General features: G+C 41.2%; 4 protein-coding genes across 9 annotated transcripts in view; all 4 read right to left on the reverse strand.

Annotated features, from left to right (window-relative positions):
- Positions 1-5,316: 5,316 nt before the first annotated feature.
- LOC139413009 (inactive dipeptidyl peptidase 10-like) lies at positions 5,317-51,687 on the reverse strand. 2 transcript variants are annotated; one of them, XM_071159973.1, is made up of 26 exons: positions 51,590-51,687; positions 34,229-34,343; positions 33,851-33,946; positions 27,436-27,530; positions 24,327-24,401; positions 22,308-22,360; positions 22,046-22,127; positions 21,120-21,240; positions 20,246-20,400; positions 16,728-16,825; positions 16,055-16,178; positions 15,899-15,937; positions 15,592-15,699; positions 15,344-15,435; positions 15,132-15,179; positions 14,773-14,894; positions 14,402-14,449; positions 13,780-13,878; positions 12,970-13,039; positions 12,508-12,702; positions 10,456-10,510; positions 10,271-10,367; positions 9,928-9,986; positions 6,747-6,843; positions 6,548-6,621; positions 5,317-6,076 (listed from the first exon to the last, which is right to left on the reverse strand). In XM_071159973.1, the coding sequence occupies exons 1-26, from the start codon at positions 51,611-51,613 to the stop codon at positions 5,936-5,938; spliced, it is 2,382 nt and encodes a 793-aa protein (XP_071016074.1). In that variant the 5' UTR covers positions 51,614-51,687; the 3' UTR covers positions 5,317-5,935. The 2 variants fall into 2 exon arrangements, with proteins under 2 accessions (XP_071016074.1, XP_071016073.1); XM_071159972.1 differs by lacking the exon at positions 51,590-51,687 and adding an exon at positions 42,195-42,288.
- A 36,911-nt stretch (positions 51,688-88,598) lies between these two features.
- LOC139414148 (actin-related protein 3) lies at positions 88,599-102,488 on the reverse strand. The gene is made up of 12 exons (XM_071162029.1): positions 102,272-102,488; positions 101,674-101,729; positions 97,529-97,653; positions 96,982-97,092; positions 96,801-96,896; positions 96,332-96,439; positions 94,318-94,461; positions 93,909-94,082; positions 90,304-90,396; positions 89,954-90,079; positions 89,695-89,778; positions 88,599-89,501 (listed from the first exon to the last, which is right to left on the reverse strand). Exons 1-12 carry the CDS (start codon positions 102,313-102,315, stop codon positions 89,406-89,408), a joined length of 1,257 nt encoding a protein of 418 aa, XP_071018130.1. The 5' UTR covers positions 102,316-102,488; the 3' UTR covers positions 88,599-89,405.
- Positions 102,489-120,178: 17,690 nt separating this feature from the next.
- Positions 120,179-128,173, reverse strand: LOC139413010 (ly6/PLAUR domain-containing protein 1-like). Its single transcript, XM_071159974.1, has 3 exons — positions 127,849-128,173; positions 124,531-124,665; positions 120,179-121,275 (listed from the first exon to the last, which is right to left on the reverse strand). The coding sequence occupies exons 1-3, from the start codon at positions 127,895-127,897 to the stop codon at positions 121,040-121,042; spliced, it is 420 nt and encodes a 139-aa protein (XP_071016075.1). The 5' UTR covers positions 127,898-128,173; the 3' UTR covers positions 120,179-121,039.
- A 703-nt stretch (positions 128,174-128,876) lies between these two features.
- The window catches only part of LOC139413011 (nck-associated protein 5-like), a 158,725-nt gene continuing 143,422 nt past the window's right edge, over positions 128,877-144,179 (reverse strand). For all 5 annotated transcript variants that reach the window (XM_071159975.1, XM_071159976.1, XM_071159977.1 and 2 more), the window contains 4 exons: positions 144,077-144,179; positions 143,346-143,469; positions 143,024-143,205; positions 128,877-131,475 (listed from right to left, as the gene is read on the reverse strand). The exon at positions 144,077-144,179 is cut by the window's right edge and continues 22 nt beyond it. In XM_071159975.1, the coding sequence (XP_071016076.1) occupies positions 131,152-131,475; positions 143,024-143,205; positions 143,346-143,469; positions 144,077-144,179 (733 nt within the window). In that variant the 3' untranslated portion in view covers positions 128,877-131,151. The remainder of the gene's footprint in view (positions 131,476-143,023; positions 143,206-143,345; positions 143,470-144,076) is intronic.

A 144,179-nucleotide genomic window follows, 5' to 3' on the forward strand; every position in this document is an offset into this window, starting at 1 on the left:
CATATTTCTGGCCACTGGTCTTATCACAAAAGTAACTTCATGTTTAATAGTATTAGAAACCTCTACCACAATAGCACATCTGTTAGCTGTCTGCTGTAAAGCGTTATTTGTAAGGGTTAACGTTAGGAGGACTATTTTGGTACTTGAGATGAGGGTACTTCAACACTAGATGGTGCTCTGGTCTTACTCTGAAGTCAAAACAAATCAACAAAGTTGATATTACTCACAAGTCTGTAATGCTGAACCAACATTTTGGCACAAAGCCTGCGTTTACACAGGCAGCGTTTACACAGGCAGCACAATTCTGATATTTTTTTCCCTCATTTGTCTTTTGACCAATCAGATCAGCTCTTTTGCCAATAATTGGAGAAAATATCTGAATTGGGCTGCCTGTCTAATTGCAGCTATGGTGACTCAGGGCTATGACTTAGTTGAAACAGGTTATTTGTATGCAGTGTAACCAATGACCATAGTGAGAGGTAACACAATCTTAGTTGTGTACTCAGTGGTTTTTAAACAATTCATATCTGGCTTCCATTTGATAATATCTAAAAGCATTTAATGAAATACCATTTTCTGAGTATTTATTGAGTGTGGTTTGTCTGAGGCTGAGGGAGGAATCAACATGCAGCCAACTGAGCCACATTCCCTCTCCCACTCCCCACCACAGAGTGAGACATCCAACCAGGCAGGAGTATAGCCTGACAGATAGAAGCATTAGGGAAGACCGGGGCCCCGTACACTGACATGGAATCTGAACCTTGGAAGGACATTGGGGAACTACTTGCAAGCCCATTGATCCCATTTGTTTAGATGGCAGGCTTATGAACTCAATTCCAGCCATTTCTTCAACATAGAAACATAGCATAGGTCTATGTCAAATCCTCTTCAGTATAATGTGTGGCTTCCATAGTGTTCATCAGTATTCAAGTTAAAACTCTGCAGGGAAAGGCCTTCAATACACTCTTAGACAAAAGGGTTCCAAAAGGGGTTCTGCGGCTGTCCCCATCGGATAAACTTTTTTGGTTTCAGGTAGAACTATTTTGGGTTCCATATGGAACCTTAAACCCTTTCACCTATGGCGACAGCCAATGAACCCTTTTTGGTTCTAGATAGCACCTTTTTTTTCCTAAAAGTGTAGTGCTTAACATCCTTCTTTGAGCCACGAAACCAAAACATTAGCTTACTTAGAAAAATGAAGAAATGGTCAATGGAATGTACATTACATAACGTTAAGTACATGTAAACAACAATGCTGTGTGTCTACTCAGATTTAGATAGAACAAAGGGCTTGGAGATATTTTCAACTCAAGATAATCTAGCCAATATAGACTGAATACGCCTTCTGTATGCATGCGTGTACACACTGCCAGTATAGGTTGTGCATCGTTGTATTAATTCAATTACATATCAAGATGATAGAAACGGGAGGAGGTGTTATGTGACATCAAATATACATACAGCTAATAATTTAGGGTTGAGACGACATCTATTCCTAACGAGAGTTTACACAGCATGGAGATGTGTGATGTTTAGTTTTAGACTTCACATTGCAAGTGACAAGTGAGTAGGACGCAGAGCATGGAAAACAGACCCATGGCCCACAACAACCCATTATTGTTTACAGCATTGATACTTGCTGCAAGAGAACTTTCCTGCATGCAGGACATTTTCAACGTGCGGTGTATTTGAGGTTTACAAAGGCTTCTGAATTTTGAAATTTCCACTTAGAAATTTCAGACTTGATTTTCCCTTACGAAATGTTTTTATCAACCCCTACAAAAATAGCCATTCATTATAATCCACACAATAATTCACATTTCCTGTTGTTGCGGGATTCATTTCCTGTTGTAGCAAACGGGTTCAAATTAAGCTTTCTGCTCGAAATATCTCACACAGACCTTCACCAGAACTGACAGTGGACATAAGAATATTCTCAAGGCATGGGAAGGATAGCCTCAGGACCAGGTCATTTGCCCTATCGTACCAACTCCTCGTCACTCATTGTCAAGAAAAACAATATTTGGCTTGACAATGAAAGTAAGGGAGTTGACAAGAGCACCTTCAGATCTTGGACCAGACTATAAGAAGGAGGCTTTAGGTGTAAGAATGAGAAAAGGACATATTGATGTTAGCAAGAACTTACAAATGCTCCGTATACTGTATGATAAGATGTATTCTGGAGATAAGCAGCTATTTTTTGTTTTGAACAATACAATAAACCAATTCAGCTAGCACAGTTTCGGCTCTTCAGTGATCCATGTGTAAAAGCGTCCTCTGGCTAAGTAGCGAGGATTGCTTACTGTATAATAGCTAACAAACCATGCAGTGCTACAGTCAAATGTCCATTTGACATAGTATCATCCAGGTCAGAATTGTATTCCTTTCTAGGGTGGTGAGAGCGACCCCCCTCCCCCACCATAGACTTTAAAAAGACAGCAGCAACAGACAGAATCCCTAAGCGCATGAATAATAACAAGGTGCAATGCCCATCACAAGTGAATCTGTCTTGCAACAATGGGGATCTCCTCATATAGAGATCGGAGCAGTGTGCTGTTGTCATTTGGCTCTGTATCCCTCCACATCGCTCAAGCTCAAGGCCTATTTTGTAGCCTGGTTAAACCAGACTGAATGCTGCGCTCAACATTGTCTCACACAATGGGGAAGCATAGAAAACTCAATGTATCAGATACATGGCTCTGAGGCTACCTATTTTGTACTTTCCTTCTCTCAAATAGGTTCATTCGGTCAGAGGAGACTCAGTATGAAGCTGACTCACAGGACAGTGTTTAATTTGTTCCGGTAAAGTAATTAAATCTCTCTCAGTTATGCATCCCAAATGCCACCCTATTCCCTATATAGTGCACTACTTTTAACCAGAGCCCTATGGTTCTGCAGGTAGTGCACTAAAAAGGGTGCCATTCAGGACGCAAACAGTCTGTCTGTAAAATAATCACACAAGTCACTGGCTAGATCCATGGGACTACAGTAGAAAATTAGCCGGCTGGCTAATGTGGCACAGATATTTTCACACATGTTGATTAATGTGCATTACCCCTGTCAAACACACCTAATAAAATCAAGTAAAGATGAATGGCAAACAACCACTATAACAGGGATATCATACCCAGTGTGTGCATGGATTTGTATCGTATACAATAAATGAATGAGCAGCAATAACCTCCAACCTGTTTAACTTACCATCTGAACCACTGGGACACTGAGTAGCCAATGGAAACTTAAGCAGGATTAAAGACTTCAAATTCACTGTCGTTCCAGACATCTGAATGCTGTGCAGAATATATTATTTTGATGCCTATATTTACTTGGCTCTCAGATGGAAAAATCGACAGAAAGCCTCTCAGTATGAGACCCAGAGAGACCTGTCACGGACATTTCATTGGCAGAACACAGTTGTTTTCTAAACTTATTTATTGTTCAATCAATCCAAAGACAATGGCTATTCATCTGAAGTGTAACAAACCCCAGTAAAAACAAAGACCGTAAACTCGTACAATATTCTTATAGATCAACCCCTGCGACACATCTCAAAAATATACACACTGTATACTGGAAACGTACAGCTGAAAACAGCATATCATAAGACATGAAAAATAGCACTTTATCAAATAATCCATGGTGTTATGTCCTATGTAACATCACCTAATATGTGTATATATATATGTGCATGTCAGTAACTGAAAGTAAAATGTAGACATTATTAGAGCACATATAAAGAATGGGATAAGACAGACGGAAAGCGGTAGAGTTGTGTTCATGCTTATTACAATTGGAATAATGTGGATAAATGTGGGCTTCAACAAAAGTATGCTTTTCACAGTATGATGATACAGCTGATGGTAAAAGCTGTGGAGGGAGAAACCAGTGTATCACTGAGTGGAATTTAAAAAATGTAAAACAAAAATGACATTTAACCCTCAGATTTTGCCCAACCACTGCGTTATTCTACAAATAGAAAGCCTCCATGATCTGTAGTCCTGTATGTTGCAAGCAAGCACGCACACACGCACACACAAACCAAACACACACACATACACACACACACACACACACATCACATTACCCCACATCAGCTACAGTTGAAGTCGGAAGTTTACATACACCTCAGCCAAATACATTTAAACTCAGTTTTTCACAATTCCTGACATTTAATCCTAGTAAAAAATCCCTGTTTTAGGTCAGTTAGGATCGCCACTTTATTTAAAGAATGTGAAATGTCAGAATAATAGTAGAGAGAATTATTTATTCCAGCTTTTATTTCTTTCATCACATTCCCAGTGGGTCAGAAGTTTACATACACTCAATTAGTATTTGGTAGCATTGCCTTTAAATTGTTTAACTTGGGTCAAACATTTTGGGTAGCCTTCCACAAGCTTCCCACAATAAGTTGGGTGAATTTTGGCCCATTCCTCCTGATAGAGCTGGTGTAACTGAGTCAGGTTTGTAGGCCTCCTTACTTGCACACACTTTTTCAGTTCTGCCCACAAATTATCTATAGGATTGAGGTCAGGGATTTGTGATGGCCACTCCAATACCTTGACTTTGTTGTCCTTAAGCCATTTTGCCACAAATTTGGAAGTATGCTTGGGGTCATTGTCCATTTGGAAGACCCATTTACGACCAAGCATTAACTTCTTGACTGATGTCTTGAGATGTTGCGTCAATATATCCACATAATTTTCTTGCCTCATGATGCCATCTATTTTGTGAAGTGCACCAGTCCCTCCTGCAGCAAAGCACCCCCACAACATGATGATGTCACCCCCGTGCGTCACGGTTGGGATGGTGTTCTTCGGCTTGCAAGCATCCCTTTTTCCTCAAACATAACGATGTTCATTATGGCCAAACAGTTCTATTTTTGTTTCATCAGACCAGAGGACATTTCTCCAAAAAGTACGATCTTTGTCCCCATGTGCAGTTGCAAACCATAGTCTGGCTAATTTATGGTGGTTTTGGAGCAGTGGCTTCTTCCTTGCTGAGCGGCCTTTCAGGTTATGTCGATATATGACTCATTTTACTGTGGGTATAGATACTTTTATACCTGTTTCCTCCAGCATCTTCACAAGGTCCTTTGCTGTTGTTCTGGGATTGATTTGCACTTTTCGCACCAATGTACGTTCATCTCTAGGAGACAGAACGTGTCTCCTTCCTGAGCGGTATGACGGCTGCGTGGTCCCATAGTGTTTATACTTGCCTACTATTGTTTGTACAGTTAAACGTGGTACCTTCAGGCGTTTGGAAATAGCTCCCAAGGATGAACTAGACTTGTGGAGGTCTACAATTTTTCTTCTGCGGTTTCTTTAGATTTTCCTATGATGTCAAGCAAAGAGGCACTGAGTTTGAAGGTAGGCCTTGAAATACATTCACAGGTACACCTCCAACTGACTCATATGATGTCAATTAGCCTATCAGAAGCTTTCAAAGCATTACATCATTTTCTGGAATTTTACAAGCTGTTTATTAAAGGCACAGTCAACTTAGTGTATGTAAACTTCTGACCCACTAGATTTGTGATACAGTGAATTAATTATAAGTGAAATAATCTGTCTGTAAACAATTGTTGGAAAAATTACTTGTGTCATGCACAAAGTAGATGTCTTAACCGACTTGCCAAAACTATAGTTTGTTAATTAACAAGAAATTTGTGTAGTGGTTGAAAAACAAGTTTTAATGACTCCAACATAAGTGTATGTCAACTTCCAACTTCAACTGTATGTCTTGCCTACATTGGACACCTAATCAACAGCAAACATCCCTCGCGAGGGCAGAGCAGTCATTGTACTGCTTCAACATAGCGATCCCAGATCCACACACGGCCCGCCTGCACGTCCTCCTGTCAGTCACCATCTAAACCTAGCCCTGTCAGTCATCATCTATCCCTAAACCTGTCAGTCATCATCTAACCCCAACCCTGTCAGTCATCATCCTCTTTCCCTATCTCCTCAGGTAGCGGTGTGCTGAAGTCCTGAAAACATGTTCTGAAGTAGCCAACCAGGGACTCAGACAGGTGCTTCTGGCTCTGCAGGGACAGGAAGTGGCCCTCGTCTGGGTAGAGCTGTCACAAGCAAAGATCAAAGGTCAAACACAAGGTCAGTCAGGATAGTACTGTCCAGGATTGGGACTGTCATTTCTGTAGTGAATTGTGGTTACTCCTCTTTCAGTTAGAAGGAACAAGAAAGTAACTCAATGTTTTTCCTGAGAGGTGTGTGTGTGTGTGTGTGTGTGTGCGCGCGTGTGCGTTGCATATGTGTGTGTGTGTGTGTGTGTGTGTGTGTGTGTGTGTGTGTGTGCGCGTGTGCGTTGCATGTGTGTGTGTGTGTGTGTGTGTGTGTGTGTGTGTGTGTGTGTGTGTGTTGTGTGTGTGTGTGTGTGTGTGTGTGTGTGTGTGTGTGTGTGCATGTGTGTACGTGCGAAGGTGGTGGGTGAGTGAAAATATATTGGCTAGCAATCAAAATCACTTCAATAATCACATTATATAATCACTCATTCAACATTTTCATTCAAATTTGTTTATCACGGCTCGTACCTGCATTGTGTAGTTCGCTCCAATTTTGATCAAGTGCTTAATCAACTCTGCTGAATGTTGGAAATGAACATTTGCTGAGAAAAGGACAAAAAAGCACCAATTGGTTTTGCAAATTGACTTTGAATACAACACCAATCACTGATTTTGACAGATTTAGGATTGTCTATTTTCCATTTCTGTTGGACAAAAGGGTATTTACCATCAGCGGTTCCATGAATCAACAGAAAATCCGGTCCTTGCGGTCCTTTCATCATGTTTCCTTGCAACCCTTTCATATTTGGAAGCACTCTAGAAACCTGAAAGAAAAGATATGGGAGACAGCGTAACCTCAAAGTTTTCAATTTTTTTTAACCATTATTTTTGACAAGGAGTCATGCTGAGACCAAGGTCTTTCTCACAGATGAGCCCTGTATACACATCAATATAAACATCAATATACACATAAATATTCACATCAATATACACTATACACATCAATATGCACTACCGGTCAAACGTTTTAGAACACATACTCATAACAGGTTTTTCTTTAGTTTGACTATTTTCTACATCGTAGAATAATAGTGAAGACATCAAAACTATGAAATAACACATATAGAATCATGGAGTAACCAAAAAAGTGTTAAACAAATATAAATATATGTTATATTTGATATTCTTCAAATAGCCACCCTTTGCATTGATGACAGCTTTGCACACTCTTGGCATTCTCTCAACCAGCTTCATGAGGTAGTCACCTGGAGTGTTGTGTTGAGACAAGGTAGGGTTTGTATACAGAAGATAGCAATATTTGGTAAAAGACCAAGTCCATATTACAGCAAAAAAAGCTCAAATAAGCAAAGAGAAATGACAGTCCATCATTAGGACATGAAGGTCAGTCAATACGAAACTTTGAAAGTGTATTCAAGTGCAGTCGCAAAAACCATCAAGCTGGATGAAACTGGATCTCATGAGGACCGCCACAGGAATGGAAGACCCAGAGTTATCTCTGCTGCAGAGGATGGGTTCATTAGAGTTACCAGCCTCAGAAATTGCAGCCCATATAAATGCTTCACAGAGTTCAAGTAACAGACACATCTCAACATCAACTGTTCAAAGGAGACTGTGTGAATCAGGCCTTCATGGTTGAATTGCCGCAAAGAAACCACTACTTAAGGACACCAATAAGAAGAAGAGACTTGCTTTGGCCAAGAAACACGAGCAATGTACATTAGACCTTTGGTCTGGAGTCCAAATAGAAGATTTTTGGTTCCAACCACTGTGTCTATGTGAGATGCGGTGTGGGTTAACGGATGATCTCCACATTTGTATTTCCCACCGTAAAGCATGGAGGAGGAGGCGTTATGGTGTGGGGGTGCTTTGCTAGTGACACTGTCAGTGATTTATTTAGAATTCAAAGCACACTTAACCAGCATGGATACCACAGCATTCTGCAGTGATATGCCATCCCATCTGGTTTGTGCTTAGTGGGACTATCATTTGTTTTTGAACAGGACAATGACCGAACACACTTCGAAGCTGTGTAAGGGCTATTTGACCAAGAAGGAGAGTGATGGAGTCCTGCATCAGATGACCTGTCCTCCACAATCCCCCGACCTCAACCAAATTGAGATGGTTTGGGATGAGTTGGACCGCAGAGTTAAGGAAAAGCAGCCAACAAGTGCTCAGCATATGTGGGAACTCCTTCAAGACTGTTGGAAAAGCATTCCAAGTGAAGCTGGTTGAGAGAATGCCAAGAGGGTGTAAAGCTGTCATCAAGGCAAAGAGTGGCTATTTGAAGAATCTCAAATATAAAATATATTTTTATTTGTTTAACACTTTTTTGGTTACTACATGATTCCTTATGTGTTATTTCATTGTTTTGATGTCTTCACTATTATTCTACAACGTATAAAATAGTAAAAATAAAGAAAACCCTTGAATGAGTATGTGCTCTAAAACATTTGACCTGTAGTGTACACCATACTTATCAATATGCACATCAATATGCACTATACACATCAATATACACCATACATCAATTATCACATGAATATTCACATCAATACACGAAAAGCAAAACAAAACCTCAGGTTTGAACAGAAAGCAATATTTGAGGGAAAACCAACCACAGCACTGAATAAATAGTTGTGAAAAGATCGCGTTAAAAAATTAGCCTTGTTAAATCAGACTGCTCACTTATTCCTTCACTTCACAAACAATGCTGAGGACAGTGTTCAGTCTGGTTGAGCCAGGCTACAATACATTACTGGATCAAACCTGTCTAACACCCTAGGGGATCCAGTGTGTTGCTTCATTATAAATCTTCTTTGGGATCGGTGTCACTTCCACGGGACGGTTAAGCTAACGTAGGCTAATACGATTAGCATGAGGTTGTAAATAACAAGAACATTTCCCAGGACATAGACATATCTGATATTGGCAGAAAGTTTAAATTATTGTTAATCTAACTACACTGTCCAATTTACAGTAGCTATTACAGTGAAATAATACCATGCTATTGTTTAAGGAGAGTGCACAGTTTTGAACATGAAAGTTATTAACAAATTAGGCACATTGAAACAAATGTTTTAACAGAAATGCAATGGTTCATTGGATCAGTCTTAAACGTTGCACATACACTGATGCCATGTAGTGTCCAAAATCTAAATTGCGCCTGGGCTGGAATAATACATTATGGCCTTTCTCTTGCATTTCAAAGATGTTGGTACAAAAAAAATACAAAAGAACGGTTGGTTTTGTCTTTGTATTATCTTTTACCAGATCTATTGTGTTATATTCTACTACATTCCTTTCTCATTTCCATAAATTTCAAAGTGTTTCCTTTCAAATGGTACCAAGAATATGCACATCCTTGCTTCAGGGCCTGAGCTACAGGCAGTTCGATTTGGGTATGTCATTTTAGGCGAAAATTGAAAAAAGGGGCTAATCCAGAACGTGCCTTTTTCCATCTACCTCTAAGGACTGTATGAGTGATGCCCCGCTGTTCGTTTATGATCAATTTTACCTACTTCTCTGGACCAGCATCATTTACATATTAAATGGCTGGAACTGGATGGCCCACAAATCAACAACCACCTTTCAGGGGAACACTTATAACACAGTAATCTCACACAGGAAGTTGTACAGCTTCACTAGTTATTATTCTGACTGATGAACAATACCTGGCCCAAGAACATACGCACACACAAAAATTTGCGCACGTACACACACATAAATACGAACACCCAACACACACACACACACACACACGCACGCACGCACACGCACGCTTCAGTGTGACAGTTCCCGCTGTTCTCCAATCTGCTGTGATATACTGTAGAACAACAAATAGAAAAGCATCAATAACAACAACAGATGGACTGTGATAAACAACTTACTTGATATCTGTTGTCGTTCTTTGACGTCAGGCCAAAGTATCGCTCTGAAAATGCTGAAGCTTCATGTGGAGAAAGTACGCAACATTTCAAAAAGTATTCTGTTCTTTCATCTCCAATTTCATTGATAATCACATTTGTACAATATTTAATGTAATTTGTTGTGGAAAATGTACTCACACAAAACACACAGCACCGGTTACCCAATCCTAGATTGAGCCTAAACCTAGACTCAAAAACCTATTTCAATGGAGATTGTCCATTCAGCTTGCTTTTCAATTCAGGACTAGGTTTAATCTGTCAAGGAAACTGACCTAAAGGGTACGATCATGGAGACATTACTCACCGTAAAGTTTCCAGTCAACCACTGGGGAATTAGCAGCTGCACACTTAATCAGCGCAGTGGACCTCAGAAGCATCAAGGTGAGGTAAGCACCGTATCCCTGGAAAGAGAAGAAACACCTTCACTTGTTGAACACGCCCGTGAGTGTGAAGCATGGTGATCAACTGAAAGACAGCCGTTAAACTTGCCTTTCCGTAGATTCCGATCCGCGCGCGGTCAATGTATGGGAGTGTCATCAAGTATCTGTAATGAGTAAAAAATAAATGCAACCCAAAACAGAATGACTAATTATTTTTTACAGACATTTCATGGGGGCTTTAACACAGATGACTGACAGTGAAGTTAGAGGGCACACCATGACATTCATTTTCAATGGAAAAATATTGTGTCGTACCATATTACATCCTGTCTTATGGTATTGTCTTATATCATATTGCATGGCATCGCACCGCACTGTATATAGCATTACATCTTATATATTGCATATCGTATCATATCATATAATAGTGTATATCGCATCGTATCGTATTGTATTCTATATTATATATATATATATATATACATATTCTATACAAATACTGTCCATAATGTCTATACATCCCATCATATGTAAATAAATACATATATATAGATATGATAAAATATACACTGCTCAAAAAAATAAAGGGAACACTAAAATAACACATCCTAGATCTGAATGAATGAAATATTCTTATTAAATACTTTTTTCTTTACATATTTGAATGTGCTGACAACAAAATCACACAAAATTATCAATGGAAATCAAATTTATCAACCCATGGAGGTCTGGATTTGGAGTCACACTCAAAATTCAAGTGGAAAACCACACTACAGGCTGATCCAACTTCGATGTAATGTCCTTAAAACAAGTCAAAATGAGGCTCAGTAGTGTGTGTGGCCTCCACGTGCCTGTATGACCTCCCTACAACGCCTGGGCATGCTCCTGATGAGGTGGCGGATGGTCTCCTGAGGGATCTCGTCCCAGACCTGGACTAAAGCATCCGCCAACTCCTGGACAGTCTGTGGTGCAACGTGGCGTTGGTGGATGGAGCGAGACATGATGTCCCAGATGTGCTCAATTGGATTCAGGTCTGGGGAACGGGCGGGCCAGTCCATAGCATCAATGCCTTCCTCTTGCAGGAACTGCTGACACACTCCAGCCACATGAGGTCTAGCATTGTCTTGCATTAGGAGGAACCCAGGGCCAACCGCAACAGCATATGGTCTCACAAGGGGTCTGAGGATATCATCTTGGTATTGATGGCAGTCAGGCTACCTCTGGCGAGCACATGGAGGGCTGTGCGGCCCCCCAAAGAAATGCCACCCCACACCATGACTGACCCACCGCCAAACCGGTCATGCTGGAGGATGTTGCAGGCAGCAGAACGTTCTCCACGGCATCTCCAGACTCTGTCACGTCTGTCACATGTGCTCAGTGTGAACCTGCTTTAATCTGTGAAGAGCACAGGGCGCCAGTGGCGAATTTGCCAATCTTGGTGTTCTCTGGCAAATGCCAAACATCCTGCACGGTGTTGGGCTGTAAGCACAACCCCCACCTGTGGACGTCGGGCCCTCATACCACCCTCATGGAGTCTGTTTCTGACCGTTTGAGCAGACACATGCACATTTGTGGCCTGCTGGAGGTCATTTTGCAAGGCTCTGGCAGTGCTCCTCCTGCTCCCCCTTGCACAAAGGCGGAGGTAGCGGTCCTGCTCCACGTCTCCTGATGTACTGGCTTGTCTCCTGGTAGCGCCTCCATGCTCTGGACACTACGCTGTCAGACACAGCAAACCTTCTTGCCACAGCTCACATTGATGTGCCATCTTGGGTGAGCTGCACTACCTGAGCCACTTGTGTGGGTTGTAGACTCCGTCTCATGCTACCACTAGAGTGAAAGCGCCGCCAGCATTCAAAAGTGACCAAAACCTCAGCCAGGAAGCATAGGAACTGAGAAGTGGTCACCTGCAGAACCACTCCTTTATTTGGGGTGTCTTGCTAATTGCCTATAATTTCCACCTGTTTGTCCATTTGCAAAACAGCATGTGAAATTTATTGTCAATCAGTGTTGCTTCCTAAGTGGACAGTTTGATTTCACAGAAGTGTGATTGACTTGGAGTTACATTGTGTTGTTTAAGTGTTCCCTTTATTTTTTTGAGCAGTGTATATATATATATATATATATATATATATATATCACATGCTGGTCGGGGGTTACATACTCCAGTGCAGCTATCTGGTCCTGAACATCCACGGTACCCAGGCGCTGGTGGACCTGCTGCAGGACTCTCAGGCCCCGGAAGCCTGTCCCCCTGCCGTCCAGCCTGGCCACGATCACCTCATCACTACTTACCAGCACCGAGTCCCAACCCAGCTCATACTCATCACTCACCGACTGACTGCCAGGCCCACCATCACTAAGAGAGGGGCGGTAGGGAGAGGGGAGGGAGAGGGATGAAAGAGGGTGGTTAATTCAAGCTTCTCAAACAAGATGACAAATTTAAAGTTCCATATTATGTGAAAACATATTCCCGTAATTAAAGAAAGCATAATCTCACATCATGGACTTAGAAAATCATTGTGTTTGTTCTCAAGGTACTCAGTTCTAAACGTATTGCTGAATGAAAATGTACTGAAGACTGTGTAACTATGTTAGAACGCTAGGAAAGAGGAGCGATGCTTACACAATCAAAAGAAGGCCATAGAGAAGAGATTCAGAAAAGTCAAGTGGATAGGTGAGTTTCAAAGGCAGCTCTGTGAGGAAGAAAATACTGAATTACAGTAGTTATTAAAATAAACAATATACTGTAGAGAGAGAGAGAGAAATGTGACCGACAGACTATAGAGCAGAGAGAGAGAGAGAGAGACAGAAACAGAGACTACACAGTGGCAGAATACCTGACCACTGTGACTGACCCAAACTTAAGGAAAGCTTTGACTGTGTACAGACTCAGTGAGCATAGCCTTGCTATTGAGAAAGGCCGCCGTAGGCAGACATGGCTCTCAAGAGAAGACAGGCTATGTGCACACTGCCCACAAATACCACAGTGTGCCATCACAGCAGCAAGATTTGTGACCTGTTGCCACAAGAAAAGGGCAGCCAGTGAAGAACAAACACCATTGTAAATACAACCCATATTTATGTTTATTTATTTTCCATTTTTTACTTTAACCATTTGTACATTGTTACAACACTGTATATACATATAATATGACACTTGTAATGTTTTTATTGTTTTGAAACTTCTGTATGTGTAATGTTTACTGTTCATTTTTATTGTTTATTTCACTTTTGTATATTATCTACCTCACTTGCTTTGGCAATGTTGACACATGTTTCCCATGCCAATAAAGCCCCTTGAATTGAATTGAATTGAGAGAGAGAGAGAGAGACAGGGAGAGAGAGAGAGACAGAGACAGAGAGAGACAGAGAGAGACAGAGACAGAGACAGAGACAGAGACAGAAATATACACAGAGAGAAAGATTTAGTTACCAAAGTCTTCACTTGGAATAACCCTGACATCTGACTTAGAGATCTTTTTGATTTCCAAGGCAGCTCTCAGAGGCATGTTGTTGTCCAATATAAAGTAAGCTGTGAGGATAAAGTGTGAAAGTAACCATTGACACACTGTGTGTAAAGAGACACAAGGATAGCGATTATATGGGGTATTAAACTGTGATGGAAAAATCAATCAACATATTGTTTCACAAAGCACATTCATTTGAGTTGAACATTTTTCTAATACAGTTGGCTGACTTCACATAGGCCACTGCATCTAAACCACATGTCCTGTGATCCTTTGTTTTAGACTGTCACCAATCACATCATTTCAGTACAATTATGCCTCATATTCAGTATCATTGAAAAGCATCCAGGCATATAAAAGACAAATCAATACAATTTGCATTAAAAAAACACTTCCCAGATGCTCATTTAAACCTTGGCAGAACATTTCATTTGGACAGCTGTTGAAAATGTATTTCACACGATGTGAAACACAGCCAACAATCTCGTGGCCAAATATGAAATAGGAACCATTAAAACAGACTGGAAATAGTACAGTACAGTACAGTACAGGAGATGAGAATTCATATCAATACTTAGTATTACTCACTGTTTACATCATTAAAACTCTGCAGCATCACAGATGGAGCACCGGGACCTGTGGAACAGAAGATACTCTAGCAATACTGCATGGCATCGTTTTGAGACTGAACAAATGTTCAGTAGGATTTCCTAACATGGTTTTATAGTAGTATCGTAGCAACCCTAGACTATGTGAGCCCAACGACGTCACCCGCGGGATATACTTATTAAAGCAGTGGTTCGGAGACCCAGGCGCCATCTGCTACTGTATCATAAAATACATCATGGCATAATTACTCCCTAACCATGTCTCATACATTACCCAGAACAGGTTGGGTTTTACTACATAAAGCTGTATTTGGCTGAATGATATCCAGAAGGAAAAAGCACAGACCTTACCTTTACACTGTAGAATAACATGCTGTTTGTTCGGGCTGATGTCTGCATCAAAGAACGCGCATGCTTCCTGGTTCATCTCACAGGTCAAACATCGTTGAGAGAACAGACCAATAGTAGATGCACTGAAAGAGGGATTTTTGTGTTGGTTTGTTGAAGCACTTCTTCGCATTCTTGAGATAATTGCATTTCAACAATGTATTATGTCTATGCAATACGGATGGGGTAAGATACACTGTAGCTGAATAGGGCTAACAGCTACTTGAATGCAGCTGAAATGTCTGGTGTTATTGAGAAGAATGTTTTCGACATACAGCATGCGCATTTCTTGATGGGGAGAACGTTTTGGAATCATTTCTCACCTGTACACGTGTCTCTTTTGTGGGGAGTCTTGAGTACTGATAAAATATCTATATAGGTGAAAGCAGAATGACTTTAACCAGGGCAAGTACAATAATCTACAGTTACAAATAGAAGAGATGTTTGAAAATAGAAAAAAGGTCAACACTTGTTTGAGCTCATATCTGTAACACAAAATATGACATTCATTTATTCTCCTATTCTCCAGACTTACATGGTTTGCTCCCCCTCATCATAAGCTAATATCTTGGTCACCTCCCAGTTGCCTGACGTCAAGTGACGGACATCATTTTGATCACTTCTGAACTGAGAAAAGACAAATTGTGATTTTTTTTTCCAATCTCGATAAAAAACATGTAAAAATGTTGTTGTTTTTTAAAGACACAAAGTGAGCCCTGAAAAAGCCGGAGAACGACAAGATGACCAAGGTGTATTTCAGAATTGGAGTATGACAGCACCCACCGATTTGGTGAACATGGCAATATGATGGAAGTCTCCTTGTCCCCCCTGCTTCACTGGTATGGTCAGGAAAAACCTGCTCCTGTCCTTTGAAAACACTGGCTTCTGGTTCTGAGGACATTGGATTTTAAGGGACAGTCAAAGTGCATCAATTTCCTCTTTACTATTAGCATATAGATACAATACTCACTGTTTTAAAATTGCAGCACAATGCGGACCACATCAAGCACACAGTAGCATTCAAATAAAATGTTACTAGATAGAAATATGAATGTGCTAATATTATAGAACATTAACATTTCAAACTTACCTGTCTGGTGAGCCAGAGATCTGAAGCTTCCTCATGTTTCTGAAATTCAAGTGAAGGAACACGTCTTAGATCCAACATGGAGTACGACACAGACGACGCCAATAAAACCCTTTTCTAGGGAGGACCACCTTAGCATAGATGAAGGAAAAAACCCACCTGTACACAGGATCCGACAGTGGCGTCGCACACAGTGAGGAAGGACACATTCTGGGGCCGGTTGAGCCATCGAACCGCTGCATGGGTGTTGCTGATCCACTTCACCATACTCACATAGTGTTCTCTAGGTCAACGTCAGACACATGTTCAGATGTAGAGCAACTACTTCTCCGGGCCATTTGAATCATATTTCTGAATGATGGTTGTGTACTTGTGAATGGGACTTGATCAAACATGCACTGTAACAATCAGGGGCGGACTGGCCTTCTGGCATTTTGGGCAAATGCCAGATGGGCTGGTTCATTTTTAGTCTATGGGCCTCTTTAACCTAGATTTTTCATGCAAAATGAAACCATTCAGGCTAATAATTGGAGCCTCAATGGGAAAAATGGGCCAATGTGGGGGCCTTGAGGAATATAATGGACCAGTGTGGGGGTTTCAAGGAAAAAATGAGCCGGTGTGTTAGAAATGACAATACCGATTTCTGGTCCCAGTCTGCCCCTGGAAACAATTAAACATGCAGCCATACAGATTCAATTGTCGAATACTGGTTATAACGGTTAGTAAAGAAATAACATGCAAAGAATAACCCGACAAGCCTGGTGGCACCACAACAATTACAAATGCACACTAAAAGAACTAAGGGGCTGCCAGAATAATGTGTCTTCCTCACCTTCCTCTCAGGCCATCAGGTGGTACCAGCTCCTGAGTGTGTGTGGGACCGTACAGGTTCACCACCAACAGCCTGACTGTAGGGTTGGGCTGGCCAGCCTGTCAGCAAAAAGATCCTCATAAGGTCAATTATTAAGTATTTCCGAGAAAAACAAATACTGTTGCTACACCGCTTTCAAACCAAGGTGCATGAACAGTGGATATTCAGCAACTCATTATAAACTAGGCTAACAATCAATGTTTCAAATGACCTCACAGGTTATTATCTTCTTAACATCTTTGTTTTGCCTGGACCATTTGGACGTCTGTCCTAGCTTAACATCTCTGGACCATTTGGATGTCTGTCCTAGCTTAACATCTTTGTTTTGTCTAGAACATTTGGATATCTGTCCTAGCTTAACATCTTTGTTTTGCCTGGACCATTTGGACGTCTGTCCTAGCTTAACATCTCTGGACCATTTGGATGTCTGTCCTAGCTTAACATCTTTGTTTTGTCTAGACCATTTGGATATCTGTCCTAGCTTAACATCTTTGTTTTGCCTGGACCATTTGGATATCTGTCCTAGCTTAACATCTTTGTTTTGCCTGGACCATTTGGATGTCTGTCCTAGCTTAACATCTCTGGACAATTTGGATGTCTGTCCTAGCTTAACATCTTTGTTTTGCCTGGACCATTTGGATATCTGTCCTAGCTTAACATCTTTGTTTTGCCTGGACCATTTGGATATCTGTCCTAGCTTAACATCTTTGTTTTGCCTGGACCATTTGGATTTCTGCCCTAGCTTAACATCTCTGGACCATTTGGATATCTGTTCTAGCTTAACATCTCTGGACCATTTGGATATCTGTCCTAGTTTAACATCTCTGGACCATTTGGATATCTGTTCTAGCTTAACATCTCTGGACCATTTGGATATCTGTCCTAGTTTAACATCTCTGGACCATTTGGATATCTGTCCTAGCTTAACATCTCTGGACCATTTGGATGTCTGTCCTAGCTTAACATCTTTGTTTTGTCTAGACCATTTGGATATCTGTCCTAGCTTAACATCTCTGGACCATTTGGATATCTGTCCTAGCTTAACATCTCTGGACCATTTGGATATCTGTCCTAGCTTAACATCTCTGGACCATTTGGATGTCTGTCCTAGCTTCACATCTCTGGACCATTTGGATGTCTGTCCTAGCTTAACATCTTTGTTTTGTCTAGACCATTTGGATGTCTGCCCTAGGTTAACATCTTTGTTTTGTCTGGACCATTTGGATATCTGCCCTAGCTTAACATCTTTGTTTTGTCTGGACAATTTGGATGTATGTCCTAGCTTAACATCTTTGTTTTGTCTAGACCATTTGGATGTCTGTCCTAGCTTAACATCTTTGTTTTGCCTGGACCATTTGGATGTCTGCCCTAGCTTAACATCTCTGGACCATTTGGATGTCTGTCCTAGCTAAAGACTTTTGTTTTGTCTAGACCATTTGGATGTCTGCACTCTCTTACTTCTACCCCCTCCTTTTTCGAACATTCTGTTAAAAATCGCGCAACTTTTCAGCGTCCTGCTACTCATGCCAGGAATATAGTATATGCATATGATTAGTATGTGTGGATAGAAAACACTCTGAAGTTTCTAAAACTGGTTAAATCACGGCTGTGACTATAACAGATCGTGTGTTTCATTGAAAAACGCAAGAAAAACTGCTCTCTGAAAGCTAAAAATAATTTCCATAAGTCACTTTCATGGGTTGTTAAAAGAGGACAAAATTTAATATCGACCTGCATGCAATTCATACAAATTCCACACGATGTCGCCATTGTCGTCATTTTCAATTGAATTTTTTGTTGGAAAATCCAACTATCTGGCTTCCGTTTCTTCCAGTCTCCACCAGGACGCTGTAAATGTGGACATTGGCAGCCATTGATTTGCAGACGAGGAGCTATTGAATATACATCGCCCTGTAATCATTTTGATAGATTATAAACGTTTACTAATACCTAAAGTTGGATTACAAAAGGATTTCGAAGTGTTTTGTGAAAGTTTATCGTAGACTTTTTTAATTTAAAAAAATGACGCAGCGTTTAAAAACGATGTTTTTTTCTGAATGACACAGCTTCCATAGAAAGCTATTTTGGGTATATATGGACCGATTTAAACAAAAAAAATACCCAATAGTGATGTTTATGGGGCATATAGGAGTGCCAAGAAAGAAGCTCGTCAAAGGTAATGAATGTTTTATATTTTATTTCTGCGTTTTGTGCTGCGTCGGATAAGCAGAGTCTTTGTTTACGTCGCATTCAGGCATTTTGAGGTGGTGCATGCTATCAGATAATACCTTCTCATGCTTTCGCCGAAAAGCATTTTAAAAATCTGACTTGTTGGCTAGGTTCACAACGAGTGTAGCTTTAATTCAATACCCTGCTTGTGAATTTTGATACAAGGTTTGAGTTTTAACGAGTACATTTAGCATTTAGCGTAGCGCATTTGCATTTCCAGGTGCCTACTTGAGACATATGCGTCTCAAGTAGAATCAAGAAGTTAACATCTTTGTTTTGTCTGGGCCATTTGGATGTCTGTCCTAGCTTAACATCCAACGAGAGATTATCTCAGAGATGACTGAGCAAATCATCTATTTATTTTAAATCCCGAGAGGGAATGACTGAACTGGCAGAATATCATTGTGAATACCTCATACAAGCAGGCTTCTTTGTTCTGGCAGATGTAGATGTGTTAGAAGTAGGGCTGGCACGGTAATTCTATAATCGTGTAAACAACGATTATGGATGAAGAACGTAATTTGTAAGTTGACAAAGTTGACCTAAAAGCAATAAGTAAGAGTAAGCCTGATTCACGAACAACCAATGTAAGGAGAGATGAGAGAAGATAAAAGCTGACTGTAGACTGTAGACAGCTGACTGTAGACTGTAGACAACCGGGCATTCAAAAAGACCAGACGTGCAGTCAGGAGAGAGAGGAGAAGATGTGCTACTTTTTCTTTGCTATTCGAACGGTTATACTTGTAACTATAAACGTGACCATTTGGCTGACAAATAACCGTAATTCAAAATTCCATAACCATCACAGCCTTTGTTAGAAGCGCCATTACCACCTATAAAATCTGAGCAGTGTTCTGATCATTTTGTCTAATCATTTATTCAGTTTCCAATTTCCCTTTTGTTGAGACTCCATAAATACTTGATCTACCAGAATATAAGACCTTGATGTGAGCAGTATTTCTAACCAACTCTATGCACAGGATAATCTCGATAACTCGATAGCCATAGTTGTTGTATCGACCTGCAGCACATGTAATACAACGCATCAGTCGATAGCACAGAGACGTGATTTCCAAAGCTCAAATCTAGTATACTGTGTGAATCAACAAAGACACACAATAGTTACAGTGTTGTTTTTCAAACAAACAAGCACAATTTCACCAATGGAGGCAAAATAATGACACAGATAGATAGATAGCTGCACTTTCTTCGGCAGCATGCTGTCCCATTATATCGCATATTTCCATTACCTTGGGGTATGGGTACTCCTGTGACCTGGGGTAGGGGCTGCCAGTGAACCGGGGCAGGAACATGGTAGGTACCAGGGTATCGTTGATCATGAGGAAGGCCAGTCTCTCTCCGTCAGGTGACCACCAGTGTGCTATGTGTGACTGCAGAATCTCCTCTGAAAACACAAGGACCCAACTGCCATCAATTCAACTCTGAACTATACTATTGTTTTTTTCTTCTTCGGATCGAGTCCTATCCACATGAATATAGGCTTCTTCTGTACACCAGTACTTGAAGTTGCTATATACTGTATAAGAGCAATATGTTACTGTAAGTGAAGTTAAGAGAAAGTTAGAATTTGTATCTGCATCAATTGGAAATCTGTGTTTTACACAACCTTGTTGAATATATGTCAAGAGGATGACAAATGAAGAATTCTTAGTTTTTTGACGGACATTGTTTTGAGCTGATGTAGATAAAACACACAATTGGTCTTAATTAAGTCAGAGCTACAATTCATCATTAAGCTGTAAATAATAAGTGCAAATTGTGAATGAAATTGTCCCTGCTATCCCTGAGCATGGAACAATGTGTGGATTATGGCCCATTCATGAGGAGACAACACTGCTGTAGTGAAATAATGACTTTCCTTCATCTATATTTAATTAACTTTGATAAAAATTCGGAGTTAGTTCTCATTTATCCTTCAGAAATGGGACTAATATCGTTAGTAGAGTTCATTTTGAATTCTTATTCCATCCGACCCTGAATGTGACTGAGAGCCGTTCAACTGTGAAAGTGATGAATTCCTTTGTGGCTGAACATTATTTATTTCCAATGTCTGGAATACCTTTCCTGACATTGTGTTCTTGGGTACAAGGCATTCAGACAAACCTTCATACAGCCAGTCAGCGATTCCATTAAATATGACTCCTTCCTCTCCCGACGAAGTAATCCTAAGAGAATTGCTCTGCACATCTGATTGGTAATAGATGTTGTTTTCAAAGATGTAGATCTGAAATGAGAGTAAAGAGAATTGTAGTTGCGCTTTGCATGGGGGCTATACAACTATAGCACAGCAAAAGCCAGACTCTGATTCCCATCAGTATCTATAATACAGCACTAGTTCACTGCCAGAGAAATATGTTAGTGATTTTATGACTGATTTCCATTTATGATCCATATCAGGAATTAAAGTGCACCGTAATGGGTAGCATTGACTAATGACTATATATTGCTAAACTTCAGTATTCTCTTCTTCAATCAGTTAATTTCACATGTTCACTTTTGTACCCTTTTAACAATCAAGTGTGCTTTGTTAGACCGCCAGATGTTCGGCAAGACAAAAATCGCATGCTGGGTTTTGTTTGTGACCCAAAAAACTCCGAACAGAGTAACAGATGCTCAAGTGTCTGGTCCGGGAAAAGCGTAGTCTGCATCCCCATCTGTAACAGGACCACCTGCTGTCACAATGGCCGCCTGATATACAGCAAATGGTGCTTTATACTCCTTCACATGAGAAACTGTACCACAACTGGTCATCATAACAAATATAAATACGGCAAATTTTATACCAACCCCTAGTGTGACGACTGGGTTTGAAACCGAGTCTCCCGCATGCTAGAAAAGCACATTCAACACATCTTGATGGAACACTGTACAAAATCCATCAATAATGCTCACACCTATCAATTTCTTTGATATGTGTGATGAGGCATCTGTGACAGTCTAGGAGCCGTGCCCATAGGTTGATTTCCGATTGGGTGAGAGAGAGAGGGAAACGAGGAAGTGTATGGCATCATAGAAGAGGAGAGACTCACCAGCTGCTGTCCCTTCACACCCCACGCTGCATGCTGGAGCACTGCATTCTGGACCTCCGGAGGATTCAACTCCCACACCTCTCTGAAACACAAGGACGCGCACAAAAGTACACAAAGACAGGCAGACAGACATGAACAAACCCCATCTGTTGTTGAACTAGAGATGTCAAAGATGGGGTGTATCATACATAATGCGGTATGTTCTTCAGCATGCATGTCAATACAAGACACGAAGCATCAACCAGTCCATTCAGTCTCTTACCTTGTGTGGATGTTGTAAACAATGTACGCTGCAGTATAGGAATGTCTATACACCTGAAATTAAAAGTATTGACAATTAATGTTACAATAAATAATAGACAACAATAAAGCATATAGGATGCAAATGAATCATGTTAGAAACCAAGTGTCGGGATTCCACAATGTAACTGTTTCCGAAAATAATTCAAGACTGTGTTAGCCCGCACAGCTCAGGGAGCCAACGCAACTCTTCAGCTGTCAGGTAAGGTTAATCATCATGCAAACTTGGCTGCACACCACCGATACTGCATAATAATAATGCATAACACAACTAAACAACATTTGCATCAGTCCATTCTCTAGGGAATCCCATTCTAGTGCAATGTTCCCAAACCTTGGTTGCCAGCGATCCAGCCATTAAACAAAGAGGAAATCAATGACAGATCCCTGGTTTGGGCTTAAATATTAATACGTAAAAACACATAAAAGGTGAATAAAGAAAGAAAAAGAAGATAAAACCTCAATGAGGTCAGTACACCCGCCATTAACCAAGCTGGTGCAATCTGATTTCTGATCAGAGCCCATTTGCGGTTTGGTCTCCTTCTTATGGGCGAATCTCAATTGAAATTTCCTTGAATCGTCGCGTCCCCTCTCCTCGCGTCCTTCTCAAAACGCATTAAAACAGAAATCTGAGATTTCCTTCGGACCTTCTCCTCCTATGCATTCTGAGAATGGGGCGAGGAAAGAGGCTAGGAATCAGGGAATAACAATTGAGACTCAACCTATGCTTAGGGTCATGGGAAACACTGATATATTCTGTAGTTCCATTTTTCTTTTGGTTAGCTGAAACATTTGCACTGGGTTCGTGTTTGGTTATTTATTTATTTATTTATTTGGCTGAAAGGTGATTCATATCTCATATACTGCTCTGGTGGAAGACAATTGTATTCAGTTGACTGTTTGTATACTAATAATGCCCTGTGACGTTGTACTGAACGTGTTGACATGTTTATCTCTCGTAACTGTTATTTAAAAGTGTATTGGTAAATAACAAACAACAGTCATTTAACCCTCCTGTTGTGTTCCGGTCAAATTGGACCGATTTACAAGTTTTCTCTCTGAAAAATGTAGTTCATTTAATCTGATTGTCATAAGGTTCCACGAATTTGTCCAAACAGGGCATTTGAACACATTGAAAATACATTTAGATGATGTTCATTACATTTTGGGTGTTTTATTTAACTTTTGTACACCTGTGGTGTTCCCAGTCAAAAATTACTGGTCATTAGAAATGAATCTGTGAGACTACAATTAGTGTATAAATTGAGTTCCGGCACATGCCCATTCATCAGAGTGACACACTTCCTCTCCCAGATCCCCACATGCATGTGTGTTTGATCACACACACACCTCACTCCCATTCTTGGCTTCCATGGCAACCCCCACGGGAACCTTTCCCCAATAGAATATTTCCCCCACGGAAACAACACCTGTTGGCATTCTCACAAACAATCGCAACATTGGTTAAATAATATATAGAACTTTTCTCGCAGCTCTGGTATATAAAGCTTTTTTGAGGCCTTGCTCACAATTCATTCTGTGGCAGCACAATGACCAGGTGATATACTGTATGTGAAGCTCTTGATCATATCTTTGATCATGACACTGGTGAGGAGGAGAGAGGCCAGGAAACTGACAGTGAAGTAGTCTGTGATAAATAGCACAATGTGTTTCATCTGAGTATTTGTTATAGTCAAAATAATCCATACATGATGCTTTTTTAAAACTCAAAAACGAGTTGTATGAGCTCAGGTCAATGAGGCCTACAGGCCATAAATAGCAAATAGAAGTTCAAAACTTGTAATGTTCACAATAACATAATTTGATCAAAAAGATCTAACACAACATTAGGTGATAATATACATATATTATTATGGATTGCTAATCAGCTATAATGAGGCGGTCATTTTAGACCGGGAACACAGAATGAATTAACATGAAACGAACACAACAGGAAGGTTAACGACTATTCCTATCCTACCTGTTTCACTTCGTAAGCGAATAGCACATATTTCATGTCTGGAGAGAGAGAATATTTGGCAACTTTGAAAGACACCTAGGACAAGGGAAAGACAGAAGTCACAAATAAAACATCTAAAGGTTAACACATATTGTACATAGATCTAGGAAGTATCTTGTACATAGATCTAAGAAGTATCTTGTACATAGATCTAGGACGTATATTGTACATAGATCTAGGAAGTATCTTGTACATAGATCTAGGAAGTATATTGTACATAGATCTAGGACGTATCTTGTACATAGATCTAGGAAGTATCTTGTGCACACAGTACATTTGGAAAGTATTCAGACCCCTTGACTTTTTCCACATTTTGTTACGTTACAGCCTTATTCTAAAATGTATTTCAAAAATGTTTTTCCCTCATTAATCTACACACAATACCCCATAAGCAAAAACAGTTTTTTTGTAAAAAAACAACAACAATTTATCACAGTTACATAAGTATTCAGACCCTTTACCGAGTACTTTGCTGAAGCACCTTTGGCAGTGATTACAGCCTTCTTGGGCATAAAGCTTCACGCTTGACACACCTGTATTTGGGGAGTATATTCCATTTTTCTCTGCAGATCCTCTCAAGCTCTGTATGGTTGGATAGGGAGAGTTGCTGCACAGCTATTGTCACGTCTCTCCAGACATGATTGATCGGGTTCAAGTCCGGGCTCTGGCTGGGCCACTCAAAGACATTTAGAGACTTGTCCCGAAGCCACTCCTGCATTGTCTTGGCTGTGTGCTTAAAATTGTTGTCCTGTTGGAAAGGGAACCTTCACTCCAGTCTGAGGTCCTGAGCGCTATGGAGCAGGTTTTCATCAAGGATCTCTCTGTACTTTGCTTCGTTCATCTTTCTATTGATCCTGACTAGTCTTGATGCTGCCACCCCCATGATTCAATGTAGGGATGGTGCCAGTTTTCCTCCAGGAGTGATGCTTGGCATTCAAGCCAAAGAGTTGATGTCTTGGTTTCATCAGACCAGAGAATCTTGTTTCTCATGGTCTGAGAGTCATTTAGGTTCCTTTTGGCAAATTCCAAGCTGGCTGTCATGTTTCTTATACTGAGGAGTTTCTTCCGTCTGGCCACCCTACCATAAAGGCCTGATTGGTGGAGTGCAGAAGAGATGGTTGTCCTTCTGGAAGGTTCTCCCATCTCCTCAGAGGAACTCTGGATATCTGTCAGAGTGACCATCGGGTTCTTGGTCACCTCTCTGACCAAGGCCCATCTCCACCCGATTGCTTCTCAGTTTGGCCGGGAGGCCAGCTCTAGGAAGAGTCTTGGTGGTTCCAAACTTCTTCCATTTAAGAATGATGAAGCCCACTGTGTTCTTGGGGACATTCGACGCTGCAGACATTTTTTGGTAGTCTTCCTCAAGTCTGTGCCTCGACACAGTCCTGTCTCAAAGCTCTATGGACAATTCCTTCGACCTCATGGCTTGGTTTTTGCTCTGACATGCACGGTCAACTGTGGGTGCTTATATAGATAGATGTGTGCCTTACCAAATTATGTCCAATCAACTAAATGTACCACAGGTGGACTCCAATCAAGTTGTAGAAACATGGAAACAGGATGCACCTGAGCTCAATTTCAAGTCTCAAAGCAAAGGGTCTGTAAATAAGGTACTTCTGTTTTTCATTTTTAATACACCCCCCCCCCCCCCCCAAAAAAAAATATATATATATGTTTTTGCTTTGTCATTATGGGGTATTGTGTGTAGATTTATTGAGAAAAAAGTATTTAATCAATTTAAGAATAAGGCTATAACGTAACATAATGTGGAACAATGGAGGGGATCTGAATAATTACCGAATGCACTGTAGATCTCAGAAATAATTCAGATGATGGTAAACCAATACACAGCCTGTATACTGTACCATGCTATTACAATCACAGGCATATAACCTTTCCACCCAAAATTGTAGCTAGCATGTCTAAACATTAATCAGGGATTAATGGTGCCCTGCTTTCCGCCCAGTTAGATTATTAAATGGCAAAAAGCAAGCCTGCCAATGACAGTCAAAAGCCGCTTAGCCTTATGCAACACATAAAACATGACCTGTCAGATCAGTCTTTTTTTTAAACGATTATATCATTTTTTCTCAAACAATAACAACCATACATAAACAAAAGACAATAAACAGACAGACAGACATTTCATCAAACATCAATGACATCACACCTGCTCAGACCTACGTTTCCACCGCAATGTCTCACAACCACACATCCTTTATCCCCTGGAACTTTCCTGTGCTTGTAGCAGTCTATGCCATATTTTTCTCCGTAGCCCACACATTTTCAATATTTAAATTGATTTATCACAATGCTACAGGAGGCAAATAATGACAATGTGCTCAGCTTTGATATTTCTATGCAATATGGTACTGTGTTATGAATGCTGATGGGTCAATATGGTACTGTGTTATGAATGTTGATGGGTTAATATAGTACTGTGTTATGAATGCTTATGGATCAATATGGTACTGTGTTATGAATGCTGATGGGTGGGTCAATATGGTACTGTGTATGAATGCTGATAGATCAATATAGTACTGTGTTTTGAATGCTTATGGATCAATATAGTACTGTGTTATGAATGCTGATAGATCAATATAGTACTGTGTTATGAATGCTTATGGATCAATATGGTACTGTGTTATTAATGCTGATAGATCAATATTGTACTTTGTTATGAATGCTGATGGGTCAATATGGTACTGTGTTATGAATGCTGATGGGTCAATATGGTACTGTGTTATGAATGCTGATCAATCAATATGGTACTGTGTTATGAATGCTGATGGGTCAATATGGTACTGTGTTATGAATGTTGATGGGTCAATATGGTACTGTGTTATGAATGTTGATGGGTCAATATGGTACTGTGTTATGAATGCTGATGGGTCAATATGGTACTGCGTTATGAATGTTGATGGGTCAATATGGTACTGTGTTATGAATGCTGATGGGTCAATATTGTACTGCGTCATGAATGTTGATGGGTCAATATGGTACTGTGTTATGAATGCTGATCGGTCAATTGAGGTTAGAGAGGGGGACCCATTGGTGGCAAGCTACTTACAAACGTGCTATTTCTCAGGATCATTTCTGTTTCGTTTAAAGCAAAGTTGAACTTGATGACGTGGCCGTCTCGGTTCCTGTACAAAACCTCTGAATCTGTAAAAGGATACAATACATTTTTTGTAAAATGTTCCTTGATAACCACATTTTAGATAAGATGAAAAAAATAGGCCTACACATTCTGACATTTTATAACCACTTATCAATATCCATTTCAGACCCCAAAGAGAGAGGGAGAAGGCATTTAATTTTCCAGCAGTTCATTTTAAGAGTGCCTCTCATCTCTCATAATTTCTACTGAACAAAACCTTTTTGACCTGCAGCCAGCCAGCCAGCCAGCCACATTATTGCAATGGCTTCATTTTGTTCTGCATTACAAATCTCACTATCTATCTTTAGGAAGATGGCTCCCAATTCACAGTTGTTGGCCTCGGGCAGTTGCTCTGAGTAAAAATGTGATCTTAAATGCAGCTACGTAACTGGTATGCTAAATAATGCAGAACGAGCGTAAAACGGTTGGTCAGCATTATATTATGTCATATATTATAGAACTGAATTCCTCAAATAATAAAAAATAACAATGGAAAATGTAATTCAAATCTACAAAGCCACCTAGCAATGCCCAAATGTGCGAAATGGCTAGGAACGTTACAATGTTAGCTTACTGCTTGTTAAAACGTTACAATGTTAGCTTACTGCTTGTAAATACACCTTTGTGATTTCACACGAAACATCTCACAAAAACATGCCAAAGCATGAATTCTTTTGGATGGGCAGTTCCTCAGATTGTTCCTAAAACCTGGAGGATGTACATGTCTAAGTGATCCGTTGTGAGGTTGATGATGGAGAGGAGTAGGAAGTTACATGCTTCACTGGTCCAACATAATTGGAATATTTGAATGACACCTCAACTCGTACTTTTGACATGATAATGAAGGGAAACTATGATGATATTCAACCAACTATGGTGGATGTGTAACCAGGCCGGTGCAGTACAGCTTGACTGGCTCAGTAGTGTGAAAAGGGTAGCCTACTACAACAGGGCTTCCCAAAGTCGGTCATGGGGCCCTCCATGGGGTGCACGTTTTGGTTCTTGCCCTAGCACTACACAGCTGATTCAAATAATCAAAGCTTCATGATGAGTTGGCTATTTGAATCAGCTGTGTAGTGCAAGGCAATGACCTAAATGTGCACCCAGGGAGGGCCCCAGGACCGAGTTTGAGAAACCCTGGCCAACTATAGACCATTTAGCAATACTTTGATTTCAGGAGAACCTGGAATAAGACAACCAACAAGCCCAGTTTGAAGCACGTAGCCTATGTGGTGAGTCACATTTTCTAGCTGGAGCTCATGTGACACTATAACCTTTAAATGGCCCATTTCGCTTAGCCACTGCAGTCTCTGCCTCGGTGACGTCATTCGAAATATATTTTTATTCAGTTCATGAAAATCCCTCCTATGTCTACAAGGCTAGGCAATAATAATATTTAAATAGCCTTCCTTACATGACATTCAACCACTATCTATGTAGACCATAATCAGGTCAAATTAGTGTTGTGGTCCTGTGTGGCTCAGTTGATAAGAGTATGGCACTAGCAACATCATAATTATGGGTTAGATTCCTGCTGGGGACGCCCATGAGAAAATGTAGGCACTTTGGATACGTCTTCCAGTTTGGAATACTACTACGGTATTCATGATTAATAGAAATACTGTATCAGTCACCAAAACATGGACATGATATATATATGAATATATATGATATATATATAAATATATATGAATACAGAGGTGATCATGAATAATGAATTATTACAGAGACATGTCAGAAGTTATGGAATCACAAATGTTGGTAGTCATGATCATGCTGGACATGTGTATGGGAGCTAATAGGGTATGACTGTGGTGATGAAGTTGATACTATGTTGAATCACTCATGACATCCCCCAGGGTGCACCTATAATACACACTTCATATTCTATATGTATGGAGGACCACTTCATATTCTATATGTATAGACAACCACTTCATATTCTATATGTATAGACAACCATTTCATATTCTATATGTATAGACAACCAATTCATATTCTATATGTATAGACAACCACTTCATATTCTATATGTATAGACAACCACTTCATATTCTATATGTATAGACAACCAATTCATATTCTATATGTATAGACAACCACTTCATATTCTATATGTATAGACAACCACTTCATATTCTATATGTATAGACAACCATTTCATATTCTATATGTATAGACAACCACTTCATATTCTATATGTATGGAGGACCACTTCATATTCTATATGTATAGACAACCATTTCATATTCTATATGTATAGACAACCACTTCATATTCTATATGTATAGACAACCATTTCATATTCTATAGGTATAGACAACCACTTCATATTCTATATGTATAGACAACCACTTCATATTCTATATGTATGGACAACCATTTCATATTCTATATGTATAGATAACCACTTCATATTCTATATGTATAGACAACCACTTCATATTCTATATGTATAGACAACCATTTCATATTCTATATGTATGGAGAACCACTTCATATTCTATATGTATAGACAACCATTTCATATTCTATATGTATAGACAACCACTTCATATTCTATATGTATAGACAACCACTTCATATTCTATATGTATAGACAACCATTTCATATTCTATATGTATAGATAACCACTTCATATTCTATATGTATAGACAACCACTTCATATTCTATATGTATAGACAACCATTTCATATTCTATATGTATAGACAACCACTTCATATTCTATATGTATAGACAACCACTTCATATTCTATATGTATAGACAACCATTTCATATTCTATATGTATAGACAACCACTTCATATTCTATATGTATAGACAACCACTTCATATTCTATATGTATAGACAACCATTTCATATTCTATATGTATTGAGGACCAATTCATATTCTATATGTATGGAGAACCACTTCATATTCTATATGTATGGAGAACCACTTCATATTCTATATGTATGGAGGACCAATTCATATTCTATATGTATAGACAACCAATTCATATTCTATATGTGTAGACAACCACTTCATATTCTATATGTATGGAGGACCAATTCATATTCTATATGTATAGACAACCACTTCATATTCTATATGTATAGACAACTACTTCATATTCTATATGTATGGAGAACCACTTCATATTCTATATGTATAGACAACCACTTCATATTCTATATGTATAGACAACCACTTCATATTCTATATGTATAGACAACCAATTCATATTCTATATGTATAGACAACCACTTCATATTCTATATGTATAGACAACCACTTCATATTCTATACTTATGGACAACTACTTCATATTCTATATGTATAGACAACCACTTCATATTCTATATGTATGGACAACTACTTCATATTCTATATGTATAGACAATCACTTCATATTCTATACTTATGGACAACTACTTCATATTCTATATGTATGGACAACCACTTTTTACATCACTAACGGTGTCACGACTCTCTCCGAAGGTGGCTCCCCTGTCTGTTCGGGCGGCGCTCGGTGGTGGTCGTCGCCGGTCTACTAGCCGCCACCGATCCCTTTTTCCTTTTCCGTTTGTTTGGTCTTATTGGTTGCACCTGTCTCTTATTTTGTTTCTTGATTCATGTCTAAATAAGCCTGTTAGACGCGCCTATTTTTGTGCGGGATTGTTTTCTGTTAGTCAAGGTGTGCGTGGTCCGTCCTGTCCGTTTGTGCCCTGTGTTGGGTCGGACTATTTTTCTGTCGATTTTGCGCCTGTTGTTTTGGCCGTTTTTTGGGGGGAATCCAAATAAAGTCGATTTCCCCAGTATCTTCTGCTCTCTGCATTTGACTCTGCACCCACCACTCCAGGCGATTGTGACAAACGGGGTAAACAGAGTGTGTATGGTGTTCACATTTCAGAGGCTATATTTAGTATGAACATCGTGTCGTCTTCCCTGATTAAAACACGTGTTCTGACTAATATGTTGTGTGAAAATGTAGGGTTAGTTCTCATTTCCATAAGTCAAATATACAGTACATCCCGCTGGCCAGAACAAACAGTTGTTTATCCTTCCCCAGTCTGTCGAGAATGATACACCACGTACAATATATTCAGGAAATCGATAAATAAGGTATATAGTTTCCGTGGTTACACAGATTAATAGTATGATATTTAAATGAATTGTTGGGATGCAGGCTGTTTGGATGTTCATGTAGTGTATGCACTAGAAAATAACAAGGGCCATACTACATATCATGATCAGCAAGAGTACGTTTACTATTACAACATTATTTACGACATGTGAAATTAACACTAATTGATACTTTTTGGTACTTATGTTTAAAAAAATGATGAACTAGAACCGACAACGTGATACACAGTTAGTGCTGATCATTTCAAAAAGGTATTAAAAAAAGACAATTCCGTTAACATGTATGCGATTGTGAACACTAGTTTTCTAATGGTAATAGTCTAAACCTGAGCAGCTTTTCTAAGGGGCTGTGTCTACTTAGGAACAGTCTGATAGTGTTGTAGCAGAGCACGCTAGCAGCAGGCAGACAGGGAGCACTCACCAAGATAATCCCCCCAAATGTAATGAGGTCCTAGCAGGAACTGTCTCTGCAGCTGTGCCATGGCAGACCACTGCCTTTCACCATTACATGACTGTCTGTCTGTCTGTCTGTCTGTCTGTCTTTCTGTCTTTATGTCTGTCTTCATACCACCTGTTAGCTTGGCTCTAATCTCACCAATATTTACCACTATAACGTAATGTCAGCTAACATGAGAGGTGGTGATGAAATCACTGGTCATTATATTTCTCACAGCGTTTCATGGGGGGGGGTAGCGAAGTTTTATTGCTGTGTCCTACAGAAGGAGAAACGTCAGCAAGAGCGGACGAGGGGGCGGACGATATGGCTTGATCCATCACGGAAGGCGTTGTGAAAAACGACGGGAGGCCCATAAGAGTTAATGCAGTCCATCAGGTCAACACAGTGTGCGAGAAGGCATCACACTCCAATCCCCATAATGAGAATCAACAGGCGACTGAAAAAGTCATTTGTATTTGCTACCCTTGGATGGAAAAGCTCTCCGCAGGCTTCCAGGCCTCAATTTCATGCGCAGGCTGGAAGAGATTCCGCTCTCTGTGGCCAAGAGGAGCGAAGAAGAACCACACCAGCTCAGACAACAGAACAGACACCAGCACTGCCATCCCAAACGATTCTCTCACACTATTATGAAACCTGCTAGGTTTTGGAGAAAGGGGTGTTGTTCTGGATACGGGCTGGGAGATTTGACCTGAGAGTATATCCCAGAGGGGCTCCCAGTGATGGCTTGAGATAGAGTCAACCCTGTTTTGGCAAACCGGACAGAATAGGGGCATGACTGGGAGGCCATCTGTTTTACTGAGACTGGTCAGGAGGTGTTGCTCCCATGCCATGCTAAACTCTCAGCTGTCATTATAGCTCAAGATGAGATGAAAGCTTGCAAGGATACTCGCATGCTTGAGCTGAGAGGTTCAGAATGCTCTGCTTGTGAGTGAAACAAAGTTTAAAATGTATAACAACAAACAAACAAAAATCTATGACTTAATCGTTTATAAGTACTTTGGATTCTAGGATCATGTCAAGAGAATAGAATCTCTGTCACCCTCATCCACCTATCCGATAGACTGTAGCCCAATAGCTTCCAAAAACTAGCCAACCTGGCCACACCCTTTCTCTTATAATAGTAGCCTCCTGGGCAGACCCTTTCTCTTATAATACTAGCCTTCTGGCCACACCCTTTCGCTTATAATAGTAGCCTCCTGGGCAGACCCTTTCTCTTATAATAGTAACCTCCTGGGCAGACCCTTTCTCTTATAATACTAGCCTTCTGGGCAGACCCTTTCTCTTATAATAGTAGCCTCCTGGGCAGACCCTTTCTCTTATAATACTAGCCTTCTGGCCACACCCTTTCTCTTATAATAGTAGCCTCCTGGGCAGACCCTTTCTCTTATAATAGTAGCCTCCTGGGCAGACCCTTTCTCTTATAATAGTAGCCTCCTGGGCAGACCCTTTCTCTTATAATAGTAGCCTCCTGGGCAGACCCTTTCTCTTATAATACTAGCCTTCTGGCCACACCCTTTCTCTTATAATAGTAGCCTCCTGGGCAGACCCTTTCTCTTATAATAGTAGCCTCCGTACCCTTTGTGGCACTGCTGAGGGCTTATACATTTTTGCTTTTGGGGGTGCTTTTAAATTAAATCCAACCTTTTCATGTGAGACTCAATCAGATTAAGAGTATAAGGATCAGTCTGAAGGCTTCGTTAGAACAGGAATGTTGGACGGTTACCCTAAAAGTACTTACCACTTATCCACCTGGCCTCAGGATCGTGCACCGAGAACTCTGGCTTAAACAGGTCCAGCACAGTAAGTCTGGAGTTAGCAGCACCAGGAAGTTCCACTGCAAATAGGATATCAGTGTTAGGCCAGTTATCAAAATACGGATACTACAGCCTGATAAGGATAAAATCACACAGGAAAATAATTGGTATTCATTCACACATAACAACAGTCAATATTACACTGTTACAACTGTTTTGAAAAATTCAGGGCTCTGACTATATGTCCTGACCAGTAAAAATTATGGTTCTTATATTTTGTTAGTTAGAATACAGGCCTACAGTAACTATGACCCTGCAAATAAACTCCATGAGGTCTCTTGGTCCCCTGTTGGGTACAGTACCTGGTGTGAGAACAAAGACAGACATTGTGATGAGGGAGCAAACCGCCACTATGACCAGCAGGGAGATGGCTATTCCTTTGTAGTTCCTTGATTCAGGGCTTAATTGCACAAAGTCCTGGAAAAAAACACACAAAGCAAACTGAGAACACTCTTCAATTAAATATTGTACTGTAATGATTACTACCAGACATAAACATGTTCGGTAGTAGAGGCCCCTATGAAACATAGAGGCTCCTCTGGAATGAGGAAATATGGTGTTCATATGCACTTGTGGACTGTCAATTAAACAGTGTTGCAAGATTCTAATTCTAAATTGTAATTAAGTGGAGTCGACGTTTGGTGTCAGCAATGGGAACCAACCCCACCACTTCCTACAACATAATCCCTAATATAATGACAGTACCAGTCAGTTACTGCAAGCTTATGGTTTAATTAAATGGGCTCACACACTGCTGTCTATGGACATGTTTTTGTCTCAAAGCAGTAGGTGTCCACCCTTTCATAATGATCATTCTGAATATGTCAAAGTGAATAGGTGTATGTCTAGCAATTTTTTTGACTGACCAGAGCTGACATGATTAGAGCTGAGAGGTGTATATAGATGGGTGTTACAATACACCACCTAGCCTTCCTTTCTCAGTAGAAAAGGGACGTAGGGAGGGCAGAGAGTGGTGGAAACACAAACTATTGATTGCTCTCAAGAAGCTATCTCCAGAGAGAATACTCCCTGAGACCTTCAAATGTCCCTTTCATTTCTCCTCTAAAAACACTGAGTCGTAGAGTTTTATCACGACTTGTTACATCTATTTTTGGTATGTCGATAGTCTATGCATAAATAAATGATGTCAATTTCATCTAATGTTGGTAAGAATGTAGAATAACAACTGCACACGGTTGGTTGCATTGATTTGGGATAGAATGCAGAATTACAATTGTAAAAGCACACCGGATTTACATGGTTGGTTCACAGCCTGTAACCTATGCCCAGTTAATGTAATATGTATAACTATAAAACCAAACAGATTTTTGGTAAATGCGCACATACTGTAGGTGTTTTATCATCATTTGCTAGTTTGTCATGAGTAGGTTATAACAATTCAATAAAGAAAATGTTTTGGACGGCAACATCCGGCCAATCATGTTTCCAGCCTGTTACATTTATGGAAACAAGACCATTCATCAGAACAATGCAAATAGACAACAAAGGATGCAAAACAGACAGGCAGTCCAGCGCAAGGTGATCAACACCGTAAGTAACACCTGTCATGTGAGACACTGCTGGGCAGACAAACAAGCTAACGAGGTCATGTTCCTACCAACTGTGGCGTTACATTCATCTTTTGATTAGCACTTAGAAACATGAGTCATGGCTCTGCGAGTCTGAACTTGTTCGTCTAGCCTACTGTGGAGAGCCTACTGTGATCTCCCAATGAACCAGTTAAGGAGAACATTGTTTTCACCAGGAGCAGAAACTTACTAGCCTGGATTTAATGTGAATTGTTCTGCTTCACTTCACAAAATGTAAATAGATAAATTCAGTTTGGATGCAGGCTAGAAAGTACAACTGTAGAGACAGTTAAAGTCGGAAGTTTACATACTCCTTAGCCAAATACATTTCAACTCAGTTTTTCACAATTCCTGACATTTAATCCTAGTAAAAATTCCCTGTTTTAGGTCAGTTAGGATCGCCACTTTATTTAAAGAATGTGAAATGTCAGAATAATAGTAGAGACAATGATTAACTTCAGCTTTTATTTCTTTCATCACATTCCCAGTGTGTCAGTTTACGTACACTCAATTAGTATTTGGTAGCATTGCCTTTAAATTGTTTAACTTGGGTGAAACGTTTTGGGAACCTTCCACAAGCTTCCCACAATAAGTTGGGTGAATTTTGGCCCATTCCTCCTGACAGAGCAGGTGTAACTGAATCAGGTTTATAGGCCTCCTTGCTCGCACACGCTTTTTCAGTTCTGCCCACACATTTTTTATAGGGTTGAGGTCAGGGCTTTGTGATGGCCACTCCAATACCTTGACTTTGTTGTCCTTAAGCCATTTTGCCACAACTTTGGAAGTATGCTTGGGTTCATTGTCCATTTGGAAGAGCCATTTGCGACCAAGCATTAACTTCTTGACTGATGTCTTGAGATGTTGCGTCAATATATCCACATAATTATCCTTGTTCATGATGCCATCTATTTTGTGAAGTGCACCAGTCCCTCCTGCAGCAAAGCACCCCACAACATGCTGCTGCCGCCCCCGTGCTTCACGTTTGGGATGGTGTTCTTTGGCTTGTAAGCCTTCCCCTTTTTCCTCCAAACATAACGATGGTCATTATGGCCAAACAGTTCTATATTTGTTTCATCAGACCAGAGGACATTTATCCAAAAAGTACAATCTTTGACCCAATGTGCAGTTGCAAACCGTAGTCTGGCTTTTTTTATGGTGGTTTTGGAGCAGTGGCTTCTTCCTTGCTGAGCGGCCTTTCAGGCTATGTCGATATAGGACTTTTTTTACTGTGGATATAGACACTTTTGTAACTGTTTCCTCCAGCATCTTCACAAGGCCCTTTGCTGTTGTTCTGGGATTGATTTGCACTTTTCGCACCAAAGTATGTTCATCTCTAGGAGACAGAGCGGTATGACGGCTGCGTGGTCCCATGGTGTTTATACTGGCATACTATTGTTTGTACAGATGAACGTGGTACCTTCAGGTGTTTGGAAATTGCTCTCAAGGATGAACCAGATTTGTGGTGGTCTACAATTTCTTTCCTGAGGTCTTGGCTGATTTATTTAGATTTTCCCACAATGTCAAGCAAAGAGGCACTGAATTTGAATGTAGTCCTTGAATACATCCACAGGTACACCTCCAATTGACTCAAATGATGCCAATTAGCCTATCAGAAGCTTCCAAAGCAATGACATCATTTTCTGGAATTTTCCAAGCTGTTTAAAGGCACAGTCAACTTAGTGTATGTAAACTTCTGACCCACTGGAATTGTGATACAGTGAATTATAAGTGAAATAATCTGTCTGTAAACAATTGTTGGAAAAAATGACTTGTGTCATGCACAAAGTAGATGTCCTAACCGACTTGCCAAAACTATAGTTTGTTAACAAGAATTTTGTGGAGTGGTTGAAAAACAAGTTTTAATGACTCCGACCTATGTGTATGTAAACTTCCGACTTCAACTCTATACAGGCTACAGTCCTATATAATGCTGTGCTTGACGTGAGAAATCTACTGTATACAAAACCATGTTTGCACACATCATCCACTAGAATAGTGATTTTTGACAGAGCATCTTCTCAAGGCACTGGGATTTAGGAGAGCAGTGAGTTTTCTCCCTGCAGTCACTGAGTCTCATTAACTCCCTGACTATGTGCCAGCCACTACAAACAAGTGCAATTAGGGAGAGTGAGGCCTTGCCAAGTCCTTACAGAACACATCTCCCTAGCCCTCCACTCTGCTGTCAGACTCTTCTTGTTTGTGACCACAGGGCCACCTGTCACTGTCTGGCCCCTAATGATCCCTTTTATGAGTCCCAATTCCTAACAGATATTAATGTAAAACTCTGGTCCATGATGTTAGTGGGGCTTGCTAATGCTGAGCCTGTGAAGGAAAACACACTCACACCCAGGACCAGAGCTAATATGAATATAATATTTACAGATACGTGCCAGGAAAATAGATGGGTTTGATCTCCCAAGGCCACCTACTCAGCCTTAACTCAGTCTAACCTGTCATGAAAGTATTGAATCGAACAGGTAGGTGGAGTTACCCCTGGGCCGTATACAGTACATACCCATAACTCCCTACTGGGGCAGCTTTCAGTGAATTTTGAATTATTTAGAGGTGAGCTGTTGTAGTGGTTTCATTATGAGATCTGTTGGCAGTACATTCAGCTAGCCAGCCTCGCCATACATCAGAGCGGAGCTGTAGACAGGTATAGACTAGTAATGTCTCACTCTCTCCCTCTAGTTCATTGTATTCAGCCCATTGAAAAGAGGACCATGATGTGAGTGCAAAATAAGCAGCCTATAGGGAAGTCAGAGACCTGGCAGTGTGGTGCAAGGACAACAACCTCTCTCTCAATGTCAGCAAGACAAAGGAGCTGATCGTGAACTACAGGAAACGGAGGGGCGAGCATGCCCCTATTTACATCGACAAGGCACCTCAGCTCTTTCCCCTCAGGAGGCTGAAAAGATTTGCCATCGGCCCTCAGATCTTTAAAAAGTTTTACAGCTTCATCATTAAGAGCATCTTGACTGGCTGCATTACCGCTTGGTACGGCAAATGCAAGGCACAAGACCGCAAGGCGCTAAAAAGGGTAGTGAGTACAGCCCAGTACATCACTGGGGCCAAGCTCCCCGTCATCAGGACCCCTTTCAAAAGACTCCAGCCACTTAAGCAGTAGACTGCTCTCTCTGCTACAGCATAGCAGTGAAGCAAGTCTGTAACCAACAGGACCCTGTACAGCTTCTACTAACCAAGCCATAAGACTGATAAAACAAACGGCTACCCAGACTACCTGCATTTACCCTTTTTGACTCTATGCACACACACTGGACTCTACCCATACACTCACACACACTCACACTGACATCCCAACACACACATACACACACATAGCACACGCACGCATGCATACTGGCACCACACACCCAAGATCACACACACATTCACACTCACCATATGCTGCTGCTACTGTCTATTATCTGCATTATCCTGTTGCCTAGTCACTTTACTCCTGCCTAACTGTGTGATGGGGGAAAAAAATATACAGTTACATATCAGGATATATATTTTTTAACATATCGTGTCGTTTTGACCAAATCTGAGTATTATTTTTTGCTGTACCAGCACCAAAACTCCAGTATTTTTCCTTCATAGCTGGTTCTCCGTCTTCTTTTTAAATTGGGAGCCAATTAGTATTCAGCACTTTCATTTCCATGACTGATCAACACTTGTTTTCTCGTGGCTGTCTTGTCTCTCTGCAGCAGACATATGGTGAGCAATACGTTTGGAACATCAAATGGCAATAAAATCTAAATATTGATTTGCAATACATAGAATCGCAATACATATCATATCGGCACCTAAGTATCGTGATCATATCGTATCGTGAGGTCCCTGATAAATCCCAGCCCTAATAGCTACCTCTATTACCTTGTACCCCTGCACATCGACTCGGTACTGGTACTCCCATGTTACCTGTACCTGGTATTGTTATTCAGTATTCACTGCGGATTTATTCCTAGTGTCACTATGTACATTTTTCATCACATTTTGTATCATTATCTTAACTCTACATTGTTTGACAAAGGACCCGTAGTCAAGCATTTCACTGTTAGTTGCCTGTTGTTTATGAAGCATGTGACAAATAAAATATGTATTTGATTTGAAAATAGGCTACCACACTTGCCCTTTTGGATGACCTCCAGCCAATGGCGGGCATTCTCATGTGCATCAGTTAAAATGTGCATCTAGGCCACACACTTACGAGGACGGTTCTATCACTGTCAAGAGTGTTCACACAAACAAGGTTGGTGTAGAGTGAGGGAAAGGGTGAGCATGTCACACGCACCCGCACGCGCACCCACCCACCCACACACACACACACACACACACACACACACACACACACACACACACACACACACACACACACACACACACACACACACACACACACACACACACACACAGAGAGAGAGAGGTCACACACACAGAGGGCCAGATTTGTATTCTGCTCCTGATCCAGAGAAGATTTAGAATAAATCATGTTCCTTCCTACTGAGACTACATGTCCGTCAATAGGATTTCCGCTCTACTCACCAGCTGCCTGAGCAGTCACTGCACAGCACTGGGCTTTAAAAGTCCCCGAGTATTTGTTAAACACGTATCTGAGCTATCCTTCTACTTATCAAAGACAGATAAATCCCAAGCAGGGTGCTGGCCAGACTCTCCTGAAACCGCCTAAAACTATGTTTGCAAACTGGAATCATTAATGAAAACCAGAGAATAAGGCCTGTAAGAACTGCAGTCCAGTGGTTTTACATAACATTAAAAAAACAAAGCAAGCAAAGCAAAGCAAGGGCTGGCTGAGGAACTGTACTCGTCGCAATGTGTTTGGCTAATGAAAGGATTTGTACAACAAACATACCTTGATTGTCAGTTATGTAAGAGATTCACTGACACCGAATGACCATTTGGGGGGGTCTTTGGTATCTCTTATGTTATCATAAGGAAAGCGTTTGTCAATTTGCTGCTAAACATTTTAAACAGCATACCTACATTTGTATACAAAACTGACTATAGTCATTTCCAAAATGTGCAATGAGCTAAATCATTTCCTTTGTCCCTGTAGTTGAAGTGTATCATCCTCATGGATCCCAGAGAGCTGGAGATACCACATGGTGGGGTTGGTCGGACACACACACACACATATTAAGAAATCTCCCTCTACTCAATAGCACTCAATAGCACTTCCTACTCAGACAACTACAATAATAGGGAGCAGCAGTTAGCCTAGCGGTTAGAGCGTTGGGCCTAGAGCTGGGCGATATGGACAAAAATCCATATTGCAATAAATAATTATTGCTAATTTGTGTGGTAATGATAAATAGGTTACATTTATGACATCATTATGCAGCATCCTTTAAAGTATTACTACTGGTTTGATGGTTGTAGCTATTCATTGTCCCATTGGCAATCACCCATATTAGCAAACGCATTTCATTTCAAACGTCATATTTCTCTAGTATTGGCTAGTTATCATAATGAATGATATTAGTATGGTCCGTGTCGATCATTTCCGGTTTATCATCCCAGCTCTAGTTTGGCCAGTAACCAAAAGGTTGCGAGTTCAAATCCCAAAGCAGACAAGGCGAAAGATCTGCCGATGTGCCCTTGAACAAGACACTTAACCCTAAGTGCTCCAGGGTCGCCGTTGATAATGGCAGACCCTGGCCATGACCCCACTCCCCAAGGGTGTCTCAGAGGGAGTTAGGCAGGGAGGATATGCAAAAAATGCATGTTCTATTCACACATGTGTATAATGCACACTTGTACATCTGTGAAATGGGACAAATATAAGCACCCACCAAATTATTATTATTATTATTATTATTATTATTGTTATTAATAGGAATCACTTTCAAGTAATAAGATCTCACCTTGAAATAAGTGAATTGCCTCAGATAATGATCCGTGTGTCTTGGCTTGAATCCATGAGATGTACATATTTAATGTGAATATCAACTAAACTTGTGTTCGATTGAAGCTACACATAACTGAATATGGGGTTTATTAACTGAGCTTGACACATTTGTGATGAGACTAAGTATATGTGGCTCCTATACATGCATGCTATACTTCTCTGAGAGTTGGCTTAACAGCGTTCATATTGGTTTGAGCATGTGCTGAACTCGATTTTTTATTTTTTTATTTTTAATTTCACCTTTATTTAACCAGGTAGGCTAGTTGAGAACAAGTTCTCATTTGCAACTGCGACCTGGCCAAGATAAAGCGTAGCAATTCGACACATACAACAACACAGAGTTACACATGTTCGGGACATTGTTATTGCTGTGATAAGATGAGGCAACTTCAGAAACCTATGAAACCGTTCATCTTAGCATTCATGGTGTAGTAGCCAGGGTCATGATGGAAGGATGTCAATACAAGATGCATCATTGGGAGTCAATTAATAAAAACACCGTGAATGGTTGGCTAAATCTTAATAAAACATTTATTCAAAGTGTGCCTATCCGAAGAGATCAATACATCTCACGTCATTTCAAACCAAACGAATCCCTTGCATTATGGTATCAGTTCTGTTTTGCATGATGACGGATCTGTTGCATCCATCACGCAGTTGACACAGACTCAACTGGAAAATAAGCACTCCATCTCTACACAAATGCAATGCCTCAATCAAAATCAGTATTAGCGTATACCATCCTACCTCCTCTCCTTCCTTTGAAGCTGTCATTGTGGAATCTTGATTTTCGGACCTCTTCGGTCAGATGGACTCGATAATGTGTGCAATGTATGCACAGACCTTTCGGGGTAGCTACGTATCAACCCAGAGAATGGCGAGGGGCTTGACACACAACACAATCGAGAAATGTTAACCCAAGTCAAGTAGGGGGCATCACGATTTCAAGAAATCTACTGGCGCTCGCATTTCAAAGAAGCATATATGAAGAAAAGGTACCCCCCCCCCCTCCCCCTCCCCAGTGTATCAAATATCCCCTCTCTTTCAAGCAGAGGATAGCACGCAATATCATGAGAAATAAAGTATGTGGGGTGTTTGTTGCTAACGCAGTAAACATCCACGACCACGAGTAGAAATATCCCCCGCTCACACAACAATAAAAGAGACAAACACTCGGCAAAGGGGGCGGGAAAATAATACACTTCGTGTTCATGACAAGAGTTTTCAGAGTACTGGATACAATTAGACTGGCAAGGGGTTCTGTCATTAGTGTGATGTGTCTATTCTTTGTATCATAATCCAGTTTAGTGTAAGTGTGAGATTGAATAAATTCGTCTCGCATTTTGAAGGATACAGCGCTCAATGTGAGCTGTCCATGGTGCTGAAGTTCCAAACTACACTACGGCATTGTGCTTTGAGAGAATGGACAGTCAGTCGTTCACTGAAGCAAACAAATCTAACAAACCAGAAATATTACAAGGAAAATTAGATATCACCTACATGGACTTTGAGCAAATAATCTTGCCAGTCTTAAACCAGCGGCCTACAGTGCCTTTCATGCAGAGGCCTCCTGCCCATATGGGGCCCCTCAGATTATTTCTGTAAAAAAATAAAAATATTATAGAAAACTATTTTATCTTTTATTTAAAATACATTGTTGTTGTTTCTCTGTTGTACTACTAGCTTCTACCAATTTTATGAAGTTGGCTTTACAGTGGCTTGCGAAAGTATTCACCCCCCTTGGCATTTTTCCTATTTTGATGCCTTACAACCTGGAATTAATATGGATTTTTGGGGGGTTAGTATCATTTGATTTACACAACATGCCTACCACTTTGAAGATGCAAAATATTTTTTTATGTGAAACAAACAAGAAATAAGACAAAAATAACAGACAACTTGTGCATAACTGTACCCCCCAAAGTCAATACTTTGTAGAGCCATCTTTTGCAGCAATTACAGCTGCAAGTCTCTTGGCGTATGTCTCTATAAGCTTGGCACATCTAGCCACTGGGATTTTTTCCCATTCTTCAAGGCAAAACTGCTCCACCAGCTTCAAGTTGGATGGGTTCCGCTGATGTACAGCAATCTTTAAGTCATACCACAGATTCTCAATTGGATTGAGGTCTGGGCTTTGACTAGGCCATTCCAAGACATTTAAATGTTTCCCCTTAAACCACTCGAGTGTTGCTTTAGCAGTATTCTTAGGGTCACTGTCCTGCTGGAAGGTGAACCTCCGTCCCAGTCTCAAATCTCTGGATGACTGAAACAGGTTTCCCTCAAGAATTTACCTGTATTTTGCGCCATCCATCATTCCTTCAATTCTGACCAGTTTCCCAGTCCCTGCCGATGAAAAACATCCCCACAGCATAATGTTGCCACCACCATGCTTGGGGATGGTGTTCTCGAGGTAATGAGGGTTTGTGCCAGATATAGCATTTTCCTTGATGGCCAAAAAGCTCAATTTTAATCTCATCTGACCAGATTACCTTCTTCCATATGTTTGACCTTTTGGCGAACACTAAGCGTGTCTGACTTTTTTCTGGTCACTCTTCCGTAAAGCCCAGCTTTGTGGAGTGTCCAGCATGAAGTCATCCTATGGACAGATACTTCAATCTCCGCTGTGGAGCTTCAAAGCTCCTTCGGGGTTATCTTTGGTCACTTTGTTGCCTCTCTGATTAATGCCCTCCTTGCCTGGTCTGTGAGTTTTGGTAGGTTTGTTGTGGTGCCATATTCTTTCCATTTTTTAATAATGGATTTAATGGTGCTCCGTGGGATGTTCAAAGTTTCAGATATTATTTTATAACCCAACCCTGATCTGTACTTCTTCACAACTTTGTCCCTGACCTGTTTGGAGAGCTATTTGGTCTTCATGGTGCCTCTTGCTTGGTGCTGCCCCTTGCTTAGTTGTGTTGCAGACTCTGGGGCCTTTCAGAACAGGTGTATATATACAGAGACCATGTGGCAGATCATGTGACACTTAGATTGCACACAGGTGGACTTTGATTAATTATGTGATTTATGAAGGTAATTGGTGTCACACCCTGGCCTTAGTTATCTTTGTTTTCTTTATTATTTTGGTTAGGCCAGGGTGTGACATGGGTGATGTATGGTTTTTGTCTCATCTAGGGTGTTTGTACTGTCTAGGGGTTTTTGTAGATTTATGGGGTTGTGTTCATTCTAGGTGTTTATGTAAGTCTATGGTTGCCTAGATTGGTTCTCAATCAGAGGCAGGTGTTTATCGTTGTCTCTGATTGGGAACCATATTTAGGCAGCCATGTTCTTTGGGTATTTTGTGGGTGATTGTTTCCTGTGTCAGTGTTTGTGACACACGGGACTGTTTCGTTGTCAGTTCACTTTATTATTTTGTGTTCATGTTTAGTTTTTCTTATTAAAAACCATGGACACCTACCACGCTGCGTATTGGTCCGATCCTTGTTTCACCTCTTCAGAGGAAGAGGAGGAAATCTGCCTTGACAATTGGTTGCACCAGATCTTATGTAGGGGCTTCATAGGAAAGGGGGTGAATACCTATGCACGCACAACTTTACTGTCTTTTATTTTATTTTATGAAATATATTTTTTTTTCATTTCACTTCACCAATTTGGACTATTTTGTGTATGTCCATTACATGAAATTCAAATAAAAATATATTTAAATTATAGGTTGTAATGCAACAAAATTGTAAAAATGCTAAGGGGGATGAAAGCTTTGCAAGGCACTGTAGCTAGCCCAGATAGGCTCCAAATCTCCCAACCTCATAACTAGGTACCAATAAGCCATTTCAGGCTATCAATGAAGTTAGAGTAGCTAGCTTGTCTAACTATCCTGCAGGCAAGGTCAGTAGACTTTAGAAAAGCAAGCAAATTACTAAATGTACTAAATAAGACTCACATTCCTGTTAATCCTTTACCCAGATAATATATTTTGGACATAGAATTAAGCATGATGAGTATGGCTCTAGATTACAGGAAGATGCTGTTTCAGGTGTTTGAAAAATCTCCAGCCTGAGTTAATGATGCAGATTGCAGCGTTGCTTTATCTGCTGCACTGCCAAGCAATCATGGTCCACATAGCGGTTCTCAGAATAGCCATTCATCCCCGGTCCTGTTGGATGACTCTCTGAGTCATACGCGGGCCTGCATATTCTTCACAACATCATTACTCTTCCAAATGAGTGCCATGTCCTGCAAGATTATAATTGTGATTTACAAATTGGTACAAATTCCCTGCTGCTCACAAACACAGGGCTGAGTTGTCATTGAGTTAGTGTTGAAGGTGTGTGTTTTTGGCATGGTGTGGGTGTGTAGCAGAGAGAGAGAAAGAGAGAGAGAGGAGAAAGAGAGAGAGAGAGAAATACAGTACCTTTGGAATGTATTCAGACCCCTTAAGTTTTTCCACATTTTGTTACTTTACAGCCTTATTCTAAAATGGATTAAATAAAAGAGATGCCCTCAGCAATCTACACACAATACCACATAATGACAACGCGAAAACCGTTTTTTTTTAGCAATTTAGGAACCTGTTTTGAAAGGCACACAACTGTCTACATAAGGTCCTACAGTTGACAGTGCATGTCAGAGCAAAAACCAAGCCATGAGGTTGAATAAATTGTCTGTAGAGCTCCGAGACAGGATTGTGTCGAGGCACAGATCTGGGGAGAAGGGCCTTGGTCAGGGAGGTGTTCAAGAACCCGATGGTCACTCTGACAGAGCTCTATAGTTCCTCTGTGGAGATGGGAGAACCTTCCAGAAGGACAACCATCTCTGTAGCACTCCACCAATCAGGCCTTTATGGTAGAGTGGACAGATGGAAGTCACTTCTCAGTAAAAGGCACATGACAGCCCACTTGCAGTTTGCCAAAAGGTGCATAAAGACTCTCAGACCATGAGAAACAAGATTATTTAGTCTGATGAGATCAATAAATAACTATTTGGCCTGATTGCCAAGCATCGTGTCTGGAGGAAACCTGGCACCATCCCTATGGTGAAGCATGGTGGTGGCAGCATCATGCTGTGGGGATGTTTTTCAGCGGCAGGGACTGGGAGACTAGTCAGGATCGAGGCAAAGATGAAGGGAGCAAAGTACAGAGAGATCCTTGATGAAAACCTGCTCCAGAGCACTCAGGACCTCAGACTGGGGCGAAGGTTTACCTTCCAACAGGACAATGACCCTAAGCACACAGTCAAGACAGCGCAGGAGTGGCTTCGGGACAAGTCTCTGAATATCCTTTACTGGCCCAGTCAGAGCCTGGACTTGAACCCGATCGAACATCTCTGGAGAGACCTGAAAATAGCCGTATAGCAACGCTCCCCATCCAACCTGACAGAGCTTGAGAGGATCTGTAGAGAAGAATGGGAGAAACTCCCCAAATACAGGTCTGCCAAGCTTGTAGCATCATACCCAAGAAGACTTGAGGCTGTAGTCGCTGCCAAAGGTGCATCAACAAAGTACTGAGTAAAGGGTCTGAATACTTATGAAAATGTGATATTTAGCAAATCATTCTAAAAACCTGTTTTTGCAAGGGGTCTGAATGCTTATCGAAGGCACTGTAGAAGAGATTGAGACAGACAGACAGACAGACAGACAGACAGACAGACAGACAGACAGACAGACAGACAGACAGGAGAGAGAGACAATACTACTATGAGAAGATATCTCAAGACCGTACTATAAGGAAAGTGATCCAACCCGCCAAATCCACGTTAAAGTCCTCTAACTTACAAATACGACCAATCAAAATATAATAATAACAGCCATGTTACATCAGTGATAGAACAGCAGCCAATGGGTGTGACTGAGATCGACCTTTAGATTTTATTCAAGCTCCCCTCTAAAAAATAAAAGGAGGGAGGAAAGGTAATTAACAGCCCGGGGATATTTTTCTTTAATTGGCTTTTTTGGAGTTGGGAGATACTGTATAAGTGACATTTTTGTTTACTTATTAAACTTGTATTTATTCCCAAATCAACATGATAATTCAACAAAACAGCAACAAAAAGAAACTACAACGTACAGCAGTTACAGATACACTGCAACAACACAAATACATTATTACAACAAATACATTATTACAATCAACCAAAACACCCGAAGACCTCAGTGAATCCGTTCCTCTTCACCGTTCTAAACGGCCCTGTTGGCACCGGGGATTCAAGATGTAACGAGGTTTGTCAATTCTCCCAAAAAAGGGGATGCATTAAAGCTAAAGGCTGATGTTCCTAGGTTGGTAGAGACACCAGGGACCTCAAGAGTTAACCAACCCTGTGAGTGGATTTGGTGCCTTCTATTTGTATACTTTAACAGAGTAGTGAGATATGTCGGACGCTTGTGCAGCAGAGCTTTGTAAACAAAAAGGGAGAAATAAATGGATCTACGGGAATTCATAGAGGTCCAGCCGACTTTCTGATAAAGGATGCAGTGATGAGTATTATACCTGTCGCCTGTGATAAAGCGAAGCACGCTATGGTGCACCGTATCCAACGGTTTTAGAGTAGTGGCTGCTGCATTCTGATAAATGGTGTCACCATAATCAAGAGCTGGCAGGAAGGTTTCCTGTACAATCTGCTTCCTGCTGTTTAGGGAGAGGCATGATCTATTTCTATAAAATAAGCCTAATTTAACTTCAGCTTCTTAATTAGTTCATCTGTGTGTTTTTTTATTGCAGCTCCAACATAGCCTTGTCAGCAGTAGGGGCAATTTTGTGTGCATACAGATGAATGTTACTAATTTTTGCAGATAGACCAATATTATTTAAATAAATAGTAAAGACGATGATGTCCCAAAATCGACCCCATATTACCTTTAGTAATATCGAGGTAACTTGACTTATGGTCCTGGTCGAGGCCCATTTCAGACAGCCTCCGAATGAGTAGGGGATGGTTGACAGTATCAAAGGCCTTGGATAGGTCTATAAATATGGCAATTTAACACATAATTTAAGACAAGCATAGCTTGTCTATAACCAGTCTATAACCAGACTGGTGCACATTAAGCACATCATTTGGAATGAGCAGGGGAAGAGAGAGAGAAATCAAAACCACTCTCCCATTAAATATTTAAACAGAGAAATCAGAGACTGTGTGTGTGTGCGTGTGTGTGTGAGTGTGTGTGTGTGCATGTGTGCATTCGTGTGTGTGCATGCGTGCGTGTTTAAATGGTCTTCGCTCTGACTCAAGGAGAGGTGTTACCTCCCCTAGAGTTCAGTCATATCCTCTAGACTGGACAGAGTCCATGTTGTGTCGTTCTATTCTAAATGAACATGTATAGGGAGCCTTCCTCCCTTCTCTTCTTACTCATGCCCTGACTAATTGAGGCAATTTACATGGCGAACATCCAAAGAATACAATGCAAAACAATCACGGATTAATATCTTGCTGTGGCAATTTGAAACACCGTAATCATGATAGCTCAATTTGAATTGACCTTGATGTGTAGGCTACACCATTTCTAGATAGTTGATGAGTAGGGTTCGTCTATAGCTCCAGGTGGTTTTCTATGTGCGATATGCTGGTATTTTTAGCCTGGTGTGCTCTCCCAGTGGAGGAGAGGCTGGGGTAGGGCAGGAGTCTCGTCTGTCTATTAGGATTGTAGGTCATAGGAAGCGACTCAAACGAGAGCTTGCAAGATCCAACTCTGTTTCCTAAGGGGTGTCGCCACTTAGTCTCTACTTATTTTTTTTGTTGCCAAGAATCTTCACACTGATCTTTGGTTGGGCAATTTCAAAAGGCATATTATCATTGTGGAGAGACAAATGCCCTATAATCTTCATTTTCATTCCTCTCTTGTAGAAGGAGAAGACACATGCTTCATGTGTTACTCACGGCCCAGAGCTCCGCTGATGTCAGTAATCAAATATTCTCATCTGAAATACTCTCAAATGGCCGACCTCCAGGGGCGTGTTCCAAATAACACCCTATTCCCTATTTAGTGTGCTACTTTTGACTAGGGCTGCATAGGGTTCTGGTCAAAAGTAGTGCACTATATAAGGAATGCCATCCAGAAGTTCCTAACCGCCAGGTCCCAAATGAGAGCCTGTAAGACTGTGTTCCGGAAGACAATGCACAGACAATATTATCTCGCCGGAGGCAGTCGATCTCTCAATCTCAATTACGGCTGCAGATTATCGTCTCATAACTCAATCCTGCATTAACCAGACTAGGCCCCACACACGGGCCTACTTCTCCACTCTGAGGCACGGTGTCAGAGTGCATCAACAACATTCACTTATTAAACAGACGCCTACAGTAGGGATGAAAACAGCAAAGCACTCAGACACCTGGTCTGCAGGACTGCATGAACTCTGAAACAGGTTACGTTGCCTTCTATCCAGAGGTAGGCACTAGAGAGGAGGAACAAGACAAGAGTCCTCGTCAAGTCGTCTGTTATTATAGCAATAGACTGACCTAGCCAACAAGCCTTTCCTCTGAATACTTAAACAGACAGTGGACATGTACTGGAAGACAATGAGCATGGCTGAGTCGGGATGTGCTGCCCACAGGCTAGCCTAGGCCTTTGAAAACCAAGCCCAAATACACCAGTGTAGAGAGTCGGCGCTAGACAACAAACTGAACACACAGTGCTACAGTTACAATGGGTGCGTCCCAATAATATCTCCTTTCTCCTGAAGTGTGCACTCGTTCACTACTTTCCAAAAACCCTTGTATGGGGTGGAGGCACGGGCTAGTGGGAGCTTCCACCACATTTCTTGTATCGGCCATTTCCCTTTCAAATCAGTGAAGGTAAGTGAAGTGCACACTTCGGGAGGGAAGAGAGATAATTGGGACATAGCCCCATTTCCTCACATAAGCACTATAGTCAGTGAACCAACTCAGGAAGGAGATTGTCGGAGCGCCAGCTACACCGACTATATCCCTGACTTTATCTACTGCGTGCGGTTAATGATAAGGTGTAGTGGTATACAGATAATTACACTCAAAATCATAGACAGACAGATAGAAATATGAGGAAGTTTCAACTATTCTCTACCCACTCCTGCTGGCACTAATAAATGCACCGGTCAATTGTTTTTTGACCCAGGTTGCCCCGACCATTTGAACAAATAGCCCACCTCCACCAAACACGGTTAAGCACAGATAACATTTAAATCAGTAGACAGACCATTTAAAAGGTTAACTATTATGTGATGATCTGCGGTGATTAAAGAAATCTAATGAAGCAAATGAGAGAAATGGAAGACGATAAACATGCCACTATGATTAATCTTCGCCCAGAGCCAGTTGACATAATGATGCATTATAACAGGGAACTGAATTAAGGCATGAACGTAATGGCCAAAGTAGCTGAAGTACACAACTGGCAAAGGTACGTCAACAGCATAGTGATAATCCCTTCAAACATTACATTTACATTGCAGTCATTTAGCAGATGCTCTTCTCCAGTGTGACTTACAGTAGTGAGTGCATGCATTTTCTTTGTCTTCTTTTCTCCATACATATTGGACATTGACGTCTACTTAGAATATTAAAGGCATATTGGTGTTCAACAGCTATCTATGTATGTCAGTGCAGGGACACAATTATCTCTGGGATAGAACAAGTACAGCACTGACACACTTCAGATCCCTCGGGGTCTGTGTCTATATTTCATATGGCCTGTCTCTCCTAGGGATACATAACAGCCATAGGGTCTGTGTCTATATTTCATATGGCCTGTCTCTCCTAGGGATACATAACAGCCATAGGGTCTGTGTCTATATTTCTCATGGCCCTCTCTCTCACAGGAATCCATGCCAGCCACAGGGCCTGTGTCTTTATTTCTCATGGCCCGCTCTCTCCCAGGGATCCATCCTAGCCACAGGGTCTGTCTATATTTCTTATGGCCCTCTCTCTCACAGGGACTCATACCAGGCACAGGGCCTGTGTCTATGTTCTTCATGGCCCTCTCTCTTCCAGGGATCCATACCAGCCAAGCACTGGAGTCTTACCCTTCACATCCCCTCCCCCTGTCCTCCTCCTCTGTCCTGCTCTTAATCCAGCATCCCTCCAGGGACTTCAGCCTGTATGGTAGAAAGACTGGTCGCTTATGAGAAAACAGTCTCTAAACCCCTTCCGACATACTGGGGAAAAGGGGATGGGAGAGGGAGTAAATGGGGTGTTGAGATCCGTCATACACACTTCACCTCTGTAAAGTCGTCCTCAGTCATCTTTGGACGCGTTGTCGAAATATTTCTCCCATTCAAATCATCCTATCAGGGCGTTTTTTTCTTAGATGCCGTGACTCAGGACAGGACAGGATATATGTTGATTTCCTCTCCCCTGTCCGGTGTAGATTTACTTCTAGCACTAAGCAGTTTCGCCTTCACGGTTGAGTAATTTGTCCAGAGGATAACACAGCCAGTAATGCAGTGCAATTTGTTTCAGTGCGATTCCAAACATTGCATCAGCACCACTAATCTAGCCTGCACGTGTCACAGGGAGGAGCCCTGGCTTGGCCTCTTGATTTTTATTTACATACAGAAAGAATCCAGTACCTCAATATACATTACAACAAGACAACCAACCATCAAATCTCCCTTCTGTTCTGTTTAAAATCATACAGTACAAGTAAGATTGATTATAATTCCATTGTGTTCTTCCACATCAACTTATTGAAATTGTCCATATCACAATGTCCTGGTCTGGACACTGATCCTCCTCTCCACCCCTAACTTCCCTTTCACAGTATGACAGCCTACCGAACTGTTCCTAACGAACAGGAACGAGAATGGCTAATAGCAGCATCTCAAAAGATGAGGCTGATGGGAAAGGTCTTTGCCCCCACTGACCCCCCCCCCCCCCCCCCCCCCCCCCCTTCTCTGTCTGCTCCTGGAGTGACATCACGGATCATGGAAGGCTCTACTTGTTTGGGCAAAGCTTTACTAATGAGGAATACACAGCGAAGGCTGCCAGGCAACATTGTATGTCCTACGGTGATGCTCTGGGGCTGGTTGCACCAGGTGGGCTTACACCTGTCCCTGTTTATATTGACCTGACAGAATGGGGGAACAGAGTGGGGAAGCTATGGGCAACTACTAAACATATAATGTCCCCAATATTCACATAACACTTGTTCCTATAATGTAAACTACAATGTTATGGATGGAACAAAATAAGGATTATTGATTAATTGACATAACACCAACAAACACCAACAAATCAATTTCAAGATTTACTCAGTTTACAATTCAAGGAGTCAACTTCTGTTTGCCCACAGTTTCTCAACTTCCTTGAATTTCTCTCTTGGAACAGAGACATCCTGAACACCCAAAACCTTGGTGAAACTTACAGCCTTGTACATGAATTAAATCCAGTTGGATTTTAATAGATGTTATGAGGCACATTCTGAGTCAGCCCAAATCTACGGACAATGACAATAACACAAACAAACAGGAAGTATAGGTCAATCTAAGGTGAAGATTTACATATTCCCACATATTGTCTATTACAGCCAATGTTTACACAGAGTTCTAGGTGTATTGCAGCCAGAAAACTGGTACTGTATATGAAGTTTAAGGTTGATATAACAGTCTGGTACTCCAGTCTATCCGCACACTATCCACAGAGCATTCCTTCCTGTTCCAGAACCTCTTGTAGAACTGATGGATACATCCTACTGTCATAACTCGGTGGAAAAACTGTATAACACCTCACAAAGATGTCCATTTTTTCAACAAGAGCATCTAGCTGAGGGCTTTACATTTTCTCACAGATTGCTGTGAAATTGTCCATGTCTTGTTGGATTGTCTAGAAAGAGAACGTGGGTTACTTCAGCCTTTGATGTTCTCCACAATGATTTCATGAGCAGGGATGTTGGGTAACCACAGGACATTTCATATTTTTGTTTACCCTAAAGGCTACTCTAAACCCTGTATCCCATCAGTCCCCTGTCCCTGGCCTGTACACTGTGAAATTACATAATTATCTTCCTCAATGTTGGTTGAGATTAATTTACTTCAGCCATAAAGATGTAGTTCACTTGATGGCAGTATAAATAAGATAGCGTTACCCTCTAGTGGTCAAGCATGAGATGTGCATGTATGACACTCATACAGCAAGGATGACTTCAATATAATGCATTACCACTAGGCGACAGTATTATCTGCCTTAGTTCTCTTTCTCTCTACGTTTTCACTCTATCTGATCGAAGCGACATGGTCTGTGGATCTGTACAGTGTGTCAACTGTTGACTATGATACACAGCTTTTTAATGTGCTCCTGAGTGGCGCAGGGGTCTAAGACACTGCATCTCAGTGCAAAAGGTGTCACTACAGTCCCCGGTTCAATTACAGGCAGTATCACATCTGGCTGTGCTTGGGAGTCCCATGGGGTGGTGTGTAATTGGTCCAGTGTCACTGGGGTAGGCTGTCATTGTAAATAAGGACTTGATCTTAACTAACCTGCCTAGTTAAAAAATATATATCTTGATGTCACCTGTTAATCAAATCAAAGTTTATTTGTCACGTGCGCCGAATACAACAGTGAAATGCTTACTTACAGGCTCTAACCAATAGTGCGTAAAAAAAGGTGTGTGCGTGCGTGTAAAGAAATAAAACAACAGTAAAAATACATTTGAAAATAAGAGTAGCAAGGCTATATACAGACACCGGTTAGTCAGGCTTATTGAGGTAGTATGTACATGTAGGTATAGTTAAAGTGACTATGCATATGATGAACAGAGAGTAGCAGTAGCGTAAAAGGAGGGGTTGGCGGGAGGTGGGACACAATGCAGATAGCCCAGTTAGCCAATGTGCGGGAGCACTGGTTGGTCGGGCCAATTGAGGTAGTATGTACATGGATGTATGGTTAAAGTGACTATGCATATATGATAAACAGAGAGTAGCGGCAGCGTAAAAGAGGGGTTGGTGGGGCACACAATGCAAATAGTCCGGGTAACCATTGGTTACCTGTTCAGAAGTCTTATGGCTTGGGGGTAAAAACTGTTGAGAAGCCTTTTTGTCCTAGACTTGGCACTCAAGGTACCGCTTGCCATGCGGTAGTAGAGAGAACAGTCTATTACTGGGATCCCAGGGTGGCTGGGATCTTTGACAATTTTTAGGGCCTTCCTCTGACACAGCCTGGTGTAGAGGTCCTGGATGGCAGGCAGCTTTGCCCCAGTGATGTATTGGGCCGTACGCATTACCCTCTGAAGTGCCTTGCGGCCAGAGGCCGAGCAATTGCCGTACCAGGCAGTGATGCAACCAGTCAAGATGCTCTCGATGTTGCAGCTGTAGAACCTTTTGAGGATCTCAGGACGCATGCCAAATCTTTTTAGTTTCCTGAGGGGGAAAGGCTTTGTCGTGCCCTCTTCACGACTGTCTTGGTGTGTTTGGACCAATCTAGTTTGTTGTTGATGTGGACACCAAGGAATTTGAAGCTCTCAACCTGCTCCACTACAGCCCAGTCGATGAGAATGGGGACGTGCTCGGTGTTTCCTTTCTTGTAATACATAATCATCTCCTTAGTCTTGGTTACGTTGAGGGACAGGTTGTTATTCTGACACCACCCAGCCAGGTATCTGACCTCCTCCCTATAGGCTGTCTCGTCGTTGTCGGTGATCAGGCCTACTGTTGTGTTGTCTGCAAACGTAATGATGGTGTTGGACTCGTGCCTGGCCATGCAGTCATGGGAGTACAGGAGGGGACTGAGCACGCACCCCTGGGGAGCGCCAGTGTTGAGGATCAGTGTGGCAGATGTGTTGCTACCTACCCTCACCACCTGGGGGCGACCCGTCAGGAAGTCCAGGATCCAGTTGCAGAGGGAGGTGTTTATTCTACTACTATGGTGTTGAACGCTGAGCTGTAGTCAATGAATAGCATTCTCACATAGGTGTTCCTTTTGTCCAGGTGGGAAAGGGCAGTGTGGAGTGCAATAGAGATAGCATCATCTGTGGATCTGTTTGGGCGGTATGCAAATTGGAGTGAGTCTAGGGTTTCATGGATAATGGTGTTGATGTGAGCCATTTACCAGCCTTTCAAAGCACTTCATGGCTACAGACGTGAGTGCTATGGGTCTGTAGTCATTTAGGCAGGTTGCCTTTGTGTTCTTGGGCACAGGGACTATGGTGGTCTGCTTGAAGCATGTTGGTATTACAGACTCAATCAGGGACATGTTGAAAATGTCAGTGAAGACACCTGCCAGTTGGTTAGCACATGACCGGAGCACCTGTCCTGGTAATCCGTCTGGCCCCGCAGCCTTGTGTATGTTGACCTGTTTAAAGGTATTACTCACGTCGGCTATGGAGAGAGTGATCACACAGTCGTCCAGAAAAGCTGATGCTCTCATGCATGTCTCAGTGTTGCTTGCCTCGAAGCGAGCATAGAAGTGATTTAGCTCGTCTGGTAGGCTTGTGTCACTGGGCAGCTCACGGCTGTGCAGCCCTTTGTAGTCTGTAATAGTTTGCAATCCCTGCCACATCCGACGAGCGTCGGAGCCGTGTAGTATGATTCAATCTTAGCCCTGTATTGACGCTTTGCCTGTTTGATGGTTCCTCGCAGGTCATAGCGGGATTTCTTGTAAGCTTACGGGTTAGAGTCCTGCACCCTGAAAGGGGCATCTCTACCCTTTAGCTCAGTGCGAATGTTGCCTGTAATCCATGGCTTCTGGTTGGGGTATGTACGTATAGTCACTGTGGGGACGACGTCCTCAATGCACTTATTGATAAATCCAGTGACTGATGTGGTGTATTCCTCAATATCATCGGAAGAATCCCGGAACATGTTCCAGTCTGTGATAGCAAAACAGTCCTGTAGTTTTTTATAGACCGAGTCACTGGTGCTTCCTGCTTTAATTTTTGCTTGTAAACAGGAATCAGGAGGATAGAGTTGTGGTCGGATTTACCAAATGGAGGGCGAGGGAGAGCTTTGTACGCATCTCTGATTTGGTGATTTGGAAGAACTGATTTAAGTTACCCTGCAGTAAAGTCTCTGGCCACTAGGAGCAACACCTTTGGGTGAGTGGTTTCCTGTTTGCTTATTTCCTTATACAGCTGACCGAGTGCGGTCTTAGTGCTCGTATCTGTTTGTGGTGGTGGTAAATAAACAGCCACAAAAAGTATAGCTGAGAACTCTCTAGGCAAGTAGTGTGGCCTGCAATTGATCACAATATACTCTACTTCAGGCGAGCAAAATCTAGAGACTTCCTTAGATTTCGTGCACCAGCTGTTGTTTACAAATATGCACAGACCGCCCCCCCCTCGTCTTACCAGAGTGTGCTGTTCTATCTTGCCGGTGCAGCGTATATCCCGCTAGTTGAATACACATGTCGTCATTCAGCCACAATTCCGTGAAACATAGGATATTACAGTTTTTGATGTCCTGTTGGTAGGATATTCGTGATCGTACCTCGTGTAGTTTATTGTCCAATGATTGCACATTGGCGAGTACTATTGACGGTAACGGCAGCTTTCCTACTCGCATTCTGCGGATCCGGACGAGGAATCCAGCTCCACCTCCTCTGCGTAGCTTCCTTATACGAATAATTGGGATGTCTGCCCTGCGGGGTGTTTGGAGAATATCGAGTCCTGCTTGTTGTTGTTGTCGTTGTTGTTGTTGTTGAAAAAATCCGTCTAATCCGAGGTGAGTGATTACTGTCCTGATATCCAGAAGCTCTTTTCTGCCGTAAGATACGGTGGCAGAAACATTATGTACAGAATAATTTACAAATATCGCAAGAAAAAACCCATAATAGCACAATTGGTTAGGAGACCGTAAAACGGCGGCCATCTCCTCCGGCGCCATCAGTGTAGCGAAGGGGAGGAGACGGGTTAACTTCTTAAGGTATAGGGGGCAGCATTTTCACTTTTGGATAAATAGCGTGCCCAATTTCAACTTCCTGCTACTCATGCCAAGAATATAAGATATGCATATTATTAGTAGATTTGGATAGAAAACACTCTGAAGTTTCTAAAACTGTTTGAATCATGTCTGTGAGTATAACATAACGTATGTAGCAGGCAAAACCCAGAGGACTAACCGTTCAGATTCTTTTTTTAGGTCTCTGTTCAGTGAGTTCTCTTTGGGAAACGATTTCTTAGGCACTTGTTTTCAGTTCCTACCGCTTCCACTGGATATCACTAGTCTTTGGAATTTGGTTGAGATTATTCTTTTGTGCAATGAAGAAGTACGTCCATCTAGAAAATGGGTAACACTGTTGAGAGTTGCGCCAGACTTGAAAAGTAGCATTGGTTTGTTGTCTTCCTGTATTGAACACAGATAGACCCGTCTTCAATTTGATCGATTATTAACGTTTAAAAATACCTAAAATTGTATTACAAAAGTAGTTTGGAATGTTTTGGCAAAGTTTACTGGCAACTTTTGAGATATTCTGTAGTGTAGTGCAATTTGGAACTGTTTTTTCTGGATCAAACGCGCCAAATAAATAGATATTTTGGATATATATGGACGGAATTAATCGAACAAAAGGACCAATTGTGATGTTTATGGGACATATTGGAGTGCCAACAAAATAAGCTCGTCAAAGGTAAGGCATGTTTTATATTTTATTTCTGCGTTTTGTGTAGCGCCTGCAGGGTTGAAATATGCTACTCTCTTTGTTTAGTGTTATGCTATCATCAGATAATAACTTTTTATGCTTTCGCCGAAAAGCCTTTTTAAAATCGGACATGTTGGCTGGATTCACAACGAGTGTAGCTTTAATTTAGTATCTTACATATGTGATTTAATGAAAGTTTGATTTTTATATCATTTTATTTGAATTTGCTGCGCTGCATTTTCCCTGGTTTTTGACACAAGTGTCCCCTATACCATAAGAAGTTAAATAATGTTTTTTAAACCTTGGGGTAATTGAGACATGGATTGTGTATGTGTGGCATTCAGAGGGTGACTGTGCAAGACAAAAAACTTAAGTGCCTTGGAATGGGGTATTGTAGTAGCTGTCAGGAGCACACACTGGTTTGAGTGTGTCAAGAACTGCAACGCTGCTGTGTTTTTTCACGCTCAACAGTTTCCTTTGTGTATCAGAAGCGGTCCACCACCCAAAGGACATCCAGCCAACTTGACACAACTGTAAGAAGTATTGGAGTCAACACGGGCAAGCATCCCTGTGGAACACCTTCGACACCATGTAGAGTCCGTGCCCCGAATTAATTTAGGGTGTTCTGAGGGATAAAGGGGGTGCAACTCAATGCTCCTAATGTTTTGTACACTCAGTGTACATACTGAGTAGATGAAACAAACTTGTGAGCAGGGTGTTAATCTGTGAACTTGAAATCACGTTACAACATCCGAATTACATCCTTTCTCGTTTTGAGAAATGTCTTTGTTACCAAAGTGTCAACACTCAAACAAACACAAATTAGTTGCTGCCAAACTTGCAATAAATCAAGCCCAAATAATACAATTATTTGGTCACATCTACCCTCCAAAACCTACTGTAGTCCACATTAGCATTTCTAGAGCAGAATTCTTGACAATAATTCACACCATAAATCATGCATTTAAATGAGGGGATTAAAACTTGCCTGTCACCCTCAGAGACAGCTTGTCTGCATAGAGTTAAACACTTCCTTGGGCTAATCCTAATACCACAGCTCTTTTGAGGATCATAGTTTTCCTTCTAGTTTTATTTGTCACATGCACAAGCACAGTGAAATGCTTAACTTGTAAGCTCTACCACACAGTACAGTATTCATTATAACAAATACATATATACATATATACATACACACACACACTACCGTTCAAAAGTTTGTGGTCACTTAGAAATTTATATTTTTTGGTCCATTGAAATAACATCAAATTGATCAGAAATACAGTGTAGACATTGTTAATGTTGTAAATGAATTTTGTAGCTGGAAACGGCTGATTTTTAATGGGATATCTACAGAGGCGTACAGAGGCCCATTATCAGCATCCATCACACCTGTGTTCCAATGGCACGTTGTGTTAGCTAATCCAAGTTTATCATTTTAAAAGGGTCAGTTTGTTATATCTGGAGTACTTCTCCTGTCCTATTTGGTGTCCTGTGTGAATTTAAGTGTGCTCTCTCTAATTCTCTCTTTCTCTCTTTCTTTCTCTCTCTCGGAGGACCTGAGCCCTAGGACCATGCCTCAGGACTACCTGACATGATGACTCCTTGCTGTCCCCAGTCCACCTGGCCGTGCTGCTGCTCCAGTTGAAACTGTTCTGCCTTATTATTATTGGACCATGCTGGTCATTTATGAACATTTGAACATCTTGGCCATGTTCTGTTATAATCTCCACCCGGCACAGCCAGAAGAGGACTGGCCACCCCACATAGCCTGGTTCCTCTCTAGGTTTCTTCCTAGGTTTTGGGCTTTCTAGGGAGTTTTTCCTAGCCACCGTGCATCTACACCTGCATTGCTTGCTGTTTGGGGTTTTAGGCTGGTTTTCTGTACAGCACTTTGAGATATCAGCTGATGTACGAAGGGCTATATAAATAAATTTGATTTGATTTGATTTGAAAAGGCTAATTTATCATTAGAAAACCATTTTGCAATTATGTTAGCACAGTTGAAAACTGTTGTCCTGATTAAAGAAGCAATAAAACTGGCCTTCTTTAGACTATTTGAGTATCTGGAGCATCAGTATTTGAGGGTTCGATTACAGGCTCAAAATGGCCAGAAACAAAAAACTTTCTTCTGAAACTTGTCAGTCTATTCTTGTTCTGAGAAATGAAGGCTATTCCATGCGAGAAATTGCCATGAAACGGAAGATCTCGTAGAATTCTGTGCACTACTCACTTCAAAGAACAGCGCAAACTGTCTCTAACCAGAATAGAAAGGGGAGTGGGAGGCCCTGGTGCACAAGTGAGCAAGAGGACAAGTACATTAGAGTGTCTAGTTTGAGAAACAGACGCCTCACAAGTCCTCAACTGGCAGCTTCATTTAATAGTACCCACAAAACACCAGTCTCAACGTCAACAGTGAAGAGGCGACCCTGGGATGCTAGACGAAAAAATAGCTTTTCTTTAAAAAACAAGGACGTTAGGGAGGGCTTGGCCGGTAGGGATATCCTTGTCTCATCGCGCACCAGCGACTCCTGTGGTGGGCCGGGCGCAGTACGCGCTAACCAAGGTTGCCAGGTGCACGGTGTTTCCTCCGACACATTGGTGCGGCTGGCTTCCAGGTTGGATGCGCGCTGTGTTAAGAAGCAGTGTGGCAAGGTTGGGTTGTGTATCGGAGGACGCATGACTTTCAACCTTCGTCTCTCCCTAGCCCGTACGGGAGTTGTAGCGATGAGACAAGATAGTAGCTACTAAACAATTGGATACCATGAAATTGGGGAGAAAACGGGGTAAAATAAAAAAATACATATATAAAAAAATAAATAAAAAAAAAACAAGGACCCCAAACTTTCGAATGGTAGTGTATACAGTGGGGAGAACAAGTATTTGATACACTGCAGATTTTGCAGGTTTTCCTACTTACAAAGCACATTTTTATCATAGGTACATTTCAACTGTTAGAGCCGGAATCTAAAACAAAAATCCAGAAAATCACATTGTATGATTTTAAAGTAATGTAGTCCGTATTGCCCCAGGACAACTACGGTGTAGTCAATGAACAGAATTCTCACATAGGTATCCCTCTTTTCCGGGTGGGAGAGGGCAGAGTGGAGTGCAAATTCTGGCGGTATGCAAATTGGAGGTGGTCCATGATGTCTGGGATGATAGAGTTGATGTGTAATGATCAGCCTTTCAAAGCACTTACAGATGTGAGTGCTACAGGGTCATTGTGGCAGGATGCCTTAAAGTTTTTGGGAACAGGAATGATGGTAGTCAGCTTGAAACGTGGGGATTACAGACTTGGAAAAGGAGAGTTTGGAATTGTCCGTGAAGACTCTGCCAGCTGGTCTGCACATGTCCTGAGGACATGCCCTGAGGACATGCCCTGGAATGTTGTCTGGCCCTGGCCCTGCGAGTATTGACAAATGTCAGCCTCAGAGAGAAAGCTCTTATGTCCCTATACCCCTTCCAATATCACAGATGTAAATGTACAGTATATCTGTGGCAAATATGTTCTATATAATTCAGAGGTGAAGATAAACCAAATAAAAAAAATATCTATCTATATATACATACAGTTGAAGTCGGAAGGTTACATACACTTCAACCAAATACATTTAAACTCAATTTTTCACAATTCCTGACATTTATTAATCTTCGTAAAAATTCCCTGTCTTAGGTCAGTGAGGATCACCACTTTATTTTAAGAATGTGAAATGTCAGAATAATCGTAGAGAGAATGATTTATTTCAGCTTTTATTTATTTCATCACATTCCCAGTGGGTCTGAAGTTTACATACACTCAATTAGTATTTGGTAGCATTGCCTTTGAATTGTTTAACTTGGGTCAAACGTTTCGGGTAGCCTTCCACAAGCTTCCCACAATAAGTTGCGTGAATTTTACCTCATTCCTCCTGACAGAGATGGTGCAACTGAGTCAGGTTTGTAGGCCTCCTTGCTCGCACACGCTTTTTCAGTTCTGCCCAGAATTTTTTAATAGGATTGAGGTCAGGGCTTTGTGATGGCCACTCCAATACCTTGACTTTGTTGTCCTTAATAAGCCATTTTGCCACAACTTTGGAAGTATGCTTGGGGTCATTGTCCATTTGGAAGACCCATTTGCGACCAAGCTTTCTCTTCCTGACTGATGTCTTGATATGTTGCTTCAATATACACACATAATTTTCCTGCCTCATGATGTCATTCATTTTGTGAAGTGCACCAGTCCCTCCTGCAGCAAAGCACCCCCACAACATGATGCTGCCACCCCCGTGTTTTACGGTTGGGATGGTGTTCTTTGGCTTGCAAGCCTTCCCCTTTTTCCTCCAAACATGACAATGGTCATTATGGCCAAACATTTCTATTTTTGTTTCATCAGACCAGAGGGCATTTTTCCAAAAAGTACAATCTTTGTCCCCATGTGCAGTTGCAAACCGTAGTCTGGCTTTTTTATGGCGGTTTTGGAGCAGTGGCTTCTTCCTTGCTTCTTCCTTTCAGGTTATTTATTTTTTTAAATGTTTTATTTATTTTACAAAGCAAGTCAGTTAAGAACAAATTCTTATTTTCAATGACAGCCGAGGAACAGTGGGTTAACTGCCTTGTTCAGGGGCAGAATAACAGATTTTTACCTTGTCAGCTCGGGGATTCGATCTTGCAACCTTTCGGTTACAAGTCCAATGCTCTAGCCACTAGGCTACCTTACGCCATGTCAATATAAGACTCGTTTTACTGTGAATATAGATCCTTTTTTTTACCTGTTTCCTCCATCATCAAGGTTCTTTGCTGTTGTTCTGGGATTGATTTGCACTTTTCGCACCAAAGTACGTTCATCTCTAGGAGACAGAACGTGTCTCCTTCCTGAGCGGTATGACGGCTGTGTGGTCCCATGGTGATTATAGTTGCATACTATTGTTTGTACAGATGAACGTGGTACCTTCAGGCATTTGGAAATTGCTCCCAAGGATAAACCAGACTTGTGGACGTCTAAAATTATTTTCTGAGGTCTTGGCTGATTTCTTTAGATTTTCCCATGATGTCAAGCAAAGAGGCACTGAGTTTGAAGATAAGACTTTAAATACATCCACAAGTACATCTCCAATTGACTCAAATTATGTAAATTAGCCTATCAGAAGCTTCTAAAGCCATGACATCATTTTCTGGAATTTTCCAAGCTATTTAAAGGCACAGTCAACTTAGTGTATGTAAACTTCTGACCCACTGGAATTGTGAAACAGTGAATTATAAGTGAAATAATCTGTCTGTAAACAATTGTTGGAAAAATTACTTGTGTCATGTACAAAGCAGATGTCCTAACCGACTTGCCAAAACTATAGTTTGTTAACCAGAAATTTGTGGAGTGATTGAAAAACGAGTTTTAATAACTCCAACCTAATTGTATGTAAACCTCCGACTTCAACTGTATATATTACCTTTGGTTAAGCCAATGAATTGTGTGCATTTCTTTTCATGGTAAGAAATGTTATTACTTGCCCAAACATAACACTTGCCTTGAACACATGATGCAGCCTTCTATGTCTCTAGCAGTGGAGGCTCCTCAGATGAGGAAGGGGAGGAGGATCCTCCTCAGTGAATTTTATTAAAATATAAATAGTGAAACATTAAAAAAATTATCCCTTTTAGATAAAACTATACTAAACGTTTTCACGTCACCAAATAATTGACGAAAACACACTGTTTTGCAGTGGAAGTCTGCATTAGCCTCAACAGGTAGCACCATGGTATAGCTGGAGGACAGCTAGTTTCCGTCCTCCTCTGAGTACATTGACTTCAATACAAAATCTAGGAGGCTCGTGATTCTCACCCCCTTCCATAAACTTACACAGTAATTATGACAACTTCCAGAGGATGTCCTCCTACCTATCAGAGCTCTTGCAGCATGAACTGACATATTGTCCACCCAATCAAAGGATCAGATAATTATTCTAGTACTGAAAGCATAGGCTGCAGCTAGTTAGCACTGCAGTGCATACAATGTAGTGAGTAGTTTATTCAAAAAGAGAGAAAGACAATAGTTGAACAGTTTTGAACAGAGTAATTTCTTCAAAAATGAAGGATAAGCAAGAGAGAGAGAGAGAAAGATAGATAGAGAGGGCTATATTTAGTTTTTTTCTCACTTTCACTTAGCTAGTGAATACAGATAGCTAGTTTAGCTTACTCAAACACCCGGCTCAAACAGAGAGTTACCTAGCTGTCTATGGCTATCCAACACTGGAACTCTTCCAAGTCAAGGTAAGCTGTTGGTTTTATAAATGTATTGCCATCGGGGCCCGCCGGTGTAACTGCTAAACTGCTAGCTAACTGTACACTGTACTGTATGATTGTAGTGGGTTTACTAACGCGTTAGTTCAAGTATCTATGTTGACTTGACGTTAGCTGATATGGTGACAACCATGTTGGCTTTGTGTAGCCGTTAGCGGTTATGATATGAAGGTTTGACTTGGAAAGTTTTTTCGTCCACAAGTGAAGGGAAAAGGTGAGAGGAGGACGGCGCGTAGATGCGAGAAGGAATTATGGAACCATTAAAGTTATCATGCTGTTTGTATGTCGCTGCTATGAAAGTGAACTGTGTTTGCGTGTGATCAGCGGTGTATTCATTCTGCCGATTCTTTCTTAAATGGAAGCAAACATAATGAAACTGGGATAAACATACCTGTAGTTGTCTAATAGAAATTCTCGTTTGCAACTGTTGGATTAATAGGGGACTTTTATCAATATATTCACCTCTATTTAATCTCAGATTCAAAAATGTTAATTAGCATCAGTAGACGTCATGCAAGACTATAAATCGCTGCAAGCTCCTGCACGTTATCTCTAGCTGACACCTTTACTAAGAGGTATTGTGTCAATTTAAAACATGCACAAGACAGTTCATAAAATTGTCTATTTAAAGTAATCTTGCCAATTTATTCATTACGAACATTTAGCTAACATTTGATAGTTAATTCTAACCTTTGCCTCGATTCGTCATTCTTGTCTAGATCATGATATGTAGTTCTTTATAATAGCCACATTTGCAGCTAATTAGTATTTCATTTTTGGGGGGTAAATACAGGCAAATATATTGATAAAAGTCAGCTTGTCCTAGAGAGATTTACACAGTAATCAAAACATCATGCCAAGGTGAGCCTACACGAAACACAGCCCTTATTTTAAGTGTTTCTAAAATCTCCTATGGGAAAAATGAATGGTGGAAAAATGATTGGAACCATTTGCCTGTTTAACCACTAGGTTTTATGGGTATTATGACTCTGGTACTCTATGCTTACAACCTAGATCAGCTAGATGCAGGCAAGATGCAGGCGATATATTGAATGTGTCAATGTCTGTCATCTCGATTACTCAAATTTCTCTCAACCTGTTCACCTGCATTGTAAACTTTCCTTCAAGGGATAGTTTGTAGCAACCTCATGATGGGTATAGGGAAAATTGGATTATCACGTATGTTACATTGAGCTGTGTGAATGGAATATGAATGACAGTCATCAAATATGCTGTAATAGAAAAAAGGCCATGCTCAAAAAAATCATTGTCCTCCCTGATCTTAAACAGCACCGACTGCCACTGAATCCATTGGAGTGAATGTCTATGTTTTCAGACCATGCAATCACCGTTGTTGCTAAGAGACCAGTTGTGGTCCCTTTATTTTTGGTATTTCGGATGTTGATAAAGATAACATCCCTTTAATGTGCAGCCACTGTAATCATTTCATATGACAGGGTTTAATTGTTTGCGTGGTGTCTCGTGACAGATTTATAAATTACACACGTAAGATTGGGTTCTGGGTGCTTAGATAGTTTGAATAACTAGTTTCTATAAAGGCAGAAGCTGCGCAGATACTCATTCATCTTTCAAGTCCAGAAGAGACAACTTTTAGCCTGAGCAACGCACCATTGTGATTGACAGTGATGGAAAAAAATGGAGCTTTGAATACGATTGTTTGCACACACCTGTTCAAACCATTGATCACAATCCCATTGTCATACAGGCAACATTGTAAGCCACAGGTGGTGATTAGGCTACTGCAGACTTTAGACATAGGAAGAAATATGACATATATCTGAATGTATAAGTAGGTTGTGGACCTCATGCATTATAAAATAAACACACTTACCATGTCTTTAGATGATTGGCATGGTATTTGATGAGAGACGCAGGCGGTTTGATTCATCTTGGACACAGTTTCCTTTGACGGAGATAAAGACAAATTGATAAAGACAAATGAAATGTGGTCTAGAGTTTTCCAAGCTCAGGGTGCGTGTTGCTATCAAATGTGTACGGTATCTAGAACACTTTGCAGTTACTGCATTCGATCTTTGTTGCCTCCTGGTGATGAGTTTTTCGGTCGCTGCTCCTCTCTCTCCCTCTGTGAAAAATATATCTGACACACCTCCTCCAAAGCAGACTCTGAATATGTTACTGGTTTTACTGGGTTTGCTTCATGTAGAGAAGGGATAGTAAAAAAAAAACTAAGAGCTACAGCTGATTTAAAAAAATATATATATTAAGGTTATTCAGATGTCAAGTGTTTTGTCGTTTTTGGTTCCTCTGAATTTCAGAAGTAAGACTTGAAATGAAAGGTTTCGGTATTAAGTATGTCATGGTTGAGACTAAAATACTGTTATGCACCTGTTCTGTTGCCTTCACTGATCTGCTTCGAGGACCACAATCTGAACATTGCAGTAGCCTAGTACATGTCTCACAACGTTTCACTCACATTCCTTGAAGAGCTACCTTTAGATGAAGTCCCATTGGAGAAAATAAGACCTTGATTGTAAAACATGTAGACTGAAGGATTTCTGGCATGCCTACACACTGCCTGAATATGTACATGGGGAGCTATCTTTAAGATGCTCAGGCAGTTCCTAAAGGCATGTTGAGCCCCAGTCCCTTGTAATGCCCTCTCTTTCCAAATACATGTTGCATTTACTGAATGGTTGTCATCTACACGTGGAAATGATGTTACTGTAAAATAAATCAACAGAGTATGTTTGGTTATCACATTCATGGGATGTGCATTGCACTTGCTGAGATGATCCCTGACTGCTGTACATTAAGTATGCACTGATTGTACAAAACATTAAGAACACCTTCCTAATATTTGAGTTGCAGCCCCCTTTTGTCCCTCAGAACAGTCTCAATTCATTGGGGCATGGACTCTAACAAAGTGTCGAAAGCGTTCCACACGGATGCTGGCCCATGTTGTCTCCAACGCCTCCCACAGTTGTGTCAAGTTGGCTGGATGTCCTTTGGGTGGTGGACCATTCTTGATACACACGGGAAACTGTTGAGTGTGAAGACTCCAGCAGCGTTACCGTTCTTGACACACACTGATTGAAGTGGTTTTAACAGGTGACATAAATAAGGGCTTTCACCTGGATTAACCTGGAATGTCTATGTCATAGAAAGAGCAGCTGTTCCTAATGCTTTGTACACTTAGTGTACATATTTAAGGACAACCCATTGGGCATCAGTTAAATGTCTAGTTTTGATTTACATTTGGCTGAGTTGTCAACTAATGTGAATTCAACGTGAATTCAACATTTCGTTAGAGTTTGCTTTAAAGTTGGGTACAAAATTCCCTGATGTTGGTGGCTTTTTGCAAATCCAATCAGTTTTCCACATTGATTCAACGTCATCGCAATTTTTGTTTATTGTTGAAGTGACGTGGAAACAATGTTGATTCAACCCGTTTTTGCAGAGTGGGAAATGAATCATTGCCAGCCTCTTCACATTCTTATGTAACTAACAATACTGCTGCTGTATCAATGAGCTATTATGCATATCATCATGATGAACAATAACCAATACCTCAAAGTCATGAAGCTGGGGGAGGTTATATTAATGCATGTAAATACTATTCATATGACTATTATTCACAGTTCAGGCAGCACAATTATGTAAAAAAACAAATAAGTATACCAGTAGGTTTTCACGTTGTAGCACTTCCATTTAGGATTTCATTCATCGGCAACATTAATAATTGCCACATTGATCCTAATATTTCCCTTTTTTTTTTATTTCACACTGAGGTGAATTTTTATTATGAAGAGACACACATGGAGAGGAGGCAGTGTGTCAACAGAGTGGGCTGAAGCTGAGAGAGGACTCAGAGGATGAATACTGGCATAATTATAGAGAATACATGTTGATCTCCAAATAGCAGCAGTGCAAAAACCACTCTCCTCAAACCAACACTGACACTTATATTACAGGACCAAATGTATGTGGACACCTGCTCGTCGAACATCTCATTTCAAAACCATGGGCATTAATATGGAGTTGGTCCCCATTTGCTTTTATTTCAGCCTCAACTCCTATGGGAAGGCTTTCCATTAGATGTTAGGCACATGCTCCCATTCAGCCACAAGAGTATTAGTGAGGTCGGGCACTGATGCTTGGCAATTAGGCCTGGCTCGCAGTCGGCGTTCCAATTCATCCCAAAGGGGTTTGATGGGGTTGAGGTCAGGGCTCTGTGCAGGCCAGTCAAGTTCTTCCACACCGATCTCAACAAACCATTTCTGTACGGACCTCGCTTTGTGCACGGGGGCATTGTCATGCTGAAACAGAAAAGAGCCTTTCCCAAACTGTTGGCACGAAGTTGAAAGCACAGAATCGTCTAGAATGTCATTGTATGCTGTAGCGTTATGATTTCGCTTCACTGAACTAGCCCTAACCATAAAAAACAGCCCCAGACCATTATTCCTCCTCCACCAAACTGTACAGTTGACACTGTGCATTCGAGCAGGTAGCATTCTCCTGGCATCCTCAAAACCCAGATACGTCCATCGGACTGCCAGATGGTGAAGCGTGATTCATCACTCCAGAGAACGCTTGGCATTGCGCATGGTGATCTTAGGCTTGCTCGACCATGGAAACCCAGTTCACGAAGCTACCGCCAAACAGTTCTTGTGCTGAAGTTGCTTCCAGAGGAAGTTTGGAACTCGGTAGGGAGTGTTTCAACCAAAGACAGATGATTTTTAAGTGAGCGGTCCCGTTCTGTGAGCTTGTGTGGCTTACCACTTCGCGGCTGAGCCGTTGTTGCTCTTAGATGTTTCCACTTCTCAATAACAGCACTTACAGTTGACCGCCACAGCTCTAGCAGGGCAGAAATTTGACGAACTGACTCATTGGAAAGGTGGCATCCTATGACGATGCCACATTGAAAGTCACTGTGCTCTTCAGCCAATCTTTGTCTATGGAGATTGCATCCTCGATTTTATACACCTGTCAGCAACAAGTGTAGCTGAAATAGCCAAATCCACTAATTTGAAGGTGTGTCCACATACTTTTGTATATATAATGTAGCAAAACGCATGCAAGATTGTAACATTAAATAAACCTTGACGCTATGCCTCCGAATGATGGAGATACAGATATTCCCCCAAAAATGTAAATGTCTATAATGTATACAAACTGACTAGCTAAAATCCTTGCTAGCAAATATTAGCTAGCTAGTTAGCTAGCAAGCTGAGTAGCTAGCTAGCATTTGTGGGCTTCATCTGCTAACCCCAAACAGCACAACTGACACTGTTTTCATACACGTTTATTATATGTAGGGAAAAATGAATTAAGAATCGAGCTATAACTCATGTCAAACTACTCCAAACATCATCCAAGATACAAGGAGACCATTATGACTGACCCTTGCTGACATTTTCACTCTAATACCTCACAGGAGCAATACTACTCTTTCCAAGCATACGATAGGACCGAGTAGGTGCACAGCTGACCTCAGCTAAAATGACATCTAAATGCCACTAAAGTGGTCAGTGGGCTAAATATTTAGGAACAAAAATAAAAATCACAAAAGCAGTGCACTGGGCCTTTACTAGTCCTGTATTAGCAGACCGATATAACCTGTCTCAGAGCTTTTGACAAATACACTATGGGAGTTTACATTCCATTCCATTTTGCATGCATCTATCACAGAGAAAATACGCTTATTCAATGTATAGAGTCATACACACTACACCCTTTTTGCTTTAGGAGGCTGCTCAGGAAGATGTGGGTGTCTGGGTGGGTGGGCGGTAAATCACAAGTCCATCCAATTGGAAAGGACTGGTAACTAAGACAAATTACTGGCATAAATTCTTCACAGGTTTTGTGATTTGAATGATACATTTCAGTTGAAATTACACAGTACACAGAATGTCAGTAGGTGTTTGAAAAATATATTTTAGTCTGCATTCAGATGAATATAGGATAATTGACCTTCTATTTGGTTTAATCAGTTGCATGTAGGCCTATTTATGCTGCAATTCAGCTTTTAGCTCCAAATGTGTACTATTCAAATAAAACCTGTATATATAATTCACTAAGTACTTTGATTGACTTTATCACAGATAAATTAGTACATTAGTACATGATACATTAGTAAAGCACAGACCAATGAACCCTTCAGTAATGTTCAAAAGAAAATGCATCTCCAAACATTTAGGGTGAACACCCACTAACAATACCATGCCAAACTGAAAAGCCTTTAAAAAAAAGAATATGATTAAAAACCTTGCCAAAGCTGTATCCTGATTCTATTGAATGTGTGCACCCATTTATTTCAATTCAAGATGACAGGCAGTGAAGGGTAGCCAAATACAATTTTGACAAGGATCAATTCCTGAACAATTTTAACAAAAAGGGTTTGAGAAGGCCCTTTTACGTCTTTACAGTGGGGCAAAAAAGTATTTAGTCAGCCACCAATTGTGCAAGTTCTCCCACTTAAAAAGATGGGAGAGGCATCATAGGTACACTTCAACTATGACAGACAAAATGAGAAAAAAAAATCCAGAAAATCACATTGTAGGATTTTTAATGAATTTATTTGCAAATTATGGTGTAATTTTCTGGATTTTCTTTCTCATTTTGTCTGTCATAGTTGATGTGTACCTATGATGAAAATTACAGGCCTCTCTCAACTTTTTAAGTGGGAGAACTTGCACAATTGGTGGCTGACTAAATACTTTTTTTGCCCCACTGTATACTGTATCGTGTCTTCATTCACCACCACAGATTGCTCTTGGACAAACCTCGGAGGAACACCAGAGAGATAAAGGACTAGTGGACCATGTGAAGTCGTCTGGACGATTAAACCAGGACCTGGTAAGAACAATCAAACATTTGGATAAGCAATTCAATTGGATAGCCGTCACCCACCAAGTAAAACAGAAAAATAATCATCAACCAACAGGTCAAGTTGCGATTCTCACCTGATGACTTCAGGAGAGGCCGAACAGTCTGATGGTGGACTGATCTTTCAGCGAGTTACTCCAATGACCTTGCTTCAGGAATTATTTCAGACGTCTGGTCTTGGCCATGGGCCATTGAAGGGGAAAATGTTAAATACACATCCAATTCAGCTTTGTGGAACCTTTAATAACAGCACAGCATTCAAACAGTTTTTTTTAATAGTTAAAAATGCACTTACCACTTACTTAAAGTCTTCAGTTGGCGACAGCAAGGAGCAAAATTTCACGATGCCACTTCGGAACAATCCAAACGCAAAGCAATTGTTCACCTGCCTGAGCCAAACTAATGTTATGAAGAATTGTTAAATGAGCCATGTGCCGCCTACCATCTTCACCCAATGTCTAACAAGCTCAAAACTTCTTCAGTCCAGCATAAATAAATATAACGCAGGCCAGACACGGAGTCCTACTCAGTTCACCATTACTTGAAGACCTAAACATTGCCAATATTAGTACAATCTATTCGACCAAATGGGAATAAGACACTTTTTGATAAATCACATTAATACCAAAATGATAACTTTATCCGTGCATGCTAACAAAGTAAAGAAACTATGACGAACATAAAGGTATGTCACATGATGTTAGTCAGATGTGTCAGTCATGCTTAGGGAGTGTCATCGTCCCTGCTGGTGTCCTCAGCTAAACCCAGGACCAGTAATAAAACACAAGCATGAGTTACAATTAGTTCATGTGGCCAATGTCCATGACGTAATTTGGATACACTGACATAACACGTACTCATTGTGTCATATTTCAACCAGAAGGCAGGAGAACTCAGGGATTATCGTGGGAATAACTACCGACTAAGATCTATTCTTTAAGCCAGACGCGAAGAGAAGGGCCGGGGAAACAGCCCTTATGAGGACGTTATACACGGTAATTACCGGGTTCGAGGGTCTTTATTGCTTTTTTATGAAACAGGTTGTTTGGATCCTGATTGGTTGATAGCAGGGAGTTATTCACCACAATTACATTATTTAGCAGATGCTCTTATCCAAAGCAATTTGCAGGAGAAATTAAATCAAATCAAATCAAATCAAATCAAATTTTATTTGTCACATACACATGGTTAGCAGATGTTAATGCGAGTGTAGCGAAATGCTTGTGCTTCTAGTTCCGACAATGCAGTAATAACAAGTAATCTAACTAACAATTCCAAAACTACTGTCTTGTACACAGTGTAAGGGGATAAAGAATATGTACATAAGGATATATGAATGAGTGATGGTACAGAGCAGCATAGGCAAGATACAGTAGATGGTATCGGGTACAGTATGTACAAATGAGATGAGTATGTAAACAAAGTGGCATAGTATAGTATAAAGTGGCTAGTGATACATGTATTACATAAGGATACCGTCGATGATATAGAGTACAGTATATACGTATGCGTATGAGATGAATAATGTAGGGTAAGTAACATTTATATAAGGTAGCATTGTTTAAAGTGGCTAGTGATATATTTACATCATTTCCCATCAATTCCCATTATTAAAGTGGCTGGAGTTGAGTCAGTGTCAGTGTGTTGGCAGCAGCCACTCAGTGTTAGTGGTGGCTGTTTAACAGTCTGATGGCCTTGAGATAGAAGCTGTTTTTCAGTCTCTCGGTCCCAGCTTTGATGCACCTGTACTGACCTCGCCTTCTGGATGATAGCGGGGTGAACAGGCAGTGGCTCGGGTGGTTGATGTCCTTGATGATCTTTATGGCCTTCCTGTGACATCGGGTGGTGTAGGTGTCCTGGAGGGCAGGTAGTTTGCCCCCGGTGATGCGTTGTGCAGACCTCACTACCCTCTGGAGAGCCTTACGGTTGAGGGCGGTGCAGTTGCCATACCAGGCGGTGATACAGCCCGCCAGGATGCTCTCGATTGTGCATCTGTAGAAGTTTGTGAGTGCTTTTGGTGACAAGCCGAATTTCTTCAGCCTCCTGAGGTTGAAGAGGCGCTGCTGCGCCTTCTTCACGATGCTGTCTGTGTGAGTGGACCAATTCAGTTTGTCTGTGATGTGTATGCCGAGGAACTTAAAACTTGCTACCCTCTCCACTACTGTTCCATCGATGTGGATAGGGGGGTGTTCCCTCTGCTGTTTCCTGAAGTCCACAATCATCTCCTTAGTTTTGTTGACGTTGAGTGTGAGGTTGTTTTCCTGACACCACACTCCGAGGGCCCTCACCTCCTCCCTGTAGGCCGTCTCATCGTTGTTGGTAATCAAGCCTACCACTGTTGTGTCGTCCGCAAACTTGATGATTGAGTTGGAGGCGTGCGTGGCCACGCAGTCGTGGGTGAACAGGGAGTACAGGAGAGGGCTCAGAACGCAACCTTGTGGGGCCCCAGTGTTGAGGATCAGCGGGGAGGAGATGTTGTTGCCTACCCTCACCACCTGGGGGCGGCCCGTCAGGAAGTCCAGTACCCAGTTGCACAGGGCGGGGTCGAGACCCAGGGTCTCGAGCTTGATGACGAGCTTGGAGGGTACTATGGTGTTGAATGCCGAGCTGTAGTCGATGAACAGCATTCTCACATAGGTATTCCTCTTGTCCAGATGGGTTAGGGCAGTGTGCAGTGTGGTTGAGATTGCATCGTCTGTGGACCTATTTGGGCGGTAAGCAAATTGGAGTGGGTCTAGGGTGTCAGGTAGGGTGGAGGTGATATGGTCCTTGACTAGTCTCTCAAAGCACTTCATGATGACGGATGTGAGTGCTACGGGGCGGTAGTCATTTAGCTCAGTTACCTTAGCTTTCTTGGGAACAGGAACAATGGTGGCCCTCTTGAAGCATGTGGGAACAGCAGACTGGTATAGGGATTGATTGAATATGTCCGTAAACACACCGGCCAGCTGGTCTGCGCATGCTCTGAGGGCGCGGCTGGGGATGCCATCTGGGCCTGCAGCCTTGCGAGGGTTAACACGTTTAAATGTCTTACTCACCTCGGCTGCAGTGAAGGAGAGACCGCATGTTTTCGTTGCAGCCCGTGTCAGTGGCACTGTATTGTCCTCAAAGCGGGCAAAAAAGTTATTTAGTCTGCCTGGGAGCAAGACATCCTGGTCCGTGACTGGGCTGGGTTTCTTCCTGTAGTCCGTGATTGACTGTAGACCCTGCCACATGCCTCTTGTGTCTGAGCCGTTGAATTGAGATTCTACTTTGTCTCTGTACTGGCGCTTAGCTTGTTTGATAGCCTTGCGGAGGGAATAGCTGCACTGTTTGTATTCGGTCATGTTACCAGACACCTTGCCCTGATTAAAAGCAGTGGTTCGCGCTTTCAGTTTCACACGAATGCTGCCATCAATCCACGGTTTCTGGTTAGGGAATGTTTTAATCGTTGCTATGGGAACGACATCTTCAACGCACGTTCTAATGAACTCGCACACCGAATCAGCGTATTCGTCAATGTTGTTATCTGACGCAATACAAAACATCTCCCAGTCCACGTGATGGAAGCAGTCTTGGAGTGTGGAGTCAGCTTGGTCGGACCAGCGTTGGACAGACCTCAGCGTGGGAGCCTCTTGTTTTAGTTTCTGTCTGTAGGCAGGGATCAACAAAATGGAGTCGTGGTCAGCTTTTCCGAAAGGGGGGCGGGGCAGGGCCTTATATGCGTCGCGGAAGTTAGAGTAACAATGGTCCAAGGTCTTTCCTCCCCTGGTTGCGCAATCGATATGCTGATAAAATTTGGGGAGTCTTGTTTTCAGATTAGCCTTGTTAAAATCCCCAGCTACAATGAATGCAGCCTCCGGATAAATTGTTTCCAGTTTGCAGAGAGTTAAATAAAGTTCGTTCAGAGCCATCGATGTGTCTGCTTGGGGGGGGATATATACGGCTGTGATTATAATCGAAGAGAATTCTCTTGGTAGATAATGCGGTCTACATTTGATTGTGAGGAATTCTAAATCAGGTGAACAGAAGGATTTGAGTTCCTGTATGTTTCTTTCATCGCACCATGTCACGTTAGTCATAAGGCATACGCCCCCGCCCCTCTTTTTACCAGAAAGATGTTTTTTCCTGTCTGCGCGATGCGTGGAGAAACCTGTTGGCTGCACCGCTTCGGATTGCGTCTCTCCAGTAAGCCACGTTTCCGTGAAGCAAAGAACGTTACAGTCTCTGATGTCCCTCTGGAATGCTACCCTTGCTCGGATTTCATCAACCTTGTTGTCAAGAGACTGGACATTGGCAAGAAGAATGCTAGGGAGTGGTGCGCGCTGTGCCCGTCTCCGGAGTCTGACCAGTAGACCGCCTCGTTTCCCTCTCTTTCGGAGTCGTTTTTTTGGGTCGCTGCATAGGATCCACTCCGTTGTCCTGTTTGTAAGGCAGAACACAGGATCCGCGTCGCGAAAAACATATTCTTGGTCGTACTGATGGTGAGTTGATGCTGATCTTATATTCAGTAGTTCTTCTCGACTGTATGTAATGAAACCTAAGATGACCTGGGGTACTAATGTAAGAAATAACACGTAAAAAAACAAAAAACTGCATAGTTTCCTAGGAACGCGAAGCGAGGCGGCCATCTCTGTCGGCGCCGGAAGTCACCGACAGATTAGGATTAAGTGCCTTGCTCACAGGCACATCAACAGATGTTTTTACCTAATCAGCTCAGGGATTCAAACCAGCGACATTTTGGTTACTGGCCCAATGCTCTTAACTTCTAGGATACCTGCCACCCTATCTCCGGGTAATGCCTGTTAACAATCCCGGGGTAATGTCTGTTACCAGTTCCATTTGAATTATCATTGTGCATCTACTGTCCGTCAGCCCAGCTAGACAATTCATAAACTTAGTCACCTCTGGAAAAAAGCATCTAGATATTATTTCCCCATGCTACAAGCCTAGCATTTGGTTTGCAAAAGTTTGTCTAAACCTTGCTGCCTAACTCTTCACCATGCCATAGAGCAGGGGTTTTCAAACTTGTCTTGCCCAGGGATAACCGCCCAGACAAACCGGCGACCCAGAGATCCCATCGTCTGTTAGCAAAAAAAATATCTATTCATGTTTTGTCTCATCATCAGGTGAATGCAGGGGAGAACGACTGCCCCCTCTCATTGAATCCACAGAAGTTCAAGGCCAAACGAGCTGCTGCTGGCATTGCTAACAGAAAAAAGGATCCCCATTATAGTGAATGGAAAAATTGCCATCTTTGTGGTCAATACTCTCCATGAGACGCCATCTTAACCGACTTCATTAGGCTTCAGTGCGCTATTCAATCTTCTTCACATAGGAATAAATGGTGTCACGTGATTGATGGCTTTGTTCATTCATATATAGTCATTGGGGGAATGATAATAGCAAGTAGAAGTAATAAACATTTTAAAATTAATATATTTGGTAGACAGTTTCATTATTTGACCTCCCCACAGTTCTTTGAAAGAGGAAGTGTAAACTCTAACATAGTATTTTAGAAAAGTATCTTGGCAGCATAGAGAAAATATTGCTGTTGTAATGCAAATTTTTTGCAATTCTAGAAAATGTTTCATTGATCTGAGAAAAGATTTTGCAGTTCAATATATATATTGTATGTGTGCTTTCTATCTGGTTTTGGTCATTTAAGGTGACACTGAAAATGTTTTTCTATCCTGAAAATTACCACTTAGACGCCCACTAAAACAAATATACTGTAATGAGCTCCAATGACTGTAATTTTCTCAATTTTAAAGGGATAGTTCGAGATTTTGGCAATGAAGCCATTTACAGTATCTACATTTGTACACATTTGATCCACAATACTATTCTGTTGCAGCTAGCAATATTCATAAAATAAAACTGAAAAAATATTTTTCAACACGAAACAATTTGCAGACCACCGACAGAACCAACGCGGACCCCGGTTTGAAAACCCCTGACATAGAAAATGAACGTGATGAGACTGACAGCTTCTCTGAGCCAGGTGAATTCATTCATCAGAATCATTATAATGAATGTGGCAATTCAAACAAAGGTCAAACAAACAAAAATGCACATAGTTTTCTGTCATTTCAGCTGCTTGATGTGATTGTCTGCAAGCCTTGGGTGAACAGGGAGTTCAGGAAAAGATTAAGCACGCACCCCTGAGGGGCCTCCGTGTTGAGGGTCAGTGTGGCGGATGTGTTGTTGCCTACGCTCACCACTTGGGTGTGACCGTCAGGAAGTCCAGGATCCAGTTGCAGAGGGATGTGTTCAGTCCCTGGGTCCTGAGCTTAGTGATGAGCTTGGAGGACAGTAGTTTCATGTTTTCATGTCACATGCACAAGTAAAGTGAAATGCCTTTCTTGCAAACTCAAAACCTAACAATGCAATGATCAATAACAGTATAATACTACAAAAAAATACTACCTAAATATGAAAAACACAATAAGTAAGTAAGCATACCATATACAGGGTCATTTCCAATACCATATTTACAATGTGCAGGGATTATTTTTTATTTTTTTATTTCACCTTTATTTAACCAGGTAGGCTAGCTGAGAACAAGTTCTCATTTGCAACTGCGACCTGGCAAGATAAAGCAAAGCAGTTCGACACATACAACAACACAGAGTTACACATGGAATAAACAAACATACAATCAATAATACGGTAGAAAAATCTACATACAGCATGTGCAAATGAGGTAGGATAAGAGAGGTAAGGCAATAAATAGGCCGTGGTGGCAAAGTAATTACAATATAGCAATTAAATACTGGAATGGTAGAATGTGCAGAAGATGAGTGTGCAAGTAGAGATACATGTGGTGCAAAGGAGCAAAATAAATAAATAATTACAGTATGGGGATGAGGTAGATTGGATGGGCTATTTACAGATGAGCTATGTACAGGTGCAGTGATCTGTGAGCTGCTCTGATAGCTGGTGCTTAAAGCTAGTGAGCGAGATAAGAGTCTCCAGCTTTAGTGATTTTTGCAGTTCATTCCAGTCACTGGCAGCAGAGAACTGGAAGGAGAGGCGGCCGAAGGAAGAATTGGCTTTGGGGGTGACCAGTGACCTGCTGGAGCGCGTGCTACGGGTGGGTGCTGCTATGGTGACCAGTGAGCTGAGATAAGGCGGGGCTTTACCTAGCAGAGACTTGCAGATGACCTGGAGCCAGTGAGTTTGGCGTTGAGTATGAAGCAAGGGCCAGCCAACAAGAGCGTACAGGTCGCAGTGGTGGGTAATATATGGGGCATTGGTGACAAAACGAATGGCACTGTGATAGACTGCAGTGTTAGAAGCTATTTTGTAAATGACATCGCCGAAGTCGAGGATCGGTAGGATAGTCATTTTTACGAGGGTATGTTTGGCAGCATGAGTGAAGGATGCTTTGTTGCAGAATAGGAAGCTGATTCTAGATTTAATTTGGGTTTGGAGATGTTTAATGTGAGTCTGGAAGGAGAGTTTACAGTCTAACCAGACACCTAGGTATTTGTAGTTGTCCACATAATCTAAGTCAGAACGGTGGACAGGTGCGGGCAGCAATCAGTTGAAGAGCATACATTTAGTTTTACTTGCATTTAAGAGCAGTTGGAGGCCACGGAAGGAGAGTTGTATGGCATTGAAGCTCATCTGGAGGACAGAGTCGAAAGCCTTGGCCACGTCGATGAATACGGCTGCACAGTAATGTCTCTTATCGATGGCGGTTATGATATCGTTTAGGACCTTGAGCGTGGCTGAGGTGCTCCCATGACCAGCTCTGAAACCAGATTGCATAGCGGAGAAGGTACGGTGGGATTCGCAATGGTCGGTAATCCTTTTGTTAACTTGTCTTTCGAAGACCTTAGAAAGACAGGGTAGGATAGATATAGGTCTGTAGCAGTTTGGGTCTAGAGTGTCTCCCCCTTTGAAGAGGGGGATGACTGCGGCAACTTTCCAATCTATGGGAATCTCAGACGATACGAAAGAGAGGTTGAATAGGTTGATACTGGAGTGATGGAGGTAGACATGTATCGGGGTAAGGTGACTAGGCAACAGGATATAAGATTAACAGAGTAGCAGCAGCAGCTTGTATGTGAGTGGGTGTGCGTGATTGTTGAGTCAGGATAAATGTACGTATTATGTGTGAGTGAGCAGATGATGGAGTGAGTGTGTGAGTGTGCATAGAGTCAGTGCAAAACTAAAACTAAAAGGTCAGTAAGGTCAACTCAGATAGTGTGTGTAGCGATTCTGTTAGCAATTTATCAGTCTTATTGCTTGGGGATAGAAGCTGTTCAAGAGCCTGTGTGTGACAGACTTGATGCACCGATACCACTTGCTGTGCGGAAGCAGAGGGAATAGTGTATGGCTTGGGTGGCTGGAGTCTTTAGCGATTTTCCGGGCCTTCCTACCAGAGCACAGTGATTGAAGCCAATCAAAATTCTCTCAATGGTGTAGAACTCCTTGAGAATTGTCAAGGCCCATGCCAAACCTTTTCAACATTCTGAAGGGAAGAGATGTTGTGCCTTCTTCGTGACTGTGTGCGTGTGTTTGGACCATTTTAAGTCTTTAGTGACTTGGACACCAAGGAACTTGAAGCTCTCGACCTGCTCCACTGTAGCCGATGTGGATAGAGGCGTGCCCGCCCACCCCGTTCCCTTTTGTCCACGATCAGCTCTTTGGTCATACTGACGGTGAGGGAGAGGTTGTTGTTCTGGCACCACACTCCCATGTCACTGGCCTCCTCCCTGTAAACTAAATCATCGTCACCGGTGATCATGCCTACCACCGTTGTGTCATCAGCAAACTGGATGATGGTGTTGGAGTCATGCATGGCCATGCAGTTGTGGGTGAACAGAGAGTACAGGAGTGGACTAAGCACACACGCCCTGTGGGGCCCCTGTGTTGAGGTTCAGCGTGGTGGAGGTGATGTTGCCTAACCTCACCACCAGGGGGCGGCCCGTCAGGAAGTCCAGGATCCAGTTGCAGAGGGAGGTGTTTAGACCCCGTTTCCTAACCTTGGTGACGAGCTTGGAGGGGACAATGGTGTTGAACGCTGAGCTGAGAACAGCGTTCTCACATACAGTGCATTTGGAAAGTATTCAGACTTTCTCACATTTTGTTACGCTACAGCCTTATTCTAAAATTAATTTAATAAAAAATGAATCCTCATCAATCCACACACAGTACCCCGTAATGGCAGTGAAAATTGTTTTTTAGACATTTTTGACAATGTAAAAAATGTGAAAGAGAAATACCATATTTACATACAGTACCAGTCAGAAGTTTGGACACACCTACTCATTCAAGGGGATTTATTTATTTGACTATTTTCTACATTGTAGAATAATAGTGAATACATAAAAACTATGAAATAACATGGAATCATGTAGTAACCAAAAAGTGTTAAACAAATCAAAATATATTTTATATTTGAGATCCTTCAAAGAGGCCACCTTTTGCCTTGATGACAGCTTTGCACACTCTTTGCATTCTCTCAACCAGCTTCACCTGGAATGCTTTTCCAACAGTGTTGAAGGAGTTCCCACATATGCTGATCACTTGTTGGTGGCCTTTCCTTCACTCTGCCATCCAACTCATCCCAAACCATCTCAATTGGATTGAAGCTGGGTGATTGTGGAAGCAAGGTCATCTGAATCAGCACTCCATCAATCTCTTTCTTCACCAAATAGCCTTTGCACAGCCTGGAGGTGTGTTGGGTCATTGTCCTGTTGAAAACAAATGATAGTCATACTAAGCGTTAACCAGATAGGATGGCGAATTGCTGCAGAATGCTGTGGAAGACATGCTGGTTAAGTGTGCCTTGAATTCTAAATAAATCACTGACAGTGTCACCAGCAAAGCACCCCCAAACTATCACACCTCCTCCTCCATGCTTCACAGTGGGAACCACACATGCAGAGATCATCCATTCACCTACTCTGCATCTCACATGGCTGTTGGAACCAAAAATCTCACATTTGGATTCATCAGACCAAAGGACATACTTCCACCAGTCTAATGTCCATTGCCCGTGTCTCTTGGTCCAAGGAAGTCTCTTCTTCTTATTGGTGTCCTTAAAAGTGTTTTATTTGCAGCAATTCAACTATGAAGGCCTGATTCACACTGTCTCCTCTGAACAGTTGATGTTGAGATGTGTATGTTACTTGAACTCTGTGAAGCATTCATTTGGGTTGCATTTTCTGAGGCTGGTAACTCTAATGAACTCATCCTCTGCAGCAGAGGTAACTCTGGGTCTTCCTTTCCTGTGGCGGTCCTCATGAGAGCCAGTTTCATTATAGTTCTTGATGGTTTCTGCGACTGCACTTGAAGAAACTTTCAAAGTTATTGAAATGTTACGCATTGACCGACCTTCATGTCTTAAAGTTATGATGAACTGTAATTTCTCTTTGCTTGTTTGAGTTGTTCTTGCCATAATATGGACTTGGTCTTTTAACAAATAGGACTATCTTCTGTATACCACCCCTACCTTGTCACAACACAACTTATTGGCTCAAATGCATTAATGAAAGACGTTCCACAAATTAACTATTAACAAGGCACCCTTGTTAATCAAAATGCATTCCAGGTGACTACCTCATGAAGCTGGTTGAGAGAATGACAAGAGTGTTTAAAGCTTTCATCAAGGAAAAGGGTGGCTTCTTTGAAGAATCTCAAATATAAAATATGTTTAGATTGTTTTAAAGCTTTTTTGGTTACTACATGATTCCAAATGTGTTTTTTCATAGTTTTGATGTCTTCACTATTATTCTACATTGTAGAAAATAGTAAAGATAAAGAAAAATCCTTGATGAGTAGGTGTGTCCTAACTTTTGACTGCTACTGTAAGTATTCATACCCTTTACTATGAGACTCGAAATTGAGCTAAAGTGCATCCTGTTTCCATTGATCATCCTTGAGATGTTTCTAAAACTTGATTGGAATCCACCTTTGGTAAATTCAATTGATTGAAACACACCTCTCTATATAAAGTCCCACAGTTGAAAGTGCATGTCAGAGCAAAAACCAAGCCATAAGGTCAAAAGGAATTGTCCGTTGAGCTCCGAGACAGGATTGTGTCGAGGCACAGATCTGGAGAAGGGTACCAAAACATTTCTGCAGTATTAAAGGTCCCCAAGGACACAGGAACCTCCATCATTCTTTAAAGGAATTAGTTTGGAACCATCAATACTCTTCCTAGAGCTGGCCACCCGGCCAAACTGAGCAAGCGGGGGAGAAAGGCCTTGGTCAGGGAGGTGACAAAGAACCCGATGGTCACTCCGACAGAGCTCCAGAGTTCTTCTGGGGAGATGGGAGAACCTTCCAGAAGGACAACCATCTCTGCAGTATTCCAGCAATCAGGCCGTTAAGGCAGAGTGGCCAGACGGAAGCCACTCCTCAGTAAAAGGCACATGAAAGCCTGCTTGGAGTTTGCCAAAAGGCACCTAAAGAAACAAGGTTCTCTGGTCTGATGAAAGCAACATTGAACTCATTGGCCTGAATGCAAGGTGTCACGTCTGGAGGAAACCTTGCACCATCCCTACGGTGGTGGCAGAATTATGCTATGGGGATGTTTTTCAGCGGCAGGGACTGGGAACTAGTCAGGATGAAGGGAAAGATGAAGGGAGCTAAGTACAGAGAGATCCTTGATGAAAACCTGCTTCAGAGCTCTCAGGACCTTAGACTCGGGCAAAGGTTCACCTTCCAACAGGACAACGACCCTAAGCACACACCCAAGACAATTCAGAAGTGGCTTCGGGACAAGTCTCTAAATGTCCTTGAGTGGCCCAGCCAGAGCGCGGACTTGAACCCGATCAAACATCTCTGGAGAGACCTGAAAATAGCTGTGCAGCAATTCCCCCCATCCAACCTTATAGAGCTTGAGAGGATCTGTACAGAATACTAGGGGAAACATACCAGATACAGGTTTGCCAATGTTGTAGCGTCATACCCAAGAAGACAGTTTTTGCTCTGTCATTATGTGGTATTGTGTGTAATTTGATGATAAAAAATAAACAATTTAATCCATTTTAGAATACGGCTAAGGTAACAAAATATTGAAAAAGTCAAGGGGTTTGAATACTTTCTGAATGCAACGTAGGTATTCCTCTTATCTAGGTGGGTGAGGGCAGTATGGAGTGCAATTGAGATTGTGTCATTTATGGATCTGTTGGGGGCGGTATGCAAATTGGAGTGGGTCTAGGGCACATATGTCAGAGTCAAGGCCCGCGGGCCACATCCGGCCCGCAAGAAGGTTTTTTACGGCCCCTGGGATGATCTTGATTTATTATTAGAACCGGCCCGCAGCAAGCCGGCAGCCCGCAGATCTTTTACACGCACCAATACTACATTTCCCACAATGCAAAGGTGACGCACCGAGCAGTAGGCTGCTTCATTTCAATATTTATTGGCACAGCAGTCGTCAGCATCACAGTAAAATTAACTTTCAGATACCCATCAAAAATGGCAAAACGGAAGGTGGATACTGAGAACCGGGGGTTTCAAACAAGGTGGGAGTCGGAGTATATGTTCACGAAGGTAGCTGGAAAACCTGTGTGTCTTCTGTGTGGAGAAAGTGTGGCGGTACTGAAAGAGTATAATCTGAGACGACATTATGAAACGAAACACGCGGACAAAAACAAGAATATGGACATGGAACAAAGGCTACAAAAGGCAGAGGAATTAAAACGAGGCCTCAAATCTCGACAGGCTCTGTTCAAAAAAGCCAAATCACAAGGCCAGGCTGCTGTCAAGGCCAGTTTTATTTTGGCAGAAGAGATCGCTAAATCAGCCCGGCCATTTACGGAGGGGGATTTCATCAAAAACTGCATGATTAAAGTTTGTGACGAAGTTTGCCCAGAAAAAAGGCAACTCTTTTTAAATGTGAGTCTGAGCAGAAACACCATTGCCGAGAGAGTAGACCAGTTGTCCATCAATCTAAAAGAGCAGCTTGTGAAAAAGGGAAAAGATTTTATTGCATATTCCTTGGCTGTGGATGAGAGCACCGACATTTCTGACATTGCCCAGTTGTCAATTTTCATCCGCGGAGTGGACTCCAACCTAAGCGTGACAGAGGAGTTTTTGGCTTTACGTCCTATGCATGGCACAACTACGGGGCATGATTTGTATGAAGAGGTGTCAAGATGTGTAAATGAGATGGAGCTGCCTTGGGAAAAACTCGTGGGTTTGACAACCGACGGAGCACCTGCGATGTGTGGACACAGGAGCGGACTGGTGGCGAAGATACGGGAAAAGATGCAAGAGGAAAACGCGACAGGTGAGCTGACAGCTTATCATTGTATCATACACCAGGAAGCGTTGTGCGGTAAAGCCTTGAAAATGGAGCATGTAATGAGCATCATCACGCGCACAGTTAACTTTATCAGAGCCAAAGGTTTGAATCACCGCCAGTTCAAGGCATTTCTGACGGAGTTAGAAACGGAGCATGGTGATTTGCCTTATCACACAGAGGTGCGATGGCTAAGCCAGGGAAAGGTGCTTCAAAGATGTTTCGAGCTTCGTGAGGAGATTTGTCTGTTCTTGGACAGCAAAGGGAAAGACACAACACAACTCCGAGACGAAATGTTTCTGTGTGAAATGGCTTTTCTGTGTGACATTACGAGTCATCTGAATGCAATAAACTTGCAGCTGCAGGGTCGGGATCGTGTCATCTCTGATATGTACAGTACAGTGAAGGCATTTAAAACCAAACTGACTCTGTGGGAGACGCAGATGCGGAAAGAAAATTTGAGCCACTTTCCCAGCTGCCAGACCATGAAAGAGAAGCTCTCTACCAGTGCGTTCCCGAGCACACAGTTGGCTGATAAAATAGGTATGCTTGCCGCTGACTTTCGACGCCGATTTGCTGACTTTGAAGCACAAAAAAGCAGGTTGGAACTGCTCGGTAACCCATTTGCTGTTGACGTGGAAAGCTCACCACCAAACCTCCAAATGGAGTTGATTGACCTCCAATGCAATGATGCACTGAGGGCAAAATATGCGGCAGTGGGTGCTGCGGAGTTCGCCCGTTTCCTCCCCGGCACAATGCCCCAGCTGCGCATCCAGGCTGCTCAAACGTTGTCTATGTTTGGCAGCACATACCTGTGTGAACAACTGTTTTCTTTGATGAACCTGAACAAAACATCACACAGAAGTCGACTTACTGCTGAACACCTCCACTCAATTCTGAGGATTTCTTCAGCTCAGAGCCTTACCCCGAACATTGATGAACTTGTGGAAAAGATGGGACACCACCAAGTATCACCCTCAACCTCAAACAAGTGAACATTACTGTGCAATCACATATTTAGAGTTTTTACTCAGTTCAAGTTTAAAAGTTAAAATTTAATATTTGTTTTCACTGCATGTTACTTCTCCTTAAACAAAGTGTTGTTTTTGATTAATAGATTTTTGCACTTTATTTTTTTGTATTTCAATCCAATTATATTTTAAAAATATTTCAGTTGAGTGGATGATAGAAAATTGCTATTATTGTTTTTTCTTTGAAGTAAATTTAGCCCACTTTTGCTAAAATAGAAAATATAGTCTACTGATGGTGCCTTGAATACCGGTTTCTTTCATTTAATGTTCATGTTATGGGGATATTTATATAAAGGAAATTTGTCTTTTGTGTCTGTTGAAAATTAAAGATTACTGACAGAGCCATAAGAAAATATTGCTTTATTTATCTGATCATATTGTAATATATTTGTTAGGTTTTCAGTAGGTTCAATTAGGTTCACTAGACTATATGCGTCATTTAAAAATTTTTCAATGAACATTCGAACAGTCCGGCCCTCGTCTTGTAGCTGATTTTTTTATTTGGCCCTCCGTCCATTTGACTTTGACACCCCTGGTCTAGGGTGTCTGGGATGGTGGAGTTAATCTGTGCCATAACCAGCCTCTCAAAGCACTTCATGATTACAGAAGTTCTTGTGGCACGAAGCCTTAGAGTTCTTATGGGCAGGAATAATGGTGGCCATCTTAAAACGTGGGGATTACAGTCTGGGACAGGGAGAGGTTGAAAATGATGCCTGCCAGCTGTTCTGCGCATGCTCCGAGAATGCACCCCGGAATACCGTCCCTTGGCCTTGCGGATGTTGACCTGATTAAAGACCTTTCTCACGTCGGCCTCGGAGAGCGAGATCACCCAATCCACACGGTCGGTGAGGGCCCTCACACCTGGCACGATCTTGTTGTTGTCAAAGCATGCATAAAATGCATGGAGTTTGTCTGGATGAGAGGCATTGTTGGGCAGATCACGGTTGGGTCTTCATTTGCCATCCGTAAAGGACTGTAGTCCCTGCCACGTGTGGCGGGCGTCAGAGCCTGTGTAGTTTGATTCCACCTTATTCCTATATTGTCCTTTTGCACATTTGATGACTCTGCGGAGGTCATAGCGGGACTTCTTGTACTTATTCCTGTCCTCTGCCATAGCCTCAGGGTTGTCTACGATAGTTCTATGTGCGGTAGCACTGTCCAGTTTAGCGCCAACCTCTGTGTTAATCAAGGGCATTTGATTGGGGAAGCAGCGAACCCTCTCCGTGGGGACAACATCGCCGATACATTTTCTAATGAAGCCAGTGACGGAGTTGGTTAGTGGAGTCTCAAAACATATTCAAATCAGCGCTAGCAAAGCTGTAGCATAATCTCTGATTCTGGGGACCATTTTCAACAGAGCGAGTCACGGGTAACAGGAGTACGGAGTCATGATCTGATTTGCCGAATGGTGGACATGGGAAGAAAAAAGCAGCCTCTGGATGTGGAGTTTCTTGCTTGTTTATAGCCTTGTACAGTTTGTTAAGTGGCAGCTTGTTATTTTTCTTGTACTGAGGTGGAATGTATAGAACAGTCACGATAACAGCTGAAATCGGGAGGTAAAAGGGTCGGCATTTGACCATCAGGTATTCCAAGACAGGTGAACAGTGGGTCGGCACTTCCACCGCGCTGGAGTTAGCACACCAGTTGGTGTTGATGTAGAGGAAAACCCCTCCCCCCTAGATGTCCCCGACTCCACTGTCTTGTCCGCCTGGTGAATGGAGAATCCATCGAGTTGGATAGCCATGGGGGGTATCTTGTCCGAGAGCCATGTTTCAGAAAAGCAGAGAATATTGCAGTTTTTAAAGTCCCGTCCGTCCGTCCATTTATGTTGACATATTCATGTTCCGGGAGCCATGTTTAATTGCAGTTGCCCATGACTCCCACCTAGGCTAATCAACCATCTTTATTAGACAAGTTTAAAATTGACTCTATTGGTCAAGTTTTTTAAAACTTATGCTGCGGTCTCAACTAACTGGGAAGGTGGTATTACCACATACGACTGGAAATAATCCACTTGAACGCCCCTCCAATTCGTAATTACAAGTGGGAAACACGTCTATAATGACGTGTTCAAAACAACAAATCTCTGACTTCCTACTTCAGTGCGTTCAAGACAACTGGGAACTAGGGAAAAAAACTAGCTCTGACTGGGAAAATTTGTTTTGAGTTGTCATCAATGGATTTCGAGCTCCTTCATATTGAGCGGTCAACTCGGAATTCCAAGTTGGAAACTTGGCATCTTGCTAGAGCTCCGACTTTACAAACAGAAGATCACTGATGTCATGATTGTACCTTATATATATTTTTTGAGTTCCCAGTTGTTTTGAAACCACCATCATTCCTGAGCACAGAGTTCTCCCACATGCTGACCTCTGACGTCAACTACTAAGAAAATTACCTCAATAACAGCATTTTAGGCAGTTAAATGTACCAATAAAACATTATTTATTTAAAAAAATCTATTAATATGGTTTTTGAACACTATAATTTCTTTACAAGCATGATACTGCATTGCCATTAGCCAATCAATGTTTCTCAACTAGTTCAAGCACGTGAATACAGCCAACTGGTTTTTACAAATAATGACCATCTCCAGTTGGTTATGACTGCAACATCATTGGTGCTTTTTTGCTCTGGCAATTCTGACATTTTGCAGTGATTTCTGTCCAATGTGTCACAAAAATGCATTGGTGAGGGAAAATTATGGCTTGATTGAACCATTTTTAGCTGCAAATGTGCGGCGATTGGTTAAAATCGCGAGCCCTCTTTTTGAAATGCAGTGATCAGACAGTAATATTGAAGTGATTTGACTGCAGTTTTCCATTGAAAAAATGGAGCACACAACCATTGGTTGATGCATGCAACGTCTGAGCAGGGGGAACACGACCAAAATGGAGGAACCCTGAGCTCATGCGGGAAAGCATGCTCACGCGAGAGGGAACACCCACTTACAGACAGGTACCTTGATTTTAAATGGTAAACAGCCATATTAAACACAATTTTGTTTGTACACCATCTTTGGTATATACAACTCATTTGTCTATTGTATGTTAATTCCTGATGTAGTCACTCCCTGAAATGTATTGGGGGGGGGATTCCATTGCTGAATATCATTTCATCTTCAGTTTACTGCTTTGTTCATTCACCTTGTTTTGAAAGTTACATATCGAAAGCACTTTCTAGACTTAAGACACTTACTGTAACATTAAAATAGTCCTTTCAGGCCAAAACCATCGAGACACATTTATAGAAATATCTGTCTGCCTTTATTGGAATGTAGGTAGGCGTTGAAATACACAAGATCCTCGACAGCAATGGTGGTCTAACAATCATTTAAATTTAACGGATAATACATGTAACTTTTTTTGGTGAAGATACTGTATGATTCAGGGACTCATGGATTCCAAACCAATCCACGAAGCGACCACACAACAAAACTGGGGATGGTAAGACTACGTTATAGCTTGAGAGAATATAACCACTATCAATATTACATGCGTTATGGGTTCTTGTCCACCCCAAAAATATATATTTAATATATATAAACTCAATAATATGAAACATAAACAAGCTATACCCTTGAACACACAGAGAAGTGCATCTGAAAAAAAAGAGCTATTGAGTAAATATAATCCAACTGTACTTAATTGCTGTATGTGTGGATACCATAGAAATAACGGGCACATACTTAATCATACAGGAGTTCACTTTATTATCCTGTTCTTGCACATTACTTTGTGTCCACACAATTGCTCTGAAAATGTTTTTGGCTTTAAGACACCATATCCTTCTCTTTTACATAGATATTCACCCCCATTTGTCAGCCTGATAGTTTGGTCTGCAGTTGATAAATGAGTCATTCTCCATAGGAATAGAATCTAGTCCTTCTATTTCTATGTCATTCTCTTCCTGTATTTTGTCTGTAACCGCAGCCCTGGAAATAGGCTAGATTAAGCAGCGACCATAGTGCAGTAATGCCACTCTGCCTCTGTCCGTCCACTCCATTCTGCTCCAACTGCAAGCTCCAGTGATAACCGAGGGAAGTCCTTTTTAAGACATGACCCCGAAGACAGGGTTATGGCGGCAGATGCTCGGTCCGATCTCCTCATAGTCTTTTTTGGTGTGGCACACTTGGTAAAATTCCGGCTGAGGAAAGAGTAGATATGACCGTTATTATTTGTTGGTGTACACTTTTCCTTTCAAGTTTCCAATTTTATATTCTAACCAAGGCTAACAAAGCCTCCAAGTGTCTGTCTTGAGCTTTTACATCAGTAGAATATATATTTCTGATAGTAACATGAGTTAACAGACAAAGACCCCTCTAAGTTTTAGAACTCACAGTTGATGCCAACATGGACCCGCCAAACCAAACAGCGTATCTCTGCATGTGGTGAGTTATGACTTGCACGTCGATGGGTTTGGGCTGGCAAAAGAACATGAAACATAGGTCATTATTGAGGAAATAACACCGATGATTATGCTGGAAATGCAAAATATGACATCATTTTGAACATTTTAGGAGCCACAACATCCATAAAGTTGTAGCATCCCTATAAGAGTGCTTCAGCTGACTAGGTCAAATGTAAATCGGTTCTCACCTTCAACTTGCCACCGCTTAGTTCCTCACTGAGTTTCAGTCTGCCGTCCACTGTCCTTTTCAGGTCCCTCTGCAGACGACGGCCAAAATCTCGGAACATAGTGGAGCCTCCAGAGAGCACAATGTTCTGCATAGCAACAGACAAGGAACCTTGAAATACTCCTGAATAGATCATTTAGAAAGTAAAACCCATTTCATCCTCATAATTTCTGGATGGAGACGAGTCTCAGTATGTGGCATAAGTTTATCGTTTTAATAAATCATGAGGGCTGCTTTTATATTGTCAAACACAACGTTCTTGTCGCCTGTCATGTGAATGAAATACAACGAACTTGAACTCCACAGGCGTACCTTATAGAGGGGACGTCTGACGTCAATAGGGCAGTTCTGAATGACCTCATCAACAACCTCTGAGATGGGCTGGGTGAAGTCAGGGTTGGCAAACTGGGGGAGGAAAAAAGTATAATACAGTACAACCAATGTTATTAACAGAAATGTCAGATATTTTTCATTTTTTTAAACAACTAATTGACCAATGTGAGTTCAGTTTTCTTCTGGGAGCTCAATGCTGCACATTGCAGTTTCTCTAGAAATCAAGCAGATCTAGCCTGAACTGTGCAATGTAGTAGGGAGTTGTCGTTTCTAACAGGCCAATATTCCACATAGGTTAGCACATAAAAACATGGTAATTAACTACAATGACCATAATCCATTGTGCATCTACTTGTCCAATCAGTTTATTTTATGCTTGCTACTGAACAGAGAAGAATGCATGGCCGTGAGGTGATACAGAGAGCAGCTGTTACTTGGCGAGTTACACTATATGACACCTGCTCGTCGAACATCTCATTCCAAAATCATAGGCATTAATATGGAGTTGGTCCACCCTTTGAGGATATAACAGCCTCCACTCTTCTGGGAAGGCTTTCCACTAGATGTTGGAACAGTGCTGCATGGTCTTGCTTCCATTTAGCCACAAGATCGTTAGTGAGGTAGGGCACTGATGTTGGGCGATTAGGCCTGGCATGCAGTCAGCGTTCCAATTCATCCCAATAGTGTTCGATAGGGTTGACGTCAGGGCTCTGTGCAGGCCAGTCAAGTTCTTCCACACCGATCTCAAAAAAACATTTTTGTATGCACCTTGCTTTGTGCACGGGGCTATTGTCATGCTGAAAACAGGAACGGGCCTTCCCCAAACTGTTGCCACGTTCTCCTGGCATCCGCCAAACCCAGATTTGTTTGTCGGTCTGCCAGATGGTGAAGTGTGATTCACTCCAGAGAACTAATTTTCCCTGCTCCAGAGTCCAATGGTGGCGAGCTATACACTACTCCAGCAGACGCTTGGCATTGCGCATGGTGATCTTAGGCTTGTGTGCGGCTGCTCGGCCATCAAAACCCATTTCATGAAGCTCCCGACAAACAGTTATTGTGCTGACATTGCTTCTAGAGGCAATTTGGAACTCAGTAGTGGGTGTTGCAACCAAGGACAGATGATTTTTACACGCATCAGCACATGGTGATCCCGTTCTGTGAGCTTGTGTGGCCTACCACTTCACGGCTGAGCCGTTGTTGCTCTTAGATGTTTCCACTTCTCAATAACAGCAGTTACAGTTGACCGGCACAGCTCTAGCAGGGCAGACATTTGACGAACTGACATGTTGGGAAGGTGGCATCCTATGACGGTGCCACGTTGAAAGTCCGAGCTCTGCAGTAAGGCCATTCTACTGCCAGTGTTTGTCTATGGAGATTGCATGGCGGTGTGCTCAATTTTATACACCTGTCAGCAACGGGTGTGGCTGAAATAGCCGAATCCACTAATTTGAAGGGGTGTCCACATACTTTTGTATATATAGTATATCTCTACCTGAATATACATGATCTAAGTGATTGATAGTTGATATTCAGCAGTCATTAAAATATGCCTAATTTACTTTGAAGAACTACAAAATAGTTATTTTGTCAGACAGCATGAGCATCAACTCTAAAGAGATGATGACTTGGAATTAAATAATAAAGTCATCAAATAAAACAAATGTAATATACACAACTGAAATATTTTATTAAAGTAAAGTAATGTGAATTAATTATGGTTATAGGTGATAAGCAGTAATGGGCGGTCACTACCATCATGAGACTTTTATTAATTGTTTTATTCTGTGTTACAGTATTCAACCCACATTCTGCACAATGGATTTAATGTTTAAAAATTATTTTCAAAACCAAAATCCTTAATTATGTTTTAATAATCAAACCAAAAAGCACTACAATCGCTCAGCACTAGATACATTACATAATACAAGCACAACAATATACAGTGCCTTGCGAAAGTATTCGGCCCCCTTGAACTTTGCGACCTTTTGCCACATTTCAGGCTTCAAACATAAAGATATAAAACTGTATTTTTTTGTGAAGAATCAACAACAAGTGGGACACAATCATGAAGTGGAACGACATTTATTGGCTATTTCAAACTTTTTTAACAAATCAAAAACTGAAAAATTGGGCGTGCAAAATTATTCAGCCCCTTTACTTTCAGTGCAGCAAACTCTCTCCAGAAGTTCAGTGAGGATCTCTGAATGATCCAATGTTGACCTAAATGACTAATGATGATAAATACAATCCACCTGTGTGTAATCAAGTCTCCGTATAAATGCACCTGCACTGTGATAGTCTCAGAGGTCCGTTAAAAGCGCAGAGAGCATCATGAAGAACAAGGAACACACCAGGCAGGTCCGAGATACTGTTGTGAAGAAGTTTAAAGCCGGATTTGGATACAAAAAGATTTCCCAAGCTTTAAACATCCCAAGGAGCACTGTGCAAGCGATAATATTGAAATGGAAGGAGTATCAGACCACTGCAAATCTACCAAGACCTGGCCGTCCCTCTAAACTTTCAGCTCATACAAGGAGAAGACTGATCAGAGATGCAGCCAAGAGGCCCATGATCACTCTGGATGAACTGCAGAGATCTACAGCTGAGGTGGGAGACTCTGTCCATAGGACAACAATCAGTCGTATATTGCACAAATCTGGCCTTTATGGAAGAGTGGCAAGAAGAAAGCCATTTCTTAAAGATATCCATAAAAAGTGTCGTTTAAAGTTTGCCACAAGCCACCTGGGAGACACACCAAACATGTGGAAGAAGGTGCTCTGGTCAGATGAAACCAAAATTGAACTTTTTGGCAACAATGCAAAACGTTATGTTTAGCGTAAAAGCAACACAGCTGAACACACCATCCCCACTGTCAAACATGGTGGTGGCAGCATCATGGTTTGGGCCTGCTTTTCTTCAGCAGGGACAGGGAAGATGGTTAAAATTGATGGGAAGATGGATGGAGCCAAATACAGGACCATTCTGGAAGAAAACCTGATGGAGTCTGCAAAAGACCTGAGACTGGGACGGAGATTTGTCTTCCAACAAGACAATGATCCAAAACATAAAGCAAAATCTACAATGGAATGGTTCAAAAATAAACATATCCAGGTGTTAGAATGGCCAAGTCAAAGTCCAGACCTGAATCCAATCGAGAATCTGTGGAAAGAACTGAAAACTGTTCACAAATGCTCTCCATCCAACCTCACTGAGCTCGAGCTGTTTTGCAAGGAGAAATGGGAAAAAATTTCAGTCTCTCGATGTGCAAAACTGATAGAGACATACCCCAAGCGACTTACAGCTGTAATCGCAGCAAAAGGTGGCGCTACAAAGTATTAACTTAAGGGGGCTGAATAATTTTGCACGCCCAATTTTTCAGTTTTTGATTTGTTAAAAAAGTTTGAAGTATCCAATAAATGTCGTTCCACTTCATGATTGTGTCCCACTTGTTGTTGATTCTTCACAAAAAAATACAGTTTTATATCTTTATGTTTGAAGCCTGAAATGTGGCAAAAGGTCGCAAAGTTCAAGGGGGCCGAATACTTTCGCAAGGCACTGTATATTGAAAGTCAATGGGATCATACCTCTGGGTGGAAGAAGATCTCAGGGCCGAGGAAGCGCTCGTAGCCCACGTCGATGGTGAACTCTTTCTTGCTGATGGAGTTGATGCCCGTGTACTGCTTGATCCACTTAGAGCCGTCCGTATCGTACTTGTTGAACTCTTTCACCAGGTCAGGGCAGACATAACTGAACCTTTCCTGGAACACAATATGGAATCGTTATCAATTGTAAGTCATAAACAAGTATACATATGACACTGGGTAGATGCCAAAGAGTTAACAAGAAGGAGTCATGATCTGTGACTGTACATCTCTGGTCAATGGTGCAGCACTACTGACCTCTGCTGTTGAACCTGAGAAATGCTCACAAATAATACATGTATAAATTCCTTCGGTTTGTGTAGGGAACAAAAAGTTAGAAATGTGTAGGTACCTTGACGGCTTTGGCTGTTTCCAATGACTGCTCTGGTGGGATGCCCACCTCCCGCTCTCTCAGCAGCTGCTGGGTGAAGTAGGTGATGTCTCGACCAGCGATGGGGATGTGCTTTATACAGCTACCGATTACGTAGCCTTCCGCCTGGAAGAAAACACAACACCAATCAACCACACAATCCATTATCACTCATACAGGAATGCAATACGTTACCATGTATGTGTTAGCAATAGTTGGAAGTTTACATACATTTAGGTTCGAGTCATTAAAACTCGTTTTTCAACCACTACACAAATTTCTTGTTAACAAACTATAGTTTTGGCAAGTTGGTTAGGACATCTACTTTGTGCATGACAAGTAATTTTTCCAACAATTGCTTACAGACAGATTATTTCACTTATAATTCACTGTATCACAATTCCAGTGGGTCAGAAGTTTACATGCACTAAGTTGACTGTGCCTTTAAACAGCTTGGAAAATTCCAGAAAATGTTGTCATGGCTTTAGAAGCTTCTGATAGACTAATTGACATATTTTGAGTCAATTGGAGGTGTACCTGTGGATGTATTTCAAGGCCTACCTTCAAACTCAGTGCCGCTTTGATATCATGGGAAAATCTAAAGAAATCAGCCAAGACTTCAGGAAAAAAAATCTGGTTCATCCTTGGGAGCAATTTCCAAACGCTTGAAGGTACCATGTTCATCTGTACAAACAATAGTATGCAAGTATAAACACCATGGTACCACGAAGCCATCATACCGCTCAGGAAGGAGACTCATTATGTCTCCTAGAGATGAATGTACTTTGTGCAAAAAGTGAAAATCAATCCCAGAACAAGAGCAAAGGACCTTGTGAAGATGCGGGAGGAAACCGGTACAAAAGCATCTATATCCACAGTAAAACGAGTCCTATATCGACATAACCAGCAAGGAAGAAGCCACTGCTCCAAAACCGGCATAAAAAAAGCCAGACTACGGTTTGCAACTGCACATGGGGACAATGATCGTACTTTTTGGAGAAATGTCCTCTGGTCTGATGAAACAAAAATAGAACCGTTTGGCCAAAATGACCATCGTTATGTTTGGAGGAAAAAGAGGGAGGCTTGCAAGCCGAAGAACACCATCCAAACCGTGAAGCACAGGGGTGGCAGCATCATGTTGTGGGGGTGCTTTGCTGCAGGAGGGACTGGTGCACTTCACAAAATAGATGGCTTCATGAAGCAGGAAAATGGTGGATATATTGACGCAACATCTCAAGACATCAGTTAAAGTTTGGTCGCAAATGGGTCTTCCAAATGGACAATGACCCCAAGCATACTTCCAAAGTTGTGGCAAAATGGCTTAAGGACAACAAAGTCAAGGTATTGGAGTGGCCATTACAAAGTCCTGACCTCAATCCTATAGAAAACTTGTGAGCAGAACCGAAAAAGCGTGTACGAGCAAGGAGGCCTACACACCTGACTCAGTTACACCAGTTCTGTCAGGAGGAAGGGGCCAAAATTCACCCAACTTATTGTGGGAAGCTTGTGGAAGGCTACCCGAAACGTTTGACCCAAGTTAAACAAGTTAAGGCAATGCTACCAAATACTAATTGAGTGTATGTAAACTTCTGACACACTGGGAATGTGATGAAAGAAATTAAAGGTGAAATAAATCATTCTCTACTATTATTCTGATATTACACATTCTTAAAACAAAGTGGTGATCCTAACTGACCTAAAAACAGGGAATTTTTACGAGGATTAAATGTCAGGAATTGTGAAAAACGGAGTTTAAATGTATTTGGCTAAGGTATGTAAACTTCCGACTTCAACTGTAGGTCGAATACAGCCGAGTAGTGTTCAGTAGGGCACACCGTTCCAAACTTTTGCAACAGATTAAGAAAATGTGTTCTTGTTGGACAAGTTCAGGAAGTTCCTCCCCATTTCACTTTGCTTCAAAACATTTGCCTCCTACTAAACATGACCCAGTTCTAGTAAAGACTACATGGAATGATGATCGAAGGCATGTACCCACCACTGGGATGACGTGGGTGACCCCATCACCGCTATCAATCACCGTCCCTGTCAGTGTCCTCTCGCCCACTTGTCTGGAGGTCCATGAGGCTGCCAGCGCCAGGACCGCCTGACAAGGAAAACACAGACCGTGTCACTTTCCACTAATGATTACAACATGTATTCAAAGAGTTTCAGATCAGGAGTGCTAATCTAGGATCAGTTTAGCCTTTTAGATCACAATCAATAAGATTACATATAGTCAGTGGGGAGATCTGATCCTAGATCAGCACTCCTACTCCTGTTTTGAAAAGGGTCCCAGAACTGTGATCCACCCAGAGGTTTCGCGGACACCTCATGGACACCATCATTTTTTCTGTGAAGTGTATTGAGAGTTGTGATAATGCATTTGAAATCAAGTTTGACTTGACCATGAAGAGGTGCAGGGAAGAGATTATATAGAACCAACATAGAACGTAGAGAGGATTTACCTGTACAGCGATGTAAAGACCTGGAACATTGAAGGACTCAAACATAATCTCTGCTGTGTACTCTCTGTTTTCAGGGGTATTCAGAGGGGGCTCTGTCTGTGGAGAAGAAAAGTACAAATCCCATAGGTTCCTGCTACTAGGTAGCATAATTTCCACACTAATGTGCATGTTATGAACGTACCAAGAGGAAGTAGTGGTCCTCGGGCTCTGCCCTCAGATACTTGAAGATGACCTGTTCCATGAACCTCTCCATGAGATCCCAGTCTTCCACGATCCCATGACGAATGGGCCACTGTAACAAGGGGAACAACCACACACACCATTATTTTTCCAGTTCTACTCAGTTCTAATAGGCATTTCGCATGACTTTACATTTAACATTTACATAGCAATCTACAGTTGAAACAATAAAGCAAACTCTCCCGACAGTTTCGGTAAAAATCTGACTAATGGGGTGAAGAAATGTAACCACTCTAAAATGCATAGATAGAGATATGGTTGCAAGGACTGACCATCCAACATAGTAGTTTTCACCATGTTTTGTTTACAAAGATTGGAGTAAAAACAAGATTATAATTCAGTTCTAATGGGATATGCCAGTTGAACCAAGTTTGAGGAAGTTATACATTTATTATATTAATTACTTTAGAATATAAGTCCAAAAATGTATGTAGAGCCTGCAGGTTAGCCTTTAAGTAGACCTCCCATCACTGGAAAATGCAATGTACCTTTGTTGCATAATTTGGTTTGTCTATTGCCTCGTCACCGATGTAAAAGTCCAGATCGTCCACCCCCTTCGTCATCCTGCGCTGGGCTTGGTCTCCAACCTTGGCCGACTCTTTGATGGCAATACCTGAAGTTTAGGAAGATTCAACGCCATCAATCCTTAGTACCAGCCTAGATATGGTTTGGACATTGTTGATTGAAACATCATGACTTGAGGGTGCTGATAGTCAACTTTACACAGGTGAGCTGATTAAATCAAGCATAGGGAAAGGAAACTGCTGATGCTAACCATAAGAAGAAACTCAATGAGTGGCAGGCCTATTACTTCGATATGTCTTGTAAAGTCAGTAAACAAATAGACACATTTTTATTAAAGAGATACTGAACGCACTGATTCTACATGGGTTTTTCGGTTGCTCATTACGAAAAACAAGAGTCACGGGGGTGTGGTTCGATGTGGCGGTTACGGATGTTTGTTCCCCATGATACACCATAAGAATAAAGCCAGTATCACTTTCTCAAAAAATAGTCAGAATGAATTCAATTCAATTTAAATCAAGACAAATGGCTTTATTGGCATGGGAAACATAGGTTTACATTGCAAAAGCAAGTGAAATAGATAAATAAACAATTAAATTAACAGTAAACATTACACTCACCAAAGTTTCAAAGGAATAGAGACATTTCAAATATCATAATATGGCTATGTACAGTGTTACAACATTGTGAAAATAGTTAAAGTACAAAAGGGAAAATAAACAAACATATGTGTTTACAATGGTGTTTGTTCTTCACTGGTTGCCCTTTTCTTGTGGCAACGTGTCACAAATCTTCCTGCTGTGATGGCACACGGTGGTATTTCACCCAATAGATATGGGAGTTTATCAAAATGTACATTTGTTTTCTAATATGGTCATATGCAGTGTGCACATAGCCTGTCTTCTCTTGAGAGCCAGGTCTGCCAACAGCGGACTCTCTCTCAATAGCAAGGCTATGCTCACGGAGTCTGTACATAGTCAAAGCTTTCCTTGTGTACTCTCTGTTTAGGTCCAAATAGCATTCCAGTTTGCTCAGTTTATTTGACATTTCCTTCCAATGTATCAAGTAATTATCTTTTTGTTTTTTCATGATTCGGTTGAGTCCAATTGTGTTGCTGTCCTCTGTGGGGTCTGTTTGTGTTTGTGAAAAAAGCCCCAGGACCAGCATGCTTAGGGGACTCTTCTCTAGGTTAATCTCTCTGTAAGTGACAGCTTTGTTATGGAAGGTCTGGGAAACACTTCATTTTAGGTGGTTGTAGAATTGAACAGCTCTTTTCTAGCTTTTGATAATTAGCAGGAATCTCATGCTTTATCACCCCCCTCCCATCGCCCCTACATTGGCGCATTCACGAATGCCTCCGTCACATGCACAAGTGCCTCAAAGCTGTGGGAGTGGAAATTAGAGGGTGTAGAGGCTTACTTAGACCCTCTGATAGCCATTTCGACCAGGCCAGCAAGACTGCATGCTCCAGCGTGAAGTGGTATCCCAACATGCATATGTTTGGAGTTTGCGCAATTTCATACAAAAGAATGGAGAGGAGTGCCTAATTACATGACACATGCATTTGTTTTCAACTGATTTAAAACTTGACATGTAACAAATGGAATACCTCCCAAATTAAATGTTAGAGGTTTACATCTTGTAAATAGGTGGGGGGGATTTGTTATTTGGAATTTCATGTTTGTTTTATTATTTGAATGTGGCACATGAATTGCATCATTCAAGTCACAAGTGTGTCCTAAAGTTGGTTTATTGAACCCCCTGCCACTCTGAAAGTCTCCCTCTGAGTAGTCAGCAACAGGTGACAACGGACACCCTCTGAGCGAGTTGGTAGGGGCGAGGGAGTGGTTTGGAATTCACCGTAAAATAGCTTGAGAAATATTTACTTTACTTTGACGTTGTTGCAGAGGAGCTTTTAGTCGCACAGTTTTACATCTAGCTAAGGTGTTTGGTGCAGTATTTCTTAAGTAAAACATTTTTGTGACGTCTTGTTTTATGTAAACAAAGTCTGAGCCGCTGGGCAAGTTTGTCTCGCTGTCTGTGGTCTGCCATATGACTGGATATCCTGTGGTAATGGGCATTGTTGAAATCAAAACCAAACCCTTAAATCATGACAAACTCTTGAACACAAATCTCACAAAACTCTGTTTTGGACGATACTGGCCTTATGACCAAATTTAACCTACTTGAGCTTTTTAGTCAATTTTATCGCTGGAATAAATGTTTGACTAATATCAATGTCACATACGTTGTTTTCAACTAAAAGTTATTTGATGTTTTTAATTATTTTCACAACATTGAATAATGAAGTAAGCTTTATCTGACAACTTTGAGTGTGAACCAATTACACCCCTGTCTGAATTTGTGTTTTTTACGCACCAGCTAAGCTTCTGGGAGAGAGCCACCGTTCTCTTTCGATTTGAAAATACATTAGACACAGGACATTCTAAATCAGCAGGTTTTGCATGGATGGAGTTACGGCTTGTCTGGTGACATCACGAGATGGTAAATAAGTTAATAGAACAAAAGAGTTCCAAACCACTTTGCCAATAACAGCTAGTTTTCAGTTGTTCCAACCCTGCTCAGACTACACCCAAACAGTCCTAGCAAAATTATTGCTTGAGAATTATAATCTTTTGCTTAAGACATTTGTTTCTTTTTGACTATTTTTATGGAAAACTATTACAGTAAGGTACTTAATTGTACCCAGATATGATTTGATGTTGACATAAAAACAGTTGCATTGGGCCTTTAACTATCTGCATAATGTGACTTCATTGACAAAGTAGATCACTTTGGTTTATGTACGTGTGGCCCGGGCCACACGTACATAAAATGTATGCACACATGACTGCAAGTCGATTTTGATAAAAAATGTCTGCTAAATGGCATACATTATATATTATTATAATGTCGGACGATGAACATTGTTCCCTCAACTACTTCCTTGTACCCTCTAAATGTGTAGGCCTACTTGTCATCCACCCAGGCTCCTAAACGTGCACATGTCATCTATCTACTGGCTACTTCAAGTCCTTAGCAAGCCTTAGCAAGTTTGTCCGTTATTCTAGTCAACAGGGGCACAAGGGGACTTCTGCTATGGAGCCATAACACTGAATATAGGCTGGACTAGCTTCCTTTCAAGCGGTGTCTGGACAGTTTCAAGTACTGAAAACAAGTAAATAGGCTAAAATAATTGAAAATAGACAAAAATGGTTTGTATTTATCACTGAATAACTAGTCTATGGTGCCTCTAACAAGCTAGCATTGCCATTTAGGGTCCACTGGATGACTCCTTGCTAGAGGAAGGCGGCCAACTCAAACTTTGTGGTTTTACAATTTTGTTGAATTAGGCGTGTTCGCCTACTTCCATTGAGCACTCCAATCAGATAAGAAAAACAGGAAGGACCGATACCAAAATGCTTTCAGCAGCTTCATTTAACTAATGACCATACAGTATGTCCGCCTTATGAGTTAGGCTCCATTATTTGGCTTATAGACCAAGGATTTTCTGTTTAAATGGCGAATTGGCTCTGGAAGCCAAAACAACCAACAACCTCCATCTAAACGTGAATCGATTCACAATTGCGGTATGTTTCTAAAAACATAAATCCCTCTACTTTCAAATCAAATCAAAATGCAGGATGCACACTTACTGTACACTGTTTTAACACCGCTGCAGCTGACCATATTTATCAGTGACAACACATTTGTGGCGTCCGTCTTCCGTTTACACACAGGTGTTCGGAAGAAGCAGATAGCGTTTTAGCACAGGTAGCCCACTCTTTATTCTGTCTGTTTGCCATAAACAAGCGCCGTAACATGGAAATATGGCCGTGTGGGAACCCTAACCCTATTTTCTTTCATTATTATTTATCGCTGATATAAAAGATCCTTATGCTGCCAAAACCGTACTGCAAGCGATGCGTGTTAATGTTCAGACCGAGCTTCGCGGTTCTTAACAAAACTCCTCAGTACAGAAGACACCTTCGTTCAATGACCCGTGTAGTGGAAAGGAACTGATAGTCATGATCAAGGGCTACATATCAGCATGGTACATTATCATTAGAAGACTGTATGACAGCGTGTGTGACACATACATACTTACATGAAGGAACAATAAACTGTGGCTCTGTGTTTCCAGCATATCCAATCTTTGTGTACCTACAACAAATGCATTGCATGAGAAAGTTCAGTGGGTTATATAGATCATAATGGTGTAATCATTATAGCTCATGATGCATGATCTAAAGCAATGGGGGGGGGGGTACTTCTGGGGTACTCAGTCCGAGCAGAGCAAAATTCAGTTGTTGGTACAGTAACCAAAAAAGGTTAGAAACAACTCATCTAACGGGTGTCATGACTGTCTATGGACTAGGTCAGTTATACGCTTCCACAAGTTAAAACATACATTGTACGTAGACTACAGTAACAGATTAAAGTCAATGCATACTGCTAATGTAACTTCTAACGAGTGGGGGACACTGATGGAAATCAGCTACTAGCAAGCTATTTTCTTGAACCTAAAATGGTTAACTAGCTAGTTTGCTGGCTAGATTAAACGAAATGAAGCAAATAAAGGTTGTTGCTGACTAGCTAGCTATCTTGATTTGTTTACTTTGCACGCCCAACGTGTATGCCATGTCTGGGTGCATCTAGCTAAAGCCAATGAATTAGTTAGCTAGCTATTAGCACTTGCTACTTACCCTGTGCCACAGTCAACTACACAAGCCGGTAGACGTCCAGCCATGTTTCCTTAAATATCTACTGCAGAATGCAATGGTGAATTGCTGCTATATTCCAAATGGGTCTTATAAAAAGGAAAGTCGTTCGTTTTGGGTAGAGGGATAACCATTTATTTAGCTAGCTAGTTTAGAGGCGGAACCCTGAACCCGCAGAGTGAAGTTACTTCCGCAATCACATGATGCGGAAGTTTAAAGTGGCTGACGAGACGCTGATCATAACGTTTGTTAAAGCATTTCTAATATCGCACATTATCAGAGGGTTAAGTAAATGTACACGTTCTAATTGCATGTAAAACATATGAAACAATTATTCTCTATAATGTACCGGTCGTTTTTATAGTAGCAGCAATATAACTGTTCAGTCAATTCATGGACAGGATTCTGTGACTGCTGATGAGGGTAGTAGACTATCTGAATAGAATATCTTCTTTGAACATTGCATGACGCTATTGAAATAAATTACATTTAAAAGCATTGTATCAATGCGTTAGATTGACCTTTTGGGTGAACATGAAAACCAAGATCTCTTCTCTCTATCCTATGTAAATTGTTCAATAGTCTATTGGTAAAATTGGGAGATTCAAGAAGTATACTGCATGAGTGATCTGTTTCACCCAAGTCCATCTCTCAAAAGTTTCAATTTTCAGAGCTATGTGTCCCTCGAAGCTATAGGCTAGTGCAGCACCCCAAAAAACATCTCCAGCGACCTGCTCTGCTTAAAGATGATATCATTGATTTACCTCCCATCAACCAGCCAAGGAGGATTGTATTCCCTTCCACCATGACCACATGGAAGGCCACTGATAAAGAAGATATATTAGCTGAGAGAGCTCTGGGGCTGAGAGCTGGATCCATCATGGAGGGCCATCTAGCGGCTAGACTAGATCCAATCCTTGAGCTTTTTAGAACATTGCCTTATTTCTCTCCAGGAAGAGTCTTCCATCGCTCACGTCGGTGGTCCGTCACTCCCTATATACTCACAAAGCCCTCAGCTTTCTCTTCTTGTTCAAACGGTCCTCTCCAGTCTCCAGTCAGTGGGAGAAACCATCCCTTTACTGTGTGTCGACATTAGGATGGGAAGAGGAAAAGCTGACAAATGGATACAGTTTAGCTGAGAAACCTTTCATAGGTACATTTGATTCCTGTCCTCATTTAATATTACATGTACATGCCCAGAGTTACTGTATTTGAAGGGTATAAGAAAGAGGATGCATGCAGTAAATTGTTATTATACTTGGGGTGTATTACTATTTCACCATTAGGTGGCAATATGCATTTGACAGTACAATGTACAGTCAGTGCCAATAGAAAGTACACCCCCTTGAACTTGTGGGATTGAAATAGATTTAATTACTTTTTTTTTACATTGATCTCCACAAAATACTCTGTCAAAGTGAACATTTCTATGTATGTGTGTGTATATATATTTACAAATTAATAACAATTAAATGACTAAAATATAGTCGTTACATAAGTATTTGCCACATTTGTTTAGGTATGCCTAAATTAGTTCAGAAGTAAATTTAGTTCAACAAATCACATAATACGTTATATGGACTCACCAGGTATGTGCCTGGTTAGGACGCCAGGTGGCGCCCCTGGGGTGGGGGGGCTGTCACACCAGGATCTTTTTCACCTGTCTTGCGCTTGTCTCCACCCCCTACCAAGTGTCTCCTATTCTTCCCCATTATCCCCTGTGTATTTATACCTGCGTTTTCTGTTTGTCTCTTGCCAGTTTGTCTTGTTTTGTCAGGTCTTACTAGTGTATTTCCTGTTTTTCAAGTTCTTGTTTTCTAGTCTTCCCGGGTTCCGACCTTTCTGCCTGTCCTGACCCTGAGCACTGCCTGCTGTTCTCTCCATGATTGACTCTGCCTTGGATTACGAACCTCTACCTGCCCTTTGCCTGTCCCTTTGTTTTAATACATTTGTTATAATACATACTATGAGAACCAAACTATCCGCCTCCTGTGTCTGCATTTGGGTCATATCCTGAGTTGTGATAGTTGTTCATTATTTTGACCTTCCTATCTACCATATACTCCATCTAAACGTGAATCAATTCCCAGTTGCGGTACGGTTAAAATACTTCTCCTGGACATTATCGTTCACCTTGATAAGACAAGACGTGAAAAAAAATGCTATTTTGCTAATGTATGAAAGGGGTCCCTGGGTCTCCGGTTTGCCTGGGAGGGTTCCCTGGGCAAGAAAAGGTTGAAGACCCCTGCTATAGAAAGAGAGGATGGATGCCAATCCAATCACGGCACAGGAACTGGACAGAAATATACACTATATATACAAAAGTATGTGGACACCCCTTCGGCTATTTCAGCCACACCTGTTCCTGACAGTTATATAAAATCAAGCATACAGCCATGCAGTATCCATAGACAAACATTGGCAGAATACTTTTCTTACTGAAGAGCTCAGTGACTTTCAACATAGCACCTTTCCAACAAATCAGTTCGTCAAATGTCTGCCCTGCTAGAGCTGCCCTGGTCAACTGTAAGTGCTGTTATTGTGAAGTGGAAATGTCTAGGAGCAACACTAGCTCAGCCGCGAAGTGGTAGGCCACACAAACTCACAGAATGGGACCACCGAATGCTGCATCGCGCAGTGAGTAATAATCCTCTGTCTTAGATTGCAACACTCACTACCGAGTTCCAAACTGCCTCTGGAAGTAACGTCAGCAAAATAACTGTTCGGCGGGGGCTCCATGAAATGGGTTTCTATGGCCGAGCAGCCGCACACAAGCCTAAGATCCCCATGCGCAATGCCAAGTGTCACCTGGAGTGGTGTAAAGCTTGCCGCCATTGGACTCTAGAGCAGTGGAAACGTGTTTTCTGGAGTGATGAATCACGCTTCAAAATCTGGCAGTCCGTCCCCAGATGGTGAAGCGTGATTTTTTACTTCAGAGAATGTGTTTACATCTTGGAATCTGGGTTTGGAGGATGCCAGGAGAACGCTACCTTCCTCAATGCATAGTGCCAAATGTAAAGTTTGGTGGAGGAGGAATAATGGTCCGGGTCTGTTTTTCATGGATCGGGCTAGGCCCCTTAGTTACAGTGAAGAGAAATCTTAATACTACAGCATACAATGACATTTTAGACAATTCTGTACTTCCAACTTTGTGGTAACAGTTTGGGGAAGCCCCTTTCCTGTTTCAGCGTGATAGCCAGGCCTAATTGCCCAACATCAGTGCCCGACCTCACTAATGTACTTGTGGCTGAATGGAAGCATGTCCCCACAGTAATGTTCCCAGAAGAGTGGAGGCTGTTGTAGCAGCAAAGGGGGAACCACCTCATATTAATGAACATGATTTTGGAATGAGATGTTTGACAAGCAGGTGTCCACATACTTTTGGTCATGTAATATACCATTCTAGTCAAAACTTTGGACACACCTACTCATTCAAGGTTTTTTCTTAATTTTTTACTATTTTCTACATTGTAGAATAATGAAGACATGAAGCTCAGTCAATCCAGAATATTTTAAGAACTTTGAAAGTTTCTTCAAGCGCAGTCGCAAAAGCCATCAAGCGCTATGATGAAACTGGCTCTCATGAGGACCGCCACTTAAGGAAGACACAGAGTTACCTCTGCTTCAGAGGATAAGTTCATTAGAGTTACCAGCCTCAGAAATTGCGGCCCAAATTAATGCTTCACAGAGTTGAAGTAAGAGACACATCTCAACATCAACTGTTCAGATGAGACTGCGAGAATCAGGCCTTCGTGGTAGAATTGCTGCAATGAAACCACTACTAAAGGACACCAATAATAAGAGACTTGCTTGGGCCAAGACCAGCAATGGTCATTTAGACCAGGTGGAAATCTGTCCTTTGGTCTCATGAGACCAAATTTGAGATTTTTGGTTCCAACCACTGTCTTTGTGACGCATAATAGGTGAACGGATGATCTTTTCATGTGTGGTTCCCACCATGAAGCATGGAGGTCTATGGTGTGGGAGTGCTTTTCTTGTGACACTGTCTGTGATTTATTTACAATTCAAGGCACACTTAACCAGCATGGCTACCACAGCATTCTGCAGCAATACGGCATCCTATCTGGTTTGCGCTTAGTGGGACTATAATTTGTTTTTCTGCAGGACAATGACCCAAAACACACCTCCAGGCTGTGTAAGGGCTATTTGACCATGCAGGGGAGAGATGGAGAACTGCATCAGATGACCTGGCCTCCACAATCACCCAACCTCAACCCAATTGAGATGGTTTGGAATGAGTTGGACCGCAGAGTGAAGGAAAAGCAGCCAACAAGTGCTCAACTCCTTCAAGACGGTTGGAAAAGCATTCCTCATGAAGCTAGTTGAGAGAGAGCCAAGAGTGTAGAAAGCTGTCATCAAGGCAAACGGTGGCTACTAATGAAGAATCTCAAAATTGAAATATATTTTGATGTGTTTAACACTTTTGGTTACTACATGATTCCATATGTGTTATTTTATAGTTTTGATGTCTTATTCTACAATGACTGATACTGTATATATTGACCAAGAATATAAACGTAACAATTGCAGCGATTTTACTGAGTTACTTTTCATATAAGGAAATCAGTGAATTTAAATAAATTCATTAGGCCCTAATTTATGGATTTCACATGACTGGGCAGGGGTGCCCACTGGGGAGCCAGGCCCAGCCAATCAGAATTCGTTTTTTGCAAAAAAGGGCTTTATTACAGACATAAATACTCCTCTGTTTCATCAGCTGTCCAGGTGGCTGGTCTCAGATGATCCTGCAGGTGAAGAAGCCAGATGTGGAGGTCCTGGGCTGGTGTGGTTACACATGGTCTGCGGTTGTGAGGCCGGTTGGCCGTACTGCCAAATTCTCTAAAATGGCGTAGAGAAATTAACATTAATTTATCTGGAAACAGCTCTGGTGGACATTCCTGCAGTCAGCATGCCAATGGCATGCTCCCTCAACTTGAGACATCTGTGGCATTGTGTTTTGTGAAAGAAAAAAAAAACATTTTAGAGTGGCCTTTTGTCCCCAGCACAAGGTGCACCTGTGTAATTATAATTACTTTCAATCAGCTTCATGATATGCCACACTTGTCAGGTGGATTGATTTATCTTGGCAATGGAGAAATGCTCACTAACAGGGAAGTAAACAAATTTGTGCACCAACTTTGAGAGAAATAAGCTTTTTGTGCAACATTTCTGGTATATTTGATGAAACTCATGAAACATGGGACCAATACTTTACATGATGCGTTTTTATATTTTTTATTGTTCCACAGGGATGTTGGTCCACGCTGATGTGATGACATCGTGCAGTTTCTACAGTTCGGATGGCGGGACGCTACCGCCACCAGCCTGTACCGTTGACACCAGGTTGGATGGGTCCCTGGACTCATGCTGCTTATGCCAAATCTTGACTCTGCCATCAGCATGACGCAACAGGAACTGGGATTCCTTGGACCAGGCAATGTTTTCCCACTCCTCAATTGTGCAGTAATAGTGAACGCGTGCCTTTCTCTTCTTTTTAGCTGATAGGAGTTTAACCCAGTGTGGTCGTCTGCTATAATAGCCCATCCGTGACAAGTATCAACAAGTTGTCTGTTCCGAGATCTCATTCTGCACACTACTGTTGTATTGCGTTGTTATCTGTCTGGTTGTGGCCCACCTGTTAGCTTGCGTGATTCTGGCCATTCTCCTTCGACCTCTCTCATCAACGAGCTGTTTTCGCCCACAGGACTGCCACTGACTGGATGTTTTTTTGTTTGTCGCACCATTCTGGGGAAACCCTAGACACTGTCGTGAGTGAAAAGCCCAGGAGTTCGGCCATTTCGGAGATACTGGAATCGCCGATCATACCACGCTCAAAGTCGCTTAGGTCATTAGTTTTGCCCAACGTTCAATCGAACAGTAACTGAATGCCTCAATGTCTGTCTGCCTGCTTTATATAGCAAGCTATAGCCACGTGACTCACTGTATAGTAGGAGCGATCCATTTTGTGAACAGGGTGGTGTACCTAATAAACTAACCAGTGAGTGTATATATTCATGAAAATAATGTCAGGTCACAAGTCGCTGCTCTTAAAGCTGGAATCTGCAGTTGAAACAATAACAAAGTGGACACCCCACCTCTGTTTAGGTAAAAGCTTAGGGATGGGCCAAGAGAAAATGTCTCTATGGCCATCCCTAAGCTTTTTACCAAAACATTTTGTTATTGTGGGGTGTAACCACTCTCAAACTCATAGACAGAGCTATGGATGCAAAGACTGACCATACATGATATCAAAATGATAGCTTTAACCATGTTTTGAGGCTTGTTTACGTTTATATTGTTTACAAAGTTTGGAGTAAAACAGGCTTATATTTGGGGTGCTAATGGGCTATAACAGTTTAACTAAGCTCATGAGAGCCTTCAGAAAGTATTCACACCCCTATTAGTTTTTCCACATTTTGCCTGAATTTAAAATGGATTAAATTTAGATTTTGTGTCACTGATCTACACAAAATAATGTCAACATGTTGTTCGAAATGCTTTTTTGAAATGAATAAAAAATGAATAGCTGAAATGTCTTGGGTCAATAGGTATTCAACCCCTGTGTTATGGCAAGCCTAAATAAGTTCAGGAGTTAATGTTCTTAACAAATCGCATAATAAGTTGCAGGGACTCATTCCGTGTTCAATAATAGTGGTCAACATGATTTTAGAATGATTCTCTCATCTCTGTACCTCGCATATACAATTATCTGTAAGCTTCCTCAAACGAGTAGTGAATTTCAAGCACAGATTCAACCACAAAGACCAGGGAGATTTTTCAATGCTTCGCAAAGGGCACCGATTTGGTAGATGTGTAAAAATAAGAAAGGCAGATACTGAATATCCCTCTGAGCAAGTTGAAGTTATTAATTACACTTTGGATGGTGTATCAATACACCCAGTCTCCACAAAGATACAGGTATCCTTCCTAACTGTCGATTTAAAGCAGCACCTCTCTGATTCAGAGGGGTTGGATTAAATGCGGAAGACACATTTCAGTTGAATGCATTTCAGTTGTACAACTGACTAGGTAAACCCCCTTTCCTTTCCCTTTTAACTCAGTTGCTAGAGAGGAAGGAAACTGCTCAGTGATTTCACTATGAGACCCATTTTGATTTTAAAACTGTTATAGAGTTTAATGGTTGTGATAGTGTATGAGGAAACAGGATGGATCAACAACATTGTATTTACTCCACAATACTAACCTAAATGACAGAGTGAAAATAAGGAAGACTGTACAGAATAAAAATATTCCAAAACATGCATCCTGTTTGCAACAAGGCACTTAAGTGACACTGCAAAAAATGTGGCAAAGAAATGTACTTTTTGTCCTGAATACAAAGTGTTATGTTTGTGGCAAATCCAACACAACAGATCACTGAGTACTACTCTTCATATATTTTTAAGCATGGTGGTGGCTACATCATGTTATGGGTATGGTTGTCATCAGCAAGGAATAGGGAGTGTTTTTAGGATAAAAAGAAACAGAAGAAAGCTAAGCACAGGCAAAATCCTATAGGAAAACCTGGATCAGCCTGCTTTCTAAGAGACACAGGGAGACAAATTCACCTTTCAGCAGGACAATAATCTAGAACACAAGGCAAAATCTACACTGTAGTTTCTTACCAAGATGACATTGAATGTTCCTGAGTGACCCAGTTTTTTCAGTGAAATCGGCTTGAAAATCTATGGGAAGACTTGACAATGGCTGTCTAGCAATGATCAATAATCAACTTGACAGAGCTTGAAGAATTTAAAAAAGAACAATGGGTAAATATTGTACCATCAAGGTGTTCAAAGCTTACACCAAAGTCTCCAAAGGTGCTTCTACAAAGAATTGACTCACGGGTGTAAATACTTATGTAAATTAGATATTTCTGTATTTTATTTTCAATACATTTCTAAAAACATGTTTTCACTTCGTCATTATGGGGTATTGTTCTTATTACCCATTGTTATTTTTTTAATTATTTTTTAAATTCTTCAAGCTCTGTCAAGTTGATGAGTGAGAACAAAATCAATTTTGAATTCAGGCTGTAACATAAAATGTAGAATAAGTCAAAGGGTATGAATAATTTCTGAAGGTGCCTTAAGTTTTATATATATATATACATATATATATATATATAATTAATTCATTTACACTGTAATTCCAAAAATAGATTAAGCAATTTATAGATTTAATGGACTTAATCAATATACCTGTTTGTTTAGTTGGTGTTGACTTATAGTCTAAATCTGTGCATAAGAAAATAAATTCAACTATATATTCAGTTTTACTCCCTTGAGGTGATGGATTCAAGCTCTTTTTGTCACATCTTCTCCCGCTTGCCCCCTCCGGCGCTCGACATCACCGGTCTATTAACCTACAGTCCTGACAACACCTCTTAACCACACCTGGCAACTATTATTACGCACACCTGCGCCCCATCATCAGTCACACCTGGACTTCATTACTACCTTGATTACTTACCATTTATATAGCACTCTGTTCCGTCAGTCATAAGTTAGTGTTGTTTATGTTTCCTTGTTAGATATGGCGCCTGGTTTGTATTCGTTCCATGTTCGTTATTATTAAACTCACACTGCACTTATTTTCTGACTCACTGCATCTACGTTACACTTTTGCAAAACAGATGTCAAACGTTGGTTTCACTTTTATTTTGAAGATGGCAAGGCCAAACGCATGAATATGAATCACGTTAATATATGTGGTCCTTGACGGAAACAAGATCAAAATGCTGTAGGCATCTTTTCCTGATTATAAAATGGATGTTTATTAGAGGTTGTGGGACTATGGACTACTCCATGATGATAACAATGCAATCAGAAGTGTTATGAATCTGGCACAAAGTTATTTATTCTCAATAAAATAGAATAACTTACTTTACCCAAAGGAGACTTCAGGTGTGAGAATTTGGATGAGATACCTAAAGTAAACCTAACAGTAACATTCACATAAGACAATAGCAATAACACTCAATACCTAGGTGACTGGTTGTCTGCATCCAGTGCAACAGCATCCATCATTTGTGGGTGACAAACTAACCTGTGACAGTCAATCTGGAGGTGCTCATGAAAATGCTTTACGAGTGATGGAGTGAAGCACCTGTAGAGCAAACTCCTGGTCAAGATGAATCACCTTCCAATGGGTCAACAGAGGCTCAACACACTGATGGAATTCATAAACCTGAAACTAAATTTAACCTCAAAGAGAGGTTATATTGCAGGTTGCTGTAACGAAACAATGGAATATTGGGGGAATATACTCACCATAACACATGGAATATTTGTGGTATTGCATGATTTGTATGTACTGGCTTCACAACAGAAAATACATATAGTACCAGTCAAAAGTTTGGACACGTACTCATTCAAGGGTTTTTATTTATTTTTACAATTTTCTACATGGTAGAATAATAGTGAAGACATCAAAACCATGACAACACATGTGGAATCATGTAGTAACCAAAAAAGTGTAAAACAAATCAAAATATATTTTATATTTGAGATTCTTCAAAGTAGCCACCCTTTGCCTTGATGACAGCTTTGCACACTCTTGGCCTTCTCTCAACCAGCTATCATGAGGTAGACACCTGGAATGCATTTCAATGAACAGGTGTGCCTTCTTTCCTTCTTAATGCGTTTGAGCCAATCAGTTGTGTTGTGACAAGGTAGGGGTAGTACAGAATATAGCCCTATTTGGTCAAAGACCAAGTCCATATTATGGTAAGAACAGCTCACATAAGCAATGAGAAACGACAGTCCACCATTCTTTAAGACATGAAGGTCAATCAATATGGAAAATGTCAATAACTTTGAAAGGTTCTTCAAATGCAGTCGCTAAAACCATCAAGCGCTATGATGAAAATGGCTCTCATGAGGACCGCCACAGGAAAGGAAGACCCAGAGTTACCTCTGCTGCAGAGGATAAGTTCAAGAGAGTTAACAGCCTCAGATTGCAGCCCAAATAAATTCTTCACAGAGTTCAAGTAACAGACACATCTCAACATTAACTGTTCCGAGGAGACTGCGTGAATCAGGCCTTCATGGTCGAATTGCTGCAAAGAAAACACTACTAAAGGACACCAATAATAATAAGATTTTATTTGAGACTTGCTTGGGCCAAGAAACACGAGCAATGAACATTCGTCCAGGTGGATATCGGTCCTTTGGTCTGGAGTCCAAATTTGAGATTTTTGGTTCCAACCACTGTCTTTGTGAGACGCATAGTAGGTGACCGGATGATCTTTGCATGTGTGGTTCCCACCGTTAAGCATGTAGGTGGGGGTGATTTTCTGGTGACACTTTCAGTGATTTATTTACAACCACAACATTCTGCAGCGATACGCCATCCCATCTGGTTGGTGCTTAGTCCCCCTATCATTTGTTTTTCAACATGACAATGACCCAACAGTGTAAGGGCTATTTGACCAAGAAGGAGAGTGATGGAGTGCTGCATCAGATGACCTGGCCTCCACAATCAACAAGACCTCAACTCAATTGAGATGGTTTGGGATGAGTTGAATCACAAAGTGAAGGAAAAGCAGCTAACAAGTGCTCAGCATATGTGGGAAGTCCTTCAAGACTGTTGGAAAAGCATTCTAGGTGAAGCTGGTTGAGAGAATGCCAAGACTGTGCAAAATTATCTTCAAGGCAAAGGGTGGCTACTTTGAAGAATCTCAAATACAATTTTTTGGTTACTACATGATTCCATATGTGTTATTTCTTAGTGTTGATGTCTTCACTATTATTCTACAATATATAAAAAAGTAAAAATAAAGAAAAACCCTTGAATTAGTAGGTGTGTTCAAACTTTTGACTGGTACTGTACATGTTACACTAATGAAAAACAAGAAATTACATCAGTAAAATGTAGGATTTTAAAAAATGATCTAATATTTTTTTTTTCGGTCTATAGTCAGGGGTTTATCAATTCTCAATCTAGGGACAGATAAATGTTTTACTCTGAAAAAGTGGACATCTGTTCATAATTATCCCAAAGTTGTAAAAAACCTTTGAGACATGGCATCTTACTTTAGGAGATAAATGACTGGACTAGATTAATGCTAGCCACAAATTACACCCTATTCTCTATGGGCCCTGGTGTAAAGTATTGCACTAGTTGGTAATAGAGTGCCATTTGGGACGAACACTAGATTAACTTTTTTACAAGACATCCATTTCCATCACTGCATGTCTCAATCTATAAAGCATAACTATTGGATTCCAAGTGCCGGCTTCTATTTTAATCAGTGTAAAACGACAGGGCATTGCACCAAGGGTTCTCCCGACCGACATTATTCTGATTAATACAGTCTCTTTTATCTTCTGGCTTCTTCTGGTGGCTTGATGTATTTAGTGTAGGCCCCAAAGCCTGTTAATGTTTTCCCATTGCCTAATGATATAGATCCTCTCTTGCTCCCATCCCCAATAACACAGTTGAATCAATCAAAACAGATGTGTTATTAAGTTTCGTTCTCTTTATTAGCTCCCTTGAGAAAAAGATAAGTTGAGACACTTTTTTATTTCCCATCGGATCACTTTAGAGGGGGAGAGAAAACAAACATTTACTTTCGTCAATTAGCTGGTTTTGATCAGCCAGGCTGTGTTGTTGATCCTCATAACTTGGAGCGTTTGGACATGACTCAGGATGTCTGAGAGCACAAAGCAATCGAGGCAAAGACACTATATAATGTGCGCCCGTTTTCCCGTGGTACATGTACACCACATGCAGGCACATGCTCCTATACGTCTCTAACTGCGTAGAGTACATGCTCCTTTTCTTTAAATAATCAAAGCCATAACTGCTCATCGAGTCGGTGACCGCGGTTACGGATTTTTCTTTTTAGGTGGTGTTTTTGTTTTGAGCATCTGCCCCACCAAAAGGTCTGTCTGTGCCCTGACCGTGCATGTCTGCAACAGCATGTATTTGTGATGCCCCCCCCCCCCCCCATTTAAACATGCCAATTAACACACGTGAAATGATCACTCAGATCAATCCCATCGAAACTCTGGCTCCGAAATGATCCTATTAAGCCAGTATTAGCAGTCGGGTGATTAGGATGTCTCTATGGTTTTGGACCCACCTCCTCTATCCCTTCCCAAAAATATAATAACTACCTTGTACATAATCCTTCCCAAAATATGAATACTTTTGCCATCCTGGCTAACACACTTGCAAAGTAAACAAATCAAACATGAGTTGAAGTCCCTCATCAACTAGAGTGTTTCAACCAGCACCCCCTAATATGCCTACGTTTGCACAAACATCATTAGGGCCGAAGCAGAGGTAGCCCTATTGTTTCTAATAATCTCTGTCTTTTTGCTGTTTCTTAAACCCAGGAGGTCTGTAGTCTGCAGTTAGTACCCCCTCTTCTCCTACTATCTCAATCCTTTTGGCTCTCTCCTTTTCCACACAGCCTCTCTGCTTAATAGCGCTGTCTGTCGCCAACACTTTTTCTGCTGCAGGGTGCAGTTGCCGCTGCTTTAATGATCCTGTTCGAGAAGGTACAGGAACGTCCGCTTTGCTTGTGTTCAGCACTGTGTTTCTCTGTGATCTTGTGCGTCTAACTGTGTACTTTTATCCCACCGGCCGAGGCTTAATCTTCTTCATTTACTGTACAAAGAGTACATAATTGCTTCCTGCTCACATGTGCCTCAATGTGCCTCTGCCGGAATTGTGCCTCTGCCGGAATTACTTTTGTACGTTGAGAGGAACATGGGGCTCCATTGCCCTTGCCAGAGGTTGTAAAGAAGCCATGAGGTGTTATGTCTCACTGAAGGGGCTTTTGGGCCTGGTGAATCAGCATTCGATGAGAGACTGACAGACTGACAGACAATGTCATTTTGGCTGCATTTACAGAGGCAGCCCAATTTTGATATTTTTTCCAGTAATTGGTCTTTTGACCAGTCACATCAGTCCTTTTCACAACTTTTTCAGAGCTGATCTGATTGGACAAAAGATCAATTTCTAAAAAAAAATCTGAACTCTGCCTTAGAGAGGCACATAGAATCGGTTTCTAAATCACTTACGCCTGCAGCAGCCCCTTCTGAAGTGCATGTTATCTTGTCCCCCGCGGGACAGTTGCGCTAACGTAGGCTAATGTGATTAGCATGAGGTTGTAAGTAACAAGAACATTTCCCAGGACATAGACATATCTGATATTGGCAGAAAGCTTCAATTCTTGTTAATCTAGCTGCTCTGTCCCATTTACAGTAGATATTACAGTGAAATAATACCATGCTATTGTTTGCGGAGAGTGCACATTTATGAACTTGAAAATGTATTAATAAACCAATTAGGCACATTTGGGCAGTCTTGATACAAATTGTTGAACAGAAATACAATGGTTCATTGGATCAGTCTAAAACTTTGCACATACACTGCTGCCATCTAGTGACCAAAATGTAAATTGCACCTGGGCATTTCAGGTACAACAATAAATAATAACTGCATGTTTCTTTCTTTGTATTATCTTTTACAAGATCTATTCTATATTCTCCTACATTTCCACAAACTTCAAAGTGTTTCCTTTCAAATGGTATCAATAATATGCATATCCTTGCTTCAGGTCCTGGGCTACAGGCAGTTAGATTTGGGTATGTCATTCTAGGCAAAAATTGAAAAAAGGGGCGGATCCTTAAGAGGTTTTAACACAAAACTATTTGCCTGAAAGTTTATTTGTTGAGAAGCCATAACAATCACATCTTCAATGTGTTCTAGTGTAATTGCATTCCACGCCAAGACGCTTGAAATAAGTAGCAAGACTCATTGTGAGAAACAGTGTAGAGAGCATTTGAGAGGAGGTTTTCAATCATGGCCGCTTTGTATTCAAACCACTCTCTAGGTGTTTTTGTTCACAGGCTTTAAATTGTAATCTCTTATTTTCTTTGCCAGCCTTTATCAGGTCACAATGAAAACCAGCGGTGACTATCTCTAAAGTGGGCATTCTGGGCTTTTGTATATGATATTAGAAACACACACACAGAGATATTGATAACTCCAGAAGAAGCCCAATCATGCTCGCATCAGACTTTCTGCTGACTGATGGCCAAAGATACTTATTTCGTTGACATACACTTCCACCAGCCTTGTTATAACATTTATGTCATCTATACTTCTCCTCTTTTATATGAAGAGCCAGACAAATGCATAGTGGGAGAAAGCTAAAGGCTCTATTTTAAACATATGTCACACTTGCAATGTGTTGAATTTCATTTATCTAGGCAAGTCAGTTAAGAACAAATTCTTATTTTCAATGACAGCCCCTGTTCAGGGGCAGAATGACAGATTTGTACCTTGTCAGCTCGGGGATTTGAACTTGCAACCTTCCGGTTACTAGTCCAACGCTCTAACCACTAGGCTACCCTGCCGCCCCATGCTCCATTAAGGTATATTTGAAGACATCTGATAGCATATCACTCCATTGTGTAGAGCCACATCCGTCTGTGTGGCAAAACAGTGCTATGTAAAGGAAAGTGTATTGTGTAAGACTTGCCCATTGCCTACATTACGGCAGCACTGGGTTGTTTGTCACTGCAGACACCAAGGAGGCAGGGGACGACCCTGACACAGCTGATCTCTCTAACACACAGATTTGAACAGCATCACCGTCAACAGTCTTATCAATAGTTTCTTACACCATAGAAAAACCTACATACTGCACCATCCTCTACTTTCTTTCCTGCCTGAAGCAAATGATCGTTGTGCTTGTTAGCGCCTGCTTGTTCATCACTGACTGCACCGAAATATGTACTTCCCCGTGTATGCATGAAGGAATGGCAAGAAGCAGCTTGGTTATAATTGGCCTCTGCGCCGAACTCCTTATTGCCTCTCGCAGCATGATAATTGAAGGTGGTGACAACGTAAAGTGTATGGTAGTGTGGTACTCAAAGTGGAAGGCAGAAAGTAGCATTATCCGGTACAGTTCATTTAGTCCCTTATCTACTGTGGAGGGAAATGTAGAATCTTCGGTGTGAGAAATGTGCTTTACAAATTCAATGACATATTGTTATTAAACGGAAAGACATTACAGTGGTCTTACTAGTTTGTGCAAGGCTAGACAGCGAAACAGTGACAATGTTCTGAAGACATGGTTAATCGTGGTCACGAATGGGTCGTCATAATTCCAACACAATTATACAGTAGTTGTAATTAGAGATACCTAATAATGCAAACCTTTGAGAGAGAGAAAAAAATCTGAAATGAAGGTCTATTGCATTAGTATTGTCTGTAACAATGGAATTACAACGTTGGAAATTGGGAGCGGCAGAATTACAAGGAAACAGGTGCGTGGGTGGATGCTTTGTCCACTTAGATGTCAACGTTAATCGATGAAACCACTTCAATGTTTTCCATTCTGCCCTAGCCTATATCTAGCTGTGTGGAAGTGACAGAAATATGAAATGCAGGGACATGTCCCCGTGATATCCATTTTTACAGACGGTGGAATCAGTTGAACAAGGTCCACATAGTACGTAGCTGGGTCAGAATAAGAAGAAAAACCCTAGCCGCTGGAGGTCACTGAAATGTCAAGCTAGGCTCCGAGACATGATATTTCAAAGCCTCCGTCACCCTGGGTCTCTCGTTTAAACGTGGGGCACGGCTGTGTCGGTCATCCTTCTCTCCCTGGCTCCCTTCCTCCATCTCTCTCTCGCAGTGTGAGTTTGACTTAACAAGGCCCACGTCTCACTTACAGACAAGTCTTAACTCCCCAACAAAAGAGGTTGGCATTTTAAGACTCATGAGGTCATTAAAAATCGTATTATACATATTGTATTTGTCTATTACGTATTTAGGTCAATTGAAAACAGAATGGTGAGTCTGCTGTTTCAGAAGCACTGTTTTCTTTTTGTCACAACTCTTTATTTGCATTTCACATGGGCAGAATATACAATCACTCTTCACAGAAGACCAATTAAGGTAGACCATCAAAAAAATTCCCCATAATTCCCCAATTCTGTTAAACACGTCTACCTGTTAGCTCAATGCCTTACACATTCAAGATAAACATCAAATCAGGAGGGAAAAAAAGCTCTATCATTATCACTATCGTTTAATTGAATCACTATCTTTTAATTTGAAGGATGAATTATGTCATACTTCTGACATGATCCTCTTTTACAAAGCCTTTCAATAATTAGAATGGCCAATTAATAAATCGAATCAAATCAAAATGAGAGTAAGTTATTAGATATGTTTCTGAAATCTATTGACATTTCAATAAATGCTGTATTTTAAAAACAAAGGTCTTCCCTTCAGTCTCTGTGCTGCCATTTCAGAAGAATAAATAAATAATCAATTCACCATAGACTCAGCTGGAAAAAAAGACAACGTAGATGCTGTAAAGCTACTGTTAAGCTAGTACTGAGTATGACTGGCAAAAGCCCATGGCACAAGAACCAAGAAAGAAACACTAGCCAACATAAATAAACACCCCCTCGTGTATTTCCTCCTGCAACTGTTGTCCTTTACACTTTTGTATGTACAGTTCCCTCCCAAATTAACTCCACAATGTCGCGTCAACAAGTAGTCATATAAACTCTAATTACCATTGTCAGTTTTAGGGGGTCAATAGAAACATTTTGACCAGTCACTCACTCCAATGTTTTATGTGGATCATGTTATACAATCCTAAACAGTTGTGTTTGTGCTCTCTCTGGTACTTTCGAGTGGCAATCCATCAGACAGGAAACATCAATCGAAAGAGAGAGAATATGATTTCATTAAGACATAACAGTAGGAGCAGTATTTGTACATGATGCATTGTTGAGCATATGTATCCATCAACTCTGACCCTCCACCGATAGCTAAGTGATCCATTCCACAACACGCCGTATGTGGTGAGCGTTCCAGATCGCGGATCGTTTTGCAATTGTTTCCACTTCCGTGAGTCAATGTGTTGCAAAGGACATATGCTGAGCATTATACTAACATCATAAATAGTGGCAGGTGAGCAACTACACTAAAAAGCACCTCTACACAGTTTAAGCAGGTAGCTACAATAACCAATACTTATATCCGACCTTCCCGCAATGACAGCCACATATCTCATGTCTATACAGAACATTTTATAATATGCATCCCTGCAATGAAATGTCCTTAATGTGAATTTATCAGTTATGTATAACTGAACTGCATAAGTTCTACAACTAAAAAGCTGAACTATAAGGACTGTTGAATGACTTCAAATATACTTTTTCTAGGCAAGTCAGTTAAGAACAAATTCTTATTTTCAATGACGGCCTAGGCGCAGTGGGTTAACTGCCTTGTTCAGGGGCAGAACGACAGATTTTTGCCTTGTCAGCTCAGGGATTCGATCTTGCAGCCTTTTAGGTTCCTAGTCCAACGCTCTAACCACTAGGCTACCTGCCTCCCTACTTGAAGAATGACACCTAAAAAGTTTTTGAAGTTGAAACCGGATGTTGATGCAGATTATTATCATTCTGTAAATGACTACAGCTAATAACAGGTTACTGAATATGTTGATTTATATAACGTCTAAATGGATAAGTTTAAAAACAAATCCCTTGTGTCTTTCAGCAATATTTGAAGTCCAAGAAAGTAATTGGGTATATACAGATGTAGGATCTTAATTTGATCAACCTGTTTTTGCAGGGAATTTCCTGCACAGTAGGAAAAGTAAACTTGCAGTGTATTCAAGGTTTTTAAAGGCTTCTAAAGTTGTAATTTCCACTTTAAAATGTTGGACTTGGTTTGCCCTTTCAAAAAAAATGTCAATTTCTTTTTCAAATGTTTTTTTATCAACCCCTACAAAAATGTCCATTAATTATAATCTACACAATAATTCAAATTTCTGTAGGATTTGCTGCTGTAGGAATATTTTCCTGCTGTGAGAAACTGGTCAAATTAAGATCATACATCTGTACTTACAAATGATATAAGACATGATATCCAGCATTTAGTACTTACTATAACAAGAACTTGTACCAGTAGCAAATGATGCAGACATCTAAGTATATCTCCACAATCCCTACAACTCGCTGTTCAATGTCCTCAGCTGTCAGTGCCATCTCTACACTCAGATCTATGATGAGTTAACACAATTCTCACACAGCTAAACGGCTGCTGAGTACTCACTGACTGTGATCCCGTCTGACTCCTAATCATCGGAACTATTGATCTGACGCGTTCGATCTACCTATAAACAGGAGAACACCGACGTTGATGAGGTCAGTGCCCACTGCCCCCAATAGGGACCCTACAGAGTAAGCAAAGGGTGATTGGAGGGCAAGGGATGAACGAAGAAGAAGGAGGCAATGGTAAAGCATTCAGTTCTCAAAAACTCAAAACACCAGGATTATAAAAGGGGATCCTTCCAAAGAGTCTTAAGCTCTTGAGTATCCGATCCAAAGATGAAGCTGTAGAGTCCACAGGTGGCTGCTGAGGGGAGAACGGCTCATAATAATGCCCGGAACGGAGCAAATGGAATGGCATCAAACACCTGGAAACCATAGAAACCATGTGCTTGATGTCTTTGATACCATTCCACTTGCTCTGCTCCAGTCATTACCACGAGCCTGTTCGCCCCAGTGCCACCAACCTCCTGTGATAGTCTCTTATGTATAGGATTCCTCTCCAAAGACGACACTAGAGTCTGATGTAGCCAATACACTACGTAGTGTTATGTACACTGTAGGCTTTATGTACTCTCAAAATACTCTAGTGTGATCTTCGGGTAGAGGAGGGGACAAATGGACGCCTCTAGGTCTATGCCAGAGAGAGGGAGACCAGCGTGAGGGAGACCAGCAGCAAAAGAAGAGAGGAAAATGAAGAGGTGGCGGCCGACGGGACAGGGCGGTTCTTCTTCCGGGGCCCATTACAGAGCGGTGTGTTACAACAGGAGATGCACACAGAGTTGATCCTTCCAGTGCAGAACTGCTGGTAGCCTGATGAGGATATGAGGCATGCCCCGGACGAGGCACAGGACTTGCGGTAAAATATGCCTGAAGAAGAAGAGAGAGAAGCAGTCAGGGATAGTGCAAAGCTATACAGGAAGTCCAGGTCAAGGTATGTGTGATAGTGAGACTGTTGGTGAAACTGAGCCAAGTCTCGGAGAAAACTGAGGTAGCACAAGCACTGGGGAAGGCAGGGTTAAAAGTCCTTCAACTGTCATTTTTGTTTTGTTTTCATTAATGTATGTCTGTTTTATGTGATGTCTGGCCTATGCCATGTCTCGCACCCTTTCACAGCGCATTTTCTTGCGCGTAAAGCAAATATCTGTGAAAATCAGACAAAGCATGATCTAATCTACCTTTTTTTCACAAATATACAGGAATAACAATTACACATCAAGAAAATGTGGTGATTTGAAAATATTAGCCTTAGGATCTTAGCTTAGTGAGAAATTCTCGAGACAGACAGTATATTGTAATTCAGTGCTATTTGCAATTTAACAGAACTTTATCCTGATCAATACTGGAATGGTTCATATTCCTGGGAGGTGATCCTCTAAGTGCCTAGAACCTTTGTAGAGCCGTTGTAAAAAACAAAACCTCGACAGAATATAATGCTCTCAAACTATGGAACAATTGCAACAAAACTATGCTTTGATTTATATGGTGGCGAGAGAATGCACATGAACAAGAGTGTTTCGATTTCATGGAAATGTTGTTGTGCCATTAAGCTTTACCACAGGAGGTGGTAAGAAAGCCTGCGTCTCCCTGCCTGATAAATGAACACCTTGCAGGGACTCAACAACTCCCACTTCTCCCTACTCCTTCCTAGGAAATAGACACTGGGCTTTTGGACACAAACAAATCCAAGGTGACCCTGGAGATGTGACTCTCGCTCCACTGAATCTATAAGCATTAGTAATTGTTATAAGCATATACGGATGCTTATAATGTCTTTATAGAAGGTTTATAATGTGTTCTTTGCTGAAATTTGTCAACAGACTGCAAAGAGCTGTCATAATGATGAGAAGGGGCGGCAGGTAGCCTAATGGTTAGAGCATTGGGCCAGTAACCGATAGATTGCTGCATCGAATCACCGAGCTGTCGTTTTGGCCCTGAACAAGGCATTTAACCCACTGTTCCCCGGTAGGCAGTCATTCACAAGTTCATAAGTGCTCCCGACCTGTCTTACATTGCATTGTAACTGTGGCAAAATGCGCTATACCTGTCGACGTTAAGTAAAGTGTTACGAAAAGTTGTAATTAAAGCGTAGAGAGGAAATAGATGAAAGGGGGAAGAGAACTGCTAGTCACATTAAAACTTCCATCCAAACTTTACTGCTCTAATTTACTCGTCTTTCTCTTGAAATAATGACAGATGAGCTGTCAGACAAAGTGGCAATTTGTAAATGCAATACAATATTCTTGTTTTGTCTCAAAGACGTCAGACAAGCCTTCAAGACAAAAGTAGACAATTTCAGCCTGTGTCGGCCCCTGATTACTGCTATTAAGTTTGGCATAACTAACAATACAACTTCAGCTTAATCAACCCTCTGCTTTGTTCCATACTTCATCACTCTGCACATTTAGAACTGACTGTCTAACAAACCAAGTCCCCAAACCTTTGTTGGGGGGAGGAATGGGTAGAGACCAAGCGACACCAAATCACGTGCAAAAGCCAACTTTTCTTGAGGATTATGTTACAGAGGTCTTCACATATCATACACACATTATGCAAGTACTGCTTTCCACGAAAATGTTGTGGTAATTCGCAAATTCATTATTTGTGATAAATTGCGGTTGCTGCACATAAAGATAATTAGTTAGGCTCCTGGTCTCAGGCTGACATTATATGAAATGATCAAATTAAGGAACACATTCATTACCCAACATTGCTAGAAGGTTTTATGTTAGAATAAAAGTATGCATGAATTTTCATTTTATCTGCTTACAGGAGCACATAAGAATCCCTTTGCCAACATCGCATTAGAATCAAATGACTCAGAAGACCTTTCTAAAGAGTGCAGAGGCTGGAAAAGATTTGTGAATATACTGTAAGCATGTGCATTTCACACAAAAGTGCATCCTTATCTCAAGGTTATTCAAACCATTACACAGCATTACACATAGTGTACATTTGTTCATGACATTATTGTCATAGATCATTGACTTTGAGTGATGTTGCTTGTCCACCATCACGTTCAGAGACATAGTTTGGGCATAAAACACTCGCTAAAGACAATCTAGCTACATGTATGATTTCTTGGTACATGTTTTTAATACTCTTGTAAATGAAAGCATACATTTGATCACAAGTGACATACTGTACATGTAATAACACTGGATGTGGTAGGAACAATAGGCCTAGTGTATTTGAAGGGCGTTATCTCATTAAGCAATAAGGCACGAAGGGGTGTGCTGTATGGCCAATATACCACACCTAAGGGCTGTTCTTAAGCACGATGCAACGTGGAGTGCCTGGATACAGCCCTTAGCTTTGGTGGTATATTGGCCATATACCACAAACCTCCTGAGGTGTCTTGTTGCTATTATAAACTGGTTACCAACGTAATTACAGCAGTACAAATAAATGTTTTGCCATACCCGTGGTATACGGTCTGACATGCCACAGCTTTCAGCCAATCAGAATTCAGGGCTCATATTACCCAGTTTATAATGAAAAAAAATATTAATGGATCAACTGAGTACAGCAACCAGCAACCAAGGGCGTTAACCTTCCTTTGGGAAAATCCCATTAAAAGAATATGAGCCATAAACCATGAATTAACTATGGTAATAGCCTCTTCATCTATGGAGATTCTTTGATAGTTCCCAATTGATTTAGTGGGCATACGTATAGGCCTAGTGATGATCTCATTTGTTTACGTTACAAGGAGACCCTATAGGTCAGTTCCACTGAATTCAGAGATAAAGAGGAAGTACACGAAAGAGGAAAATATACCTTATTTAGGTCACATGTTAAAAGTGTCACAGTCCGGTGTGGGTTGTTTTGCATTGCAAGGTAGGTGTCAGAGAAGGCAGTGTGGCCTGGGGTGGTCTAGCTGCAGAACACATCTCTATTGTGTTCGGCGTGGGTTCTAATCCGACCCACGCCCTTCTGACACAAAACAGATCCCCCAAACTTCCTGTCTTTCTCTCACTAGTCTCTCTCGTCAAACTAAAGCTCACACTCTGCTGTGGCGGAGATACAGCATCTGCGAGAAGGGACTACTCTCCCACTATCTCGATCCAATGAAGAACAAATGAGGAAAGGAATGGGACTGCCCAGGAGACTCTGTTTTCTTACCATCCTTCTTCACCAGTACCTCTTTCTGACACATGTCCTGCACGTTGACCGTGCAGTTGACAATGAACTCCGGCGTGGAGCATTCATTGTTTTTCACCTCCTCACACTGGTAACATTGGATCTGGAGAGCATAGCCTGTACAAGAGAGAGAGAGAGAGAGAGAGAGACAGGAAGAACCGCAAGGGTTAAAACAAAAAATGTTTTAAAGCCCACAAGAACAGTTCACCAGTATCTGGTATATACTGTAGTAATCTCATTAGTCTATGAATGTTGGTTAATAGAGACTACAGGCAAATTCTTTCAAGCGTGTTTAGCTGTGCTTGATTGAGCTTGCCTGGCACATCATAACCAATGGAGTGGTCAAGAAAAGTGCAAAGCAACTCTGCCCAACCGGCACTCCAGGCAGGCTTGATCTAAACGCTGAACGTTTTTTGAAAGATTAGGCCTAAAACCTTACTTGAAAGATTTGAAAATGTTATTTTGTGCAGTTCAGTCATTAGTATTATCCCTTGTTCATTTAGGGCCTTTCAGCCCGACATATTTTCCTCCCAACTAATCAAGAGTAAGTGTTTTTGTGATCTATTGCCATTACCACAGACCAGGAACTGTATCCTCGAGGAGAGACAAATGCATCTTTGAAACGAAAATGTCTCTTTGCTGGCATTTTGAAAGTCAACTTGGTACCTATTTGCAATGATCAGAGGACAAGGAGGTGGACTCTGAAAAAAAGACTGGATCTCCTCGATGAATAACAAATGTGAAGATTATCTCAACGAGCATTTCATGTTGGAGAGTCGATGTTGACGCTATCCTTGCACATGCGGACATGTTACAAATACCAGACAATAGGACTTTGAGCTAATATGATGACATTTCTGTACCACACCACAGAAAGCACTGACAAGTCACACAAAACACATACTTCTCTGACTACATACACGTTTGTCAAGACAGCAAAGAAACACACTAGAGAGGAGTTGTTTAATGCACAAACAGATCTGGAGTCAGGATAAAGGGATTTTGACTGAAAATAATGAACAAATAAGTTTCAACAATATAAATCCATACTCTCATTTACTTGCCAACTAAACTTAATATAGAGCCATCAGACACAATTGTGTGTGGAGGCTGGACATACTGTATCTGTGCAGGGAAAATGGCCCCTCAACTTTACCCACTAGAATAATAATTGCCATTCTGACTACTACAGGTCGAAACAATCAAGCCAGAGTGTTTCAGACAAAGTGCTTTATCCACACACTCAATGAAGCTGTTGCTCCAGCACTGACTTCAAATGAGATGAATTCATTCTAACATGACTGATTGGAATTAAATGGAAATTGAGATTAACAAAGAATGACAGATGGTTGGCTATTCATGCAAAGTTGTTTCACAGGGATGAAAAATTTAACAGAGGATTCCCGGATGGAGAGCACAATCTGATTCAGGGTTTGCAAATGGGGGTTTAGCCGAAACATGCATGACCGTGCAATGATAAACAATAATTCAACATTTTCTCAAGCGCCACAGTTTCAGGTCATTTGTTCTCCATGACAGATAGTACTGTGTTCTAATTATTGAACTGGAGACAGTCATTCATTTCCCAGTCTGACAGCGCCATCAAGCACAAATTCAATTGAAAAGGATCCCCCCCAAAAATCAGAGCGTAATTACGTTAAAACCAGATAAATGCCTCAAAACCCCATCCATCAACCGAGCAATAGTCTCTTAAAGTGCCTAAACACATCCTAGACTGTAATGTATTTGTCCTCTATAAACCACTGGATATTGACACTATATATAATGAACATTTAGGCAAGCATAAAGTTATGTACATATTGTCTATACTGTTCATTTTGTTCCGCAATACCCTTTTCACTGAGGTAAAAAACCTCATCAAATGACTTAGAAGTCATTTCTGCTAACAATGAAGATGATGTTTTAAGGAGTGGGTATGTTAACCAAACGCAGCGCATCCAACTCAGAACGGACAGAACATTTGTATGTTATTTACACCAGAGGCATTTTTGGTGAGATCAAAGTTCTTACACGCCACTGTTCATGTGCCATGTGCAATGGGTTCAAGTGGAAATATGGACTGGAAAAGCTCTCCGCGGCTGACTGTCACATCATTCTGATGATATGATCCGTGGACGTATGTTGGAATGACAATGCGGACTACTCCATTGACATGGATTATCATTGTCATTTTACCTGATTCTTTTTTTTTTAGCAACTACATTGCCACCATTTGTATACATTATTAGCATATCATTGCTATAAGGTGACCCGTGTGGATTGAGAAATCAGTTTATTTGCCGTCATCTATCTTCAATTGTGTATTTTCCTTCCACAGTCATCTGAAGAGAGACAGCTTTGTTATTCTCTGCATATTTAGTGATATTTAATATTCATCACAGGTGTTCAAGGCGTGGTAGATCAGCTCATTTGACACCCACTAAAAAAAATGGTGATTTAGTTTACTACATTCACCAGAGCTGACAACTGTTGATCAGTCATGTTCCTTATCATTTGAGCTTGATGGAATGCCTACACCTGTAAAATAAAATGTTGAATTGCATTTGTGTTGGCAATTAGAGAGCGATTAATTAGCTATTGATAAATGAGTGGCCTACACATGTCCCTCTGCTTTATAAAATGAGTGAATACATTCGTCACCTGTAATGGTGTCTAGCAATTAATCGGAATACTTAATAGCCTAATTAGCATACCATGTAGGGCAATTGTAAGATCACAAAGATGCTCTAAATATGGAATAATGTTCAATGTTTCAGCATGTCACGCTCTATTATTTCACATTTACATTTTTAAACAACATCATTAAATTGAATAAAAGATATGTAAAATAGAAGTCTAAATCACATTTTGAAAATATCTGCCTTTGCACAGGTGATATGCGCAATAGTTTTACAGACGTAATTATGACCTAAGGTGACATATTTTCTGTAGCTGGAGCGCAGGTGCCTATAGAAATGTCAAATTCAAGAATCTGTGCCACAATTTCTTATTCCAAGACAGTTATAAATGCATTTACTGAGATGATTTGATCTGCAACGGTAACCTCTTGCGCGCCTCCCTGTTGGCATTACTAGACCTCTCCTGGACTTCTGAAAAATATGTAATTGTTTTCATCTGACAACAAAAAGCTGCCCAAAATAATTTAACCGTAATCCAAACTTGAATTAGATTGGAATAGCTGGAAACGTTGACACATCACGAGGAAATACTCTCAGCACCCGAATACAACGCAGAAAGCCAACACATGTAAGATTACGCAGTCTCCAAAGTTTAGCATACCTGTTTTGAGGAAAATTCCAAGCAAAGTTGCATAAATGAGAAGCAACATCCTCTCCCAAATGACACTTTAGAGGAACACATCAGACCAGGTGAACTTAAAACGAAAGCAAAACCCTTAGATGGATCCGTGGCATCAAAGTGTTAGAGCACATTCTGCAGCGAGGAATGTGATGCGCAGCGCTAAACGAGGGCGAGCTCTGCGGTTCGAGAGACCACGTTGCAGAATTCCAGTGAAATTGGATAAAGATAAATCATTAAACGTACCACGTGATGAAAGCTCGTGATATGGAAGCAATTCATCAATCACTCATATCCTACACACGCAGATCCGTGACTGTTAAATTGCGTCCAAATATGAAAAAGTCACCTTTGGATAGGCTTTTGGGCATGGAATGCACCGTTGGCAGCCATGCACATTTAACCAGATTTAGAAAGGCTACTATTCCTTAAATACATTTGTTGAGATCATCTCGTGGTTCTTCTGTCTGTTATGGATCTTGTACGTTTCGTGTTAGAGAGAGAGAGAGAGAGAGAGAGAGAGAGGGAGGTGGGAGAGAGAGCGAGAGAGAATGTTTGGAAGTCACTCTAGGGTGGCTGAATTAATTACTTTTATTTATAGTCACATAATTACCCATCTAGAGACTAATTGTTATAAATCCCCCTGCTTTATAAGGACTGTCTCGGAGAGTAAAGCTCAGTGAAAACGGGCTATACGTTTAACACGTTTTATAGTTGAAGAATATGACATGAGCTTTATGGCAAGCATTTGAAGACAGGATCAAGACGTGGATCAAACCTTCCCTTGCCATTAACAATTCCCTGCTGTAGCCTACATACAGACATTTCAGGTACACATTTATGAGCGCAATGGCAAAAATCAGTGAAGATCTCACTGTTCCTTGTGACTATAGTACCTTGCATTTGACTACAGTATATGATATTGAACGCACACCTGTATGACAGCACGCACGCACACGCACACGCACACACAAACTTCAACCTCCAACAGTTACGGAAGCTGCACCAAATTGAAAATAGGAAATCATTTATTTGTATTTTTATTGGAAATGATTACATAAAATATATAATTAAAAGTCTAATGTAACAGCCAAAATTGCACACGTAATTACCAAAGTAACACTGCTGGTAACAGGTTCTCTTACAAAGGAACAATCAAGCAGAGAAGATGTGAAGTAGGACAATTAAACAACACTATACAGTTCCATGTACAAAAAGTGGGATATAAATACTCGTCAGCTAGAAAAAAATACACATTATGGTCTTAGCAAGACTCTCCTTACATATTGTTAACAGTTTCATGGAAAATTGTTCAAACAATGAAACGTACACAATCTGTTTTGATTAGCACCAGAATCAAATTACGCACGTTTGGCATGATGATTTATTCCTATTGCGTTTCAAATGTGTTATTGGATAAAGTGATAAAGGGTTGCAGTTGTAGCTTTTATTCGACAAAATAAAACATTTTTTATCGACAAACCCTAAGGAAGTCACAAAACGAGGAAACGGTCAAGAAAAGTTGAGATGTTCTCAATCAGAAGACATATAGACAAGGTTGAATGATTGGGAAACGTAACACAATGATTTACATTTAAAATTGCATATACCAGTCAGCAATGCTCCATTCTGATATTAACTTAATTGCAGTATTTAACACACAAACAAAATATACAAAGAAAGGAGTGTTTTATGATTCTACAAGAGACACAATTTCAACAGTTCTGTTATCCTGGAGTTCATGAAGGTTTAACTTTTTAAAAAAAATTATGTTTTCCATTAAAAAAATGACAGCATTTTCCGTGAGTTGTAACCTTATATTCAAGGTAACTAGGTATAAGCGTTGCATTTTCCCTGAGCTACTAGCATAGACCTTGCTCCGTAAATGTGATATTGAAGCCAACAGAAGTTTCTGATTCATAAGTACCATTCAGACACTAGTTTAGTTCTGTTTACATTAAATACTGAGTGACCCAAGTACAATGGTGATGGTACGGGATACTTCAGGATTTTTTTCTACTTCCCCAGAGTCAGATGAATTCGTGGATACCCTTTTTATGTCTCTGCCTGCAGTTTGAAGGACGCTGCTAAATGTTCTCATAATGACTGGAAGTCTATGGTAACTGCTAGCATGCTAGTAGATACCATAGACGTACAGCCATTGCGCTAACGCTAGTTAGCATTGGCTCACACAACTAACTCTAACTTCCTTCATACTTGATGCAGAGACATAATAATGGCCTCCATGAGTTCATCTGACTGGGGATGAAGATAAACGGATTTGTTGCCAAATATCCCAAAGTATCCCTTTAAGCCACTACACAGCAGTTGAAGTTCAGCTTGACAGTTTTGACTTGCTGGTAGAAATTATTGATTGTGTATTGATCATGTATTTCTCATCTGTAATACAACTCAAAGTCAATACTGACTCCAGTACATTCAATATGCAGGATATTATTCTTTAAGATTCCACAGTACTGGTGGTTCAATTAAATGTGCATATGCATGTATTTAGGTCACTTAATATAAAGTATAAATCACACCACTTCAAAAATAAAATACATTATTTGTTCTTGTTCTAATGTGTGTCACATTCTAGTTCACCATGCAACTTTCAAGATACCACAGCAGTCTGGAAATCGTACACGTTTGAGCCAATGGCTTTAGGAGCTATGATTGCATGGTATGGCTTGCAGTGTATTGCAAGATGGTAGTTGTGGTGTGTAGGCCTGCCATTATGACATACAACACTGTGGCAGTAAAACATTGTTCCAATTCAAATTTGAGAAATAATGATCAGTGAGAAAACCATCTATCCACATCCAACAACCGTAATAGTTTTTTGCACATTTGATGATTCTTAAGGTATTGCTTCACACTACTAGGCATCCTCAGTTGCTCCTGATGATATTACTGATTGGTTTGATTTGGTGGTATTTACTCTGGTTGTGTCTTCAAGTTGAATTTCACTTTTTAAATTCCTTAAAAACTTTGTACAGTATTTTTTACAGTGCAATGATAAAAAACATTCCCCCTTCGGGAAAAAATACATTACGCTAGAAGACCATTTCTAATATTGCTTTCCACACCTTGAACGGTGGTAAGGTTGTAGCCTATAGTTTAATTGTCCAGGTTAGAGGTCATGCAAACTGTACAGTCTGGGTTCACGTCCTTATCTCATGACATCACCTATGACATCACTTCCTTCCTTGTGACCTAAGTGCTTCGGTTGGTGGGAGTAGCAGAGGACTCCACAGAATCATCCCCGGCCTCCACTTTCTTACTCTACACATCGTTGGAGCCTTGACTGGTGCATGAGGAGAAGCTGTCGTAGAGCGAATCGCTGAGAGAACCCACACGCTCCGCCCCGGGCTTGTTGGAGTAGTAGCTGGACGACGAGGGCTCGTTGTCAACCCTGCTGCAGCAGTCCTCTTCTCTCTCCCCTGCGGAACAGGAGCAGTCACCGCTACTGGGCCTTAGCTCTGTCTCCGGGTACAGCCCCAGCCCACTGCTGTTCAACTTGTTCAGGGAATCCAAGGACACGTCTCTGGAGCCGACCTGGACCCCCCCTCCGCAGCCGCCTGTTGTCATGTCCACTTGATTCCCTTTCTACAGCAACAACAAGACAAACAAGAGTGGGGAAAATTAGACGAGGGGTGTTTTTGTCATCTGCCCACACTGCAGCACATTATTATCACACTTTAAAGGGCCAATCTGGTATTCAAACAACAATAAAGATTTCCCAGATTGCCTCTTTCTCCATACCATATCATATAAGTAATCTGTCACTAAGGTCTCTCAATTAAGAATATCCAGAAGCAACAAAAACAAAGGCTGTCATGCTGAATTTACACTGAGTGTACAACAAATTAGGAACACCTTCCTAATATTGAGTTGCACCCCCTTTTGCCCTCAGAACAGCCACAATCCGTTGGGGCATGGACTCTACAAGGTGTCGAATGTGTACCACAGAGATGCTGGCCCATGTTGACTCACGAGGTCAGTCTATGTCATGGAACTGTTTTGCACACTCAGGGTACATCTACTTCAGCGTGAAGCAACACCACAAAGCAATTTGACTACCGCCATTCCTGAGTGTCGCATTGATTTATTGAGAGCTTTGTTCATTCTCCTCCCATGCTTAAGGCCCAATAAGTCCGCCTGGGGGAATCTGCCGTGAGATATCAACCTCTCCACAGGGAGAGAGGGAGAGGGAGGGAGAGTGATTCTCCTTCGTAGTTGTTTTAACACAACATATTATAATGTTGTCAGCAGCCCATGTTGTTAAAAAAGAAACGAGTCAAACAGTGGCCGGCTTATTCTCGCTATAAATTAACCAATGGCTTAACCTCAAATATACTGTAGAGCAAACATCTATTGTATATAATTTTGCATATTGATATATTGTATATTGTTATATTGTTTTTGGTATGCACAGAGAATCTCACTTAGAGAATCTCAGTGAATCTCACTTAAAGGTATAATGTGGGATCTGGGCATCTGGTCAATGGAGATTTCAATCCATTGTGTGTTGAAGAATATACCACAACAAGAGTGTGGCTGCCATTTTTCTAAGAAATACATCTCAGATTGCAGCATTAATGTTGCAGTTTCAGGATGAATCACTAGAGCCCTCTAGGTCCTGTTGTTTATGTGCTTTAGAGAAATATTTTTGGCATGTACACTTTAATCGTGTTTGGTTGCTGAACTCATTGCCTTCTTTCATGGAAAACGCCTCCAAGCCATTCCACCAACCTTGAGTAAATTGGCAACACAACAATAGGAGAAGTCCCCAGTGAGATAAATATATATATAAAAAGCTCTGCATCTCCAATCTAGCATAATCACAGAAATCACACATCATGCAATTTTCCCACATACTGTCATAAATCTAACCACAGTGAATACAAAACACATCTTCAGTAGAAAAATAATGTATGTTGTGTAATTCAGCCTTGGTCAATAACTACTAGAATATCTTAACGGAAATATTTATGCAGAAATGCACTAAGGAATCTTGAAATAATTTGAGGAATTGTTAGAAGGAGCCTGTGCTCTCTGGCCGCATTTTATCTGTGGTAAAGGTAAACACAAATCTCTGGATAACTGGATTTTCCTCCAGCCAATCTACCGAAGGGGCCAAGCCATCCACACATTTCCCGGGTGGAGAGTATACAGAGGTATTACCATATTATCAGGGGTATAGACCGCCTTCGGGGTTGCACTAAGTCCTCATCATTAAGTGTTCATTGCCAGGTGCCTCTTAGAAATGGCTTTCCTCCCAGGAACTCCAACCACTCCGCTAACAATCTGGTGTTTTACAGTAATGCATTCTAAACACAGGCACTGCGGGTTAGATATTCTTCATGTACTAAATCAGCACAGAGAAAATCAGACTTCTGAAAAATACCACTTTTGAGGTACAATGACTAATAATGGTAATTCAAGGGTTGGTGATAAAAACAAATGTGATTCAAATCTGCACACTGACACATATCTCCATTCTAGCAAAGTTACAGGAAAATCAAAAGTGCCATATCGAAAATGCTTTTTAGTCCAAGACTAGGCTCAATCTGGGTCCGGGAAACAAACCCTATAGTATGTGCCAGTGTAGTGTAGTCTACAGGTGCATGGATGTGGGAGACCATGAGAACAGAGCAGAGGGTGTATGACTTGATTGTGATCAGTGATTGGAATTGGGGTGGCCTTTCGTTCAGTGCCTATGACAGTGAGGAACAGCAATCATGGTCCTGCTCTTCTCCAAACAGCACTGAGCTCTCTATCTCGGCAGGAGGGATTCTTATCTGTGATTGAATTTGATTTGGTGAAACACAATTACCACTCTTGTCTGTGGGTCGAAACCAACCTCCGTGCAGACCTTGACCATCCGCTGGCACCTAAGGAGCCAGTTGAAGTGTATCCTTTACAACGGAACACACAGGAAAACATCGCTTCAGGGGCACTTCAGGTGGAAAAAGAGCTTGTCAGCGGCTAATTGGTTATCATCTAGCAACACTGAGGTATTTCAGTTCAATGGGAATGTCTTGGGTAACTGGGATTCTGCAAGAAAATATACGTTGGAAACATTCTTACTTCTAAAGGTGTCAAGAGTCAGTCAGTCGATAAGGAGGCCAACGAGAGAATGGCTGTTCTTCTCCCTGACTGGGATTCTGGACAATTGTTGTGTGTCTGAAATATTTATTGTTCATATACCACTAATGGTATACTGTTGTGTATGTACGTAAACTCAGCAAAAAAATAAACGTCCTCTCACTGTCAACTGTGCTAATTTTCAGCAAACTTAACATGTGTAAATATTTGTATGAACATAACAAGATTCAACAACTGAGACATAAATTGAACAAGTTCCACAGACATGTGACTAACAGAAATGGAATGATGTGTCCCTGAACAAAGGGGGGGGGGGGGGTCAAAAGTAACAGTACGTATCTGGTGTGTCACCAGATACACCAGATACTGATACTGGCCACCAGATACACCAGATACTGATACTGGCCACCAGATACACCAGATACAGTTACGTCCCTGTAACGCACAGCGTCGAGATTGCCTGCAATGACAACAAGCTCAGTCCGATGATGCTGTGACACACCGTCCCAGACCATGACGCACCCTCCACCTCCAAATCGATCCTGCTCCAGAGTACAGGCCTCGGTGTAATGCTCATTCCTTCGATGATAAATGCGAAACCGACCATCACCCCTGGTGAGACAAAACCATGACTCGTCAGTGAAGAGCACTTTTTGCCAGTCCTGTCTGGTTCAGCGATGGTGGGTTTGTGCCCAACGTTGTTGCCTGTGATGTGTGATGAGGACCTGCCTTACAACAGGCCTACAAGCCCTCAGTCCAGCCTCTCTCAGCCTATTGTGGACAGTCTGAGCACTGATGGAGGGATTGTGCATTCCTGGTGTAACTCGGGCAGTTGTTGTTGCCATCCTGTACCTGTTCCGCAGGTGTGATGTTCGGATGTACCGATCCTGTGCAGGTGTTGTTACACGTGGTCTGCCACTGCGAGGACGATCAGCTGTCCATCCTGTCGTCTCACGGTAAGGCCATTGCAATTTATTGCCCTGGCCACATCTGCAGTCCTCATGCCTCCTTGCAGCATGCCTAAGGCACGCTCACACAGATGAGCAGGGACCCTGGGCATCTTTCTTTTGGTGTTTTTCAGAGTCAGTAGAAAGGCCTCTTTAGTGTCCTAAGTTTTCATAACTGTGACCTTAATTGCCTACCGTCTGTAAGCTGTTAGTGTCTTAAAGACCGTTCCACAGGTGCATGTTCATTAATTGTTTATGTTTCATTGAATAAGCATGGGAAACAGTGTTTAAACCCTTTACAATGAAGATCTGTAAAGTTATTTGGATTTTTACGAATGATCTTTGAAAGACAGGGTCCTGAAAAAGGGACCTTTCTTTTTTTGCTGAGTTTATGTATGTATGTATGTATGTATGTATGTATGTATGTATGTATGTATGTACAGGCAGTAGCAGCTGGCATGCAATTGAAATATATATATATATATATATTGATTCACACTTACATGTCTGTACTTACATGGCTGTATATTGCCTCTACACTTACATGTCTGTACTTCTATTTCCAATTGCATGTCTAAGACCAAAAACATCCCTCTCTCTCCCCATAACATTAGTGCTCCAGGTAACAAGCTGTTACAAGCAGTTGGGGAGAAGGTGTGAACACAGATATTATATAGTTATGAGGCATATGGCTGTGTAACCTGGCCCTCTCTGTTTTGGCTCCTTAGATCCTGCCATGTCCGGCCCCAGCACAGCATCTACTGCTGTTTTCCCCCTGTCAGAGAGGCCTGCAGCAATCTCTATTACCCATCAGGAGAGAGAAAAAGAGAGTTAGCGAGAGAAGGGAGAGCAAGAAGGGAGTGAGAGAGAGAACAAGGGAGAAAGAAAGAAAGAGAGAAAGGGGGAGAGAATAAAAGAAAGAGGGGGGAAGAAAGAGAGGACGAGAGCCAAACTGAGAAAGATATAGAAAGAAAAAGGGGGTGGGGTTTTAAGGAGGCAGAGGGAAGAGGGGGTGTAGCCAGGCAGGCAGCGTGGCTGTCAGGCAGTGTCAGGATGATGAATGGGGGCCAGGCTGGGCCATGAGGTCTCTGATGAGAGCTGCCGAGCTTTACATCACTCTCCTGAGTGTTTGTGAAAGGTTATTAAAGGCACTTAAATCACCCAATCTCACACTGCATCCCCGCTCCCCGTCTGCACATTCCACACACTTCGCACTTCCAAAACGAATCTTCCATAACGATATTATGAACTTACCTGACTGTGAATGGTTAAATATACAGTGTGGTCCCAACACCATATTTTACAGTAGGTATGGGTTTCCTTTCCACTCATACATTGTCATTTTGGTGCCACACCCACCACTGGTGTGCGTGGCCAAAGACCTCTATTTTCATGTAATCTGACCAAAGCACCAGTTCCAATAGAATCCAAGTGCCAATGCCATTTAGCACTGCTGGGTGATTTGAAAAGTCCTAGTCAATCGATCAATAATATAATAATACTCTTAGCAAAAAAAATGATCTTTAATTTACAATCTGTAGAAACTAAGAGAATAGAAAGGTTCAGAGCTTTTGTGAAACATCATCGCACATTTAAATAATAATAATATTGCAAATAAAATATACTGTGTCCTTAAAATGTACAGTATGTATAAGCTAGAAGTAGAAGCCTAAGTGTTGTTGTCCATTAGTTTACTCCAATTAGGGAAGGGGATGTAGGGTAAGGGGAAAATAATAAAGGAAAATAAATAACAAATATATATACATACAGTACCAGTCAAAAGTTTGGACACACCTACTCATACAAGGTTTTTTTATTTGACTATTTACTACATTGTAGAATAATAGTGAAGACATCAAAACTATGATATAACACATGTAGTAACCAAAAAAGTGTTAAAATTAAAATGTATTTTATATTTGAGAATCTTCACAGTAGCCACACTTTGCCTTGATGACAGCGTTGCACAGTCTTTGCATTCTCTCTACCAGCTTCATCAGGTAGTCACCTGGAATGATTTCAATTAACAGGTGTGACATCTTAAAAGTTAATTTGTGGAATTGATTTTCTTCTCAATGCGTTTGAGACAATCAGTTGTGTTGTGACAAGGTAGGGGTAAAAGACCAAGTCCATATTATGGCAAGAACAGCTCAAATAGTCAAAGAGAAATGACAGTCCATCATTACCTTAAGACATGAAGGTCAGTCAATCCGGAAAATGGCAAGAACTTTGAAAGTTTCTTCAAGTGCAGTCGCAAAATCCATCAAGAGCTATGATGAAACTGGCTCTCATGAGGACCGCCACAGGAAAGGAAGACCCAGAGTTACCTCTGCTGGAGAGGATAAGTTCAGTACAGTTAACTGCACCTCAGATTGCAGCCCAAATAAATGCTTCACAGAGTTCAAGTAACAGACAAATCTCAACAACAAATGTTCAGAGGAGACTGCGTGAATCAGGCCTTCAGGGTCGAATTGCTGCAAAGAAACCACTTCTAAAGGACACCAATAATAAGAAGAGACATGCTTGGGCCAAAATATATGAGCAATGGACATTAGACCAGTGGACATCTGTCCTTTGGTCTGATAAGTTCAAATTTGAGATTTTTTGTTCCAACCGCTGTGTCTTTGTGAGACGTAGAGTCGGTGAATGAATGATCTCTGCATGTGTGGTTCCCACCGTGAAGCATGGAGCATGGAGGTGTGATGGTGTGGGGGTGCTTTGCTGTTCACAGTGTCTGTGATTTATTTAGAATTCAAGGCACACTTAACCAGCATAGGCTACCAAAACATTCTGCAGCGATACGCCATCCCATCTGGTTTTCACTTAGTGGGACGATCATTTGTTTTTCAACAGGACAATGACCCAACAAACCTCCAGGCTGTGTAAGGGCTATTTGACCGTGAAGGAGAGTGATGGAGTGGTGCATCAGATTACCTCCACAACCACCCAACATCAACCCAATTGAGATGGTTTGGGATGAGTCAGACTGCAGAGTGAAGGAAAAGCAGCCAACAATGCTCAGCATTTGTAGGAAGTCCTTCAAGATTGTTGAAAAGCATTTGAGTTGAAGCTGGTTGAGAGAAAGCCAAGAGTGTGCAAAGTTGTCATCAAGACAAAGGGTGGCTACCTCATAGAATCTAAAATCAAAAATATTTTGATTTGTTTAACACTTTTTAGGTTACTACATGATTCCATGTGTTATTTCATAGTTTTGATACTATTCTACAGTGTAGAAAATAGTAAAAATACAGAAAAACCCTTGAATGAGTAGGTGTGTCCAAACTTCTGAATGGTACTGTATATTTTTACAAAAGAAAATATATGGGAGATTGGAAATGATGCAAACAATTAAATTGATGGAAGCCAAAATCTATCTGCAATATTAAAGCTGATCTACCCCCTAATTGTTTTAATTAATAATGCCATTACGCCAACTCCAGACTTTTACATTTGTTGGATGAAATGAAAATAGAGCTCTTTGGACACGCATACCAGTAGTGGAATGCATGAGAATGCATGAGCAGAAAAGTACCCCAGACCTACTGTAAAACATGTTGATGGATCTTTGACGTTATGGTGCTATTTTGCTTAAACTGGCCCTGGGGCCCTTGTTAAGGTCAACGGCATCATGAACTTTACCCAGGACCGGGACATTTTACGCCAGAAACCTCGTTGCCTCGGCCAGGAGGCTGAAACGTGACCATATGTGGATCATCCAGCGAGACAATAACCCCAAGCACATATCAAAATCCACAAAGAAATGGTTAATTGGCCACAAAATCTCCATTTTGCAATGGCCATCTCAGTCTACGGACATGAAACCCATTGAAAACCTTTGGTTTGAATTGAAGAGGGATATCCTTTGTCTAAGCACAGACTAAGGATATCAAGGACCTGAAAGAAATCTGTGTGGAGGAACGGTCTTAGATACCTCCCAATGTGTTCTCCAACTCTTAAAACATTTTAGAAAAATGCTCAATACCATTATCCTAGAAATTAGAGTTATTAGGACCCCTACCTTTTTGTGAAAAAATGCATATTACTCGTTTAAAAAAAATCTCATTCTCTGACCAATTGTATTAGTATAAAATAATATAATTTTCAAACAATTTTGAGCATAAAATATACTGTAGCTCTGTATTTATATTATTTATTTATACAGTCATTTTTGCTCATCTTTATCAAGGGAGTCAATAATTTCAGACCCCACTGTGGGAGTATTGTCACGGTTGGACATGAGGGTAACTGTGTCCCTTTAAGGTCAAATCCATGTTAACAAGAAGTAAACAGGTTGAAAAGGAGTAAATGGGTTGAAAGTGGGTCCATCATCTTGGTTGGTTCATAGATATTAAATGTGGTTCTCTCTTCTGTAATTCTGCGTACCTTTAACTTGAACATTTCATTATTACCGGATTCGTTTAGAAAAGTGAAGGGCTATTCAACCAAACAATGTCAATAGTCCCCATAGGCCTTTAGTGTGTTGGTTAGATGTCTTTTCAAAGTTTCTTTATTTTATTTATGAAGATGTTTTCTTGTGGAGGTCTTTCCAAGACCCATTCTTGGACAGCAAAAGATGGTAGGATTAAATCCATAGTGTTGCTCTGTCTTTGGGTGTATTTTGTCGTCGTTGTTTGGGTGATCTCTGTGCAGGTTGGATGCACATGATCTCTGTCCGACACGAGGCACTTCTGTAGGGAGTCTCATCGCAATCCGAGCCATGCTTTCAAACCCCCGGCGCACCAGCGCAGAAGCCAACCACACATAAACCTTGTTTTAAAAAAAAAACTCAGTTACAACCCCACGTCCACAACCAGCAACCACACTTTACCTTATTTCACACTGACATAAAAATGGTCAAATCCTGGCCATTTTAGCACAAACATCTTTGTAGAGTGGGAGTGGAAGACTCATATCCAAAAATGTTTTATTAAGTGTAGACTAACGGCTGAGGAGACAAAAAGCTGCATACTCTATTTTATTCCCAGTTATTCAATGAATAGATGAACCAATGTTTCTGTATGCAGTGCCTTTGTCAGGGTCAAAGCATATACCAAGGGCATTCGTTTTCCACATTCAATTTTGAGCAGACAATTGTTCAGTAAATGCAGAATGGAATAGATCTGTACTTATTGAAATGTTTGACCCCAAAAAGAGACTGGCAAGGATGATGTTGCAAATTTAATTAAAAAAGGCATACACCCTGAGCCCTGCAACGTTGTATTTGCTTTAGCAGAGTAGCTGGACGTTTCAGTACTGCTCCTCTTTCATAGTGCAAGACATCTACAGGCCAACAGTAAGAACCACAGTTCAAGAACATTACAAATATTCATTTATTTTTCCTCTCTCCCTGAACTTGTGTTGAGTCTAGAGGTCGACCGATTATGATTTTTCAACGCCGATACCGATACAGATTATTGGAGGACCAAAAAATTGGAGGACCAATTTTTATATATATATATTTGTAATAATGACAATTACAACAATACTGAATGAACAATGAACACTTATTTTAACTTAATATAATACATAAATAAAATCTATTTAGTCTCAAATAAATAATGAAACATGCTCAATTTGGTTTAAATAACGCAAAAACACAGTGTTGGAGACGAAAATAAAAGTGCAATATGTGCCATGTAAAAAAGCTAACGTTTAAGTTCCTTGCACAGAACATATGAAAGCTGGTGGTTCAATATTCCCAGTTCTTCAATATTCTCAGTTATAAAGTTTTAGGTTGTAGTTATTATAGGAATCATGACGAGTCGACAATTTTTCTCTATACCATTTGTATTTCATATACCTTTGACTATTGGATGTTCTTATAGACACTTTAGTATTGCCAGCCTAATCTCGGGAGATGATAGGCTTGAAGTCATAAACAGTGCTGTGAAGCAAGCATTGCTAAGAGCTGCTGGCAAATGCAGTAAAGTTTGAATGAATGCTTACGAGTATGCTGCCGCCTACCACCGCTCAGTCAGACTTCTCTATCAAATCATAGACTTAATTATAATATAATAAACACAGAAATACGGTCATTAATATGGTCAAATCCAGAAACTATCATTTCGAAAACAAAACGTTTATTCTTTCAGTGAAATACGGAACCGTTCTGTATTTTATCAGACGGGCAGCAACCCTAAGTCTAAATATTTCTATTACATTGCACAACCTTCAATGTAATGTCATAATTATGTAAAATTCTGGCAAATTAGTTCGCAACGAGCCAGGCGGCCAAAACTGTTGCATATACCCTGACTCTGCGTCCAATGAATGCAAGAGAAGTGACATAATTTCCCTAGTTAATATTGCCTGCTAACATGCATTTCTTTTAACCAAATATGCAGGTTTAAAAATATATACTTCTGTATATTGATTTTAAGAAAGGCATTGATGTTCATGGTGAGGTAAATTCATGCAACAATTGTACTTTTTTCACGAATGCGCTTTTGTTAAATCATCCCTCGCTTGGCGAAGTAGGAATGCAGGACAAGCTAGTTAACCTAGTAACATCATCAACCATGTGTGGTTAACTAGTGATTACGTGAAGATTGATTGATTTTTATAAGATACATTTAATGATAGCTAGCAACTTACCTCGGCTCCTTGCTGCAATCGCGTAACAGGTGGTCAGCCTGCCACACAGTTTCCTCATGGAATGCAATGTAATCTGCCATGATCGGCGTCCAAAAATGCAGATTACCGATTGTTATGAAAACTTGAAATCGGCCCTAATTAATCGGTTAATCGGTCAACCTCTAGTTGAGTCAAATCCTTTTGCAGATGATGAATTTTTCTGTAAGGTCGTGTGTGTGTGTGTGTGTGTGTGTGTTACGTTATTCTATTGTACTGAGCTGAGGGGAAGTGGAGGCTGAGGGGGATGAGGGCCATTTCATGGTCACTGCTCCTCATTTGTCATTCAGTGAAGTTAAATACTGGTAGGTAAATACCCCCTGACATGAGAGGGCAAGCCGATCGAAAGTAATTAGGCAACTTTCATATTTTTATTTTATGAAAACGTCCGAACAATCCAACTACAGCGCTGTATAGGAGGGTGAAAGACATCAAGCTTAGTGGACTTTGTCCGCACTTTATAAAAGCTGGAGAAGCTGGAAAAGGACAAATGTTGCTTTACAGCGATTTTGTTTTCACATGAGTTGGAGTGCAAGTTACCATGGAAACAGCCTGCTTTGAGCTAATGCATGATCTCACTTAACATTTAGAGGGAGAGTTTGACTACATCCTTGATGACATTAGTGTCAAACTGTATTGTAAACATCAGACTTTTTCTAGGTACGAGGAAGTGGTCCATACAATAGATCATCCTGAAGCAACATCAACAGACCATGATCATCTAGTTGATGAGCTACAAAAGGATATGTCAAAGGTAATATACTGAACAAAAATATAAATGCAACATGTAAACTGTTGGTCCCATGTTTCATAAGCTGAAATAGAAAATCACAGAAATGTTCCATACGCACAAAAAGCTTATTTCTCTACAATTTTGCCAACAAATTTGTTTACCTGTTAGTGAGCATTTCTCCTTTGCCAAGATAATCCATCCACCTGACAGGTGTGGCATATCAATAAGATGATTAATCAGCATGATCATCACACAGGTGCACCTTATGCTGGGGGCAATAAAAGGCCACTAAAATGTGCAGTTTTGTCATACAACACAATACCACAAATGTCTCAAGTTTTGAGGGAGCATGCTGTGAAGGAATGTCCACCAGAGCTGTTGCCAGGGAATTGAATTTTAATTTCTCTACCATAAGCCGCCTCCAACGTTGTTTTGAGAATTTGGCAGGGCGTGCTGAGGAGTATTTCTGTCTGTAATAAAGGCCTTTTGTGAGGGAAAACTCATTCTGATTGGCAGGGCCTGGCTCCCAAGTGGGTGGGCCTATGCTCTCCCAGGGCCACCCCGTGGCTGCGCCCTTGCTCAGTCATGTGAAATCCATTGATTAGGGGCTAATTAACTTATTTAAATTGACTGATTTCCTTATATGAACTGTAACTCCGTAAAATCTTTGAAATTGTTGCATGTTGTGTTTAGATTTTTGTTCAGTGTATGTCATAGGTCAACAGGAAGTACTTACGCTTAGTCTGTCTCCTGCTTTTCCCTCTAGCGATGACTGGTTGTGCAACAAGTTGTATTGGGAGAAACTCCTCCTGTGGTCATCTTTCTCTATGTGAGAGAACATGTCATGTTGATAGTAGTCCATGATTGACGGGAACTTTCCCACACTGCTCCTCTTCATTGTCTTCTCTTCATAGTCAACTGCGGAGAGCCATTTTCAATCAATATATCTATCAATCAATCAAGATGAACTGTCTAAAATCAAATGATGTAGGCCTACAGTACATCTAAATAACATCAATATTGTGTCTGTGGATGTGCGATGCAGGCGAGATTCTGACCTTGGTTGCTCGTCTTTGCTCTGTTGGTAAGAGTGCTTTGGGTGGAGCCTAGCGTGTTCCCTTCAGACTCTGTCTCGGTGTCACTGCTGCTGCCTGAGTATGTGCACACTCTCGCGGCTCTGTCCTGTTCACGAAAGAGAGGGACATCTGAACAGAATGAGAAGATAGATAAATCCCTTTAAAGACTCCTTCCCAGGAGTCAGATGAACTTGTGGATACCATTTTTATGTCTCAGCATCCAGTACGAAGGAAGTTAGTAGTTTCGCAAGAAAATGCTAATTAGCGTTAGCACAATGACTGGACGTCTATGGTAGACGTCTAGTCATTGTACTAACGCTAGTTAGCAATTGCTTCCTTAAATGGATACTTTGAGATTTTAGCAATTAGACCCTGTATGCAAGAAGATATCCATAGACTTCCAGCCATTGCGCTAATACTAGTTAGCATTGGCTTGCGAAACTACCTCTAACTTCATTGATACTGGACACAGCGACATAAAAATGGTATCCACGAGTTCATCTGACTCTGGGGAAATAGATCAAATCCCTTTAATATCACTGTATCCTCAACAGATTACGGAGATACTCTTTCACAATGATAATGCTTCTTGGAGATGTGATATTGTATAGGGATTGTACAGAAGCCACAATTACTATGCTATTGCAGTCTATTTTGCTCCCAAAACACCACCCCTTTGACATAGGCCTAATAGTGCATGGGAAGTTCCTTACACTGGATGAGTTGAGGTCCTTGGTGTTCCTCTTCTTGTCCACTTGTTCCTCGTGGGCCTCTGTAGTGACTGTGTGGCTGGTGCTGCATAAGTCTATCTGACTC

Source organism: Oncorhynchus clarkii, chromosome 7, assembly GCF_045791955.1.
Source record: "Oncorhynchus clarkii lewisi isolate Uvic-CL-2024 chromosome 7, UVic_Ocla_1.0, whole genome shotgun sequence".
NCBI lineage: Eukaryota > Metazoa > Chordata > Actinopteri > Salmoniformes > Salmonidae > Oncorhynchus > Oncorhynchus clarkii.

What these genes read in the sequence shown, in the direction of transcription:
- LOC139413010 (XM_071159974.1), bottom strand. Translation starts at nt 127,897, where the DNA reads ATGTTGCTTCTCATTTATGCAACTTTGCTTGGAATTTTCCTCAAAACA. An exon ending in TGGAATTTTCCTCAAAACAG is followed by an intron (nt 124,666 to 127,848) that starts GTATGCTAAACT and finishes TCTCTTGTACAG; the next exon opens with GCTATGCTCTCCAGATCCAA. An exon ending in GGTACTGGTGAAGAAGGATG is followed by an intron (nt 121,276 to 124,530) that starts GTAAGAAAACAG and finishes CTTCTTCTTCAG; the next exon opens with GCATATTTTACCGCAAGTCC.
- LOC139413009 (XM_071159972.1), bottom strand. Translation starts at nt 42,221, where the DNA reads ATGACAGCTTCAAAGGAAGGAGAGGAG. An exon ending in CTTCAAAGGAAGGAGAGGAG is followed by an intron (nt 34,344 to 42,194) that starts GTAGGATGGTAT and finishes GTTTTTTTCCAG; the next exon opens with GACTTTGTGCAATTAAGCCC. An exon ending in GGTTGACTGGAAACTTTACG is followed by an intron (nt 9,987 to 10,270) that starts GTGAGTAATGTC and finishes CTCCACATGAAG; the next exon opens with CTTCAGCATTTTCAGAGCGA.
- LOC139414148 (XM_071162029.1), bottom strand. Translation starts at nt 102,315, where the DNA reads ATGGCTGGACGTCTACCGGCTTGTGTAGTTGACTGTGGCACAGG. An exon ending in GTAGTTGACTGTGGCACAGG is followed by an intron (nt 101,730 to 102,271) that starts GTAAGTAGCAAG and finishes CATTTGTTGTAG; the next exon opens with GTACACAAAGATTGGATATG. An exon ending in TCACCCACGTCATCCCAGTG is followed by an intron (nt 94,462 to 96,331) that starts GTGGGTACATGC and finishes GTTTTCTTCCAG; the next exon opens with GCGGAAGGCTACGTAATCGG.